General features: G+C 42.6%; 1 protein-coding gene and 1 long non-coding RNA gene across 2 annotated transcripts; both read left to right on the forward strand.

The window, feature by feature from the left end:
• Window positions 1-4,173: 4,173 nt before the first annotated feature.
• On the forward strand, window positions 4,174-42,092 carry HSD17B3 (hydroxysteroid 17-beta dehydrogenase 3). Its single transcript, XM_079926144.1, has 11 exons — window positions 4,174-4,705; window positions 8,673-8,719; window positions 24,793-24,868; window positions 27,361-27,468; window positions 28,484-28,551; window positions 30,018-30,053; window positions 32,935-32,969; window positions 34,047-34,128; window positions 34,762-34,827; window positions 37,989-38,138; window positions 41,782-42,092. The coding sequence occupies exons 1-11, from the start codon at window positions 4,552-4,554 to the stop codon at window positions 41,890-41,892; spliced, it is 933 nt and encodes a 310-aa protein (XP_079782270.1). The 5' UTR covers window positions 4,174-4,551; the 3' UTR covers window positions 41,893-42,092.
• An 86,164-nt stretch (window positions 42,093-128,256) lies between these two features.
• LOC307189447 lies at window positions 128,257-129,914 on the forward strand. Its single transcript, XR_013829191.1, has 3 exons — window positions 128,257-128,347; window positions 128,440-129,413; window positions 129,820-129,914. It is a non-coding gene; the product is annotated as an uncharacterized lncRNA (long non-coding RNA).
• Window positions 129,915-144,179: the final 14,265 nt, after the last annotated feature.

The following is a 144,179-nucleotide window of genomic DNA, read 5'->3' on the forward strand; positions in this document are numbered from 1 at the left end:
CTTTGGGGACAGATGTGGTTGTGCTGAGAAGGCTGATCTACAATATCTGCTTTGCCAACCAACCCTCAATGGGGGGTAATCCTTGTAAAATGCTTAATAAAACGGCATGGTTTAGAGAGGAATGCAGGCGGAACTTGACAGTAGCTGCTATCTCTCAGGGAGCTGGGGCTCCTCTTAGCCCACAGGAACTCGCTCATCACCTGACATACAGGCAAACCTGGAATTGAGGGAGGTGATACCCCACAGGGCAACCTTGATCACGGAGCCGGGAGCCAATAGATAAACTACTGTACTTTTTTACTTAAGGCAGAAGAATCTGAGGTGCATTCTACATTTTCTCAGAGGCTTTTCCAGCAGATGGAGCCTCAGTCACTCACAGCAGTGACCAGCTCAATGACATATTCATGTCTTTCTGTCTTTTCCTGTTCAATCTCCTGGTCCCAACCCAACTCCTGCTCATTGGAATTACTTCCCAAAATAACTGTCTTCACAAGGTCCTCATATCAGAAAGAACCCCGGCTAAGACAGTCACACTATCTGTGCTTTGGTCTTTCCTTTTAGATTCTATCTCCCAATATTATATATTCCACATATATATGAAATTATCTATAGTCTCTTCTCTTTTTCATAGCTCTTTCAAGTTAGGAAGTTTCAGTCATCAGGGAACTCCACAGTTTCCCTACCAAAGATCTCTCAGGTTGTTCTTTCAGTATATATTCGGTTAAGTTGATCATTACTGTTTCTGTATATGCAAACAAAACCCAGGAATCACATCACTTGTTACAGAAATTCTCTTTGATCCACAGTGTTTACATTGCCTCCTCTATAGCTGGTGGAGACAAGATCTTAAATTTTTCCAAGTTGAAAAACTATCATTTGGAGGATTGCAATGAACTTCTGTATTTTAGGGAGCAGGCTGTCCTTTAATTTTGGAGGCAACACTTTGATGACTCTTTTAGTGATGCTAATACACCTACCATTACCCCTCCCCATCATGTATATGAAAATGCTTTAGGCTGAGACATTACCTATTCTGTTTGGGCATATAGATTGAGTATAACTAGCAGAATTATTGACCTGCAATATTAGATTTTTCCCCCTAAATCTAGATTAAGTTGTCTTATAACTAAATGTTTTTATTTTCCCTTAGAAAGAAGAAGAAGGATAGCAGCCTGGAAAAGGAGAAAGGCGGCAAGGAGTGACCAGCAGAGTGAAGCACTGTCCCAGAGCCAGAGACCAGATTTGCTTGGCTAGAATGGGAGGATTGGGGCAACAGGTTCCTTAACGGTTCCCTAAAATTACATGAGGAGGAAAACCTAATAAAATACTGAACTCTTTGATGGCAGTAGAATAGAGACTTAAGACTATTGTCATTTGGGTATTAATAATCTCTGAAGACTGGAGAAGATGGGAACATCTTAATTACCCATGGTTCCCAATACTCCTGTACATATTTCTCCCTAACCCCCTCCCTTTTAAAAAATTCAATCTATTTAAACCCAAAACAAAAAGACAAACACAAAAAGTGCACCCTTTCTCCCACCCCCACCCCTTGCCTCTGGCAAACACAAATCTGTGCTCTCTAACTATGAGCTTATTTATATATACATATCATATATATATATATACACATATATACACAGACACACACACATCGTTAAAGGACTCCACATATAAGAGAGATCATGTAGTATTTATCTTTCTTCTCTGACTTACTTCACTTAGCATAATGCCCTTGAGGTTCATCCTATCCACAGAGTTGTCATTTAAGTACTTATGACTGCTTTTGTACTACAATGGCCAGGGTCTGTTTTGCAACAGAGACCGTATGTCCCACTAAACCTAAAATAAAATCTTTACTATCTGACCCTTTAAAGTGAAAGTTTGCTGACCTCTGCTCTAGATCTAAATAGTTTAGAAGAAATATAGGGAACAAAGGAACATGTTAAGAAACACCATGGAGATGCAATCAGCAAATTCAAAACGTGGAAAATTCTATAAGATTAACAACTTAATTTCTTAAACAAATAAATGATAGTAAACATTTTTTAAAGGGTGGGAGAGAAAACCTATACCACTTATGAGACATATGACTTTAATGCAATGTGTAGTCCTTTAAGAAGAAAATGATTCAAAAGTCAACTTAAAAATATGTATGTAACAATCAGGGAAATTTAAATACTGACTGTATATTTGATGGAATTACTACTAATTGTTAAATTGTAATAACTGCATTATTTTTATGTTATTCTTTTAAAGAGTCCTTCCCATTATAGGGGTTTGGGAGTAGGGAAAATGAGTATATACAAAGTAAAAATGGACATGAAATGATAGTTAATTTTGTTATTAACTGTCATCATGGTTACCTATACCTATGGGTAAGTGAGGGTTCATTAAGTTAGTCTCTCTACTTTTGCATATTTTTGATATTTTTCTTATTATAAATTTGTATAAGAGCAAGAATTTTTAAGGAAATTATAAACGTTATTGAGAGACATTAAGAAGACCTAAAAGGAGAGATATGCCAGTTTGTAGGTTGAAAGACTCAATATTGTAAAAATAAATGTCAGTTTTTTCCAGCTGAGCCCCAGTAGGGCTCACCCCAGGGAGTTCAACAGCAACCCCCCCGCACCCCCCAGTAGCTTTCCAGCAAGTATTGTCAGCTTCCCAGTGGGGATTTCTGGTCCCAGCCAGCAGTTCCCTGCTAACCAGACTTATCCTCCTGACTGTGAGCAGCTCTGTCTCGGGCAACCCAGAGAACTTCATCACCAACCAGTTGGCTGCAACCACACTCTCTCCAGTGAGGTCTGAATCCCAGCCTTGGCTCCAGGAATTACCTTCCAAGTTCATTTGTTTCCTAAATACTCTTCTTCAGCCTTTGAGTATTCTTTTGAGTTTTCTTTTATGCCCTTTTAGTAGCTAATTCCCAACTAATTTTTTAATATTGAATAGTCCATGTTCAAATTGCTGTGTGGTTTGTCTCCTGAGTGGGACTGACACACTAGTAACATTGAAGTTGTACGTGTATAACATGTATGACCCTGCAATCACATGTATGTGTGTGTGAGAGAGACATGCACACGTGTGGGAAAGTACAAATACAAGAATATCCATAGCAATGTTGTTTAGCATAATCTAAAACTGAAAACAAATACAATTGTTGGTCAACAGGAGACAGATTGGCTGCAGGATGTGAGAGAAAGAGAGGAGTCAAGGATATCTCTAAGGATTTTAACCTGAACAACTGGAACATAAGAGTTACCATGTTCTGGGATAGGGAAGTCTGCAAGGGGAACAAGTTTTGACATTTGCTGGTAATATCAGAAACCAGTACTAGACTTAAGCATGAGATGACAGGCATTCAAATGGAGGTGTTAAGCAGGCAGGTGGAAATGCAAGTCTGGATGAACAGCCTGGGTTACCACTGGACTTATATATTTGGGGGTCCTCAGTGCACAGCGTCCTTAGAGTCAAGAGATTGGGTAATGTCACCAAATGAGTAAGTGTGGACAGAAGGAGAAGGGGGCCAAAGGATGAACATGGGGGCACTCTTCTCAGATGACTGTCATAGTCTCTCTCCCCCTGCTTCAGTGTCATGACCACTCTCCATCCCCACCTCCAAAAGGTCATCTTCTCTCAGCATCCAGAGTGACTCGGATTAGATAACACCATTGTCTGAGTCTCTTCAGTGGTTTCCTGTTGCTCATAAAGTCCAAACTCCTCACCAGGAGTATCTGGCTCCTCCCCATGCCTTCACCTTACTTTATTCTTTCCTTCCTTTGTTCTCTACCGACCAGTTCCTCTATGTAGTGCTGTTTATTCCTCAAATACATGTATCTTTCTCATTTCAGGTCGCTTGCACTAGCTGTTCCCTCAGCCTGGAGGGGGGAACCTATCTTTGCAAGGCTGTCTCCTTTTCCTTCAAATTTCAGTTCAAAATACCACCTCTTCACAGAATTTCTTCCTGTGCTCACTAGTCACTCTAACAAGTCACTCCGTAGCACTTTTTCACGGCACTGATATCTGACATTATCTTATTTATTCGCACATTGACTGTGAATCTCAGCTCCCCCATGGCAGTGCCTGGCCGTGTTTACTATTATATATTCCCAGCGCCTCAAAGAGTGATGCCACCTGTAGGCAGTCGATAAATATTTGCTGAATAAGTGAATGAATGACTTATAGGATTTTGCATACTTTTAAGTATCTTTTTTAGCTTCCAAATTCAGGGAGGGAATGCTGGGCTGCCATTTTTCTTTGTCCAGCCTTTATCTTTCTTTATGTCCACTTCTTCACCAACTCCCCTGTGTCACAAAAGCCCAACAGTGCTGTAAAGATATTAGAAACAATATTTTATTCCGAAGCCTGTGAATCAGAGGATTGTGTAAAGAAGTTACTCCAATCTGAAAGCCTCGACACAGTGACGCGTTGGAATGTGCCCAGTGACTCCAGAAGGGGACTGACTGACACTCCTCCGGAGGAGTCACGCTCGCGCCTGGAGGCTGTGAGGGCCCCAACCAGGTCCCAAACAGCATCTGCTGCAGTGCCATCATGGGGGAGGTTCTGGCACAGTTCTTCATTTTTGTAGGGCTGCTGGTGTGCCTGGTCCACCTGGTGAAATGCGTGAGATTCTCCAAATGTATTTTCCTGCACTTCTGGAAAGTTTCGCCAAGGTCTTTCTTGAAGTCCATGGGACAATGGGCAGGTAAAGAAAGTTTTCCATCTCTTGTTTTTTTTTGTTGTTCTTGCTTATTATCACTCAGGTCTCAAAAGATATATTGCATCTTTTCCTTTTGAGAGCAAAGATGTAATTCCTTTGGGTTATTTTCATTTGGGAGGCTGGAAAGCACGAATGAAATTAGGATTGTCTGAGAAATGAGATGTGGGGCGTCAGGAGGATAATTAGGGAACAATGTGACTCAGTCCTTGCCTGGGTGCTTCTCCTCTCATTCTCACTAGTTGGGTTTTCTTATTTTTGGAGTTTCTGATGATACAAGTAATAGATGCTGCAGAAAATTATGTATCCTCTTCTTCAGATTTTCAAAAGCCCAGGGTGCTTCCATTTTCTTAAAGGGTGTTTCAACATTCTGAAGTCCAATAATTTAAATTCATTTTATTAAAAAAAATTTCTCTGAGCCCTTGCAAGAAGTGAGGGTAATACAAAATCAAGACAATAAAGATCTCTGTGGAGACATGTTTTTAAAATGGTTATATATGGAATCTGGGTCTGGTTTGTGTCCCAAGTAGACTGATTAATTGCTGCCTCCCAATGGGATTTAGCTCCTGGAACTGCCATGCAGAATTTCAGCTCCCTACTGAGTTTAAGGTGAAGGACGTGAGGCTATGGTTTCGGCATCTCCTTGAACGAAACGCTAAGTTTGCATTTCAAAGTTGGTGTTATGTGCTGGTGTCAGTCTATCAATAACCAATACTGTGGTCGGGCTGGCCCTTGTGGTTCTTACTGTGATTGCAAGGTGGTTTTCAGCAATAACCATCAGGACACTTTAAAAAAAAAATAAAGGTTTATTACTTTCAGGACCTGGAAATTATGTAGGACACCTGGTGCCACATAGCAAGGTCATGGGCGCAAAGAGAGAGAGAGAGAGTGAATGGGCCTGGAGTTCTGCTTTTATTTTATTCTGGGGTGGGGGCCTAGGGTTTCACACGCTCACTCTTTAATGGTGAATTTAAAACATACAAGCAGGAATTTAAAACACAGGAAGAGAAAAAACAAGTGGTCCAAATGGTCAGTTATTGAAATCAATCAAGATTTTTAAAACAAAGGAACCTCATTTGGGGGAGATGGCCTGGCTCTTTACATGATCGTGTGGCCAGCATAGCTTTTATTAGAAATCACCATCTTTAAAGTTGATGCCTCTTTGAAGTTGATGCCTCATTGGCAATCAAAGTCAGGCACTTGCATTACAAAAAAGAAAAAAACAAAACCCAAAACCCAACTGTCAGGTTTTACACTACGGTTGGGCACCAAGAAATCCAATGATTTAAAAAAAAATAAGAATTTGTGTGGCTTTAGAAATACAATGCCAGGCTAAATAGGAAAGATTGTAAACAACCTTACAGGGCTGCCAGGTAAAATACAGGATACTCAGTTATATTTGAATTTCAGATAAATAAAGAATCATTTTTCAGTATATGACACCCCCAATATTATGTGCGACATTCTTATACGAAAAAATTATTTGTTGTTTACCTGAAATTCAAGTTTAACTAGGCATCCTGTATCCTTATTTTCCAAAGCTAAAAAAATTACTATATGAAAATTGTTTGGCGTGAATAAAATGCGTTTTTAACTGTTGCTTGTTAATCTGGGGTGAGAGAGAGAGAGAGAGAGAGAGAGAGAGAGGATATGTGTGTGTGAGCACTCCCTCTCAGGGCAGTATGATGTCTCCAGTGAACTTGCTAAGCAGTTTGAACTTGAATGTTCTGGATCCAAATACTCTGCATCACACAGATCCAAATGCCTGTGCTCTGAGGGGCTTAGAACTCTGCCCATCAGTGTACGGCAAAGCCCTTCTGAGGACACACATTCTAAAAGAAGTGCATGTGCGGTCATATGTGGTTGATTTCCTAATTTTGTCACTGGTATTCTTTTTTTTTTTTTTTTTGGCTATGCTGGGTCTTCCTTGCTGCGTGCAGGCTTTCTCTAGTTGCTGCGAGTGGGGGCTACTCTTTCATTGCGGTGCGCGGGCTTCTCATTGTGGTGACTTATTGCGGAGCACGGGCTCTAGGCATGCGGGCCTCAGTTGTTGCGGCACGTGGGCTCAGTAGTTGTGGCTCGTGGGCTCTAGAGCACAGGCTCAGTAGTTGTGGTGCACGGGCTCAGTTGCTCCGCGGCATGTGGGATCTTCCCGGACCAGGGCTCGAACCCGTGTCCCCTGCATTGGCAGGTAGATTCTTAACCACTGCGCCACCAGGGAAGTCCCATCACTGATATTCTTTATAGATTTGTGACCCTAAAGTCAGAGCCTGGGTTCAAATCCTGTAGTCATCACTTTTAGCAGTGTGGCCTTGATTGGGTTAAGAACTTTCTCTCCCTTAGCTTCCTCAAATATAAACTAAGGAAAATGATGTTCCCTGAATTATAGGCTTGTTTTGAATATCAGATGAGATGTGGCTGTGGGGTTGCCCATCCACATGGTCTTTCTGCATTTCTGTAAGCCGGACACGGAAGAGCTTTATTGGACCTACAATGCCTATTCCACTTTCTCCCTGAATTCCAGCAGCCTCATCTGTCACCCTCACCTAGACAAACTGATGCCTTCACATTCCCACCACCCGCCATGAAGAAGCTGCTAGTGGGAGCCCTGGTGCTCTGGGGTGTCAGAGCCAGAACCTCATTTCTGGCTTGGAAGCTGTGTTCCGAGGCCTGACCTGGACACTGGGGCAGAGGCAGCACTGAAGACTTTGCTACGCACCGAGGAGGGGGTGGAGGTGGCCAGGAACCTCAGGAGCCAGCTTCCTCCCCTCTTCTCCCTCCAGTCCATCTCATGCTGTGTAATTTAACTTGTAAATAATAAGGTCCAAGTGACTAAAAACAAAACCCAAAAATATAATGCACGGCAGAAAGTAAACGCTCAGTAGGTACCAGCCACTTATTGACGTTATCTTGACTGTAGTTCAGGCCTTGTACTGGGTGAATTTGAGGATGCCTGTGATGGAGGGGAAGGTGAGGCAGAAGACAACAACCCTGAGCAAAGTACCTCTACAGAGTAAAACAAGTCATAAATGTGGAGTCACTTAAAAGTACCCAAATAAACAAGTAAAATCACTGGTAATTATTACAATGAGGGTGCTTCTGCCTGAAGCACTGCCTGAAGTTTTTTAGCTTGGTCTGCTCTCCCTCTCAAGTAAACTAAATGTATACATAGCTTTTGTACACACTTTTGGAAAGCATATCCTCCGATTGTTGGTGCAAAGGTAAACTGCAGATATGTATATACTGAATTGTACTGTGTTTTGAAATTGTGACATTCACACGAATGAAGTTTACCCTAGAGCTCAGTCATTAAATATGTATGTGCTGTTGGCTATAAAAGGACTAGAAGGCCCATCTCATTGTTATCTATTAATCAATAGATCCAGTGAGCACAAGTTCTTTAGGTTCCTTCATGTCACTGCATCCTCTTTTTGCATTTCTGTATTTTCCTCTTTGTTAAGTTCTCTATCTTCAATGGGCTTTGATTGCTGCTGTCCTGTGAGAGTGAGGATAGGAAGTGGGGAGAACTCAACTTTTAGTAGGAACCTTGAAATGTCCTTACAGTGATAATTGGGTGTGTGGGTAGAGAGATAATAGCATACACTGCTTGTCCTTGATGAATTAAGGCTTAGAAATGTCTAAACCCTTCTGGGGTCTGAATAAAATGTTCGCTGGCTAATGTTCTTTGTTTCATTTTGGAGCATGTTTTTCATAGCCTCACCAACCCTTCCCCCCAGACCCCATCCAAAAAAAGAAAAAAATGCTTCATTTTGAACATTTAGTGAAGGGAGTCAAGGCTGGAAACTTCACAGTTGAGCGGAGTAGGGCTGGAGAGCAGAAGGGCAGTGCTTTGGAATATTGTGTCCTAGAGAGTAGGCCTGCAAGAACATGTAGCCAGCAAGAAAGGGGTTTAAAGATTAATTCTATCCTTTAAAACCATTTCTGCTTTTTGCAGTGATCACTGGAGCAGGAGATGGGATTGGGAAAGCTTATTCATTTGAGGTAAGTTGTGTCCCTGGAGACTTTCTCCTCCCCTTTTATTAAACACATCATAGTCACATGACTCCCACCCCAAACACTAGTTTTCTGATTATAAAAGCAATGGACATTCCCTTATGAAGGAAACTATTTTCTATAAAAAAGGAAATTTAAAAATCATAATCTCACCGCCTGGCTACCTTTTAAAAAAAATACAATGATATTCAAAGGTGGCAGTATCTCCCCTTAGGAGTTGTTTTAGGAATTTATGGGGACACTGTTATTTCCTAGGGTAATTGTACCATAAGCATTTATATACTTAAAGCAATAAAAAAATTATAAACTACTTTCCTTTTATTTACCCTTTACATTATAGCTAGGGCATATGTTGATTTAAAAATCATTTGTGTAGGTAGGAGATATATATATATATATATATATATATATATATATATATATAAAACTTTCACTTCAAGAAGATTAATGGGCATTAAAAAATATAAAGAGAGAATCTGATAGGGCTGAGAGTCACTGGAGTGTGATTAGTGTCCTTGAGTGTTTCCTTCCAGGGTTTTTGTTTCTCTGTAGATAGATAGATAGATAGATAGATAAGTAGGTAGTTACGCTTTTCTAAAAATGTGTTTACAGCTTATGTAGTTTTGTATGCCATTATTATTAGTATTATTACAAGTTCGACATTTTCACTAATGAAGTATTGTTTCCTGGAATTCCTATATATTTTCTTTCTTCCTTGTGCCTATTATACTAACCTCTAGCACCATGTAAAATACAATAGAAGAAATAGAATCCTAGAAATTATGAGGATGGCTGTTAAAAATCAACACCTTAAAAACATAATGAAAAGCACTTCAATTATGAAAACTACATTCAACAATAGTGTAGTACTCATGTGGTTTCTTGTTCCTAAAGGCCTGTGTCATGAGAGAGGTCAAATCATCTTCTGTGAAATGAACATTGCAAGGTATATTGGAGGTACCTGATAGATACTTCTGGTTTTCTTTTTAGTTAACAGAGCTGAACCATACCACTTAAAAGCTCCGAGTGCTGGTCTTTTGGGTCTACCCCCCATCCTCCATGCCCTGAAGATAATTTCTTTGGTACTGACATTCTACTTCAACTCTGTTTTTTAATTCCAGCTAAAGAGTTCATCTTTGCTCTTATCCTAATTTGTATATAGCAACTTTCTGATGATCAGTAGTGCCCAACACTCAGTAGATGAGTGGTTATATTTGAGTGTTGAGGTTGGAAAGACCATGTGCCAAACCCTTTCCAAAGTCTTGTATCTTCCATACCCCAAATCAGAAGGAAAGTTTTTCTAGCTATTTGTGTTAAAACTATATCACCTCTTATATAACTGTTTTTTCACCTTAGACCAGTTTTCTGGAAAGGGTCTTATCTTTCATCTTTCATTTTATCTCTCAGTTCTCTGGAGAACTCAGGTTATTTCTTTATGATTTTCCAGATTCTTTCCTCAAATTCATGCTGACCTGATATACCTATGGCCCCCTTGATATCTTAAGACTCAGACACTTTTCTGTCTTCTTAGAGGAGACCCATGTGCGGATTCCCCTTGGCAATTCATTTCCTTACTCTTTCCAAAAGCAATGGCCTGGGGGTCAGGAGCTATGAGTTCCAGTCCTCATCCAGAAACTAACTGTCTGCAGATTTTGGACAAGTTACACATCCTTTCTGGGCTTCCAGGTCTTTATGAGCACAAAAGATGTCTCCCAAGAGTCTTCAAATTCTAAACTCTGTTTCTCTTCTAGACTAATTCTTGCTTTGCTCTTCTTGTAGAATCTTATTCTTTGTTTCCTTTTGTTCTTTTCTAAGGCTGTGTTAAACAATTTTCTGGGATCCCTACCTTTCTGTCATGCAGGATTCCCTCTCTCCCAGAGAGCCTGTTCTTGTCTCCCTGTTAATTGCTGCTTCAAGGAAAGCAGTTCAGAGTCTGGAATGCTATGGATTGTAATGGTTAAGAATTCGAGGTTGGGAATGGATCAGATGTCTGTTCAAACTCTGCCTCCAATATGCTCACTGCAGAATTTCCACATCAATAAACTGGAGGTGATGATAATTCCATCTGGGCTTTTGTAAAAGTTAAACGGGATGAGACGGGCAAAATGCTTTGCATAGAGCAAGCTCTCCAAGTTTAGCCACTATTATTATTGGATATTTAATCTGTGTTTTCTTTCCCATATATTGCTTTTCTCTTTCTCTTCTTGAGAAAGAAAATGTGTTGTACTTACCCGTATTTTTACTCTTTCTATTCTTTCTTCTTCCCTGATGTTCCAAGATTTTTTCTTTTGTTATTTCCTGTCTGTTTAGAGAAGTTCCTTTAGTTGTTCTTCTACAGTAGCTCTGCGGGTGACACATTCTTTGTTTTCCTTCATCAGAGACTGTCTCCATTTCCCCTTCATTCCTGAAGGATAATTTTGCTGAATATAGGATTTATAGTTGGCAATCCTTTCCTTTCAGCACTTGAAAAATGTTGTGCCCCTTCCTTCTGTCCTCTATGATTTCTGATGAGTCTGATGTTATTCAAATCATTTTCCCCTATAGGTAAGGTGTTGTTTCTCTTTCATTGCTTTCAAGATTTTTTTCTTTGTGTTCAGTTTTCAGGAGTTTAGTTATGTTTCTTGGTGTGGGTTTCTTTGGGTTTATCTTGTTTGAGATTCACTCAGTCTCTTGAATCTGTAGGTTTATACCTTTTCACAAATTTGGAAATTTTTCATTCATTCTTTCTTCAAATATTCTTTCTGCCTAGCTGCCTAGCCCTCTTCTCTTCTTCTGGGACTCTAATGACACAAATGCAAGACCTTTCTTATAGTCTAGTGGGTCTCTGAGATGCTGTTCATGTTTTTTCAGTGTATTTTTTCTCTGTTTAGATTGGGTAATTCCTGTTTTTTTATCTTTAAGTTCATGGATTCTTTCCTTGGTCTCTCCATTCTGCTATTGAGCCCATCCATTGAGTTTTTAATTTCACTTTCTGTATTTTTCAGTTCTAAAATTTCCATTTCATTTTTCTTTATATCTTCTATTTCTTTGCTGAAATGTCCTATTTTTCATTTGTTTTAATTGTGTTTGTGATTGCTCTCTGAAGCATTTTTACGATAGCTGCTTTAAAATTCTAGTCAGATAATTCTAACATCTCTGTCATCTTGGTGTTAGCATTTGTCCATTGTTTTTATCTTACTCAGATTGAGATCTTCCTTATTCTTGGTGTGATGAGTTTTTTTTTTTTAATCGAATCTTGGACATTTTTGGTTTTATGTTATGAGACTCTGGATCATATTTAAATCTTTTGGTTTAGGTCTGTACTGACATTGCTTCAACAGGGGGAGGAGGGGGTGCTTTTTCCTACCAGGTGAGGTAGAAGCCCAGCTTTACTACTTGGCCTCCTTTGGGGGGTGCTGCCTCCTTGTTACTGCTGGATGGGTGTAGGAGTTCTGGCTTCTCATAAGCCACTCTGGATTTTTGGGGCAAGAGTGCATCCTTACTGCTCCCCACAAGCAGTACTTGAAGGAGGTGGTCTCACTATCACTGCGGTGATGGTATAAGTCCTGAATCTCCACTAGGCTTCCTCTGTCATCATCCCAGGGGAAGGAAGAGGGGAGAGATCAGAAGGGGTGCTCTGGCACTGTCAGGAGGAAGTGGAAGTTCAGGTCTCTGCTGACATGGTGGGTGGGGTGGCTGGGATGAAAGTTCCAGCTCCCTGCTCATCCTTCTCTGATGCCAACCTGGCAGGGGGTTGGAGTCCTTGTTAGGACTCAGCCTCACCAGAGTGGAAGTGTCAGCTCCCCACTCAGCCTTTGGAGGCAGGGGTGGCAATAGGAACATAGATTTTTTTTTTTGAGTTGTTTGTCTGGAGTACGTCAGTTATTGTCTAAAGTTTTCTGCCTTGCTAGGCTGCCAGTTTTTGGTTCTTTGGTTAGAGAGAGCAGGCTTTTATTGGGACTTTTTATGTCTGCACTGTTGGTGTTTCTGAATATCCAGCTTCTCCAGCAATAAGTCTGGGATATATGAGGCAAAAAGAAAAGCCAGGAGACTCACCACCAGTTTCCTCAGGTCTCAAGGCCCATAGCTGATCTTCTCACTATCTTTTGGAGTCTTCTTATATTTATTTTATGCATTATGTCCAGGTTGCATGTTTTAGTTGCATTTCATGGTAGAAATAGGGACTTTGACTCCAACTTTCCAGTAGCCTATTCTATATTACATTTTAACCTAATCTGTATTTGTATTTAGAGTGGCAATAGTGACTTTGCCTCCTTTTAAAGGAATTTCAAGCATTATTGGAAGCAGCGTGAAAAAAATTGTGGAGAGGGATGGGCTGGAGGAGGAAGGACAAGAATGGGCCTGGTCTTCATGCCTCTGAAGCCTCTGCTTCACTCTGTATTTCACATCATTTCCATTCCTTTGGCACCTGAATTCAAGCCCTTTATTTTATTTACCGCCACACAGAAGAAGCCCTGTCTTCCCTGGCATTCCCACCACCTGTTATAGATTAGCAGCAACAAGCACCTTCCTTGACCTAGGCCCTAACACACAGCAGAAGGAAAATGGTCTATTCATCACAGCAGCAGCCATTCTTCTTTTAGCACAGTGCCTGGCAGGGAATTCTGGGACAGGGCGTGCTTCTGGGGCTTAATTCCCTGAAGGGGGGTGGTGGCAAAACCCACGTATGGAGCCTGTCAGCCTGAACATTCTAGAAAGAAGATTGAGCCCTGCTCAAAAGGACAAAGGGAACATGCTGGCCCAGACAACCAAGTGTTCTCCGTGCCCCCCTCCTGGCTCAGACCACTTCACATGGAACCTTTAAAAAGTCTATGGCTCTTGGGTTTCCCTGGTGCCGCAGTGGTTGAGAGTCCACCTGCCGATGCAGGGGACACAGGTTCATGCCCCAGTCCGGGAAGATCCCACATGCCGCGGAGCGGCTGGGCCCGTGAGCCATGGCCGCTGAGCCTGCGCGTCCGGAGCCTGTGCTCCGCACGGGAGAGGCCACGGCAGTGAGAGGCCTGCGTACCGCAAAAAAAAAAAAAAAGTCTATGGCTCTTGAGATAAATGGCACAATTCAGGAGAGGCTGGAAGCACACAAGGCAGAGAGCATCCTTTGTGTTGAAAATGCAAATTGTTTTCCATTTAATGGACAATCTCCCCCTCTGGAGGCTGATGAAGTGAATTGTGAGACGAAGGTGCTTAATTCTTTAGCCATCCTTTGATAGATTCCCAGACTGAAAATGAGGGCTGGAGGTGGGGGTGGGGAATTTTCCAGGAGAGAAAGAGAAGACTTCATGGTATCACTGGCCTTAAAATGGGACAGTTCTTATTTTTTATCTTTTAATTTTCTATTTATTTTTAAAGTTTTAAGATAGACTTTATTTTTTAGAGCAGTTTTAGATTGACCACAAAATCTTGCAGAAGGTACAGCGAGTTCCCATATACCCTTGTCCGCACACACACCCCAGAGTGGGAAGTTTGCTACAGTGAACATACACTGGCACGTCATTATCACCCAGAGTCCATAGTTCACCTTGGGGTTCACTCTTCTTGGTTTAGTTTTTCCGTGGTGGTTGTTTTTCAGGGGAAAGTGTGTTACGGGCCCAGCTGAAGATGAGTTTCTCTTAGAGAACCTGCTTCCCACCTTCTCCTTTGCTCAGTCTGGTCTGAATTAAGCTTTCTTTACCTAGGGTCAGTCAAAACTGACACAAAAGTCTTTGAGACATTTTCTGTGGCTTATTTCTTTTCCATAACTGTGTTCCAGCCAAAATGTCTGAGTAAACTTCTTTTTATGTCATTTAAAAATATACTAGGAAATCAACTATTTAAAGGAACAACAGATGCAGAGTATCACCCCTAATTACATTCTATATATGTCTAGATATTGATTGATTGTCTTTTTACAAAGTGAAACCTCACTAGATAGGATCCAGGCCCGGGGTGGGACTTGTTATAACACTTTATGGCTGAAGATCAGCTGTTAGACTGAATATAATTTACTTTAAAATACTTCAGCATGCATCATATGATATGCACGGGAATCAGTTTTTTATGTTAAACAGCTTCTTGAGATATAATTCATGTACCATAAAATTCACCTGTTTTAAGTGTATGGTACAATGATTTTTAGTAAATTAACCAAGGTTGTCACCATCATCACCATCCAGTTTTAGCACATTTCCATCATCCTAATAAGATCCTAATGAGATCACTCACAACTGGTCACAGTTAATCCCCCATTCCCATCCCTAGTCCTAGGCTGCCACTAATCTTTTCTGAACACTTCATATGAATGCCACCACACAATATGTAGTCTTTTGTGCCTGACTTCCTTCATTTAGCACAGGATTTTTGAGGTTCATCCATGTTGTAGCATGTGTCAGTGGTTCTTTCATTTTTATTGCAGAATAATATTCCATCGTATGGATATACCACAATTTGTTTATTCATTTACTAGCTGATGAATGTTTGGGTTGTTCCCATTTTTTGGCTATATAATATGCTGCTGTGAACATTCTTATGTGCTTGTTTTCATGGACACATGTTTCCATTTCTCCTTTTTTTTGGCTGCATCGGGTCTTCGTTGCTGTGCGCAGGCTTTCTCTAGTTGCGGCGAGCAGGGGCTACTCTTTGTTGTGGTGCACAGGCTTCTCATTGCCGTGGCTTCTCTTGTTGGGGACCACGGGCTCTAGGCGCACGGGCTTCAGTAGTTGTGGCACACGGGCTCAGTAGTTGTGGTGCACGGGCTTAGTTGCTCCACGGCATGTGGGATCTTCCCAGACCAGGGCTCGAACCCATGTCCCCTGCATTGACAGGCAGATTCTTAACCACTGTGCCACCAGGGAAGTCCCTCCATTTCTCTTGGGTAGATTACCTAGGAATGGAATACACCACCACACCTAGAGGTGGTGTGTGTTGAGTTTCTTCTACTTGCCCCTCGGGATTCACCCTCCGCCCTTCTTCGCCCTGCTGTGTGCCCTAGGAGGCTGCCCTGCACCAAGGACCTCAGATGGCTTCTGGTTTCAGTGGGGTTTGGTGGGGGTTGGGGGATACTGGCAACAGGTAAGAGAGAGAGAGGAGTGTGAGGTTGGGTTCCTTTCTGCTCTCTCCCTATGGGCTGGCTGTATCCCTCTGCTGAAGGCCGCAGCTCTGTCAGGCAGCCCTCTCCACCCTCTGGTTCTGGTAACTGTTCATCCCCCAACCCTTTCAGGTTCACAGGTGACAACAGCTCTGCCCTTATTAGCTCCAGAATCTCGTGGGTTCTCTACACGTTAGTCACACTTTGTAAATCATCCTTTTATTAAACTCTCTTCTAGTTACTCAATTTGAGTGTGCTGTTTTTGCCAGGACCTTGGCTAAATCCAGGTTTTAGTTAATTTTTAAAGATGCTAAATTAGAGTTCATCAATATCTGTGCTTTAGCTAACCTGACTTTCATTAGAGGGTTTGTCCCTTAGCCTAAGAGATGTTATAAATAATTTTCCTGAGGAAGTGCCTTCCAAGATATGTGGATTAGCTAGAGATATTGTACAGGTACTTCTGCCCCCCTGTGAGCAAGGATGTAAAATCTGTGAGCGTCGCAGAGTGGTGTTCTTGGCCTTTAACTGATTTGGCCCCATGTCCTGCTGACAGTGGGGGATTCTCTCACCCTACCCTGCTAGAAGTTTGACTGCACTCTGCCCCCAGAACATTATCATATCTGCCTGGGATGAGCCTTCACAGAGTGCCTAAGGGACAGAAAGCTGGGACTCCACTGAGCTATAAGAATAGGTTCATGACTATTTAGATGCCAGCTTACTAACGAATGTTTCTGTTGGTAGGATTTGGTCTGAGGCTTGTTTAAATCTTATAACACACCATCTGCTGGCTGGTTGTTGGGGAGGAGATCTGTAGCCAAAATCTATCTCTAATTACTGGAGGCAACAAGAAAACCCAGTGATTATGAACAACCAAACAGGCTTAGGTCAGAGAAAGACATAATATTTAATGCTTCCCAGGGTTCCAGCCATTCAGGTTTCTAGTCAGCTCTGCCCAGTCCTTAGGAGCATGTGCAGCTGCTCTGGTCTGTACAAAAAGCAGCCCAGCTGACCCCAAGCAGCGCCAGCCCCTCTGGCCTCCCAGCTCATCTCAGCCCCAGCTAAGCACAATACAGCCCCATACAGCATCTACTCACTTCACATCCCCAATTCTCTTTTAAAAAGCACTGTTACCTAATTTTCCTGTATTTATTTAGCTTCCTTTAGCTTCTTTTTTAAAATTAAACTTTTAATTTTGAGATAATTATAGATTCATATGCAGTTGTAAGAAAGAATACAGAGAGATCCCATGTACCCTTTACCCAATCTTGCAAAGCTATTCTACAACATCACACTCAGGATATCAACATAGATACCGTCAAGATACAGAACATTTCCACCACCACAAGGATCCCTTGTGTGGCCGTTTTATAAACACCCCCACCCCCTCCTTCCTTCTTTCCTCCCTCCCTCCCTCCCTCCCTCCCTTCCTCTCTTCCTTCCTTCCTTCCTTCCTTCCCTCCTTCTTTCTTTCATTATTTCTTTCTTGACGTATAGTTGATTTACAGTGTTGTGTTACTTTCTGCTGTTTAGCAAAATGATTCAGTTATACATATATATACATCATTTTTATATTCTTTTCCATTATGGTTTATTACAGGATATTGTTTCCAGTTTTGGGCAATACTTATAAAGCTTCTATAAACATTTGTATATAAGTTTTGTGTGAACGTAAGACTATTTTTTCTGGAATAAATGCTCAGGAGTGCAATTGCTGGCTGGTATGATAGTTGCATGTTTAGTTTTTTAAGAAACTGCTAAACTGTCCCCCAGATTGTTTGTACCATTCTCACCAGCACTGTATGTGTGGTCCATTTTCTCCACATCTTCACCAGCATTTGGTGTTGCTATGTTTTATGTTAGCCATTCTGAGAGCTGTGTAGTAATATCTCATTGGGGTTTTAATTTGCACTTCCCTGATGGCTAATGATGTTTATGTATACATTTTTAATTCAAAGAAGTGTAAGGAAGAAAACAGCAAAAAGGCCATCATCTCTTTGCCCAGATAATTTCTGTTAAAGATAAAATAATACAGGCATAAAATGAGAAAACTCAAGCAGCACAGAAAAGCATACAAAGGGAAATAAAGGCCTCTCCTCCCTCACCCCTGCCCTTACCTGGCCCTTCTCTGTAAAGGTTACCAGTGTTCACAATGTCTTGAGATTCTTTTCAGAAAACGTAAAGGAAAACCATGGCTATATTCATACTTACCTGTTGACATGGATGTTGATAGTACAGAGTAACTTCAGCGTAACAATCCAGAGACTTTCCTGATTAGTGGGTGGCTCTGTCCAGTTCCTTCTGTCTTGCTTCTTGTCTATCTTATAAGCCTTTGCGCTACTCTTCAAGGTTGGAGCTGGGTCATAAGCATGTCTGTGTCCTGCAGCCCACTGCCAGCACTCAGTCCTATGGCCAGACATAGGGCAAGAAAGGCCAGGAGTGTCATCTAGTCACATGCCCAAGAAGAAGGAAAGTAATTTATAGTCTCCTAGCAGAATTCACACCTGTATGTTTAGTTTTTGCCCACATGAACACAGATGGAATCCTGCTTCACACAACCATAAACCCTCTTCTAAACTTTGCTTTGTCCATTAAATAGTGTAATATGGAGATCTTGCCACAGCAAAGGCATACAGATGGCCTTCATTCTTTTTAATGGTTTCAGGGTTATCCTATCCCAGGGATGTACTATGTCTCTTTTATCGGCCTCTTAGGGATGGGCACTAGGGTTACTTTTGGTTTTTGTAGTTACAAATAATGTTTCAAGACACACCCTTGAAGATAAACTTACACATATCCAAGTATACATCCCTATCAGTAAGATGGCTGGCTCAATGGGTATGTGCATTTAAATACTGGATACCATCGCCAGATGGTCCTCTATATGATTGAACCAATTTTAACCCATCTTATATTACTATAAATTTTAATACTTATATACGTATATATTTAAACATTATAAAACTTACTCTTTGTCACTTTAATATATATAAACATGCATTCTTGGCTATTAATGCCCACAGAATGCTAGAAGCAAAATATATGACTAAAGATTGTCTGGTTTAATTGCTCCATATCTGGGCAATTCTAGTGCCACCCCCAACGTCTGGGATGGTATGGATGCTACAAGCTCCAGTGTGACAGGCAAGGCAGTTAGAATGCTTCTCAAGGCAGCGCTCCTGTCAGTTACAGGTAATGGCACAGTGTGGCCCCTTGCATTAAAATCCCTTGCCTTAGCCCAACCCAAGAAAAACCAACTGCTTTGCTCTATTCTTGAATATTATCACACATTTACTGTCAATATATGATGGTGTCTTACGCCACTTCAGCAAGGAAATTCTTCTTCCTAATGTCTAAGTTACCCTAGTCTAAATTACTCCAGCTGCACTCTAAGCTTATTCTCTTTCATCTTCCCTTAAATGAAAGCATCAGCTTTTAATTATTTTTATGTTTCCTTGGATTCACTGCTTTGTTCCTGTGTGTCTTCACTTCAACCCTATACTTTCTGAACCAGGCTTTGAGTATCCTCAGTTCATTGTAGTATGTCATGGTTGTGTGCGTGCATGCGCACGTGTGTGTGTGTGTGTGTGTGTGTGTGTGTGTGTGTGTGAGAGAGAGAGAGAGAGAGAGATGTATCAAACAAGAGTGTACATAATATCTAAGTGTGGTTACGAAAAAAATTAAAATGAGTACAGGGTCTCTTATCACCAAACTTAAGAAATAGGGCATCACCAGTTTCCTTGAAGTTTGTCATATAGGCACATGTCATGCCTTTGTGTTTCCCCTCCTCACTCCCACAGAGGTAAGCACTATTAAGAACGTTGTGTTAATAATTTCCTTACTTTAAAAAAGTTGTTACACATGCATGTATCCCTCAACAACATTTGGTTGCATCACTTGTTTTGAACTTAATATAAATTGATTCATGTCTTCTGTAATCTGCTTCTTACTGATCAATATTGTGCTTTTGAAATTCATCCATGCTGATGTGTGTAGAACCTGGTTCATTCATTTTCAGTATTGTATAGTATTCCATTATATAAACTGACCCCATTTAGTTATCCATAGTAATTTAATTCACAATGGCAACAGATAAACATAGGATATTGGTGGCAGGAACAGCTAAGTTTCCCCCCAAATCCCTATTCTCCCATTGTATAAAGTTGTAGCTAGTAAGTGGCTATCCAGCCAGGGAACTTCCCAGATTCCCTTACATATAGCTGGGGCTATGTGACATTTTTCCAATGAAATCAGGCAGAAACGATGTGTGTCATTTCTTGGTCAAGGTGGTTGAGGGAGGGGATATATCTTCTCTACCCTCTTCTGATCCTTGCACTGGCTGGATATCAACAGCTAGGGCAATCTCAGAAACCTGGTGTTGAAGGTGGAAATGCCTTTCTCAGCTGTGGGTCCTGAAGGGCTGTGTAGAATAGAGTCTGTTATACAAGACAAAAACCAAACTTCATTACGTGAAGCCACTGAAATTTTGGAGTTATTTGTTACAACAGCTTAAGTTATCCCAACTAATGCAAACTAACAAGAAATGTCCAAGATTTACATGAAGAAACTTCTAAAAGTTTTAGAAGAATGCATAAGATCTGAATACATGGCATAGTACGGATAACTGATTAATGCAAAGATGCAACTTTTCCCTTAAATATCTCTAATTTCAATATAAAATGTTAAAAAATATAATCTTATCATTTACTTGGAAAATTAAACTAAGAAGATAACACAAGAACAGTTTGAAAGAAAATAATAAATCATAGGGACTTCCTGTATGAGACACCAGATATCAAAGCCTATTATAAGATTATCAGAAGTGGCACTGGCACAGAAGTTAACATATAGGCCAGTGGAACAGAACAGATAGATTAGAGACAGATCCACGTACATATGAGAATTTGGCATAAACATTGCACATCAGGAAAAGAGGGACAAATAGAAAATTGTTGCCAAAACAATGAGCCACCCATTTTGAAAAAAATAATGCTAGATGATTTCAACCTCACACTATTCTCAAAAATAAACAACAACAACAAAAATAAAAAAACTACAAGTGTTACAGGAAAATGTATTTATATCCTTGAAGTTAGGGAAAATCATAAAGGAAATTCTAAAAAAAAATAAGGAAAATATTCACAAACTTGGTAACATTAAAATTAATATTATGTAATGTATGGAAAGAACACCATAAACAAAGGAGAAAATAATTACTGCATATATAGTATGCAAATAATTAATACCAAGTATATGTAAAAATAAAGCTCCTACAAACTTATAAAAAAATGACAACCCAACAGTAGAATGGGCAACGGGTGTATTCTGGTTATATCCAGACAAAACTATAATTCAGAAAGATACATGTACCTCTATGTTCATAGCAACACTATTCACAATAGCCAAGACATGGAAACAACCTGAATGTCCATCAACATATGAATGGATAAAGAAGGTGTGGTACATATATACAACAGAATACTACACAGCCATAAAAAAGAACAAAATAATGCCATTTGCAGCAACATGGATGTGTCTAGAGTTGCAACATACTAAGTGAAGTAAGTCAGAAAATGACAAATATCATAGCATATCACTTGTATGTCTAGAGTTGCAACATACTAAGTGAAGTAAGTCAGAAAATGACAAATATCATACGATATCACTTGTATGTGGAATCTAAAATATGACACAATGAACCTATCTATGAAACAGAAACAATCAGGGGCATAGAGAACAGAGCCGTGGTTGCCAAGGGGGAGGGAGTTAGGAGAGGGATGGATTGGGAGGTTGGGATTAGCAGATGTATGCTTTTATATACAGAATGGATAAACAAGGTCCTGCTGTATAGTACAGAGAACTATATTCAATATTCTATGATATGTACCATGTCTTCTTTATCCATTCCTCTGTCAATGGGCATATATACAATGGAATATTACTCAACCATAAAAAAGAACGAAATAGTGCCATTTGCAGCAACACTGATGGACCTAGAGATTGTCATACTGAGTGAAGTAAGTCTGACAGAGAAAGACAAATATCATATGATATCACTTATATGTGGAATCTAAAAAAAAATGGTATGAATGGACTTATTTACAAAACAGAAATAGAGTCACAGATTTAGAAAACAGACTTATGGCTACCAGGGGAGAAAGGAGGGTAGGGAGGGATAAATTGGGAGATTGGGATTGACATACACACATTACTATATATAAGATAGGTAACTAATAACGACCTACTGTATAGCACAGGGAACTCTACTCAATACTCTGTAATGACCTATATGGAAAAAGAATCTAAAAAAAATAGTGGATATATGTATATGTATAACTGATTCACTTGCTGTACAGCAGAAACTAACACAACATTGTAAATCAACTATACTCCAATAAAAATTTAAAAAAATAAACATACTGGGAAAATTTTAAAAAGAAGATGCACTTAAAAGTTCATTGATGATGAATGAATAAACAAAATGTGGTGTATGCATACAATGCAGTATTATTCAGCCTTGAAAAGGAAGGAAATTCTGACACATGTTACAATGTGGATGAACCTTGAGGACATTATGCTTAGTGAAATAAACCAGTCACAAGAAGAGAAAAACAAAAAACAAATGAACAAAATATTCTGTGATAAACCATAATGGGAAAGAATATAAAAAAGAATTTATATATGTATAACTGAATCACTTTGCTGTACAGCAGAAATTAGCACAATGTTGTAAATCAACTATACTTCAACAAAAATTTAATAAAAAAGGGTATATGCTGGTAATTCACATATAAACATACAAAAAAATCAGTCCCACTGATAGTTGGAAAACTGCAAAGCAAAACAGTAGAGAGATGTAATTTCTTGACTTTTAGGTTGAAAAATGTGCTAATATAATATATGGGCCAGAGTGTGGAGAAGTAGAAACTCTATTTTTGATGGTACAGTTTTAAGGGAGGATATTTTGCCAATACTGTGAAAATTTAAAAAGCATGTACCTTTTAACAGCATTTCCACTTCTCCTTGGCTATCTACTCTAGGAATTAATTCACTTGTATATACAAAGAGCAGTATTGAAGGGTTTTCGCTGTAGCAATATTGGTAATAGGAAAACTTCAGAACAACTTAAATGCTCACCCAAGAGTGAACTATAGAGCACTATGAAGCAATAAAAATGTGGCTCAGCATGGACTGACGTAGAAATAGATACAATACTTAGAGATAAGACACATCATTAAGTTAAAAAAACAAGCTTATAATGCCATTTATAAAGTGTGAAAAGAAAGAAATCCCACAAAACAAACTTCTATTTCTGTATGTACTTATAGATGCATGTAGATGCAGAGAGAAAGTTAGAAAGGAGGATCAATACCAAACTAAAGACAGCGGGAGCCTAGCGGTGGTGGGGAAATGGAACCGTGGGTGTGGCTTAGCGACAGCTTTTACAGTGAGAATGTGCTTGTGCATTTAATAGTATAATTTAATAAATCAAAATAGCAAAAGATGTAAATACTGAAGCTCCAGAGATTCTTAATTGGATGGTTGTGGTGGGAATTGGTGTTTATTTTTGACGTCTTCCTGAATGATTCTGATACCACAGGTTTGAATATTGGCTATTGGAGACCATATAGTAAAGTCCTCAGTTCAGCTTCTTATGTGTTTTCTATAATAGAACTCCTTGTTAAAATCTGGCATAGTGCTTGTTTTGGCAACATATACACTAAAACTGAAGTGATACAGTGAAGATTGGCATGGGCCCTGTGTGAGGATGACACACAAATTGTGAAACATTCCATAATTGTGAGACATTCCCTATAGGTAAATTTTATGTCCTGTGTATTTTACCACAATTTAAAAATATAACAGTTTTGTTTAATTAAAACCATAGAGAAGGATTTCAGTTAACTGGGACCTTTGTCACTAACTCAAATGTTGTCTGTCTCTGTTTATTTTATTTTATTTTTTAAAATTTTTTGTGTCTTTTTTTTTTAACATCTTTATTGGAGTATAATTGCTTTACAATGGTGTGTTAGTTTCTGCTTTATAACAAAGTGAATCAGTTATACATATACATATGTTCCCATATCTCTTCCCTCTTGCGTCTCCCTCCCTCCCACCCTCCCTATCCCACCCCTCCAGGTGGTCACAAAGCACCGAGCTGATCTCCCTGTGCTATGCGGCTGCTTCCCACTAGCTATCTATTTTACGTGTCTCTGTTTAAATGAACATTGGGTTTTCCATTTGTCTTCAGGCAAAGCTCTATCTTTTCTCACCTGTAGCATTTTTAGGTGTGAGGAGTCTGGGCTTGTCCATGACAACTCAGCACACTGCGTTTACCTGTCTCCTATGCTATGTTCAAGCACACCACTTCTGCACACTGTCGCTCGGCTCCCATGAGTCGAAACAGTGTCCAATCTGAAGAGAGTTCCTTCTGATCTCAGGGAAGCATCCGTTTACCCTCCAGTTTCCTATTCCATTTTCTGTCCTGTTGGGAGCCAGAAAACAGAAAGAAAGGGCTCAGGTCCATGACTGTGCCCAAGTGAAGAGAACCACAGGAAGAACGTTCTTGTGAATAGGAGGCAGCTCACAAGGTCGCTGCAGAAATATTGTTTTTTATTATGGGATGCTACTCTAGACCCTGTTACATAAATTATAGTATAAAATCCTCCAAATTCTGAATTCCACCACACATCTGATCATAGGTGGTTTAGACAGGAGGGCATTCAGATTGTGGATCTGTGCAAAAAAGCACTTAGAATAATAATTCCCGGCACATAATAAACACATGCAAATAAACTACTGTTATGTCACATTTAGCCTGGCCCAGTGTGGCTGTTTTACTCATAACCCAGAAACCTTTGTCACATTCTGCATATTTAAACTCAGGAGAAGCATGCACATCACCCTGTGACCAACTGAGTGATGCCCCAACTCACCTTTAATGTAACAAACCTTCCCTGTCTGCTTATCACCTCCTTTTTGGTTTTCCCGTCTCTACCCTCAGTTAGCAAGACAGGGACTCAATGTCGTGCTTATCAGCCGGACACCGGAAAAACTACAGGCCATTGCTGCGGAGATTGGTGAGTGACCCCAAGAAATAAGGGAGATGTTTGTGGAGCCCACCAGCCAAGTCTGCTCCTGTCCTGCCCGTAGAGACATCTGTCAGCATCCCTACGTCTGCTCTCTGGAGGCTGGGGTACCAGCCTCCTTAGGGCAGCCCAGTTTACAAAGTTAAGTGCAGGATATAAGTGGCTTTAGTTCACTTCAGTTTAGTTCACCAGGGGTTCTTCAGGCTGCATGAAGCAGGGGCAGACTCACCCCACAAACAGGTCTACTCTCTTCTTTGGTCTAGCGTCTCCATATCTAGAATCAGACTCCCTCATCCAGAGGCCTCAGCTGTCTGATTGCTTCTGCTACTCCCTTCAAAAGCAGGATCTGGGCTTCCCTGGTGGCGCAGTGGTTGAGAGTCTGCCTGCCGATGCAGGGGACACGGGTTCGTGCCCCCGGTCTGGGAAGATCCCACATGCCGTGGAGCGGCTGGGCCCGTGAGCCATGGCTGCTGAGCCTGTGCGTCCGGAGCCTGTGCTCCGCAACGGGAGAGGCCACAACAGTGAGAGGCCCGCGTATCACACACACACACACACACACACACACACACACACAAAGAAAAGCAGCATCTGTGTTTGGGACTTCACTTCCCTATGTCTATGCTGTGCTCCTTCCAGTAGGGTGAGGGACAATGCTTACTGCTAGTTGTTAGATTAAAAAAAAAAAGATTTGATCCAGGGCTGCCACGTATGGTTTTGAAAGTTGTACACTATGCAACCCCAAGAGACAGGATTTATATTATAAAGCTTTATTATTATGATCCACTCTGACATGTTCTTAGTTAATAATGATCATCCTATCCCTTTCTGGGCATTTGCATTTTAATAATAATTACTAATTTAGTAATTGATAAATTCCTGAACTCCAAGGAATGAGTTTTCAACTATGAAGACTCGTGAAGACCATAGCAGGCTGTCTGGGGGAGAGCCTTATTTCTCTGGAGAGAATCTGGGCTTAGAGAAGGCTGTGGGAGGTGTGGGGTTGAGCAGTCGCAACGAGGAGGCTCAGTGCCCTTGAACCAGTGAATTCTGCTTTTGTTTTCTGTCTGGATATCAGAAATAACTTTGACCCAGGACTAGGACATTCTTCAGTGTTTCCCTTACAGTGCTAAAGTGTACTTTTTATCGTCCTTTTGAAAAACAAGTAGTGTCTTTGAACTGCCCCCAAACTTTGCCTTAAGATCACTTGCCCCAGAAATATTGGGTCTAATTGCAGACCTAAGCAGGCAGCAGCTGGTGAGATCTGCCCATTGCTTTTATATCTAAGAAAGAGCTCCTGCACAAGGCAAGTTCACATAAAACAGTGGAAAGAGGATTGAACTTGGAGGGAGCAGAGTTTGGGTGCCCTTGGTCAAGCTAGTAAGCTTCTCTGAGCCTTAATTTTCTCCTCTGAAAAATGGAGAAAATACCTACTTTACAAGGTTGTTGAGAGGATTAAAAAATATATTGTGAGGGCTTCCCTGGTGGCGCAGTGGTTGAGAGTCCGCCTGCCGATGCAGGGGACATGGGTTCATGCCCCGGTCCAGGAAGATCCCACATGCCGCGGAGCGGCTGGGCCCGTGAGCCATGGCTGCTGAACCTGCACGTCCAGAGCCTGTGCTCCACAACAGGAGAGGCCACAGCAGTGAGAGGCCCACGTACTGAAAAAAAAAAAAAAAAAAAAAATATATATATATATATATATATATATATAGTACATGTAAATGTTTTATAAATGCTAAATCGTTGGACAAATACAAAGGGTTTCTGAGTGTATGTGACGAGGACCTGACACTCACTGAGCAGAGGCATTGCACTTTGCTCTTACAGCCTTTAGTCCAGGGGTCTGAAACTTGAGCATGCACCACGGTCACCCCTAGCACATGTGAAAACAGATCACCAGGCCATCTCCCAGGGTTTCCCGGTTCAGTAGGTCTGGGGTGGAGCCTGAGATTTTGTGTTTCTAACAAGTTCTCAGTGATGTTGATGCTGTGGTCTGTGGACCTTGCTTTGAGAATCACTGCATTAAGTCTGTTATAATGTCTTTACTTGCCACCGTAGTAACTCTTAGTATCCCATCATTCACAAATCTTTTAACACATCCCAGCATTTATCCGAGGCTATTTCTTTTTTTTTTTTTTTTTTTTGGCGGTACGCGGGCCTCTCACTGTTGTGGCCTCTCCCGTTGCGGAGCGCAGGCTCCGGACGCGCAGGCTCAGCGGCCATGGCTCACGGGCCCAGCCGCTCCGCGGCACGTGGGATCTTCCTGGACCGGGGCACGAACCTGCGGCCCCTGCATCGGCAGGCGGACTCTCAACCACTGCGCCACCAGGGAAGCCCCCGAGGCTATTTCTTGTTTCTAATTAAGGTGATGGGCTTGTGCTCTTAAGTGTCTATTCAGGTAGTATAGGAGCATTGGGAGGACATGGGCAAGAGGGGGATTTGGACTCCTGTTCATTAAAAAATAACTGTTGTCTCTAATGCAGAGTGGACGATAGGAAGTAGTGTGAAGATTATACAAGCAGATTTTACCAAAGATGACATCTATGAGTATATTAAAGAAAAACTTAAAGACTTAGAAATTGGAATTTTAGGTAAGTAAATTATAAAATGCAAAGCGTGTTGTAATAAATCAGTGAGACAATTATCTTAGTGATACTTGATTATTCAATAGTAGCTTAAACTTAACCCATGACTATAAGCTGTAGCATTAAACCAAATATTAAAGTTCAGTTCTTCAAGAGGAATTACTGGATTAACAAATTTGTACATGACTTTGGAATGTAGCAAATCTACATATTTCAATCTTCCCAACCATATTTCCTAGTATTAAAATATTTTTCTTTCACTGAACTGATATTGACATTTGGCAGGAAGACGGAAACTTTGGTCTAAAGGAATTAGTTTAGCAAACAAACATCACTGCAATTGATCCATGAAATAGTGAGTCAGTGTGGTTATCTGAGGACTGATTTTCTCTTTTGGGAAATGAGATACAATTTTTTTCTGAGATAATTTATAGACAATCTGTTTTGTAACCATATCACAGTACAGTGCTTGTATTGTACATAGAAAGAAGATTTTGATTTCTAGAATAATTACATTTTTACTGATAAAAGTGTAAAACATGTTGCAGGAAAACTGGAAAGAACAGATGAGCATGTAAAAGAGCTATGAATTTCTTGAAATCCTGACAGCCTGAGATAGCATCTTGGTATATATCCTTCCAGATACATACACACATATTTTCAAAATCAGGATTAAACGTATGTACTGTTTTGCAACATTAAAAAAAGTCATACATCACTAGTGTTCTCCCAGGTTTTTAAAACTCTGAGCAGTCATAGTTTTAAATGACTCCATTGCATCCCACCCCCATGATTCATTTTATGTGCATTGTATTATAGGACCACAATTTCTTTCTCTCCAGTTTCCTCACTGTTACCAAATGATGTTGCAACGAACAACCTTGTATATAAATCTTTTGTACACGTTTCCTTGGAAAACTTCCCAAGAATTCCTGGGTTGAATATGACAATTTTTAAGGCTTTCAATAGACATTTGCCATGGGCTCTTCTGACATCTTTTTATTTTGCCTCTTTTGGTCAGTCAACAATGTCGGCATGCTTCCAAACCTTCTCCCGCGTCATTTCCTTAACACGCCGGATGACATCCAGGTAGGCCTATACTCTTCTGTGGATGTTTTCCTCTCACGTGGTCCTGAGCACCCTGGCTGGGTAATCACCAGGGCCAGGAGGGGGTAATGGGATTGTATTCTGTATTCCAGGTGGATGACTGGAGGTCTCCCTTTCTTTTCGCCTGAGTACTTGATACACAATCAAGGGTACTGCTGTTCACGACTATCTCTAGGATAAGGACATCTTCCCTCTTCTCCACACACCAAAATTTACCTGTGCCAGTCTTTCGGGGATCTGCACTTTGCTTTCTAAGGGGGTAATTCTGCCTAACAAATTCATAGCTTTGTATTCATGGCTTTCTTTGTCTTCCCAGGTAATAAGATTCATTCCACTTTCAGTGTGATAGAAGCCCCTTGCACAGACTCTGTGGTTGGGGTTGTTGTCAGTTCAGCCAGCTTGACTCGGACCCATGACTGCCCTTGCTGGCCATGAGCAAATTTACTACGCGTTTAACAGTCTTCGAAGGCACTATATTTCGACACTTCCTCAGGCCCTGACCTTTGAAGTAGTGGGGTTATAACAATTCTGAACAGGCTAGCATGCTTCTATTCCCTGATCCCGCAAGTATTCCTAAGGTTCTGTGTAGGCCCCACGTCTACTGTGTGGACAAAGAATGCCAGATTCCTTGGACCCTGCTGAACATCCTCACCGGCCACACGTCTAACTCCACGGTCCCTGTTTCTGGCACAAGTTGGTGTCTCTCCATTAAGCGGGTTCCGTTCTTGCTTCTCTTTATTTACGTCTGCATTTGTACTTGTCTATGTGTCTGACCCTCTTTTCCTCTGTCTGTCTTGGGTGATTCTAGCAGTTTCTTTAACTGCCCTCTGTAGCCGGGTACCTGTATACCTTGTGTTATACAACCATTCACCTTTCTAATGTCTATGCTATTGTCTTCTAGATCACATATACTAACCTCCCTTCCTTCAGCTGGAAATTAACCATCTCCCTTTGAAAAACTGTTTCCGTATTCCTGCTGAAATTTTCAAGGAAACTCTTAATTGTTTTTGTTTTTGTTTTTGCGGTACGCGGGCCTCTCACTGTTGTGGCCTCTCCCGTTGCGGAGCACAGGCTCTGGACGGCAGGCTCAGCGGCCATGGCTCACAGGCCCAGCCGCTCCGCGGCATGTGGGATCTTCCCAGACCGGGGCACGAACCCGTGTCCCCAGCATCGGCAGGCAGACTCTCAACCACTGCACCACCAGGGAAGCCCGGAAACTCTTAGTTGACTTCTGTTCAAGATCACATTCTTATAGAATCATAGTGTGGATGTCAGATGTTTCCCTGTTCTAGTGCATTCTGAATATCAACTAGGAGCCTAATTTGCAGGCTGCGGCAACCACTCAGACACACACTTTTGCCCGCTTCATGGTTGTTTAGCCCTGAACACTTTTCAAGAGAAGTTCTCAAATGATCTGGCTGATTCATGATTGTGATTATTTATTACAGAGCCTCGTCCACTGTAACATCACCTCGGTAGTGAAGGTACGTGATCAATGTATGTGCTCAGTGCATTAAAATGTAGTGGCTGTTGGATTTGGCAACTCAGGAGAATTGGCCCCTTCCCTGTAGATGCAGAATTCTTTAAAATTGAACTGTACTTTAAAATTGAAATGAGAGACCATGTAGTAGCCTTTTAATTGTCTTGTCTGTTTTCATCAAGAAAATACAGTGGATTCGCTCTCCCTAGTATCTGAATCCTTTTTCTGCATTCAGTTTTGTCACATGTCAGAACATATCAGGCCTGATGATGATGAAACTTATTCAGGATTCCAAAGCAACTTAAAAAAAATAGTATCTTCTTGTGATTTGAGTCTTTGTAAACGGAGGAAAGCTCACTCAGTGTGGAAAAAGGACGGAGGGTGTGGCTTGGATTTTATAGACTCTTGTTGTTCAAAAACTATTTGTTGAAGTGAAGTTCAAGTTCATATGTATTCTGATCCCAGATCAGTTACTGGACAGCACTGGGCCTGCTGTTTAGCCCCTTTGAACTTCAGATTCTTCATCTGCTATTAAAAGAGTATTGAACTAATTGATGTGTCAGGTGCCATTCAGCACTCAGGTCCTTTTATTAGAATTAACTGCATACGCGTTTATAGGCATGAGTACCACAAAGCTATCCTATGCTGTGTCTTTGTGTGAATAAGAAAAAGGGAGACAAATTGTCTGTGCAGACAATTTGGAGAAAGGTGCTGCTTAAGAGTGGACATAGCCCCATGCGTGGTGAGTAGATGATGCTTTTGTGTGAACACAATATTTCCCTTCCCTCTGGATGATGAGAGTCCTCTAAATGGCTTGTGAGTGAACCCTGGGCTTTCAGCGCACACTCACCCCCACAGCTGGGCACGTTGCTCGGTACACAAAGTTCACAGCTGTGCCTGGCAGCCCTCATAATCACTCTGGATGGTCCAATGGAACTTCAGCAATGACTCAGGTATGACTGATTTCATGGAACCGGGACCCTTATTGGGGAGCAGCGGGGGGCTATCTCGTCTTCACAGCATGGACTGACGGGGAGAACTGGTTTCCCAGAGGAAAATAGGTTCCTATCAACATCAAAAGAGGGGATGGATGCTGAACAGACCAAAAAAAAATGTTTTTCATGTGGCTAGAGTTGAGCTGACAAAAATTATTTTCACCATTGGTTGTTTTTTTTGTTTTTGTAAGTATACTGGTATTTTATAGTTTCCTGCTCAGTTTTTATTGGTACATACATTCTTTTTATGCTGAGCAATCAATGGCTTTTTAAAATCCCCAGCTGATGTAATTGAAGGTTTTATACGTTCCACTGTCGTCTGCAGCCTTACCACTAAAATCTTTCACATTAATGGATACATTGATCTTTCAGTCTTGGTTCATTTGATCACAGGGTTTCCCAAATGTATTTGACAACCCTCTGACTCTTTTAGCAGAGAAATGCTTTGATTTTCAAAAAAATTATTTTATATCTTGGTAGACACTAACTTCCTTAAGTAACAAAGAAAACAAATTGAAGTTTAGCTTCTAAGTATGCAATGCCCAAATTGGCCACGCTGGTTGGAAGCATGACTAGTATCACTTAATTATTCCAAAGGAACCATCTGGAAACACTAGAGTTCTCTATCAAGCGCAGAGATGGGAGAATGAGTTTGAGGGCAAAGGGAACGTGGGATAAGAGACTAAATACTGGAACCTTTGAGACAGGGACCCACAAAGTCCAGTGTTGTATCTCTAATTGGGATCATTCACCCAGTCAGGCTTTTGGGAGACTGAGAAATGCTGTTCAACAATGCTCCAACTATATCCTTAATGAAGTTGGGAGAAGCAAGGAAAGGGTGTTGACATGATCTACTCCTCATGCTTCTCTCACCTCCCTCAAAATCCAGGGTTTCAGAAGGCAGTCCAGTCTAGGAAGCCCTCACCACTCCCACCCCTGCCGCTTCTCCAGAGCAGTGAAAACATTATCTGGAGGCTCCCAGGGATGAGCTTAGGGGCCTTCCTAGGAAATGCAGGGCCCCAGACAGCATGAAAAATTAGGCAAACTTGTCTTCTGGTCCCCAGTGTCCTCTATTTCTCTGCCTCTCCCCATCTGTTTGGATGTTCTCTGTCTCAAACCTGCTCCCAAGACAGGGCCTGATTCCACTCAATTGTACTTTCAAGAACATTTCAGTCCATGGGTTTGCCTCTTTCTTAATTCTTAAAATGGGTGCCTTAAAATTATGACATGAAAAGCTTGCTTAATGAAATATTTAAGCTCCAGAACTGGCAGGGAAGACTGCTTCCAGGGACAGTAGGTTGGGGTGGGGAAGGGAGTTTTCAACGCTGTTGTAATTCCAACAGACCAGCAGACATGTTGTGTCTAGGGAGCTACTTCACAGACCCCCTGCAGGCCGCCAATGAGGCTGCTGTTGAACTGAAGAGATGTCCTTCTCCATCTCATACCTTGTATGTGAGACACTCATGGACACTTGTTAGGTTTCCTGACAGCCCCCTAATTCTAACTCCTGTGTGAGTTTTGTAATGGCCAAACTACTTTTGCCTCTCTTCCAGAATGAAGGGTATCTGGGGAGCCTGTGTTGGTCCCACAGACATAAGCCAATTTCCATAGTTTTTCACTCCCTTCATTTTTCCAGGAAGACTTCAGTTTTATGAAGGAGAAACCAGAGGCCTCTGAACTGTTTGCCATTTGTCTAAGTTGCCTTTTATGGGTTCCAGCCAGACTCTAGTGTTGTCAGAATTACCTCCAATGAGTGTCAGCAGATTTTCAAGACCATCTGAGAAGATAAACCTGTTTCTCCAGTTTCCTCCAGCACCTACTTGCTAAGTCCCCACGGCACATTGCTACATAGTTCCTCTGTCAGGGCTTAACTTTGCCCTTCTCTTATAGATGACGCAGCTGATTCTGAAACACATGGAATCAAGGTAAGGTCTTTCCTTGGAAAAGCCATGGTCTGCCTGGCCTGGCAATCAGCTGACTTGGGGACCAGGGGCATAGGGTTCATCTGCTGCTGCTTTAACAAATGATAAAACTATGATGAAAAGACATGGAGATTATGGTTGGATCAGGCCAGCTTTGCAAGCAGATAAGCATATTTGCAGGTCAAATGTAGCATATACTGGAGGGAGGAAGAGAACAGCAGTTTCTGCAGACATTGTGTTCGAAAAATTAACTCACAGTGAGTATAAAAGAAACTTCAGAAGTTGGCCTGAGACCAAGACCATCTCTTTGTTATTATGCATTTCAGCTCTTGTCAGAATGAATACTCCAGTTTTGGGGTAAAAATCACCACCCCATCAGTTTCTCTATTTATTCCGTGTTTTAAATCACCCTATTACAATGCCCATTTGGGAGCTGGTTTTTCTCAGGTGGTATTCACTAAAAGCAAATGGTCACTAGTTTTATCTTACCTAGAGAAAGAAGGGGCTTGGCCTTGTATTCCAATTTGCAGTTTCTTAATTTTTCTGGATTGAATCCATCTAGTTGGGAAGGATTAAGGATATTGAATTTCAAAAGGGTAAGTAAGAACCCCAGAGACTTGTGTAGGAGTGCCTGTGTGAGCAGATGATGGACTGTCAAATTCCACCCAAGACAGGATTCTGCATATGACATCTGTCCTGTTGTGGGTCATCTTTATGAGTCAGAAGGGACCTTGAGCTCATGTGGTCACATTTGAGAGAGAAGGACCACTTCCCCCTTGAGTCCTGTCTGAGCTGAGTTGGTTCTCTGCATTTTGGGGGTGGACCTTTGCTGTAGCAGAGCCCCTGTTTCCATTCACAAGCTCTTGAGGTCCACTGACTGCCAAGTGGCATCATGGTGTGGTGTAGTTCATGACTGAGGTGAAGTTCCACTCACAGTTCTTGGAAGCAGAACACTTAGCACACATGGAAACCTAGAGAGGATGGAAGTTTCCCAGCGTTCCCATGAGCCCCTCTATTTTCTTCCTTCTCAAGGCGTCATCAGGAAGCAGAGCAATTGAAACTTTGTTTCTTGCCCTTTAGGCGGAAAGGTCTCATCTTGAACATATCTTCCGGGGCGGCCCTCTTTCCCTGGCCTCTGTACTCTACATATTCGGCTTCCAAGGTGAGTGACAGATGTGGTCCAAGCCTCCTTCTCCTTCTTCCTTTTGTTTTTCCCATTTAGCATTTTCCTTTGGATCATCTGGCAAGGCGATGGACTGATTTGCCTAGAGACACTCTTCTAGGTACAGGGAGGAGCGAGTCAGCCAGTATCTGGGTGCAAATTAGAAAAAGATGCTGCCCCTGGGCTGATGAAGCCTCGCAGAAGCACAGCCGGGCAGGCGCAGCCCCCATGGAATTCCGGCTCCCACTCACTTCCTTGCCTGGGAGCCCTGCGCTCCTCTGGCCAGCAAGTAACATTGTAGTTTCCCTCCATCCCAGAGGCCTCATCAGGTGTCCTCTTGCCCTAGCCATAAAACAAATCTTTGGAACTGTGGGTGCTCTAGACAAGGCAGAGCTTCCCCCGGGTAGGGTATCTATACGCAGTGGCCCTAGGTATGTATTTATTACAAAACTTATGTTCCTTCTCATTGTGGGAGCTCTTCCCAGACCAAGAAATGAAGTTCTAACTCCCATCAAGACAAACCGCTGCATTTTAAGGTGAAGAAGATAAGCTCCCTGTGGTGTCCTTTGAAATCTGAGTGAATTGGCTCTGACAGAGAATCAAGTCCTTAGGTGTTTCTCCTTCTTGCTCCAGGCTTTTGTGTGCACATTTTCCAAGGCACTGCAAGCAGAATATAAAGAGAAAGGAATCATTATCCAGGTAAGGTCAACAGTTCTGAGTCCTTGGGAATGGGAACTCTGGATCCCCATGGTGCCTGGGCCACTGCTTCCTGCAGGACAGGCTGTGCATGTGTGACCAGGAGAGGGGGTCTGGATGACACCATGTGAATTCCTATGACCATAGAGGTGGCAGTGGAGCCACCGTGGTTCTGCCTGCTGCTGCCCTCACCATGCCCTGGGTGCTGGAGAAGGAAATGGGGTGGGATGAGTGAGTGCTCAGAAACACTTGCTACCCAATGCTGCATCAGGACAGAAGTAGGTTCTTGTCTAAGCATCCTTTACTCTCCGACCTAGATAGAGGAGACAGGCTCATGTGGGAGGAATTGTGGAGAAGGAACAAAAGAAACCTGAGCACTTGGTCAATGTTGGAAGAGGGGAGAGGGTGCTTCGCCTGGGGGCTGTTCATCTGTGATGGAACATAGAGATCTCCACACCCTGGTTCTTGAGCACTTGGGGAAGAGGTGCTCTGCTCTCCATTTCCCCTACAATGACAGAGTGGTCATGGAGTTGACCTTGTCCTAACTGTAAACAAAGCTGGGTTGTCACTGCTGTCTGTAGGCTGAGCAATATGACGTGCTTCCTTCAGCAACACAATTAACTCTAAGTGGTTTCTGGAACCTGGCATAAACAGTTTACAGAGGTTTTTGGTTAACTGTTTGGGAAGAAGTTCTATGACATACTATTAGGGAAGAAAAAGGCACACTCAGTTATATTTTTAAAATTACTGCTGATTTTCAATTAAAATACCCAGGTGAGAGTATCTCAGTATAAATTAACCAGCTATAGGATGAAGCTTATTCAACAGGCAGATGAGAGTTAATAGCAGGAGCTTTGTAAATAACATCATCTTCCCAGTTGTAGTGAGTGATTGTAACAGACTTGTCAAGAGACTACAGTCCCATTCTCTGCCCTGCTGAACTAAAGTCTCACCTAAAAGAGATTCTTCCCTTCTATCCGTTCTCCAACTCCCAGCTGAGGACGGATTCCTTTTGCAACAGCTCTACCTTATATATGCTAAGTTTTCTGCAGTAAAAAAGAATCCCTAAAATCTCATTGGCTTAAAACCACAAAGATAGATTTCTCATTCATGCTACACATTCACTGTGAACTGTCAGAGGGAATTAGCTCACTGTAGTGACGCAGGGACCCAGGCTGATGGAGCAGCCGCCATCTTGGATATTGTCAGTTGACATGTCAAAGAAAAAGTGGTAGGAGTTCAAGAGACTTGCTTTGATAATTAGAGGCTCTGACAACTACTGAGTCTGTACTTTAGAGCCCATGAGCCACAACTACTGAAGCCTGTATGCTGCAACTACTGAAGCCCATGCACCTAGAGCCCGTGCTCCACAACAAAGAGAAGCCACTGCAATGAGAAGCCCGTGCACTGCAATGAAGAGTAGCCCCTGTTCGCTGCAACTAGAGAAAGCCTGTGCACAGCAACAAAGACCTAACAGAGCCAAAAAAAAGTCACATGTCACTTTTGCTCACACTCATTGGTCAGATCTGGTCACATGGTCCCACCCAACCATAGGGACCCAGAAAGTGCAATTCTATCATGCGTCTGGAAGAAAGAAGAACTAGAAATATTTGGTGAACAACACTAAATATTAGTGTTGAGTATCAAGTCTTAGCATCATCTCGATCTTGATAACTGTGGGCCAGAGATGCTGTAGCTGCTAAGTTAGTGGGTTCTGTGGGGCAGAAGGTGTGGTAGGAGGTGAGGAAGGGGGAGGGAGCCCCTTCCCTCATGCAGAAGCCTCAGAGCTGCTCCAAGTCCTGGAAGAGACACTGTGACATTCTGAAAACCAACTGGTCTCTCCAAACACGCATGTAATTGGTGCTCAATAAATATTTGTAAAATTCCTGAGGAAGTATGGACTGTACTCTTGGGTTTGATTTTCAAATCCCAGTGCTGCCATCTATCATCTGAGTGTTTTGGACAGCTTGCTTAAACTCTGTGAGTTTGTTTCCCCATTTGTAAAAAGGGGTTTATAATAGCTGCTTCTCTGGGTTACTGTGACGATCTAATGAATAAATAAGTATGCAAATTTAACCAATATTTATTGAGCCCTTGTTTTATATATAAAGGTGTTTTGTCAACCAAAACTCACTGTAAGAATGGAAACACTTTTTATTATTTCCCTATCTGAAAACTGGGTTTGAAAATACAAGCTTCTTATATTTTTCTAAGAATACACTTTGAGCTCTTTGGAAGAAAAGTGTTATGCAAATTGATAACTGCATTCATTTCCATGAGAACCAGTTGAATTGAATTGACTGACATACATTGGATTAAATTATGAAACAACGTAATTTCAAGTATGATGAGGAAAAAAATGTGATGTGACAAAAATTTCAAAGGTGATGTGAAGAAAAAGAAAACAAGCATGGATTTTTTTTTTTCCCCCTAAAGATGCCAAAGTCTCTGTGTCTGGGAATAAAGTAAGAAACCCCATTATGAAACCTCATGCCAGGCCACAAGGTGGTGAGACCACCAGTGGAAACATGGTATTGGGTTTTCAGGGTACAGTGTGCTGTTGTTTATTTTTCTTACCATGACAGGAAAGATTATGAGGTATGTGCCACTCCTGGCTCCTAACCGAAGTGTGAATCTAAAATACTTGAAAGTGCTCCAATTTGGTTATATGTGTTAGAAATAAATTTCTGTGATAGGGTTGCCAGGTAAAACACAGGACATCCAGTTAAATTTGAATTTCAGATAACAAATAATCTTTTGAGAATAAGTGTGTCCCATGCAATACTTGGGATATAATTAAACTGAAAAATCTTTCCATTGTTTGTCTTCAAATATAACTGGGTGTCCTGCATTTTCACTTTCTAAGTTGGGGAACCGTGCTGTAAGACAGAGCTCCTCATTCACCCTGTGTGCATTTGAACCACTTGGTGTTGTGTGGCTAAGGCCTCATCTTGAGTTAGTTGCCACGTTAAGCCAGAAACTGACCTTTCTGATTCCCAGCTCTGTGCTCCTTCTACACCTTTAACTGTTCTATTATCGTATAGTATCCTGAGACTTTTTAGGGGGAGAACAGAGTTGGAACATGAAGGGATGGTAAAATGGGTATTAGTTTCTCAGGGCTGGGCAGATTGCTCCTGTGTTACGGTCTTTATTTCCCATTGTAGGTGCTCACCCCGTATGCTGTTTCAACCCCGATGACAAAGTATCTAAATACCAACATGATAACCAAGACTGCTGATGAGTTTGTTAAAGAATCACTGAATTATGTCACGATTGGAGACGAAACCTGTGGCTGCCTCGCCCATGAAATCTTGGTAATTGATAACTTCTCCTTTCTTGAAGCAAGGGAGGACAGACAAGCAGGGGGCCCTAGCAGGGCTTAGCCAGCTCTCCCTTGCTGTTGGAGCGTTCAGCCGTTCTCTGTCACGCAAGGATATTGATGCCAGAGGTATACTGCTGAGGGCAGTCCAGCCTGTGAAAAGGTGTATCTAGCAAGGGGAAGGAGAAGCTGAAGCGCTGGGTGCCCAGCCTAGAGATAACTCTGAAGTTGGCAAATCTCACCCTTGGCCGCCTCACCTCTGCCCTCAGAAAGTAAGGCGGCTCCCAGAGCTTTGTGAAGGTCAGGCCAAAACACGGGGTGCTTCCCTGTAGGGGCTGTCGATGTCCTTGGCCCTCTGTGCCAGGAAATGTTTCACTCTCCGGGAAAAACCCAAAAATAAAACAAAACACCTTGATTTGTAGCGTTTGCTGATTTCCATGACTGATGTTAAGTTACCAGTGTGTTGGCACTGCACATGAATTCAGGAGGAGGGTTCACGATTGGCTCTCGTGAGAAAGTACAAGCTGGTTCCCGTACACCACGGACTTCATCAAACATGGAAATAAAGTCTGAAGTATATGGCATGAGGAGTTCTTACCATCCCTGGGCTGCTTTTAGGAAAAAACACAAACAGGAAACAAAGGTAGACTTGAGTTTCACACTAATACTGAAAACAAACAAACAGTGTCAGGGTAGTTCTGTTTCCATCATCACCAAAGAATTTTAACAGATCTTTACTTTCCCTTCATATGTCAACTTGCTCCTCTGCCTCATATGTTTTTCTACCTTGGGAATTAGGCTTCTTTATTTCTCTCTTTCTCTTTCTGATGCTAGAGAGATTCATGGGTCAATGCACTAAATCCTCCCAAAGCATTCAGCTGTCTCCTGGGACTCAGTACTGAGACTCCGGCAAGAGATACTGAATTGTCTTAGCTGATTACTTGCTACTTTTACTGTAGAATCTCAACAACGTGCAGAATCGCCGTTTGAACGCACAGTGCAAAGTGGACAAGCAGAAAGAATATAAGATCTTTATTTTGCCTATTGCCGATCTGGTTTTTCTTCAGACCACTACTTGCTGCATGGCACGAAAACAAATTAGTGGAATGTCTAATGAGTTTAAACTTAGTTTGATCTCATAATCTAAACTGTCCATTTAGGAAATAGGCTGTCCATTATTTAGAGAAAAATGTTCGGTCTTGCCTGAGTGTCCCTTCTTCTGGCCTCTCTCACTAAAATGACACTGGGGAAAGAGTTCCTATGAATTCCTGCTGGTCCTTCAGTGTGTGTGGCTGGTGTCCCTCATCTATCTGATGGTGGCTCACCTTGCTGGTTTATGTCTGTGGGGGGTGTGGGGTTAACTCCTTCTGTCCTTTTGGCTAGGCCAATGCATTCCCCAGCTACTGATGGCTGAACATGCCTGAATCTCTGCTACCTCCCTCATCCAGCCAGAGGCCAGCTGTCCATCTGCAGCTTTGGTTCGCAGAGGCCCTCTGGCTCTCTACTTTGCATCAGCACCAATTTGAACCTGAGGGATGCTGGAAAAGCAAGTCTCAGCACTTACCTCGCCACGCTGAGATAATATTCTGTGGCTGCACTCCAGAAGAGTGGAGGCAGTAAACCCTCCTTTGCTACCATTACTTATTTATCACACTTTCCTATCCTTCACCCCAGGTCCCCAGCCCTCCAGCGTAAGCTCAGAGGACACACATATCAGAGGACACACATCTGGCCACGTCTTCCTCTTTCTCTCTTGTACCTCCCACCATCTCCAGGGCAGAAAAAGTACAGGCTTTTGTATGCTTTCCCAGGGTCACATCCTGTTCATCTCAGAGGGATTTAGGTAGTTCCAGTGGATAAGACATCCTCTTCTCCCCTTAGCAGAACTCTATACTTTTAGTCCTCCAGGATATTGATGTTTTAAATGGAATCCATTAGCATTTAGAAAATGTTTTCTGGAGACAATAGCATGGCTTGCAAGACAATTGTCTTGCTACATACGTACTGTAATCCAATTCTAGATGTCAAAAGTTGAATTTTTTTTTTTTTTACTTTTCTCTTTGATTTCTTATGTAACAAATTCTAATCTCTACTGGTAAACAGATGCCAAAAACAGTAGGAAAAAGTCTTTGTGCCTGGTGAAGCAAAAGAGAAAACGAAGGAAAACACATCAATCATTAAAACCATTAAAACCAATTTTGAATTTGCCAGGGTTTAGAAAGATCGTTGAATCTAAAGTTATGGGTAATCAAGTGGAGTCAACCAGTAAACAAGCAAGTCTTCTATTTCAAAGAGGTGAGGCAAAGACAGGATGCTCTCTACCCTCAAGGAGTTTTGGGGTAGCAGTTGAGGTGGGACTGGAGCCTCTACCTAAGAATCCGTGTGGAACCTGGGGCTTCATAGTTACCTCATTTAATTTTCCTAAACATCTTGTGAGACAGGACATTTGGCTCCCCTTTTACATTGAGGAAACCAAAGCTCAGAGCTGGATCAGATCAGATGAAGCTTAGATGGATCAGATGGCCCAAGACCACCTGGCTGGTAAAAGTGATGCAAGGGTTTAAGTCCATTTTTGCCTGATGCCAAACCTTTTCTGTTTCCTTCTACATGGCGTCTCCAGGTTGGAAGAAGGTAGATAAAGATGGGGATGGGAGAGGGGGCCTTTTAGAACATTTTCTGGGGACCTGGGATTTCAGTTTATTTTATTTATGGCTGACTTCAGTAAGCCCAAACATTTAGTTCAAGACAAAGCTAATGGAAGGGCTTGATTTTGCTGCGAAATAAAAAAAGCTCTGTCTGGGAGAAAAATGAAGTTCCTGAAGAAGATGTTGCATTGATTCATAGACTTGGCCAGTGGAAGAAGAGCTCTACTCTGGTTCCCAGGAACCACCTTTAGTTTCCTGCTTTGGGATACCTCAGAGGATTGCAAAAATCTGAAGGTTCAAGCTGCCTACAAGGCTCAAGTTTTCCTCTAGTTGAACTTCTGTTGTTTTGTAGGTAGACTGAGGAATGTTGGATTAACCGAATCACACTGTGGACAAAATGATTACTTCTGGGGGCCTGGACCTTCCTTATAGGACACAAGTGTAATTTGAGGGCAAGAACCTTCCAAGGCCTGTGCCTCTTGCCTGAAAAGCATTAGGCATTTGTGCCTCAACTTGAGGCTTCCCCCCCTTTTCAAAGCAAATACTCCATGATAATAATTTACACCTTGCTATGACTCATTTCCATTCATTAACTCTTTAAAAGAATTTTTTTCTTCCAGTTTTATTGAGATATAATTGACATACAGCCTTCTATAAGTTTAAGGTGTACATCAAAATGATTTGATTTACATGAAACGATTACCACAGTAAGTTCAGTGAACATTCATCATCTCATATGGTTACAAAATTAAGGAAATAAAAAAATTTTTTTCGTTTGATAAGACCTCGTAGGATTTACTCTCTTAACAACTTTCATATATAACATACAACAGTGTTAACTCTATTTATCTTAACAACTACTTAAAAGATTTGAGACTTAACTTCAGTCATCAGATATACATTTTTAAAGATGATGAATATAAATTGAGATGTTTTCTTGCAACTTCCTTGCTCTTCTTTTTTCCCAGACACTTATGTTTTTGTCTCTTAAAGGCAAGCATTCTGAGCCTGATCCCGTCATGGGCCTTCTACAGCAGTGTGTTTCAGAAGATGCTCCTGACTCGCTACATGGACTACCTCAAGCAGAACGCCAACATCACATAGTCCTGGTGGGCTGATGTGCCACCCAGCATTGCTTTCTTCACCAAGTTCTGCACTGGCCACAGAGGACCCAGGAACAGACCAGTACCTGTCACCTCCCTGAAGCTGGAGGGCCCATGTCACAGACCCAGTACTTAAAATTCAACTTTGTTTTGCAATTTTACTCAAGTCTGGAGATCTTTGGGAGAGCTGTGATGTAAAAACATGTGTTGTGCAATGGGGTTTTAATAGTTAGAGAAGGTGAGTGTGTCTATAGGTAAAACTGGAAAATTTTCTGTATGGGATTATAATATAATGTGGTGAGAAGAAAGCCTCTGATTCTTTGAATATTGGGAACAATTGTACCTAGTAATCTACTTTTATAGCTATATTAAAGAATGTTTGAAATTACTAAACTTTATCAAGACTGCTGTAGTCCTAGGGCACTCACTGGTTCTCAAACTGGCTTCCTCAGAGACCCAGGAAACTGTCTAGGAGAAGGGGTGGGGGCAACAGCTACATCAGGACAGTTTCTGGGGACCCCTCATTTCAGCTAATGCAGCACCAGATTTTTCTATTTCAATTTTATTTGGGGTTCTATGGAAGACTGTGTTTATAAAAATAAAAACAGAAAATATGTTGCTAAAAGTAGTTTAAAAAACCATTGCTCTAATACAGGAGTTGGTATCTGTAGAAATGAGTTTTTACAGGCCTCCAGCCCTTGGGTTGCTGGACTGAGGGCTTTAATTGTTAATGCATATGAGGTGGTGTGTTAGGGAACTACTGTCCTTCAACTCTTGAGGGAGTTGGGGGAGGATCATGCCAGCTGGTGACCCTGCATTGTCTGGCATTGGTCAAGAGTGCTTCCCCAAGACATCATCATGTTCTAGGCACTGCCAATGCTTCGTGGCACTTATCTTTTCTGAGAAGGTCGTTTGCATTTAGATTGCATTTAGCAGCAAAGATTATGTGCTGCTGCTCTAGTTTTAAAAGGGTTCTGGGGGCTTCCCTGGTGGCGCAGTGGTTGACAGTCCGCCTGCCGATGCAGGTGACGTGGGTTCGTGCCCCGGTCCGGGAAGATCCCACATGCCGCAGAGCGGCTGGGCCCGTGGCCCATGGCCGCTGGGCCTGCGCGTCCGGAGCCTGTGCTCCGCAGCGGGAGAGGCCACAGCAGTGAGAGGCCCGCGTACTGCAAAAAAAAAAAAAAAAAAAAAAAAAAGGATTCTGGTATATTTGGTTGGAATTTATGGGACATTTTTATGTTCTGGAGGAAAGCAGAGGATAGAACATTTAAAACCTTGGTAAGCTTAGAAAGTGGACTATAATATCATAGCTCTTATTAGACCTTCTCTGAGGAAAAGACTGGGAAAATTTGTCCATTTTAAAGTATAGATATCTACTTATATTTTCTCAGTTATGGGTAACAGTAACAACTATAATACAGGACGCTTTTATGTACTGATTATTAACCTGGTGTCTTTCAGTCCTAAGCTCCACCTTTTATGCTCTGATCTATGGTGATGGTCTGGGGAAGCTTCAAACTCGAGTCCTAAGACACTCACACCAGCTGGCTTTGGGTTAGATTCTGCCTAGGGGAGGCAAATTTGGGAGAGTAAAAGGAGGTAGAAGGGGCTAGGGAAATTTCTTCGTGTTTGTACTTCTGTTGCCATCACTCTGCAGAGAGAACAGCTTTAGCCAGACTCAGCACCAATCAAGAGGCAGCCTGGAAGGATCTGAGCACCAGCCCCACAAAGCCCTCTTTAGGTATCTGCGCATTACCATGCAGGGGTCCCCCTCTAAGCATCCAGTTCCCAGAAGCACCACCTCCTCCTTTTTGTTCCACCAGCCCTGCAGTTACTGATATCTGGGTTACTTAGTATCCTCTTTTTGCTCTTTCAGCCTTTCAACTTTGGTGTTACCAATTCCCTCTCTTAAATTCCCTCTGTTTGAAATACTCAGTGTGCTTTTGTTTTGTTTTTGTTTTTTGTGACTGGACGTAACTGAGCCTGGACCTGACATAGTCTGTCACATTGATTATTTTGCTCGATCTCTGAAGCAGCCTGGATGGGTGGAATCTCCATTTTACAATGAAGAATCAAAAACTCCTTATCAGTCAGTATCCCAAGAGGAAACAAAAGACATGTTTGAGCAATTCGAGGAATTCATTGCAAATGTGTGGGAAGGGTGTAGGTAAGTCATTAGAGCTAGTGATAGAGGGGCGCTTTCACTACCCTGGGAAAGGACCAAATACTAGGAGAGAGAGAGAGAGAGAAAGGGAACTAACTGTGTAAGAAGCACTGCCTCAGAGGAACTGCAATCTTTGGCTGAGAGATGCTGCCAGGTGGTGGCCACTCTATAGAGAGGCAGAGGGAAATTGCGATACTGTGGTTTAGAATGAGAAATATATATTTCATTTTCATTCCCATTCTTTGGAATTTCCTAAGTGATAAGAGCAACAAGTGTGTCAATTGTTATTCATAATGAGCCCCTTTCAACTGCACTTGAGTTTAAGTTAATGAGGTGGCTTTTAGAAAGCCCCTAAAGATGACAGTTGGTTGCCAGGGGAACCAATCATGTGATTAGAGTTGGAACTTTTAGCCCCGCTCTTCAGCCTTTGGGGAGGGAAGAAGGGTGGAGATTGAGTTCAATCACCAATGGCCAATGAGTTAATCAATCATGCCTCTCGTGAAGCCTCCATAAAATATGAACTATAACCATGAGGTTTAGAGAACTTCCGGGTTAGTGAACGTGTGGAGGTGCTGGGAAGGTGTTGTGCCCACAGAGGGCATGGAAGCTCTACACCCCTTCCCACATACTTTAACCTATGCAGCTCTTTCTTCTGGCTGTTCCTGAGTTGTATTCCTTTATACATAAACTGGAAATCTAGTAAGTAAACTGGTTTCCTCAGTTCTGTGAGCCATTCTAGCAAATGATCAAACCTGAGGAGGGGTTGTGGGAACTTCTGATTTACAGCCAGTTGGTCAGAAGCCCAGATAACAGCCTGGACTTGCAATTGACATATGAAGTGGGAGCAGTCTTGAGGGACTGAGCCCTTAACCTGTGGGATCTGATGCACTCTTCAGGTAGATAGTGTCAGAATTGAGTTGAATTGTAGGACATCCAGTGGGTGTCCAAGAATTGCTTGCTGTGGGAAAATCTCCCTGCATAGTCGGTGATCAGAATTACTTGAGAGTAGACAGAGGGTTGAGTGGAAAAACAGGGGTGTTTTACCTTTACTGGAATGATACCCAAACTTCATTCTCCTGCTGTCTTCTGGGCCTCCTGCTGGTGCCTCCCATTGGTCACATCCAACTGGAAGCTCACTGATGTAAATCATAAGGTTAATCTCCTAAGATACCAAGTTTGGGGTGGGGAGGGGGAAGGGTAGAGGCTGGATCTGGAGAAAAGGGATGCAACATAAGCCCCACATATTAGGTGATTTGTCCAAGTCGTACCATTAATAGTTGGTAGCACCTGGATTGGGACATTGGGCTTCTTTCTTACTACACTTCACTCTATGTTTCAAAAGGGGTAAAACTTTAAGCCCAAAGAGTAAGTATCTCATTGTGGAATTTATGATATCAGCAAAGTGGGGGGTACTTTACAGACATTAAAGGCTAATCTACTTAAACGTGAGACAATCATGGTTGCTGGCTGTACCAGTTATTATTGCTGTGTAATAAGTGATGCCCAACTTAGTAGCATAAAATGACAACAATTTTCTTGTGCTTACAGATTTTGTGCGTCAGAGAGGGCACAGTGGGAAGGTTTGTTTTGCTCCATGATATCTGGGGGCTCAGCTGGGAAGACTCAATGACTGGAAATGATTCAGCTTCCGGAGCTAGAATCATCTGAAGGGTTGCTTAGTTACGTGTCTGGCAATGGATGGGAGTTGCTGCCTGGGACCCCAGATGGGGCTGCAGGATGGAAACCTACGCATGGCTTCTCTAAATACAGCTTGGTTTTCCTCACAGCATGGTGGCTGGGTTCCAAGAATGAGCATCCCAGAGAAAACTAGGAGGAAGCCATACTGTTTATATGACTTAACCTTGGAAGTCACATGGCATCATTTGAAAGCCCTCCCAGATTCAATGGGAGGGAACACAAACGCCACCTCTTGATGGGAGAAGTATCACATGTAATAGGAAATATTGTTGTGACCATCTCTGGAAAATACAACGAGCCACACTAATTAATTCTTGTTTGTCCTGGCCTATATCAATTATGGAGAGTTACTTGGCATTTCAACTACTGATGGGGCAACTTATAAAAGTGTAGATACTGTGTTTCAAAACCTTTACTTCAATCTCTGGTAAATTGGCCTTTGGGGAAGAACTTCTACAACCAGCAGCTTAGGTGAGAAAAGGAATGCAGTTCAGCTAATAAAACCTGGGGCAGATGTTAGAGATAAATTTTTAGTTGTGTGATATAGGGGTTTTTCCAATGTATTAATTCTGGGTAGATTTGAATGATTGATTATCTAACAAACTTTTTGAGGGTCTTTAAGAGAGCATTTCCTCATAGGAAAAGCCCTAAGATGTTGGACTGGATGAAATGAGGGTAGAAAAATTCTGTATTTTAAGATCTTTATTCCCATCACCACTAGCACTAGATAATAACTAACATTTGTTGAGTACTAATAATGTGTCAGGGACTATGTAAATCCTTCCTATATAATAACTTAGGAAGTATGTAGGAAATCATATTATTATTGCCTTCATTTTACAGATGAGGAAACTGAGGCACAGAAAAGTTGAGTAACTCATACCGATTCACCTGACCAGTGAGTGACAGAGCTGGGATATGAACGTGCGTCCTCTTCCAGCATCTGTAGGCTAAAGCACTATAGTATAGCCCTAACTGTCTGGATAAGGTTCTTTAATTGGGAGTAATGGCAAGGGGTGAACACTATTGCCCCCAACTTTGTATTTTTCACTTTCACATGTCCTGGAGAGAGGGGAGGAATCAGGCTTTGCAACCAGACCCACGTGTCTCGATTTCAACACTGATCATTTTCCAAATTCACCATCATCTGGGAATCATTTGGGAACAGCGAGGCTTGCCAAACTTCACAGAACTTTTGTTTCTGCTGAGGAGCACTGAGCTCTTGTTCCTTGCCTGATTCTCTTCTTTTTGTTTGGAGGTCTTGGGAGCCTGAGGAACGGCATCAGCAGCTGGTCATTCTTCCAGCCTTCCATCTGTATTACCTCCCTGGATGCCAAAGGCGGAAGAATCCCTCTGACAACACTTGGAGCAGGAAAATGAGGTGATTATGGGCTGCTGCTCTGGAAAAGTTGGGAGCTGTTGCTGGGGTAGTTCCCTGAGGCATCATCCATTTCTTGTTCTTGCGGGATGGGAACCAGAACGCCCCACTTCAAAAAGACTTTTTTAGCCAGAGCTTGCCAGAGAAAGCTGAAGACGGTCATCCCAAGGTCAGCATGATTTTAATCATGTTTGTCTGCTTCCGATGCCAAAAAAGATAATTATTCTCATTGTAGTTTATCCACTGTGCTTAGGGTGCAGTCTGTTTTAACTTGTGACTGCCCTCTAATGGTCTAGGACAGAGATTGTTGGGGTTTTTTTTTTTATATATAAACCTATAGGAGTTTAGAACAGAATTCAATTTGGGGAAAGAAATCTCTCAAATTATTTTTACTTCTTTTTTTTTTTAAATTAAGGTATACTTGACATATAACACAATATTAGTTTCAAGTGTACAACATAATTCGATACATGTATATAAAATGATCAGCACAATAAATTTAGTTAACATCCATCATCACAAGTTTACAAAAGTTTTTTCTTGTGATGAGAACTTTTAAGATCTACTCTCTTAACCCATTTCAAATATACAACACAGTATTGTTACCTTTAGTCACCATGCTGCACATTATATCGCCAGGACTTGCTTATTTCATAACCTTTTGACCACCCTCACCCCCCCCCCCACCCCACACCATGCCTCTGCTAACCATCAATCTGCTCTCTGTATCTATGAATTTGGGTTTTTAAAAAAGATTCCATATATACAGGAGATCATACTGTATTTGTCTTTTCTGTCTGACTTGTTTCTCTTAGCATAATGCCCTCAAGGTCCAGCCTTCAATTCTTTCTTTTTTTGAGCTACTTTTGTGAGTGTGTGTGTTTGTGTATCTGTGTACGGCATCATCAAGAGAGAAAGAGGAGGAGAGAAGAGGAGAGAAACTGTTTCAGTTTCACACACTCTGACAAGATGGCTGACAATGGGCCAAGGCACTTAGCCTCTTCAGTAAAATTACCTCAGCAGTAAAGTTAGAAGTTTTTATCACATGATCTATAATTTTCAATTCAGCTCTTATAGTCTATGCATCTCAAGTAAGTTTTGCAAATAAACTTTCTTTCTCAATCCTTAAAAAATAATTTTCCTGATTATAAAATACATGTAGTATAGGAAATATAGAAACTATAGAAGAAAGAGAAGAAAATAAAAACCACCATTTATCCCACCACCCAATATTAGCCATTCTTCATTGATTATGGATTTTCTTTTATAAATTTTCTCTGTGTGTGTGTCTAAGTGCAGATTTTATATTCTGCCTCTCCCCTTAAGATTATAGCATGAGATTTCTTTGTGTTAATCAGTATTCAGAAAATGATTTACAATGGTTACTTAAATGACTCAACATCGTTTATTTTACCATCTTTTTTTTTGCTTTGCATTTAGGTATTTTCTTACTTTTAAAATCTTAAAAATAACTTACACCTATATGCATCCTTTTTTTTTTTTTTTGCAGTATGCAGGCTTCTCACTGCTGTGGCCTCTCCCGTTGCGGCATGTGGGATCTTCCTGGACCGGGGCATGAACCCGTGTCCCCTGCATCGGCAGGCAGACTCTCAACCACTGCACCACCAGGGAAGCCCCACCAGTATACATCCTTTATATGCATCTTTTTTACAGTTGTTGATGTTGATGTTTTGAGTATTTTTATAATGGCTTTACTAATTCACATACTATACAATTCACCCATTTAAAGCATACACTTTGATTGTTTTTAGTATATTCAAAAATTTGTGCAGCCATTGGCACAGTTAATTTTAGAACAATTGTTTTACATTTCATCACCCCACATAGGAACGCCATGCCCATCAGCAGTCACTCCCCATTCCACATGCCCCCTCCCCAGCCCCACGCAACCACTAATCCACTTTCTGTCTCTATGGATTTGCCTATTTTGGACTTTTAGTATAACTGGAGTCATATAATATGTGGGTTTTTTTATTGGCTTCTTTCACTTAGCATAATGTTTTCAAGGTTTATCCATGTTGTAGCAGATATCAGTACTTCATTACTTTTTAATGCTGAATAATATTCTATTGTATGAATAATATCACATTTTGTCAGTTGATCAGTTGATGGACATTTAGGTTATTTCTACATTTTAGCTATTATAAATAATGCTACTATGAACACTTGCTTACAAATTTTTGTGTGGACATATATTTTCATTTCTCTTGGGTATATACCTAGGAGTGGAATTGCTGGGTGGTGTGGTGACTCTATGTTTGACCTTTTGAGGAACTGCCACACTGTTTTCCAAAGTGGTGATACCATTTTTACATTACCACCAGAAGTGTATGAGGGTTCCAATTCCTCTACATCCTCACCAGCACTTGTTATTGTCTATCTTTTAAATTATAGCCATCCTAGTGGATATGAAGTGATACCTCACTGTGGTTTTGATTTTCATTTCCTTGGTAGCTAATGATGTTGAGAATCTTTTTAAGTCCTTACTGACCCTTCACTTTCTTTGGAGAAATATATACTCAGATTGTTCGCCCTTTTTTTTTTTAATTTAACAACTTTATTGGAGTATAATTGCTTTACAATGGTGTGTTAGTTTCTGCTTTATAACAAAGTGAATCAGTTATACATATACATATATCCCCATATCTCTTCCCTCTTGCATCTCCCTCCCTCCCACCCTCCCTATCCGACCCCTCTAGGTGTTCACAAAGCACTGAGCTTATCTCCCTGTGCTATGCGGCTGCTTCCCACTAGCTATCTATTTTACATTTGGTAGTGTATATATGTCCATGACACTCTCTCACTTTGTCCCAGCTTACCCTTCCCCCTCCCTGTTTCCTCAAGTTCATTCTCGAGTAGGTCTGCATCTTTACTCCCATCTTGCGCCTAGGTTCTTCATGACCATTTTTTTTTAGATTCCATATATATGTGTTAGCATACAGTATTTGTTTTTCTCTTCCTGACTTACTTCACTCTGTATGACAGACTCTAGGTCCATCCAACTCATTACAAATAAATAAAATTTCATTTCTTTTTATGGCTGAGTAATATTCCATTGTATATATGTGCCACATCTTCTTTATCTATTCATCTGTTGATGGACACCTAGGTTGCTTCCATGTCCTGGCTATGGTAAATAGACCTGCAATGAACATTGTGGTACATGACTCTTTTTGAATTATGGGTTTCTCAGGGTACAGGCCCAGTAGTAGGATTACTGGGTCTTATGGTAGTTCTATTTGTAGTTTTTTAAGGAACCTCCATACTATTCTCCATAGTGGCTGTATCAATTTACATTCCCACCAACAGTGCAAGAGTGTTCCCTTTTCTCCACACCCTCTCCAGCATTTATTATTTCTAGATTTTTTGATGATGGCCATTCTGACTGGTGTGAAATAATATCTCATTGTAGTTTTGATTTGCATTTCTCTAATGATTAATGATGTTGAGCATTCTTTCATGTGTTTGTTGGCAATCTGTATATCTTCTTTGGAGAAATGTCTATTTAGGTCTCTGCCTATTTTTGGATTGGGTTGTTTGTTTTTTTGATATTGAGCTGCATGAGCTGCTTGTAAATTTTGGAGATTAATCCTTGGTCAGTTGCTTTGTTTGCAAATATTTTCTCCCATTCTGAGAGTTTCCTTTTGGTCTTGTTTATGGTTTCCTTTGCTGTGCAAAACCTTTAAGTTTCATTAGGTCCCATTTGTTTATTTGTGTTTTTATTTCCACTTCTCTAGGAGGTGGGTCAAAAAGGATCTTGCTGTGATTTATGTCATAGAGTGTTCTGTCTATGTTTTCGTCTAAGCGTTTGATAGCGTCTGGCCTTACTTTTAGGTCTTTAATCCATTTTGAGTTTATTTTTGTGTATAGTGTTAGGCAGTGTTCTAATTTCATTCTTTTACATGTAGCTGTCCAGTTTTCAGAGCACCACTTATTAAAGAGGCTGTCTTTTATCCATTGTATATTTTGCCTCCATTATCAAAGATAAGTTGACCATATGTGCATGGGTTTATCTCTGGGATTTCTATCCTGTTCCATTGATCTATATTTCTGTTTTTGTGCCAGTACCATACCGTCTTGATAACTGTAGCTTTGTAGTATAGTCTGAAGTCTGGGAGCCTGATTCCTCCAGCTCCATTTTTCTTTCTCAAGATTGCTTTGGCTATTCGGGGTCTTTTGTGTTTCCATACAAATTGTGAAACTTTTTGTTCTAGTTCTGTGCAAAATGCCAGTGGTAGTTTGATAGGGATTGCATTGAATCTGTAGATTGCTTTGGGTAGTATAGTCATTTTCACAATGTTGATTATTCCAATCCAAAAACATGGTATATCTCTCCATCTGTTGGTATGTTTAATTTCTTTCATCAGTGTCTTATAGTTTTCTGCATACAGGTCTTTTGTCTACCTAGGTAGGTTTATTCCTAGATATTTTATTCTTTTTGTTGCAATAGTAAATGGGAGTGTTTTCTTGATTTCACTTTCAGATTTTTCATCATTAGTGTATAGGAATGCCAGAGATTTCTGTGCATTAACTTTGTATCCTGCTACTTTACTAAATTCATTGATTAGCTATAGTATCTTTCTGGTAGCATCTTTAGGATTATCCATGTAGAGTATAATGTCACCTGCAAAGAGTGAAAGCTTTACTTCTTTTCTGATTTGGATTCCTTTTATTTCTTTTTCTTCTCTGATTGCTGTGGCTAAAACCTCCAAAACTATGTTGAATAATAGTGGTGAGAGTGGGCAAGCTTGTCTTGTTCCTGATCTTAGTGGAAATGGTTTCAGTTTTTCACCACTGAGGACGATGTTGGCTGTGGGTTTGTCATATATGGTCTTTATTATGTTGAGGTAAGTTCCCTCTCTGCCCACTTTCTGGAGGGTACTTTTTAAATCACCAATGGGTGATGAATTTTGTCAAAAGCTTTCTCTGCATCTATTGAGATGATCATATGGTTTTTCTCCTTCAATTTGTTAATATAGTGTACACATTGATTTGCATATTTGAAGAATCCTTGCATTCCTGGGATAAACCCCACTTGATCATGGTGTATGATCCTTTTAATGTGCTGTTGGATTCTGTTTGCTAGTATTTTGTTGAGGATTGTTGCATCTATATTCATCAGTGATATTGGCCTGTAGTTTTCTTTCCTTGTGACATCTTTGTCTGGTTTTGGTATCAGGGTGATGGTGGCCTCGTAGAATGAGTTTGGGAGTGTTCCCCCCTCTGCTATATTTTGGAAGAGTTTGAGAAGAATAGGTGTTAGCTCTTCTCTAAATGTTTGATAGAATTTGCCTGTGAAGGCATCTAGTCTTGGGGTTTTGTTTGTTGGAAGATTTTTAATCACAGTTTCAATTTCAGTGCTTGTGATTGGTCTCTTCATATTTTCTATTTCATCCTGGGTCAGTCTTGGAAGGTTGTGCATTTCTAAGAATTTGTCCATTTCTTCCAGGTTGTCCAATTTAGTGGCATATAATTGCTTGTTGTAATGTCTCATGATCCTTTGTATTTCTGCAGTATCAGTTGTTACTTCTCCTTTTTCATTTCTAATTCTATTGATTTGAGTCTTCTCCCTTTGTTTTCTTGATGAGTCTGGCTAATGGTTTATCAATTTTGTTTTTCTTCTCAAAGAACCAGCTTTTAGTTTTATTGATCTTTGCTACTGTTTCCTTCATTTCTTTTTTATTTATTTCTGATCTGATCTTTATGATTTCTTTCCTTCTGCTAACTTTGGGGTTTTTTGTTCTTCTCTCTCTAATTGCTTTAGGTGTAAGGTTAGGTTGTTTATTTGAGATGTTTCCTGTTTCTTAAGGAAGGATTGTATTGCTATAAACTTCCCTCTTAGAACTGCTTTTGCTGTATCCCATAGGTTTTGGGTCATCGTGTCTTCATTGTCATTTCTTTCTAGGTTTTTTTTGATTTCCTCTTTGATTTCTTCAGTGATCTCTTGGTTATTAAGTAGTGTATTGTTTAGCCTCCATGTGTTTGTATTTTTTACAGATTTTTTTTCCTGCAAATGATATCTAGTCTCATAGCATTGTGGTCAGAAAAGATACTTGATCCGATTTCAATTTTCTTAAATTTTCCAAGGCTTGATTTGTGAACCAAGATATGATCTATCCTGGAGATTGTTCCATGAGCACTTGAGAAGAAAGTGTATTCTGTTGTTTTTGGATGGAATGTCCTATAAATATCAATTAAGTCCATATTGTTTAATGTATCATTTAAAGCTTGTGTTTCCTTATTTATTTTCATTTTGGATGATCTGTCCATTGGTGAAAGTGGGGTGTTAAATTCCCCTACTATGATTGTGTTACTGTCAATTTCCCCTTTTATGGCTGTTAGTATTTGCCTTATGTATTGAGGTGCTCCTATGTTGGTTGCATAAATATTTACAATTGTTATATATTCTTCTTGGATTGATCCCTTGATCATTATGTAGTGTCCTTCTTTGTCTCTTGTAATAGTCTTTGTTTTAAAGTCTATCTTGTCTGATATGAGAATTGCTACTCCAGGTTTCTTTTGATTTTCATTTTCATGGAATATCTTTTTCCATCCCCTCACTTTCAGTCTGTATGTGTTCCTAGGTCTGAAATGGGTCTCTTGTAGACAGCATATATATGGGTCTTGTTTTTGTATCCATTCAGCCACTCTGTGTCTTTTGGTTGGAGCATTTAATCCATTTACATTCACAGTCATTATCGATATGTATGTTCCTATTACCATTTTCTTAACTGTTTTGGATTTTTTTGTGTAGGTCTTTTCCTTCTCTTGTGTTTCCCGTCTAGAGAAGTACCTTTAGCATTTGTTGTAAAGGTGTTTTTGTGGTGCTGAATTCTCTTAGCTTTTGCTTGTCTGTAAAGGTTTTAATTTCTCCATTGAATCTGAATGAGATCCTTGCTGGGTAGAGTATTCTTGGTTGTAGATTTTTCCCTTTCATAACTTTAAATATGTCCTGCCACTCCCTTCTGGCTTGCAGAGTTTCTGCTGAAATATCAGCTGTTAACCCTATGGGGATTCCCTTTTATGTTATTTGTTGTTTTTCCCTTGCTGCTTTTAATATGTTTTCTTTGTATTTAATTTTCTTTGTATTTAATTTTTGATAGTTTGATTAGTATGTGTCTTGTCGTGTTTCTTGTTGGATTTATCCTGTATGGGACTCTCTGTGCTTCCTGGAATTGATTAACTATTTCCTTTCCCATATTAGGGAAGTTTTCAGCTCTAATCTCTTCAAATATTTTCTCATTCCCTTTCTTTTTCTCTTCTTCTTCTGGGACCCCTATCATTCGAATGTTGGTGCATTTAATGTTGTCCCAGAGGTCTCTGAGACTGTCCTCAGTTCTTTTCATTCTTTTTTCTTTATTCTGCCCTGCAGTAGTTATTTCCATTATTTTATCTTCCAGGTCACTTATCCGTTCTTCTGCCTCAGATATTCTGCTATTGATCCCTTCGAGAGAATTTTTAATTTCATTTATTGCATTGTTCATCATTGTTTGTTTGCTCTTTAGTTCTTCTAGGTGCTTGTTAAACGTTTCTTGTATTTTTTCCATTCTGTTTCCAAGATTTGGATCATCTTTACTATCATTATTCTGAATTCTTTTTCAGGTAGACTGCCTATTTCCTCTTCACTTGTTAGGTCTGGTGTGTTTTTACTTTGCTCCTTCATTTGCTGTGTGTTTCTCTGTCTTCTCATTTTGCTTAACTTACTGAGTTTTGGGTCTCCTTTCACAGGCTCCAGGTTCATAGTTCCTGTTAATTTTTGTATCTACCCTCAGTGGGTAAGGTTGGTTCAGTGGGTTGTGTTGGCTTCCTGGTGGAGGGGACTAGTGCCTGTGTTCTGGTGGATGAGGCTGGATCTTGTCTTTCTGGTGGGCAGGTCCACATCTTGTGGTGTGTTTTGGGGTGTCTGTGACCTTATAATGATTTTAGGCAGCCTCTCTGCTAATGGGTGGGGTTGTGTTCCTGTGTTGCTAGTTGTTTGCCATAGGGTGTCCAGCACTGCAGCTTGCTGGTCATTGAATGGAGCTGGGTCTTAGTGTTGAGATGGAGATCTCCTGTAGATTTTCGCCGTTTGATGTTACGTGTAGCTGGGAGGTCTCGGTGGACCAATGTCCTGAACTTGGCTCTTCCACCTCAGAGGCACAGCCCTGAGACCTGGGTGGAGCACCAAGAGCCTATCATCCACATGGCTCAGATAAAAGGGAGAAAAAATGAAAGAAAGAATGAAAAAGATAAAATGAAATGATGTAAAGTTATTAAAATAAAAAAAATTATTAAAAAAATTTAAAGTAATGAAAAAGAAAGAAAGAAGAGAGCAACGAAACCAAAAAAGAAATCCACCAATGATAACAAGTGCTAAAAACTATACTAAGAAAAAAAGAGAGAAAGAAAAAAAAAAAAACGGTCAGACAGAACCCTAGGACAAATGGTAAAAGTAAAGCTATACAGGCAAAATCACACACAGAAGCATACACATACACACTCACAAAAAGAGAAAAAGGGAAGAAAAAATATATATCGTTGTTCCCAGAGTCCACCTCCTCAATTTGGGATGATTCATTGTCTATTCATGTATTCCAAAGACGCAGGGTACCTCAAGTTGACTGTGGGGATTTAATCTGCTGCTCCTGAGGCTGCTGGGAGACATTTCCCTTTCTCTTTGTTCGCACAGCTCCTGGGGTTCAGCTTTGGATTTGGCCCTGCCTCTGCATGTAGGTCGCCTGAGGTCGCTATGTTCTTCGCTCAGACGGGACGGTTTTAAAGGAGCCGCTGATTCGGGGGCTTTGGCTCACTCAGGCCGGGGGGAGGGAGGGGTATGGATGCGGGGTGAGCCTGTGGCCGCAGAGGCCAGCATGACATTGCACCAGGCTGAGGAACGCTGTGCGTTCTCCTGGAGAAGTTGTCCCTGGATCACGGGACCCTGGCAGTGGCGGGCTGCACAGGCTCCCGGGAGGGGAGGTGTGGAGAGTGACCTGGGCTTGCACACAGGCTTCTTGGTGGCTGCAGCAGCAGCCTTACCATCTCATGCCCGTCACTGGGGTCTGCGCTGATAGCTGCGGCTTGCGCCAGTCTCTGGAGTTCCTTTACGCGGTGCTCTTAATCCCCTCTCCTCGCACATCAGGAAACAAAGAGGCAAGAAAAAGTCTCTTGCCTCTTTGGCAGTTCCAGACCTTTTCCTGGACTCCCTCCCGGCTAGCTGTGGCACACTAGCCCCCTTCAGGCTGTTTCCACGCAGCCAACCCCAGTCCTCTCCCTGGGATCCGACCAAAGCACGAGTCTCAGCTCCCAGCCCCTGTCCCCCCCGGCGGATGAGCAGACAAGCCCCTCGGGCTGGTGAGTGCTGGTCTGCACCGATCCTCTGTGCGGGAATCTCTCCGCTTTGCCCTCTGCAGTCGTGTTGCTGCGCTCTCCTCCGTGGCTCCAAAGCTTCCCCCTCCGCCACCCCCAGTCTCCACCCGCGAAGGGGCTTCCTAGTGCGTGGAAACCTTTCCTCCTTCACAGCTCCCTCCCACTGGTGCAGGTCCCATCCCTATTGTTTTGTCTCTGTTTCTTCTTTTTTTTTGCCCTACCCAGGTACGTGGGGAGTTTCTTACCTTTTGGGATGTCTGAGGTCTTCTGCCAGCGTTCAGTAGGTGTTCTGTAGGAGTTGTTCCACATGTAGATGTATTTCTGGTGTATTTGTGAGGAGGAACGTGATCTCCGTGTCTTACTCTTATGTCATATTGAAGCTTCTTTTTTGTTTGCCCATTTTTAAATGAGGTTGTCTTTTTTATTCATGTGTGTATAACTTTACTGATTATTTTTTTGAAGTAGGGTTTCTGGAGGAAAAGGTCTAAACATTAAAAAAAACTCCTAATGCTTATTTCTAAGTCGTTTGTAGAAATGTTGTATAAATGTATACCTTCATCTTTAGCAGTGGTTCTCAACCGTGGGTGTGATTTTCTACCCCAGGGACCTTTTGCAATATTTGGAGACATTTTTGGTTGCCTGAAGTCAGGGAAGGAGGATACCCCTGCTATATCTCACGAGTAGAAGGCAGGGGTGCTTCTAAGCATCCTAACAGTGCACGGTATAGCCCCCTCCCTCCACCCAAGACAGAATTACCTGGCCCCAAATGTCAATAGTGCTGATGCTGAGGAACTCTGATCTTTGGTTTATGAGGGTGTCTATCTCAAGGTACCCAGGTTCCTGCCAGCTTATTACTACTCTATTTCTAAGGTGTCCAAGACGGTGGCTGAATCTCCAGCCATCACATCCACACTTAGGTAGCAGAATGGAAGAAAGGGATGACAAAAAAGGAACAAGTGTATGCCCGTTTTGTTTTAAGGAAGATTCCTAGAAGCTGTCACATGATATATTCTTTTCTTTCTCATGGGCAGACCTTAGTTTCAGGGCCACACTTATCTACAAGAAAGGCTGGCATTCTGTGACATCACATGAAAATCTCAAGACTTGTATTACTGTGAAAAAAGGGTAACCGAAATGGAGAGACAACAGCAGTCTGTGCACAGTTTTTGCCCTCTTTTTACAGGTAAGGATATGGAAGTTCAGGGACATACATAAATGTCAGACCTGAGATTTGACCCTAGCTCTGTCTGATAACAAAATTCATGGTTTTTTTTTCTGTTATATCATATCACCTTTCACTTAAAGTTTTAATGATGTATCAAGACATGAATCAATTATAAAACAAGGCAGATATTTTTAAAGTGTTAGAATATGTGTCAGAGAGCAGTAGACCCCCAGTTCTGGCTGTGGTTTTAAAAGCTCCCCTGTGCCAGCCTCATGCCGGTGCTGTGACTCAGCCTTTGGAGAGAGCACATAGGAATCTGTGCAGCAGAGGCCCCTGTCTGGGGCAGGGAGTTGGGCAGCTCATCAAAAAAGTTGGTTAAACCTGGGAATCCTGGAGGATAACACATACCTTAAACATTTTAACTTAAAAAATTATTATGGAAAATTCCAAACACACACAAAAGCAATCACAATAGTTTAAGGCACCCTCATTATACTTTTCAACAGTTATCAACATTTTGCTCTTCTTGCTTCATCTATAACTTCATTTTCTTCCCAGCCCCTACTTGAGTTTTAAAATTCCATTTTCTTTAGGTTAAATTTACATAATTAAAATATACACATCTTAACTGTACAATTTTGAAAATGGCAGGTGTGTGATCCACAATCTTATCAAGATATCAAACATTTTCATTACCCCAGAAAGTTTCCGGAATTCCATCCCTATAGATTAGTTTTGTCTGTGCTAGAATTTTATATAAGTGAAATCATACAGTCTGGGTTCCTTTGTGTCTGGCTTCTTTAACTCAGTATCATGTCTGTGAGGTTCACCCGTGTTATCTCACTCACTCCTTTTTACTTTTGAGTATTATTTCATGTAGGAACATATCACAATTTGTTTATCCACTCTTCTCTTGACGGACATTTGGTTTTCCAGTTTGGGTTATCATGACAAATGCTGCTATGAACATCTTTGCCTAAGTACTTTTGTGAACATATGTTTTCATTTCTCCTCGGTTTATGTCCAGGAGTGAATTTATTGGGTCAAAGGGTTGCTGTATTAAACATTTTATTTTAACTTAAAACATATAAAAGTGTATTTCTTTGCCAATCTTTTGATGTAGGGCCAAGTCCTTTCCTTTAAATATGGGTCCACTGATTGGAATTGCAACTTTACTTTCTTACATAAATCACACAATATAATGCGTCAATTACAGCATATATATTTTATTTCTTTAAAGGGAAATGAGAACTTGACATTTAAAAGCAATCTGAATGCAGAATCCTTTTGGAGTTTCAAAATCCCCCCAACGATATTTTACAGTTATCCACAGCGAATTCTACTGTAGTAATTTTTACTGATTTCCTCTTATTGAGTCTTTTCAAAGCATTAACCTTAGTTTCATCATAATAATAATTCTCTTTCTTTTTATACCAAGATTTTGTTGGTTTATATAATTTTTAATTCAATAGCATAATTATAATAATAAATACAACTGACATAAACAGGTTTGCGAACAACACAATGCGTCTTCATAAGCACTAAACTCAACTGGTAGGAAGAAATGAAAGGGTACTTAACAGAGAGGAGCTTTATACTTGGTAGTAAATGTTTAGTAAGCATACTCACTGATTTGCAGTCAGTATGTTTTTCAGAGAGAACTAAGAGTACCCGTTTGCTCTGGTTACTATTGCTGTGTAATGAATACCCCACAACTTAGCATAAAACTATTATGCTCGTGGATTTTGCAGGTTTTGAATTGAGACAGGATATAGTGGAAAAGACTTTTATCTGCTTCAAGATGCATGAAGCCTCACCTGGACGGTTTGATGGATGGAAGTGACAGCGTCTAGCAATTGGCTAGGACCTCGGCTGGGGCTGTAAGTTGAAGCCTCCCCATGTGGCTTGAGCTTCCTCACAGCACAGAGATCTTGCTTGGCAACTTAGGGTTTCAACAGTGTCCCAGTGAATTTGTAGAATAGGCATTGCTTTTTGTTTTCGTGTTTTTTGATCTAGTGTAGAGTTACTTTTGTTCATTACAAATAGATGATATTGAACGTCTCTTTATGGACTTTTTTGACCATCTATATATCTTCTTTGGTGCAGTGTCTGTTCCAGTCTTTTACCCATTTTCTAATTGGATTTTTTTCTTATTATAGAGTCTAGAGAGTTTTCTATGTAGTCTGCATGCAAGTCTGACATTTGCAGCTGTGACTTGCAACCCCGTTCCCCAAGTCTGTGTCTTGTCTTTTAATCCTCTTAACAGGGTCTTTTGCAGAGCAAGTATTTTTGATTTTGGTGAAGTCCAATGGATCAAAACTTTCTTTTGTGAATTGTGCCTTTGGTGTCATATCTAAAAATTTTATGCCTAATCCTAGGTCACAAACATTTTATCCTGTTTTCCTTTAGAAGTTTTGCAGTTTTACATCTCAATTTATTGTCTATTTTCAGTTAATTTTTGTATGATGTGTGAAGTTTAGGTTGAAATTCATGTTTTTGCCTATGAATGTCCAATTGTTCAAATACCATTTGTTGAAAAGACCCTTTTCCATTGAGCTGCTATTGCATCTTTGTCAAAAATCAGTTTGCCATCCTTCTGTGGATCTACTTCTGAAAATTTTATTCTGTTTCATTGATTTATGTGTCTATGCCTCTGCCAATACCACATTATCTTTGTTGCTATAGCCATAGTAAGTCTTTTTTTTTTCTTTTCTTTTTTTGTCTGTGGTGTGCAGGCTTCTCTCTAGTTGTGGCTTGCAGATTTTTCTCCCCCTAGATGTGGCATGCAGGCTCCAGGGTGCATGGGCTCTGTAGTTTGCGGCACACGGGCTCTCTCCTTGAGGTGCGCGAGCTCAGTAGTTGTGGCGTGCGGGCTTGGTTGCCCCAAGGCATGTGAGATCTTAGTTCCCTGACCAGGGATCGAACCCACATCCCCTGCATTGGAAAGCAGATTCTTTACCACTGGACTACCAGGGAAGTCCCCAATTAAGTCTTAAAATCAGGTAATACTTAAAAAAATCATTTTAGTGATTTAGTTACTTTGCCTCTTCATATAAATTTTAGATTTAGCTTGTCTGTATCTACAAAGAATCCTGTTAGGAGTTTTTAATAGGAATTGTGTTAAACTCGTAGATCAGTTTAAGAATTGACATCTTTACTGAGTTGAGTCTTAATAATCTATGAACATGTTATGTCTTTCCAATTATTTAGATCCTCTTTGATTTCTTTCATTACAGTTGGGCAGTTTTCAGCATACAGATCCTGTACATTTGTTTTTAGATTTATACCTAACTCTCTCCTTCTTTCTCCTCCACCAATTATAAATGGTCTTATGTTTGAATTTGTTTCCAATCATCCATTGCTAGTATAGAGAAATGCAATTAATTTTTGTGTGCCGATCTTGTATCCTGCAGATTTGCTAAAGCCACTTATTGGTACTAATAATGTTTTTGTAGATTCTTTGGTATTTTCTACAAAGACAGTCATGTCATTTGGAAATAACAGTTTTATTTCTTCTTTTCTAGTCTGTATGACTTTCTTTTTCTTGCATTATTGTACTGTCTAGGACTTCTGATACTATACTGAATAGGAGTGATGAAAGCAGACATCCTTGCCTTATTTCTGATCTTAGGTGGAAAATTCAGTCTTTATCATTAAGTAAAATGTTAGCTGTGGGTATATAACATCTTTTCTAATGTCTGCATAACATTCTGGTACATTTAGCCAATGCTTCTTTTGGCATTTAGCTTGTTTTTTATTTTTTGCTATTATAAACAATATTTCAATAAATATTCTTACTGCAAATCTTTATGCATTTCATAGTTGCACCCTCCTAAATGTTCACACTCTCTATTTTCCTCCTTTTACTATGAATGAAAGGTCCCTGCTCTTATCCAAGACCACTGGTCCTCTGGTTTCCCTCCCACCTTTCCTATAATTATCTCCACTCCTTTCTTTACCATCAGTTAATCTCCCACTCCTGGATCACTCTCATCAGTATACAAACAAGCTCTAGCATGTGCCATTAAAAAATGTTTCTTCCTTGTCTCTATGTCATCCTTTGGCTGCTGCCTCCTCTCTCTGTCCCCTTTCACAGAACTTCTCAAAAGAGTTTTCCTTTGTCACTGTCTCCGCTTCCTCACCTCACATTTTCCCTTCAACCCATTCCAATCAGCCTTTGTTCTCACCTCTCCAATGAGACTATGCTTGTCAAGGACAGCATTGACCCTTATGTTGCTAATCCAGTGTTCAGTTTCTTATTGTGATTGTCACCCATATACTCTTCTCGGAACACTTTCTTTATGTGACTTTATGACACCACACCCTAGTTTTCTTTTACCTCCCTGGTTGCTCCAGCACATGTCTGCTAATTAATCCTCCCACCAGCCATGGCATCAGGATTGTGTTCATTTAGTAAAATGAACCGGGAAATTTTTCATTTGTTTTTATCCTACAGGACAGTTTAAAAACCAAAGGCATTTTCAATTCCTTGAAGGTTTGAAAGAACTTGCCTCTGAAACTGTCTGGGCCAGCATATGTTTTTTGGAGATGATTCTTAGCTAATAACACTCAGCTTGTTCTATTGCTATTGACTCATCAACATCTTCCTCTTTTTCTTTTGCCCGATTGTTCCCTGCTTGTTCGATAATGACTTAAAGCGTGGACTACTAGATTAGAAGACTTTATTTATTCTTTTTACGTTTAATAGTCCTTATTCTTTTAATTCTAATTTATTTTATTTCAGATAGGTCTAGGGGATGTTGTTGTATAAGGAGAATGAGGACATTTGTAAGGTTAAGCAGTGAATTTGCCCCACACAGACTGTAGAATTAAGGGAAATAAGACAGTTGAAGCATCTCCGTGGTCTTCTTCTCTCCTCTTCCACCTGGCACAAGTTGCAGAATTTTTCAAAGTGACCCTAAGACTCTGCTCTGCTTTGCCTGGAGAATGAGCTCTCTGGGATCTCTCCTCTCCTGGCAGGAGGTGCTGCATCAAACTTAGTCTCCCACAGGATCCTTAGCCTCTTCCCCTCTACTGGTTGGAATGGCTACAACTTCCCAAGGTCCCTAGGTGTTGGGCAGTTGGCTTTCCCATATAACTCTGGCACCCAAATCCATACTGGTGCCCAAGTGGTTTGCACATCCCTTTGTTGAGCTGGTTCCTCTTATGCTTTCCCTATAACAGAGGGCAACGAGGTGGGAGACCTTCCCCTGGAATGCAAACCTACACCACGTCTCCAGCAGAGAGCGTGGCCCTGGAACTCACCTCATGGGAACAATGCTGCTCTTTCCTATTGAGTTTCCCCAGCGGTATGGGCTCAGTTGTGTCTCCCACATTTCATATGTGGAAGTCTTAATCCCTAGGAACTCAGAATGTGACTAGAGATAAAATCTTTAAAGAGGTGATTAAACTAAAGTGAGGCCATTATGGTAGGTCTTAATCCAATCTGTCTGCTGGCCTTATAGGAAGAGCAAATTTGGACACACAGAGATCCCAGGGGTACTCACAAAGAGGGAATGACCATGTGAGGACAGAGGGAGAAGGTGGCCATCTTCAAGCCAAGGAGAGAGGCCTCGGTAGAAAACAAACCTGCTAACACCTTGATCTTGGACTTCTAGCTTCCAGAACTATGAGAAATAAATGGCTGTTGTTTAGTTGCCCAGTAGGTGGTATTTTGTTATGGCAGCTGAGAAGACTAAGACACCCAGTAAAGCCTGTTCCTTAGCCCATAGTATAGGGTGTGTGGAATTTATTCTAATTCTACTGCTTGACAGGTTGGTAGAGTCTGAAATGGGCCAGATTTGCATGACCTGAACCTAAACTTCTGCCTACTCCCACAGTAATGAAGCAAACCCGCTGATGCATATCAACGGATGTCAATAGAAGATGTCAATATTATGAAGGTAGGAGGAGGAGCTGAGGGAAAGGGAGCTGCTACACTAATAGCATCAGCACTTTAGGGCAACCAGCCCAAAAGATCTCATATTAAATTTATAGATAAGAAAACTGAAGCAACAGAAGTTAAGCAGACGGCCAACGTTCTACCCTAAGTGTTAGAACCGAGACTGGAACGATTACAGCATGGTCTTGAATATGAAGGTGCTTTACTGAACACCCCCAGTAGGATCACATGTGCATGCTGGGAAGTTTACTATAGCTGAGAAGGACCTGTAGAGATCTAGTCATTACCCGCCCTGCTGGCCAATGGGTGCATGTTCAACAAGACTAAGAGATAATATGGGCAGGGTCCCAACATGAACTAGCTGGGGAAGGATGTTTTATTTCCCAGATGACTCATGGTCATGAACCACTGTGCAGTGAGTACGGGTAGGAGTGTCAACCACTAAAGAGGAAAAAGGACTTTGTGGCTGAGAATTTCTATTTAAGAGAAAGGCACTGGATGTGCCATTATACTTAGATTGTATGTCCCTGGGGTGGTTCAGGATGTAGAGAGATGGCGTTTTTGAAAGGCTCACTTTCCCAAACTGCCTTCTACTGTTTCCCTGTTTGGTGTTGCTTGTCAGGGAATGTGACTGTTGATTGTCCCCAAACATTTCAGAGAATTCCTGGGTGTGGACCACGGTGCTGGGTGTCAACATTGGGGTCTGCCCTGTCCTCTTTGGTCCACCTAAATCATTTGTTTCCAAACCTGACTCTGCACTAGAGTCATTAGGACAAGTTGGAAAAGTGAGATTTGCAGGCTCTACTCCTGACTGCCCGAATTAGCCTGTCTCTAAGGGGAACAGTCCAGGGATATGACGTTTGTTGCTGTTCTTTAAAATAGCTTTATTGGGTTAAAGTTGACGTACAATAAACTTGTTCATATTAAAAGTGTGTAATTTGATACTGTCACCACAATCAACTACAACCGCCACAATATTGATTGCCACCTGTTAAACTGTTGTTTTAGGCCCCCCAGTCTGTGGTATTTTGTTATGGCCGTTCTAACAAACTAGGCCCCTCAAACTTCCTTGTGCCCTTTGTAATCCACCCCTCCTGCCCCACCCAACCCCAGGAAACCATTGATCTGCCTTGTCACTATAGATTAATTTGCATTTCCTAGAAATTTATATAGATGGAATCATACAGTATATATTCTTTTTTCGGTCTGGCTTCTTCCACTCAACTATTTTGAAATTCATCCACGTTGCTATGTGTATAGATCATTCGTTTTTGCTGCTGAGTAGTATTCCAGGGATTAACTGTACAACATTTTATTTATTCATTCACCTGTTCATGGGCATTTGGGTTGTTTCCAATTCAGGGCTATTACAAATGTAGATGTTATGACCATTTATGTTCAAGTCTCTGTATGGACATATATTTTCATTTCTCTTGGGTAGGCTTGGGTAGCCTAGGAGTAGAGGGGCTGGATCATATGTTAAGTATGTGTTTAATTTTTTAAGAAACTGCCAGACTGTTTTCCAAAGTGGCTACACCATTTTATATTCCCACCATCAATGTGTGAAAGGCCAGCCGCTTCACATTCTTGCAGGATCTGAGTTTTTTACTAACCCCTTCTTCCCCCAGCAATTGTGAAGCAACAGGCCCTCTACCACCCGAGACCGTTCTTTGGCCACTACAGATCCAAGCAATGTTTCTAGGGACCCCATCAGCTGGGAGGAGGCGGGGAGGGTTTCGACATAGAATGAAGTGTCTCAGACTGAGACATGATGAAACATCACATTACACACAAGCTTTAAGCTACTCTAAGACCCTGCTGTTTTCTCGTCAGACATCCCTAACATCTATGCCAGTAGAATCCTAACATCAAAGCCTATCTCAAATTCTCTCTTCTCACTCAGAACCTTCTTATCACTTGACACCTCTTCTATATGATGCCACACACAAAAATATAAGGTTTAGAGGCAGGTAGGTGTGAATTTTAAATAGTATTTAGTTTCTCATGCTCAGTTATCTGCAAAATGAAGATAAGAGGATGTGGCAGTTGGATTGTTGTGAAATAATGCAGCCAGGTGAAGCCTCCAGTACCTGGCTCATCACAGGCAGCCAACAAATGTCACCTCTTTCCTCTTTTCTACTCTAGACATTTATACACTTGGCTTTTTTCCCCTCAAGGGCAGAAACTGAGTCCACTCAACTTTTTTATATACACAAGACTTTGTGTTTCCACAGCACGTGCTCCATAAACATGTGCTGGGTGGAGGAATATATCTGAGGAAGCTGCCTGGTCTTTCTCTCTTGGAAAGGACATTTTGGGTAACATTCGTTTGGGGACCATTAGAGTCACCGAATGGGGTCTGCCCTCCTGGGAGTCGCAGTGTCGTGACTCTGACCCTACTCCGGAGGCTTTGTCATCTTGCTGAGATTTTCTTTTCTTTTTTTCATTCAATCAACAAGTATTTATTGTGTCTAATATATACCTGGCAGTAAGCAAGGCACTGGAGATCCAGCGTGAGTTGTTCTGGAGCTGATGGTCCAATAGGGGAAACAGACAACCAAATCAGTACAGAAACTAAGGTAGAATTACAGCTATGACAAGCACCGCAGAGAAGAGGGCCCGGTGCTGTGAAAGCCTCCTGGAGATTTCTGCTAGTCAAGGAGGTTGAGAAGCAGGTCTGGGACTAGAGCGAGGCAAGTGAGGCGCCCAGGGTACAGAGTGTAAGGAGTCCCCACTCTCAGTCGTGGCCTCACCGGCCTCTGCTCCAGGTGCTTCTTTCACATCTAGTTGGAAATAAAGGCCAGCCACTGTTTGGGCACAGGAGAGCTTGCTGATTTTCTTTATGTGTGTGTGTGAGCGGAAACGATATGGAAAGAATGGGATTTAGAAAAAGATCTTGATGAATCGAAATCTTTTATCCGCGGTGAATGCATGCAAACTGCAAGGGGCGGAGGGTTCAGGTCTGGTTCTGGGGGGCTGAGAAGCTCGGTCTGTCCTCTCACCTCCCTGGCGGGGCTGAGAACACACCTGGCTGAGCTCTCCGAGGCGCTGCTCCTCTAGGGGGCGCCGGAAGGCAGGCCTGCCCCGCTCCCGGCTAGAAGCTTGCCCGCTGCCCACCGCGCCTTCTGTTCCCAGGAAGGTGTCTGTCTCTCCGAGGCTCACAGAACTTTCGTGAGGTGCAGCGGAGCCGCATCTTTCACAGTCATGAAGCTTTGCTCTCAGGGTGCCTTTGTAGCTCCTGGAACTCAATGAAAATCAAAGTACAAAGCTTACAACGTTAGCATCCAAGACAGGGGTGAGGCCTTCACCCTCCGCACCTTCTACCTGAGTCTTGGCCCAAATCACCCCACTGTTTGACTCATGGTCCTGCAGAAAGGCACAAGCATATTTTATGCAAGGTCACACTATTTCTCTGGTCCTAGATGTAGTGCATCTGTAGGCTGGTCAGTGAGGCCAGTGGCCCGGCTCTAAAAGATGAGAGGGGCTAAACACATTTCTCTTTCGGGAGCGTGGGGGTTGTACACGGAGAGGCTGAGGATAGCGGCAGTGTTTTGTTATGTGTGAATGTGAACGGGATAGGATACTTTGAACTGAGACACAGCTTCTATAAGCCAGAAGCCAGGAGCACAACAAGGCAGTGAGTCAGGTAGAGGAGGGCCACTTGGCAGAGGCCGTGATGTGGTACAGGCCCCAGTGAAGTGGACACTCAACAGAGGCTAGGCCTCCACTGCAGTTGAAGGACCGGGTCTGTCCTTGGATTTCACCAGCGCCCACTACAGTGCTACAGCACAAAACCCCACCCTGTCCTGGAGCCTCATGGAGGTGAGTGGAGAGACCTCTGTTCCTTACAGCCAAAAGATTCCTGGTGAGCCTGAGAGCTGGAGTTGGAGAAGTGTTTTGTTGAAAATCCCTGGTGGGGAGTGGTAAAGCCGATACCAGACACATTACCTTATGCAATCTTTACAACAACACTGTGATGCAAACAACACAGCTTTAACTTATTTTCCTCCCTTTTCAAGGAACAGAGAATTCCAGCACCTTGTCCAGAGTTCTAGAGCCAGACCTTAAGCCTATGGCTTTAAATCCCCATTTGGAATGTTCTTCCCAGCTCCAGGTTGACCAGTTGCCCATACACCAATCTTAGTTGTGATATAAGCAAGCTATGGTTACAGTTTAACTTCCATACCTTTACGAGGCTGAGGCAAGGAGTGAGAGGCCACGGTGGGCGTGCTGGCCCCGAGGGTCGTGCCCAGAGCCACCGCACGAGGGCACTGTGTCTCCATGCTAGCGCCCCAGCGGCCGCCTCTCAGAGGCGGCTCACTGGCAATAGAGACTTCTTCAGCCTCAGCGTTCATTCAGTTCTTTCTCAGGATGAGGGCAAGGTATTGGAATGGGTTTGATTCATTGGTACATCTTCCAGAAGTTAAAAACAAAACAAAACAAAACACCTCTGGGCTGCATAATGAGGGGCCCCAATTAAAGCGGGGGAGAGAAACATCTTGTGTCTGTTGTGATCACGGCATCTGTTTGCTCTTACTGATCCAGCTGGGGTCTGTCTGTCCAGAGTCCCACCTAGATGCCAAGCTCCAGCCTCTGCTTAAAGCGGGACCAGGCACAGACTTGACAGTGTTTCAATATAACACTTCCCTGGGACAACTACTATGTCGTCAGCCTGGCCTGGAAAACCGTTCGTGGTTGATGTGGAGAATTTGGTCCCCAGGCAATCAGTCCTCTGTTCTATAGCAAGCAGCGTCAGAGGTCAGTGGCCACTGAGCTGGCTGCAGCATCCACTCAGGCCTGGTGAGCATTGCCCAAAGGCTGGCAAAGGAAACGTTCTTCCAGGTCCACTCTTCACTGGACTTGATGAGAGAGATGCAGGTTTAGACCACTGGTGAGTTTTTGTAGCTTATCTTTTTACTAAAAGTGATGTGGGGATTTTGTTCAGTTTCCTGAACAGATCCAAACAGAATGCCATCCCTGTAAATCAGGAGACTCTGGCTGTGACCTCCTGGCCTCTCTGGGAAGGGGCGCCAGCAGTGCCCCCACTCTGGCGGGCACCCCGCTGAAGGGCTGCTCGTACCCAGGGGGGAGCACCAGCTGCAGCTTTTGACTTGAAAGAAACTTGCTCTGCTCTGGCTTATGTCGGACAGAGCTCTGGAAGGGCTGGCCTCCTCTCAGCTAGCTGGGCGGCCGGCGGCTGACGAAGATGACCTGCAGGCCTTATCAGCACTTATCTCTCAGTAAAGCCCCTCAGAGCCAGCTTTGTGTGTGTCTGGCACTCTGACAGCTCGGGAGAGCAGGGTGGGGCTTTTGTTTCTTGTTCTTCCCCAGCTGTTGGGAACTTTGCTGACAGCAGAAATCTATCCCATGGGTTCATAGCACAGGCTATGAACATCGACACATTTTCTTTCTGAAAAGTTCTTTAAAATTTTTTTTAAAGTTAATGCGCATTTCGTTTTTTAACTTACTATTTTGAAATAAGTTTGGGCTTACAAAAAAGTGGAAAAATTATACAATGTGTTCCCTTCACCCAGACCCCCTCAATAATAGCATTTGAGAGTGAGCTGCAGACACGATGCCCCTTTACCTCTCAATGCTTCAGTCTGTATTACCTAAAATTATGACCAATCTAAAGGTCAAATCGAGAAGTTAACATTGATGCAGTACTATTATTTCATCTACAGACCTTATTCATATTTCCCCATTGCCCCACTGATGTCCTTTTCTGGATCACACCTTGGGTTAGCTGTTCGGTCTCTAGTTTTCTCTAATCTGGAATAGGTCCTCGATCTGGCTTTATCTTTTATGACCTAGACATTTTTGAAGAATATAGCCCGGTTATTTTGTAGGAAGTCCCTGAATTTGGGCTGCTTGACATCCTTTCATGATGAGACGGGGTGGGATCCCACAGGACTCTACCCAGGGCATCCCGTCAGGAGGCAGATAAGGTCTGTTTGTGCCATTACTAGAGCAGTTACTTTATCACGCGATTAAGGGGTGTCTGCCAGGTTTCTCCACTGTAAAGTTATGGTTTCCCCTTCATAATTAATAAGTATCTTAGGGATATCCTGTTTTTCATATACATTGTACATTTTAGATAATTTGAAAAGGAGAAGGGGGGAAAAATCCCTCACAGGCCCCCACCCAGAGATCACCACTATTTTCATGTTGAGTGTTTACTCTTCTTGCTCTCACTGGTGTCTCTGCTGCCAATCCTCTAATCCAGCCAGAAGTGGTGGATTCCTGTGGCTGACGAGCTCATGTGCCCTGGCCCGGCACCCTGGGCCCATTCCTCTGTGGGCATTTGGAGACTACCTAAAACAGAGGTGCGATTCTATTGAAGTTTTAGGTCTGGCAGTGGGAGGAAGAGATGTTTTAAGTAGGTGAAGCTTTTTATTCCTGCAGAACGGGGGCATCCCTCCAGGTGGAGAATGAAGGCAGCCACTCAGGCGACCTGGGCCCTCATCAATTGAGGACTACAGAGGGCTTAGAGTTGGCCTTGTGTCCAGGGGAAGGTGGCCAACAGCGGGTGAGCACTAAACACAGTGGAAGGTTGGAGCACAGTCCCATGGGGAAATTCGGGACACTCACATTTCAGAATTAGCCAACCCAGGGTGCAAGGGAGCCAGGGGACTGACATGTCAAACGTAAGAGTAACTAACTTAGGATCATTAGTGGAGGTGGCAGGGTTGTATTAATTCCCCAGGCCTTCCTGCCTGCTGTAGGCACATGGCAGGGTGACTTCTAAGGTTCTGGGGGAAAAGACTAAGACCAGAGATGCAGATACTGTCAGTGGGAAGCCAGAGACCCTAGGGATGTGGCTGGGGCAGTGAGATGTATATTGTTTATCAGCAAGTCCAGTGAGCTCTATGTCCAAAGTATATCCTTGTCCACTCATTTCTCTCTAGTTCAACTGCTATGAGGGCCACTATCCTAGCCTAAGGCTCTGTCCCTGCAGTAATCTCTCAATGAGCCCCACTCCCATGGATCATTCTCCACACAGTAGCCAAAATAATGTTTTTGTTTGTTTGTTTGTTTGTTTCTTTGGCTGTGCCGCACAGCTTGTGGGATCTTAGTTCCCCAGCCAGGGATCAAACACAGGCCCTTACCATATGACGCAGCAATTCCACTACTGGGCATATACCCAGAGAAAAGCATAATTCAAAAAGACACATGCACCCCAATGTTCATTGCAGCACTATTTACAATAGCCAGGTCATGGAAGCAAGCTAAATGCCCATCCACAGACGAATGGATAAAGAAGATGTGGTACACATATACAATGGAATATTACTCAGCCATAAAAAGGAACAAAATTGGGTCACTTGTAGAGACATGGATGGTTCTAGAGACTGTCCTACAGAGTGAAGTAAGTCAGAAAGAGAAAAACAAATATCATATATTAACGCATATATGTGGAACCTAGAAAATGGTACAGATGAACCAGTTTGCAGAGCAGAAATTGAGACACAGAAGTAGAGAACAAACATATGGACACCAAGGGGAGGAAGCGGCAGGGGTGGTGGTGCTGGTGTGATGAATTGGGAGATTGGCATCGACATGTATACACTAATATGTATAAAATGGATGACTAATAAGAAAAAAATAAGAAATAAAAAATAAACATAAACAAACAAACAAAAAAACACAGGCCCCTGGCAGTGAAAGGCCGGAATCCTAACCACTGGACCACCAGGGAATTCCCTCAAAATGATTTTCTAAGAATATGGTTCAGACTAGCTATTTCCTTGCTTGAAACCCTCTGCCAGCTTTCCATGGGATCAGGGTGAAGTCCAAGGCTTTGTCCTAGTCTTTTGTCCCTGTGTGATCTGCCACATTTGACTGTACTTTCAATGCAAGAAACTTGGGAGTGTTTGGATACCATTGTACAGAGAAGGAAAGGAAATACAAGTTTACTGAACATGTGCTAGTGCCAGTCCCTAAGCTGTGTTTCCACATGTATACATCTATTTAATATTGCTTCTTGTTCTCCTGCCACACCTCCCTCATTCACCCCCATCCAGGGCACTGGCCTCTTTTATGTTTCTTGGACCTCCTAAGCTTGTCCCTACCTCAGGGCCTTTGTACCTGCTACTGTTCTGCCTGGAGTCCTCCTGCCTTAGATTTTTGCGTTCAGGTCTCAGCTGAGAGGTTAGCAAACCTAGCATAGATTTCCCCCAGTGGGGGGCAGTGTTACAGTGATGGGCCAGGAGCTCATGCTGGGTAGAGAAATCAGCTAAAGAGAGGTGAAGGGGCAGGGTATGGAGTACGCAGTCGCTTCAGCAGTGGGGAGGTAGAAGGGCCCTGAGCTGCAAGGGGACGGCTGGAAGAGACCAGGGAGCCCTGCTTGGTTCTGAGAGGTTGAGGGCTAGTGGTGCCACGGGTGGTTGACTTGAGTGCTGGTGAAAATTGTCGGGGTCGAGAAAATAGAGGGACTATGGACCAGACCTCACGAAGAGAAAATGGTTATTCAGAAAAGACTGTCAGTATCTTGAGGTAGATAAGATGGGTTTTGATCACCATTAGCCAAGCTGGTCAGATTAGCAGAAAACGCATTAGTTTCCGTGGAATGAACTTTGGCCAGATTAATCTTGAGGGTGTCATGAATGAGGGAAGCCTTCCAGGTCTTGGGGCACCAAGAGCAGGCTCTGGCAGGTTACTTAAAGAAAGGAGGTGGGTCCATCATTCACGGAGGAGCAGAGGATGCTGGCTGTGGGAAATATAAGGAATGTGGCAGCTTCTCTCATGATTTAGGTGGGAGTGAAAACAGCAGGGGAACAAAGAAAGGGACAGAAGAACCTCCCAAAGCACATCTTTAATTTTCCAGCAATTTTAAATTTCAGGGAATCAAGCTACCAGTCGACCAGTGTGAATCTGTGTGTTGGGGACAATTCCCTGGTCTAATGCTCTGTTCTTTTATTGGCTCAGATGTTGCCAGGTCTTGGTATGGTTGGATGTGGTCCATGTGCCTCTTCTGTAATAGACCTTGTAGGCTCTAAATGAAAGCCTGGCACCTTGACTTTGTTTCTGCTGCCTCTCGCTCATGATGTCTTTGTCCTGGTGTGCTTGGTTATTTTTTACTGTGTTACTTTTTGCCCTTAGAAAAGTATCTGTGGGAATTCTTTGAGGCCTAGAATGAGGGAGTTTCTTCAGAGACCATCTGTACTTTTCTCTGCCATCTGAGGCCACTGTCCATCTGGAGCACTTTTTAAAAAATAATTAATTAATTTTTGGCTGTGTTGGGTCTTTGTTGCTGTGTGCCGGCTTTCTTTAGCTGCAGCAAGCAGGGGCTACTCTTTGTTGCGGTGCCCAGGCTTCTCATTGTGGTGGCTTCTCTTGTTGTGGAGCACGGGCTCTAGGCGCGTGGGCTTCCGTAGTTGTGGCGCATGGGCTCAGTAGTTGTGGCACACTGGCTTAGTTGCTCCGCGGCATGTGGCATCTTTCCGGACCAGGGCTTGAACCCGTGTCCCCTGTATTGGCAGGCGGATTCTTAACCACTGCGCCACCAGGGAAGTCCCTGGAGCACTTTTAACTAAATTCACAGCTTGACGTTTTGCGCGTTTGGCTGCAAACACTGCTGAGGGCAGGCTTGTTGGTACAACTTCTCCATGATGGTTCTCCCTCCCCCTGCTCTGCTCAGCACAGAGGCAACTTTTCTTTGATGTTCCCTGGGAGAGGAATGGGGCAGCCTCATGGGTCACACTCTTATACTAGACTTCCCACCTTGGGTGGTTCCTAGGTGTCATCTTCTTCCCCAGTGCTTCCTGGGGCTGTAAAAATTGGAGCTCAAATGTGCCAGGTTCAGCAAATGCCCCCAAAACCAAGAGCTTCAAATCACAGCTCTCTCTTGGGTTTCTGGTTTCATTTAGATTTGGCCTGATAATGATCAATTCTTTGATGCTTTTAAAGGGTAAAACAGTCATCAGCATTTGGGGATGTTTTCAGGGTGTCTGTGTGTGTGTGGGGTGGTTTAAATACTAGCTAGCCACAGTACCAGAAGTCCTAGCAACTCCACCTTGAGACCTCATGCCGTTCACCTTTTACCCCTGGGTCTTGCCCTCTATCAGTAGTGTGGGCAGCGGCTATGAAGCAAAATGATGCTGCCCCAAATGGATTTCGCCTTCTACCTTCCACATCTTGATGCCTTTCACGGTAACCCATGAGCTGAGAGATTCCTAAGTGCTCAGTAGTTTGGGGCAACCAGTGTGTTGGGCCTGGTAGTTGTGGGAAACGGCTTTCTTTTCCCTCCACCCCCAACCCTGAGATGTTGTAAGTGGCTTGTTTGACACCCAAGGGGCTTCCACTCTAGGGATTTGATACAAAGCTCAAGAAAGACAATGTTCTTTTCCTGGGGCATGAGACAGACTCTAAACAAAGGACTTTATACTCTAAGGTTTTAAACAAAGATTCCATAAAGCATCTTTTCCTCAATCTTACTTTAAACCAGATTTAAAGAACTTGCTCAGCTCATCCCCAGAAAGGAGGATTTCATTTTATTATTACTGTTTTGTGCCTGTCACAATTATTCCTGGAGCCATTGGGTGATGATGGGTCCTTCATGTTTTGTGTGTTTGTGTGTGTGCATGAGTGTGTCTGTTATAGATAATGGAAGACTCAGAATTTCCCTGTCCATCTGATTTCTCACCATAGTCCCTGGTTAGACAAATTCTTTAGTCTTTGGTAGATGATGAACAAAATTTAGGACTCAGAAGTGCCCTACTAATTACTGAGTGAATTTTGAATGGTTCACTTAGCTTTTCTGTAAATTGAGAGGAATAACACACACTTCTCTGGGTTGTTGAAGGTATAATGAGATAGAGTATGTGGAAGGACTCTGATGCTCTCTCCCCTATGTTGTTGCCATTTTGACTGACTGTATTTCTGCCTGTACCAAGCATCTTCTGTGTTAGGTTCTCTGTTCTAGGTTCAGGGCATTCAGAGCTGAGTGGGAGATTGTTTTATACGTCAGGACACAGGTCAGCTCAGTGTGTTATAAGGCCTTGTAGTGTGACATGGGTACCGCATCTTCAAACCATGTGAGGTTTGGCAGTACAGCTTCTCACAATGATCATTAGACTTCAGGAAAACTCATAGACAATAAGAAGATAATAATACATTGCATTTGTTTAATATTTTAAAATTTTAATAGTATTGGGTTTTAACTCAGTCGATTCTCATATTAGTCCTGAGTGATGGGCAGGGACCTGTATCTCCATTTTACAAGCAAGGAAATTGAAATTCAAAGGAAACCGGGGATTTATGTGACAAGTGATCACCCAGGCCTGTAACTCAAGTTTTTTTTTTGTTTTTTTTTTCTTTTGTTTTGTTTTGTTTTTTTTCCAGTACGTGGGCCTCTCACTGCTGTGGCCTCTCCCGCTGCGGAGCACAGGCTCCGGATGCGCAGGCTCAGCGGCCGTGGCTCACAGGCCCAGCCGCTCCGCGGCATGTGGGATCCTCCCAGACCAGGGCACGAACCCGTGTCCCCTACATCGGCAGGCGGACTCTCAACCACTGCGCCACCAGGGAAGTCCAAACTCAAGTTTTAAGTACGGCCCGAGAGAGACTGCTGGTGTGCCAGTGAACATGCTATCCTGGGTTAGCCCGGTGGTCCAGTGTCATTTCTAACAAGAATATCAAATATTCTTTGATGAAAGAATGTGATCGTTTTCTCCTGCCATGTTAGCCATGAAAGCTTAATGATGCTTTCACCGTAGTCTCACGGAATCCATGTTTGGTTCTTCTGAGCTGGTGTAGTTGAGGATGCTGTTCATTACATGGGGTCTCCGTGAAAACTCAATGCATGAGCAGTCATTATTCTCTTGACAATGGGCAGAGGCTGATAATTTAACTTTCTCAAGGTAGGTTCTGTCTGGGTGCTCATATTTGAATAAGTGAACTAGTTTCCCCGTTTGTATTGACTACTAGAAAACTCAAGCCAGTTTTAAGGTCCACCCACCAAGAATGTAGGACTCAATACATGATAGTATGCGCTCTTATACTGGTTCCACTTTACATGTCTCCTCTGGCTTTTCCCTTTTCTTTCCTATACTCTTGTAATGTGTGTTAGTTATAATATTAGTTGTATTATAATGGTTAATTATATTTTATTCCCCCTAATAAACCACCTAAAAAAACTTTTAGAAACAAGTTAAAGAATGACTGCCTAAATAAAGAAATAAATAGGGTTAGAATATATGGTACAAGACATAGATGTTAGAAGAATTTGAGAACAAATGTTATTATGAGCTGAACCAGTCACTGAATACTTCATGAGGACAGTGATAGTTGAGGTCAAATTAATTCAATAAATATGGAAGTGATACCAAGTGAAGAAAGCAATGTGACCAAAAGAATGAAGTTGGGAATGGGTGTGGCATTTGCTTAGAGTTAAAAGTCTGTATGACTAGATAGTGGGAAACAAGAGTGGGTATATAAGTGGGGCCAGTCGATGGATAAAAGCTGTGTAGAGAACTTGAATTTGATTTTAAAAACAAAGGTGTCTTATTAGACATGGTGAATTTGGCCATATGTGTTTATCTCCTATCCCTCCAAAAAACTCACCAAGGTGACAAAAAAGGAAATACAACCTACAAGGGCCAACATAAGAGGAGAAGAGAGATTTGGGGGAATCTTTGAAAGACAGAGACCTGCGAGAGAAGTAGTAACAGACAGAGCAGGACCCAAATTATCCATTCTAAGGGTCAGCAGAGGGGAGACAGGTGAGAAGAGAGCTTACTTATCACCCAGAACCTGTCAGGTCTCAAAGGCATCAGGAACTGTGGAAGGTGAGAAGCCAAAAGCTAAGGGTTGATAGAGGTCTGGATGAAGTTGCCCATACACCCAGCAGTTACGGAGGCTTATTTGTAGAGACATTGAGCCAGATCATCTGGGGTAGAAGACACTAGGCACAGCAGAGAAGAGAAGAAGGGGCAGATGTGGGTTGAAAATGGGAGGATATGGTGAAAGTCGTCATATGGAGAGGTGGGAGCTCCAGATTTCTTAACCTTCTTTGTTCTCAGAACATGAGAAAACAGACACACACCACTGGCCCTGGCCGATCACAGGCAAGAGACTAAAGGAAACTTCTCTTAGGAAACCAAATGGCCTCAGACAAAAGAGCTCCAATACTGATATGAAGGATCGCCATCAAAAATGTGGGCTTGGGCTTCCCTGGTGGCGCAGTGGTTGAGAGTCCACCTGCTGATGCAGGGGATGCGGGTTCGTGCCTCGGTCCGGGAGGATCCCACGTGCCGCGGAGTGGCTGGGCCCGTGGGCCGTGGCCGCTGGGCCTGCGCGTCCGGAGCCTGTGCTCCGCAACGGGAGAGGCCACGACAGTGAGAGGTCCGTGTGCCACAAAACAAAACAAAACAAAACAAACAAACAACAAAAAAAGTGGGCTTCTCACCTGATGACCTAAAGGGAGCTCCACCAGTTGAGATGCGCTGGCCTCACAAAAAGCTTTCAGTCAGACTTTAACACCTAAGTTTTAAATATAAGCAAATAGCCCTGGATCATCAGACATTTAAGGAATATCGCTGACATAACAGAGGCAGAATCAAGGAACCTAGAGGAAAGAGAGAAAATGCACAGAACACAAGAAAAGTTAAGAAGAAAACCCCCCAAAAATCCTAAGAAAAAAGTAATACAATATGTCATAGACCAAGTATAGGACTCTTTTTAAAAGAAACAATACGAAAACCAGACAATAAGAAGAACTTCTGAAACTTAACCAAAAAAGCAAAAATATTAATAGAAAAGTTAAACTAGAAAATAAATGTCCCAAAAGGAAGAAAAAAGAAACAGAGGTGGAAAAAAAGAAGATAAAATATAAGAAACTTAGGAGGATCCATCAATGGTGTTAAAAAAATACAAAGATGGAACCTGAAAAAGAAGAAATAAAAAATAAAAAGACATTTTATCAGAATTTATGGATGCATCTCTAGAGCTACACTGTCCAGTATGGTTACTGTCAACCACCAAGGCTAAGTAAATTAAAAGTCATTGAAATGAAATGAAATTAGGATTTCTGTTCCTCTTTCACACTGGCGACACTCTGAGTGGTCAATGGCCCTGTGTGGCTAATAGCTGCCTTATTGGACAGTACAGGTTTCTATCACTGTGGCGAGTTGTGTCAGATGGTGTTGCTCTAGACTAGGCACCCAGCTCAATGAGTGAGAAAACACTCACTCACTCTACGTTTTATTGCATAATTTCCTCTAACCCCAGGGATAGAGATAATATACGAGGCCCTCTGAGGGCGAGGGCCCCTCCTGGCTGCTGATTTACCTAGCCCCATCTGACCCCACCAGCCACAGGAGAGGGAAGCGTGAAAGCTCTTTTCCCTGGCTTAGTTACATCCTCTCATAAAAGGCTTCACATTTAAGGATAAAAGGAGCTCAGGCCTCACCCGACCATCTCTAGGGGCCAGGCACTGCTGATAAGCATGTGACATACCTTGTGTTGTTTTTCTGTCATTCTAAGCCCAAGAAGTTGGTTTCTCTGTGCTCATTTTCGTTAAAAGAGAAGGAATATTAAGTAACTTGCCCGAGGTCACACAGCTAGGCCTTCTGCTTCTAGGATATTCTACCCTAACCATTGGACTCAACTGCTGCCTGTAGGCTGTGTCTTGGGGTGGAGGTGGAGGGGTGTCTTTTTTTTTTTTTTTTTTTGCGGTACGGGGGCCTCTCACCGCTGTGGCCTCTCCTGCCGCGGAGCACAGGCTCCGGACGCGCAGGCTCAGCGGCCATGGATCACGGGACCAGCCGCTCCACGGCATGCGGGATCCTCCCGGACCAGGGCACGAACCCGTGTCCCCTGCATCGGCAGGCGGACTCCCAACCACTGCGCCACCAGGGAAGCCCCGGAGGGGTGTCTTTGACTTATTACAAGTTTTCCTAGTGAGGGGGATAAGAGCATAATAAAAGCAGAAGCCTCCAGGGAATGACCCTTCCCCATGATAAAATGTCAGACTTGCAGTTCTAGACCATTTAAGGAAAGATTTCCCTAGTAAGGCCTCAAGAGACAACCTACAAGTTGTACCTAATCCAAGTGACTCCCCAAACCAGGTCCCATCATAGGGGTGCCTTCTGCTGGCCCCCACTCGTGGTTCTGTCCCTCAGCAAACCAACTGAGGGCCCTGAGGGAGAGTGGGGACCCCGAGGGAGAGGTAGAAATGATGACTCCTGCTTTAAACTCACAAAACCTCACTGCTTTCACTACCAAGGGTGCAGAGGGAAGAATTAAGGCCTGAGACCCCTTCCGGTAAAATCTACAAAGGGGACCCCAGCTGTGGCATCTTAATGTGGGATACAGCAATACAGCAAGCCTTGTGGGAGGCTTCGACTTTTTAAAACCTGTCTGTACCTGTTCTGGTACTTGCCCTGAGTATTTCAGAAGTTCCTTCCTTCTCTTTCCCTTCATTTATTTGTGCTTCAGTCCAAGGTGTTTCAGAGTGTGGTGACAGTGCACACTTTTTCTTTACAATTTATTCCTTTTCATATGCGTATGGACTCATTTCAAAGACAGCATTAGATTTGGATATCAGTACATTTTTTTTCTGCTATAAAATTGAGGCTTATTCATGGGCAAAATAACAAGACCACAAGAGCAGTTCCAAGTTGAGGAGGCAGGAGGGGGTGTGGGGTTGTGTCTGGGGTGAGGATGGGAGTGGGAGGGCACACGATGGCCTCAGATGCCGATACTGGGAGGGGAGGAAAGGAAAAAGAGAGAAAAAAAGCAAAAAACAAGAAAGAAGAAAAAGATTGTGCTGGCAGATGATAGTTTTGTGGCAAGGCAAGCATTTCCCTACTCCAGAGCCACTTGCCACCCGTATGGGCCATCCTTGCCTCTGCCACAGAATGCTGTCATTGGGGGTGGAGACATCCTAGGTATCCTGGGCTGGCATCTGAAACACATTGTAAGAACCCTGTCCTTGTGGCAGAGGGAGTGTTGCCATTTGACACACGTAACCATATATGTTTGTGTAAACAGCACGAGTGCCCCCAATTCATGTTACTTTCACCTGTGAGAAGTGCACAGTTGTTAGCTGAACACTAAATCAGATGCAGGTTTTTCAGAGCCTCTTTGAGATGGGGGTGAGCCCACTCTTTTGTTAACTGACAACACAACGGAAAACGTGAAGTTCAGTTCTGAGAGCCAACTCGGGCATCTCAAGGGAACAGCTCATGAGAAAGATGTTTGGTTTTTTAGCAGCCGAACTGGAAATGTCCTGGTAATCAAATGGGAAGCATCCTGGCCGCAGGTAAGTCTCCATGTTCTCAGCCAGGGCTCTGGGGTAGGCAGGTAATCCTCATACCAGAAAGACACGCCGATAAGCTTGGAACTGATTGAGAGGAGCAGAATTCTGTTTTCTTCATTAACCAAAATAGGCACTACTGTTAAAGGTTGATTTTTACCAATCCATTGCCAGAAAGATTAGATTACACACCAAGATGAAAGTTTTGGAGATAGAGCCAGATGACAAAAAAAGCTCGCAGGTGTGTAAGGCAGAGAGATGCTTAAAGAACCCACTAGGACATTTTGTCCAACCCCCTCTCCTTGCCCTAAATCGCCATCTCATACCCTTACACCACGATATCATTTGTGGGGAGATTTGAGACTTTTTTGTCTGGGTCTACAACTTTTATTTATTTCTGTCACAAACACAATGCTTCTTAAGCAACCTTCTTGTGGTTCCAGGCCTGGTGCTCTTCTAAGTTGTGAAAACCTAATGTGCAATTGGCTTTAATTAAATCTCCTCCTCCAGTTTTCCCTCTACATTTTGTTGCTGCAAAGGAATTTTTCCTACTTCCAATTGAAACTTCTGATACCTCACAGGTGTGTGAAGGGCATGGTGGTGGTGTGGGCCGGAGAGCGTATCAGTCAGGATACACTAGGTTTTGCTGTACAAACAGACCCCAACTCTCGGTGGTTTAAAAAACCCACATCATAGGGCTTCCCTGGTGGCGCAGTGGTTGAGAATCTGCCTGCCAATGCAGGGGACATGGGTTCGAGCCCCGGTCTGGGAAGATCCCACATGCCGCGGAGCAACTGGGCCCGTGAGCCACAACTACTGAGCCTGCGCATCTGGAGCCTGTGCTCCGCAACAAGAGAGGCAGCGACAGTGAGAGGCCCGCTTACTGCGATGAAGAGTGGCCCCCGCTTGCCGCAACTAAGAGAAAGCCCTCGCACAGAAACGAAGACCCAACATAGCCATAAATAAACAAATAAATTAATTTAACCCCCCCACACACACATCATAGCGTTATTATGGGTTGGCTGCCACTCGGCTCCGTGTTAGCTGCGCTCTGGGATTCAGGCTTAAGGATCATCTGTCTGGAGCTTGCCAGTGTGGCAGAAGGAGAAGAGATACAATCAACCACATATGGCTTAGAATGCTTCTGCCTGGAGCCAGCACATTTCATTTCTGCCTGCATTTCATTGACCAAAGCGGGTCACTTGGCCATTCCTGCATTCTATGGGAAGGGAATACCTAACTCTTCCTGGAGGAGGGTCACTGTAGGGGGAAACCAGAATACTCCATGGAGTCAGCAGGGGCTGGTACTGAAAAGGGGCTTTCTGTCCGTTCTTGGTCTGAGGCCTGAAATTACTGTGTATCTAGGTATACACACTTTCAGGAAAAGCCTGAAGTTGATTATTCCATTGCAGGAGGCGCCCTGCAAGCCTGACGTTCCTGTTCCCTGAAGGATCATTTGGAGCAGGGGTAATTGTGAAGAACATTTTCTTTCAGTTCCACCGTTGTCGTTGAAGCTGAGCCGCTCAGAAAAGCCCCAGCTCAGGCCTGGGCCTCCTCAGCCTGGGCCAAACCACACTCTCCTCCCAGCCCTGGAGAGCCTGCCTGTATACCCTGGGTGGCCCAGCCCTCTGGAGGTACCTCCCTCAGGAGAGCAGGGCCCCTCCATCCCATCTGGACCCCAGAGCACAACCGTCTTGGCCGAGACTGCCCAGGGTGTCTGTCAAACTCAAGAATATTCTTTTAATACTGAATTACCATGTAGGGCTGGCAGGGTTCCCTCTGCCTGACAGATGGGGAACACATGCCTCGGGCAGCCCAGCTCTCCACATCAATCTCTCTCTGCTGGCTTTCAGCACATCCTTTCAGCCAAAGCCTCTTTCTAGCTAGCTCACGATTGTAATGCAGAGTCTCTTCTGAGGGCTGGGGGGTGGGGTGGGGCAGGAGGGTGGAGAGGTTTTTTGGAGGAGGGGTAGGAAGTTTGGGTGCTGCTATCGGATACTGTTAGGTAGATAATCAGATTTTCCTCTGGCCAGATCTGGCTGGTTCTCTGCTGATTGGCCGCTGTAACAGCTCCTGTGTGGGCAGAAGGGCCTGGAAATCATGCCAGCAACTGGGAACCATTTTGGGTTTGTAAGATCAGACCCTTCCCATTATCACTAGGCTTTTCTTGTACTTTGGATTTCAAAATCAATCTTTTTTCACATCCTTTTAAGAAGCTTCGAGCCTGTTGGAAAAGACAGCTTGTACAATTTCTCAATGATTGGGTGAGAGAGAGGGGGATTTCTGTGAGCCTGTTCAGTAGGGCAGTAGAGCAGTTGTGGGCAGGGCGTCTGGATAAGGTCCTAGCATCTGAGCCCCCAAGCTGTTCCCACTCATTCCCAGGGCCAGAAGGACCATCTGCACTAGCACCTTCCAGGTAACTATCTCCAGGTCAGACGTTTCCACAGAACTCCAGCTCCACTCTTGCGTGGCTAACTGCCTTCAGGATGTCTCCATTTGGATGTCCCACGAGCATCTCACACTTCCCATATTGAAAATCAAAGTCATGATTTTTATCTTGAAACTCGTTTCTCCACCGGTATTCATGATCTCAGTAAAGCTTGCCACCTTCTTCCTCTGCTCAAGGCTGAAACCTGAGAGTCAGTCTTGGTTTCCTCCTTTTCTCTCCTCAGCCTACCTTACCCTTCACACATCTGTTCCACCAGTGAATGCTTTCCAATCTGCCTCCAAGATATATCTTGAGTCTGTTCACTTCTCTTTACCTTCATGGTTGCCAGTCATGTGAGCCTCCATCCCTTCACCTCAGACCATTACAATAGCCCTCACTTCTGCTCTTGTCCCATCCCCACCCTGTCCAGGTTTATTTTCCATGCAGTAGCCATTGGGATCTTCCAACATGAACTAGGCCATTCCAGCATTGGTCTAGGAGCCCTTAGAATGACTGAAGAGGCAACCCTTCTCTGTGGCATGCACAAGCTGGTCCTTGGCTCTCAACCCCACCCCATGTTGAGCTGCTGCACCCCCTCCCCCCTTTTTTTTTTGGCGGTATGCGGGCCACTCACTGTTGTGGCCTCTCCCATTGCGGAGCACAGGCTCCGGACGCGCAGGCTCAGCAGCCATGGCTCAGGGGCCCAGCCACTCCGCGGCATGTAGGATCTTCCTGGACCGGGGCATGAACCTGCGTCCCCTGCATCGGCAGGCAGACTCTCAACCACTGCGCCACCGGGGAAGCCCAACCCCCCTCCTTTTTTATATAACTTTCCAACAATACTGGCTTCTTGCAGTTTGTTGCTTTTGCCCAAACTCTGTCTGGCCCCAGCGATTTTGCACACACTTTCTCTAGTGCCTGGAATGCTCTTGCTAGCTCTCCACTTGATCAACTCTTTTTGGCCATTTAGGTCTTAGCTCAAAAGTTTGTAGCTTGGGAGAGGCAGCCAAGATGACAGAGTAGAAGGACCCTAAGCTCACCTCATCTCAAGAGCACACCAAACTCACAACAATCTGCAGAACAACCATCGTTAAAAAGACTGAAACCTACCAGAAAAGATCTACAACTAAAGGCATGAAGAAGGAACCACAACAAGACTGGTAGGAGGCGTGGACTCATGATATAATGAAATCCCATACTCCCCCAAGTGGGTGACCCACAAACTGGGGAATAAATATATTACAGAGTTTCTCCCAAAGGAGTGAGAGTTCTGAGACCCACGTCAGGCCCCCCCCAGCCTGGGAGTACAGCATCAGGAAGAGGATACCCCAGAGCATTTGGCTTTGAGGGCCAGTAGAATGGATTGCAGGAGCTCCAAAGGACTGGGGAAAATAGAGACTCCACTCTTAAAGGCTGCATACAAAATCTCACATGCACCAGGACTAAGGACAAAAAGCAGTAGTTTGATAGGAGCTTGGGCCTAGACATAGGAGCTTGGACCTAGACATAGGAGTTTGGGCCTAGACATAGCTACTAGTCTTGGAGCGTTTCCTGGGGAGGTGGGGAGTGGCTCTGGCTCACTCTGGGGACATAGACACTGATGACTTATATATCAGGGAGCTTTCATCTGTGTGAGCTCTCCTGGAGGCTGACATCTTGACACCAAGACCTGTAGGCTCCAGTACTGGGATGCCAAACAACAAATTGGGCAGGGACACAGCACTACCCATCAGCAGACAGGCTGCCTAAAGATTTCCTGAGCTCACAGCCACCTCTAGACATGCCCCTAGACATGGCCTTGCCCATCAGAGGGCCAAGACCCAGCTCCACCCACCAGGGGAAGGCATTGGCTCCTCCTACCAGGATGCCTGCAAAAGCCTCTAGACCAGTCTCACCCACCAGGTGGCAGACACCAGAAGCAAGAAAACTACAGTCCCACAGTCTGCAGACTGAGTCTGCAAAGGCAGGCCAGACACTACCCTGGGATCAGCTGGCTCCTGGCTCTTGGGTGATGAGAGGGGAGTGCACTGCTGGGACACATAGGACATCTCCTACAGAAGGCCAATCCTCCAAGGTTGAGAAATGTAACTAACCCACCTGATATGTAAAAATACAAATAGCAATTTAGACCAAATGAGGCAACAGAGGAATATGTTTCAGATGAAGGAACAAGATAAAACCCTAGAAGAAGAAATAAGTGATGTGGAGATAGGCAATCTACATGAGAAGGAGTTCAGAGTAATGATCATAAAGATGATCAAAGAACTCGGGAGGAGAATGAATGCACAGAGGCAGAAATTAGAAATTTTTAACAATGAATTAGCAAATATAAAGAACAATAAAACCGAGTTGAAGAATACAACAACTATGAAATACACTACAAGGAATCAACAATAGACTAAGTGAGGCAGAAGAATGAATCAGTGATCTGGAAGACAGAGTAGTGGAAATCACTGTTGCCAAACAGAAAAAAGAAAAAAGAATGAGAAGAAATGAGGACAGTTTAAGAGACCTCTGGGACACCATCGAGCACACTAATATTTGCATTGTAGGAGTCCCAGCAGGAAAAGAGAGAGAAAGGGCCTGAGAAAATATTTGAGGAGATAATAGCTGAAAAGTTTGCTAACCTGGGAAAGGAAGCAGTCACCCAAGTCCAGGAAGTGCAGAGTCCCATACAAGATTAACCCAAAGGGGAACACACTGAGACACATTGCAATCAAAATGACAAAAATTAAAGATAAAAAAGAGAGTTAAAGATAAACAGAGAATATTAACTCAACAAGGGAAAAGCAAAAATTAACATACAAGGGAACTCCCAAATGGCTATCACATGATTTTTTTAGCAGAAACTCTGCAGGTCAGAAGGGAGTGGCAAGATATATTTAAAGTGAGGAGGAGATTGGGCGGTTGGTGCAGCAGATGCTGAATGACTTTGGGCCATAGTGCTACATTGCCAACCTGGGCCATGGACTTTACCCTGACAGGGACCCAGAACATGTGGGAGCCTTTGTGGATGCTGTGCACAAACACTTATGCCTGCTTCAACAGAAAGAGAAAAACCTGTAACCAAGAATACTCTACCCAGTGAGGCTCTTGTTCAGATTTGATGGAGAAATCAAAAGCTTTACAGACAAACAAACAAACAAACAAACAAAAAAGCTAAAAGAATTCAGCACCTCCAAACCAGCTTTACAACAAATGCTAAAAGAGCTTCTATAGGTGGAAGAGAAAAGGCCACAACTAGAAACAAGAAAATTACAAAATGAAAAAGCTCATTGGTAAAGGCAAACATACAAACATACAATAAACCTACAATAAAGGTAGGAAATCATCCACACACTAAGCTAGTAGGGAGGCTAAAAACAAAAGTAGTAAAATAATTTGTATCCACAATAAGCAGTTAAGGGATACACAAAATATTTAGATGTAAAATATGATATGAAAAACAGTAGTCATGAGGTTAGGAGAGTACAAATGCAGGGTATCTAAAATGCATTTGAAATTAAGAGATTAGCAAATTAAAACAAGCATATATATATATATATGTATATATATATATATATATAGAGAGAGAGAGAGAGAGAGAGAGAGAGAGAGGGACTGCTATACAAAAACCTCATGGTAACTGCAAACCAAAAATCTGTGATAGATATACACACAAAAAATAAAAAGGAATCCAAAGATAACACTAAAGATAGTCATCAAGTCACAAGGGAGGAGAATAAAAGAAGAAAGAGGGGAAAAAGACCTACAAAAAAAAGTGTAAAACAATTAATAAAATGACAATAAGAACATACATATCGATAATTACCTTAAACGTAAATAGAATAAATGCTCCAACCAAAAGACATAGACTGGCTGAATGGATACAAAAATAAGACCTGTATGTATGCTGCCTATAAGAGACTCACTGCAGATCTAGAGACACAAACAGACTGAAAGTGAGGGGATGGAAAAAGTTATTCCACACAAATGGAAATCAAAAGAAAGCTGGAGTAGCAATACTCATATCAGATAAAATAGACTTTAACATAAAGACTGTTACAGGAGACAGAGAAGAACACTACATAATGATCAAGAGATCAATCCAAGAAGACAATATAAAAATTGTAAATGTGTATGTGCCCAATATAGGAGCAACTCAATATACAAGGCAAATGTTAACAGACATAAAAGGAGAAATGGACAGTAACACAATAATAGTGGGGGACTTTAACACCCCACTTACATTAATGGGCAGATCATCCAGACAGGAAATCAATAAGGAAACACAGGCCTTAAATGACACATTGGACCAGATGGACTTAATTGATATTTACAGAGCATTCCATCCAAAAGCATCAGAATACACATTCTTGTCAAGTGCACATGGAACATTCTCCAGGATAGATCACAAGCTGGGCCACAAATCAAGCCTTGGTAAATTTAAGAAAACTGAAATCATATGAAGCATCTTTACTGACCTCAATGCTATGAGACTAGAAATCAATTACCAGGAAAAAACTGCAAATCCACAAACATGTGGAGGTTAAACAATATTCTACTAAACAGCCAATGGATTGCTGAAGAAATCAAAGAGGAAATCAAAAAATACCTAGAGACAAATGAAAACAGGATGATCCAAAAGTTATGGGATGCAGCAAAAGCAGTTCTAAGAGAGAAGTTTATAGCAATACAAGCTTACTTCAGGAAACAAAAAAAAATCTCAAATAAACAACCCTACCTTACACCTAAAGCAACTAGAGAAAGAAGATCTAACAAAACCCAAAGTTAGTAGAAGGAAAGAAATCATAAAGATCAGAGCAGAAATAAATGAAATAGAAATGAAAAAAAATAGAAAAGGTCAATGAAACTAAAAAGCTGGTTCTTTGAAAAGGTAAACAAAACTGATAAACCTTTAGCCAGACTCATCAAGAAAAAAGAGAGAGTGCCCAAATCAATAAACTTTGAAATGAAACAGGAGAAGTTACAACTGACACCACAGAAATAAAAAGGATCATAAGAGGCTACTATGATCAACTACATGCCAATAAAATGGACAACATAGAAGAAATGGACAAATTCTTAGAGAGGTACAATCTCCCAAGACTGAACCAGGAAGAAATAGAAAATGTAAACAGATCAATTACCAGTACTGAAATTGAATCAGTAATTTTTTTTTTTTTTGCGGTACGCGGTACGCGGGCCTCTCCCGTTGCAGAGCACAGGCTCCAGACACACAGGCTCAGCGGCCATGGCTCACGGGCCCAGCCGCTCCACGGCATGTGGGATCTTCCCGGACCGGGGCACGAACCCGTGTCCCCTGCATTGGCAGGCGGACTCTCAACCACTGTGCCACCAGGGAAACCCGAATCAGTAATTTAAAAACAAACAAAAGTCCAGGACCAGATGGCTACACGGGTGAATTCTACCAAACATTTAGAGAAGAGTTAATACCTATCCTTCTGAAACTATTCCAAAAAATTGCAGAGGAACTCATTCTATGAGGCCACCATCACCCTCATACCAAAACCAGTCAAAGATGTCACAAAAATATCTGCAAATCAATCAGTGTGATACACTGCATTAACAAATTGAAGAACAAAAACCATATGATCATCTCAATAGATGGAGAAAAAGCTTTTGATAAAGTTCAACATCCATTTATGATAAAAACTCTTCAGAAAGTGGGCATCATAGAGAGAAAATACCTGAACATCATAAAGGCCATATATGACAAACCCACAGCTAACATAACACTCAATGGTGAAAAGCTGAAAACATTTCCTCTAAGATCAGGAATAAGACAAGGATGCCCACTCTCACCACTTTTATTCAACATAGTTTTGGAAATCCTAGTCACAGGAATCAGAGAAGAAAAAGAAATAAAAGGAATCCAAATTGGAAAAGAAGAGGTAAAACTGTCACTATTTGCAGATGACATGATTCTATATACAGAAAATCCTAAAGATGCTACCAGAAAACTATTAGATCTCATCAATGAATTCAGTAAAGTTGCTGGATACAAAATTAATATACAGAAATCTGTTGTATTTCTGTACACTAACAACAAAATATCAGAAAGAGAAATTAAGGAAACAATCCCATTTACCATCACATCAAAAAGAATAAAATACCTCAGAATAAACCTACCTAAGGAGGCAAAAGACCTGTACTCTGAAAACTATGACACTGATGAAAGAAATTGAAGACAACACAAACAGATGGAAAGATATATGTGTTCTTGGACTGGAAGAATCAATATTGTTAAATTGACCATATTATGCAAGACAATCTACAGATTCAATGCAATCCCTATCAAATGGCATTTTCCACAGAACTACAATAAAACATCTTAAAATTTGTATGGAAATGCAAAACACTCCAAGTCGCCAAGACAACCTTGAGAAAGAGGAACAGAGCCGGAGGAATCATGCTCCCTGACTTCAGACTTTACTACAAAGCTACAATAATCAAAACAGTATGGTTCTGGCACAAAAACAGACATGTAGATCAATGGAACAAGATGGAAAGCCCAGAAGTAAACTCATGCACTTACGGTCAATTAATCTATGACAAAGGAGACAAGAATATACAATGGAAAAAAACCAGTTTCTTCAGTAAGTGGTGCTGGGAAAACTGAATAGCTACATGTAAAAGAATAAAATTAGAATTTCTCTAACAGTGTATACAAAAATAAACTCAAAATGGATTAAAGACCTTAGTGTAAGACCGGATACTGTAAAACTCCTAGAGGAAAACACAGGCAGTACACTTTTTGACATAAATTGCAGAAATACTTTTTTGGATCTGTCTCCTAGAGTAATAGAAATAAAAATAAAGAAATGGGACCTAATTAAACTTAAAAGCTTTTGCACTGCAAAGGAAACCATAAACAAAACAAAAATATAATCTATGGGCTGGGAGAAAACATTTGCAAATGATGCTACAAACAAGAGATTAATTTCCAAAATATACAAATAGCTCATACAGCTTAATATCAAAAAAACAAACAACCTAATCAGAAAATGGGCAGAACACCTAAATAGATATTTCTCCAAAGAAGACATACAGATTGCCAACAGGCTCATGGAAAGATGATCAATATTGCTAATTACTAGAAAAATGCAAACCAAAACTACAATGAGGTATCACCTCACACCAGTCAGAATGGCCATCAATAAAATGTCTACAAATAATAAATGCTGGAGAGGGTGTGGAGAAAAGGGAATCCTCCTACACTGTTGGTGGGAATGTAAATTTGTACAACCACTATGGAGAACAGTATGGGTTTTTTTAAAAAAGCTAAAAATAGAATTACCATATGATCCTGTAATCCAACTCCTGGGGTCATATATCTGTAGAAAACTCTAATTTGAAAAGATACACGTACCCCTATGTTCATAGCAGCACAAGTTATAATAGCCAAGACATGGAAGCAGCCTAAATGTCCATCGGCAGATGAATAGATAAATATGTGGTATATATATCTACAATGGAATATTAGCCATAAAAAGAATGAAATATTGCCATCTGCAGCAACATGGATGGACCTAGAGAATATCATACTAAGTGAAGTCAGACAAAAACAAATACCATATGATATCACTTATATGTGGAATCTAAATAAAATGAAACAATTGAACTTATTTACAAAACAGAAATAGACTCACAGACATAGAAAACAAACTTATGGTTACCAAAGGGGATAGTGGGGGGGGAGGGAGATAAATTAGGAATTTGGGATTAACATATACACACTACTATATATGAAATAGATAACCAACAAGGACATATATTGTATAGCACAGGGAACTATATTTGATATCTTGTAATAACCTATAATGGAAAATAATCTGAAAAAGAATAGATACTTATATATGTATAAATGAATCACTTTGTTGAACACTTAAAACCAATCCAACACTGTAAATTAACTCTACTTCAATTTTTAAAATGGCTAATAAAAAATATAAAAGCTGGCACAAGGTAATATTGGATTAGTTACCAGATAAATGGCACATACAATAAATGGTCAGGGGTCAAAGAGGAGAGAGGTCATTTAAAAAAAAAAAGTTTGTATCTTGAGGGAGATGTGGAGATGACTCTGGAAAGGGTGATTGGAGGCTAAGTGCCAGGGAAGGATTTATAGAAAGGCTGCATACTGGGGGTGGCCTGGCTAAAGTGGCCCTATTAAGTATTTGGAGAGCATGTTAGATTGCAGACATAGTCCAGGCCAGTGGACCAGTTTGAATGGTGATGCAATAATCCAGGTGAGAGTTTAAAAAGAGCCTGACTGGGGAGGTGGCCTAACTTCAGCAGAGTAACAGGGGACTAATAGCGGGTAGGTGGTGGGTATTGGTCCATCTGGGATTGCTGACACAAAATTATCTGAGAACCTGTGTCTGAGGTAAAGGGAAACTCTTGTACTAATTGGTTTTCTTTTCTGAATCCCTCACTGAACACTCACCCTGGGGGCCGTGGGGTGGCTGGCATTTCCCATTTATATGATGCTAAGGGATCATTTTGCATCTATGGTTCTTGGCTACACAGACTGCCTTGCCTGGGATTTGGGGTAAATTACCATTGCTTAAGTTAAGCAACTCTGGTGTCTTGCACATGTGCTTGAAGAAAAGGAATCTTCAAGGGGGAAAGTGGCCAAGTCCCCATCAAGGAAGGGCTGCAAGATTCCCATGAATATTTTCTGGGACACCCACTGGACGATTCAGGGAGCCTGTGTTCCCAGGGGCACCCTTGGTGAAACATCCTGGGACCATCTGTCTGACACTTCAGCCAAGTAAAAACCTTCCAGAAATCATGTGAATCATTGCTTACCAAAAATAGTAATGGTGGGAAGAAAACCTAAAACAAGGACCAGCCCTCCTTTGTGTGCTTTTGCACACCATGTATTTAAAGTCTGTTTCCATGTTGTTGATTGACACTGAATTTTGCATTTAGTGATTTTCCTCATTGTAAAGGCTTGTCTCAACTCAGTGCATCGCCTGCCCTTTGTGTCCATGGTTTGTCCACCGTCTGGATGAGTAACAAGCTACTCCAGGTTAGTGCAGAGGCAAAAGTCTTACTTATTTTCTCCCTTAGCTTGAATCAATCTACTAAGGAGAGAGTTTCACTACTTTACAATTCTTCATTCACTCCTGAGCATGCAAAGCCATGTTTAGTGGGGAATGAAAAGAAAATGCTAGTTTTGAGGAATAGACCTAAGGCCTCTAGCAAGAAATAGAGATATAGGGATGGACAAGGAGTCCCTGGCCGCTGTCTGGATCATAATCCACTTAAATGGTTGTAGAAATGCAGAGTTTAGGGTATTTTAACTCTTCTGATGCTTAGACATGAAAAGAAACCACAATTAGATACTATGAAAAAACTAGGCACAGTGGTACTTTCTACAGATAATTTTTGTAGACAGTGAATGAGTTATTATTCCAGAGGACATGCCCAAACCCTGAGTAAATTCACATTTGAGCAGATCATTTTATTTTATAGAATGCAAGCCAAGATTTGCCCCCAAGAAGATCAAAGGAAGGAGGCTGGGGTTGATCCATCTGTGGTATCATACTCTCTCATCTTGTGGCTCAATTCTGTTGAGATGTGGAGATAATGTGAGGGATGTAGGGTTTTGAATGAGATTTACTTTGTAGATTCCACCCCCCCAACACACACACACACACACACACACACACACACACACACACACACACACATTTTAATCTTTGTATGACGCTCAGAAAATATCCATGAGTTTTTTCAAGGGCTTAAAATATTTTATCTATACTATTCCTCTATCTCTATTTTTTAAATTGAAGTATAATTGATTTAATAGGTAATTAGTATACTATAAAAAATGCACTGTTTAAAAGAGTATACAATGAAAAGCTCTCCTAACCCTGTCCCCTAACCAACCTCTGTTATCAGTTGCTTTTATCTCCTCCAAGAGATGACCCCCACACAGACATATGTGCGTGTGTGTGTGAATATATGTGTCTTTATATGTGCTAAAGAATGTAGCTGGTAGCATGCTATAGCCACTGTTCTGCACTTTTCATTGTTTACGTAAACATATTTCTTTGGGATTGAAATTGAACTATTAAATAAATGAGCCCAACTAGGAAACTCTCTTCTGTGAACTACGTTACTGGTAGCAGCTAGTAAGGGCGTGGTTTGCTCTGCATGTTACATATTTCAGTTGCTGAAGACAAAGAACTGTTATGTGCATATTTCCCAACTTTCTTTTAGCTTTTTTCTTCAGCTTCTGTCTGTTATTACCTTCCATTTTCTTGTGTTTTTCAATGTCTCTCATCTTTCCTTCTTTTTGCTCCCATGGCTATTTTGCTTCTCCCTCTTTCCCTCTTGCATACACTCTATCTTTATTTCAGGTCGGCCCCCTAAAAGCTGTTCCTGCTCCCTCTGACATGTTCTCATTTCTCTCTGGTGATCTTCCTTCTCCCTAAAGATTTAGTCCAGCTTTGCATGAGGCAGCCCCTTCATGGCAGTGATTGACACAAGATGCTCTTTTTGGCAACTGAAGGTCTTTCCTTTTGGTAAAATATATTAATCCAAGAGAGTTCTGCTTGGAACTGATGTTACTTCTGCTGTGTAGTGAAGGGTTGCTCATCCTTGCAGCTTTCCAGCTGTGTGGAGCGGAAGGAGGTTGAAATGACTTAGCCACCATGTCAGAAAGGGAGTTAGCGATCGAGATCAGTATTTGTCACCATCCTGTCCCCCTTATGCCAACAACAAGCAATTGTCTGTGAGAGACAGAGAGACAGAGAGAAGGGAAAAGCAAATAGAGGAGGAAAAAGCAGAGAAGATGAGAGACACTGAAAAAACGTGAGAAAATGGATGCTAGTAATAGAAGGAACTTCTGCAGGAAGGTCCAGCAAGCAGGAGGAGGTCGCTGCAAATAGAGAGGACTCAGCATACTCCACGTTTAGGCCTTGAGGAGGAAGGATTGCCCCTCTCTGTCCTTGCATAGACCCTGCGTTCAGACATCAGTTATAAGTGCCGTGTCGTGGGCCCAGGGGTGGAGAATGACGTGGACAAGTGGAGGAGGCTGGCTGGTGGAAAGTGGCGCAAGTGGGAGAAGCAGGACCCTGGGGCGGGAGAAAAGTCGGAGGGGGTGATTCCGTAATATTAAGGCAGGGCACTGTACTTGCTGCTCTACTCAGGACCTTCCAGAAGGCAAGAGGTGCTGGGTGGATGTGGATGCTTCTTCTCCCCTTGGGTGTAGCCAGGAGAGAAACCAAGGGGTTCCACAGAAGTGGTTTGGGCCTATCCTTCAGGCTTTGCTCGAAGGTCTCCTCCTCTCTAAGGCCTCCCCTACCCACCCTGCTCCCCACACCAGTATTCCTGACCCAGTCACCCACTCAGCATTGTTTTTCTCCTTAGCACTTGTTACCTGCTAACATGCTATTTTCCTTGCTATTTTGTTGTATTTTGTAGAACTTTTCATCTTCCCCCATTAGAATATAAACTCCACCAGGGCAAAGCTTTTAGTCTTTTTTTTTTTTTTTTCTAATTCCCATTTTGTTCACTGCAGCACCCCTAGTGCTCAGGACATGGCCCGCACAGAGCAGGTACTCATTAAGCATTTGTTGAGACAGTTAATATGAGGACACTTTGCGATATAACCAGGGCAGGGATGGCATATTCCCCTAGCAAAATTATGCCAGGCTTATTATGACATAAGAAATATGGCCAACATCACATTAATGAAGGAGCATGAATCTCTAGTACAGATTAGAAAGGAGCATCTTAAGAATGAAATCAATCCTCCCTGAAGCATGACATGTTTGCTTTTGGATGTTTTGAGAGCAAACCAGCTGCAACTGAATGGAAGCTGCTGGCTGTTCCCCTGGGCTTTTTCCCCTACCCAGAGCTGTATCCGAGGTGCCTCAAGTCCTGGGACTTCCTCACCGTAAGGGAGGGATGACTCTTCTCAGGGAAGAAGAGAGAATGGGGCAGGGAGTGGGGAACAGCTCAGAAGCTCTGCCTTCCTCCCAGGAGTGAAGCCTAAGGGGGCGACCCCCACCTGATCACACCCACTGTACTCACCACTCCTGTGTGGCCTTGGGCAAAAGCCTTCTTGAGAGCAGTTCCTCAGAGGAAAGCGTTCTGGGTCACAAGTTTGATTTTCTCATCTTCCTCCCAGACCCACGACAGGCCTCATATTCTGTTTACCTCGGGCACCGCAGCCTCCTCAGTCACGCTCAACCTCCAAGGCTCCAAGCCTTCTCTCCCCCACACTCTGGGGGATTCTTGGTCTGGGATAATCTGATCACCCCCACATCCCCAGTCACCTCCGAATGCTGTCCTGGCATCTGGCCTTTGGGGGTGCCTGCTTGCCACAGAGTGCTGGGTGTCATACTTGCTGTGCTGGGGCAGCTTTTCTCCTATATTCTGGGCCCTCGGGGCAAGAGATGGAGCTTGTGGCCTCCTTATTCCCTGTTTCTGCCTCTCGGGTGTCTCTGTCCCTCTTCCTGCCAAAATCCCTGCTGCTTTGAAGATCAAGCCTTGCAGTTATGTCTCCTCTGGTTCCTCCTTACAGTGATGTTGGGATTCCTGGTACTGGCCTTCCGGTTGGTTCCTCCTGCATACAGATGGGGGCCCATAATCTTCTCTTTCACCTCATCTCATGCTCTTTCTCAGGGACTTCAATATCCACATAGATGACTCATCTGACCCCTTGGCCATTTGTCCTTGACACTTCACTGCTAATGAGCCTTTCTTTACCTCCACTTTAACCATCCACTCCCAAGGTCACACCCTGGGTCTTGTCCTTTGCAGAAGCTGTTTTGTCCAAATCTCATTTTCAAACATCCCATTCTCTGACAAACATTCCCTATTGTTCTAGTCTTCTTGCTGCTAAAATACCTCCTTCTCACAAGACTTCTAATCCATCACACCATATACCTTCTACCTAAAGTCTGCCCACAGGCTTTACTTAACTCACTACCCACTTAGATTTCATGGTTAGATGTGTAGTCATTCCCTTGCTCTGTGAGAGTATCCCTTTGGAATGCTCTGAGAGGCAGATTGTATTTTTCAATCCAAATAGCCCTTCCACATGCTCTCCTGTAATGTGACCTTGTGATTGCCAGTTGAGAGCTGGAATCTAATCCCTTGCCCTTGAATTTAGACTGGCTCATGACTTGATTGTAACTAAAAGGATGCAGTAGAAATACTGAGTAAATTCCAAAAGTAGCTTAGAAATGGCCATGCAGCTGCCCCATGGTTCTTTTGGGATCTTCACTCTGAGGAAGCCAGCCAACCAAATAAGGAGTCCAATTACCCTAAAACTTCCATGCTGGAAAGACCACCTATGGCTCTTGCATCAGCAGTCCCTGTAGACCCAGCCTTCCAGATACCCCCACCAAGGTGCCAGACATGTGAGTGAAGTGGTCATCGACGCTCCAGACCAGCCTATTTGCCAGCTGAGTACCATGGAGTGACCTCTGTCATGCCCTGAGGAGCAGAAGAATCATCCATCTGAGCCCTGCTTGAATTCCTGACTGTGAAACACAAAAAAATCATTGTCCTTTTAAGCCACTAGGCTTTGCAAGATTTTTCATGCAGTAATCATAACAAGCTTGAAAACCGCAGGCTTGGTTGAACCCAATCATATGCCTCCTGTGTTCCTATACCTGAGCCACTGGAGAAAATTACAAAGTAGGGATGATTGGCTTCACTTTAAACATCAAATGGACACCATGTTTCATCATGCTCCCAAGCTCTAGTGAGCTTGTCTCTCCCAGAGTCATCAGTTTCATATATTCCGTCTTGCTTCAAATCTCTTCCACTTCCTTCTTCTTCCCCAAATCATCAGAGGACAGATGTCAAAGAGGCAGCTGGATGTATGAGTCTGGAGTTTAGAGGAAGGGTTGGGGATAGAGATAAAGATTTGAGAGTCATCAGGGTATAAGTGACATTTGAAATTACAAAACTGGATGATATCACCAGATGAGGGTGTGCATGGGTAAGAGAAGGGAGTCCAGCTCTCCAACATTTAGAGATCCAGTAGAGGAGGGCAACAAAATAGACTGAGAAAGATGGCCACGGGGGTTAGAGTAAAACTAAGAGAGGGTAGTGTTCTAAAGATGGAGAGACGAGAGCTTTATCACAAGACAAGTCCCAAGTAGGTGAAAAGAGATAAGGGAAAGAATGGAAATGGAGGGATTGGCCTTTGACATCTGGAGCTTCCTCCACGGCCATGGGAAGTGACAGAGAGGTGTGTACAGATGTTTCTGGATTCTAGATTAGATGGTGGGAAGGTGAGAGTGCTCCCAACTCATCTGTTTAATTTCTGCGAAAGGATCCATGTTTAATAGAAATTTCAGCCCTAATATGCTTAAAACACAATTCCTTCCTCACCTCCAGTCTCTCTCCTACCTCAACCTTTCTCAGCTTAGTTAACGGTACCACCATCCACCCAGCTGCTTTGACTAGAAACACTTGTTACCTCACTCTCACTCACACCCCTTATTCAATCCAGCAGCAAGTCCTTCTGGCTCTACCATACAAACATGCCTCACATCTGATCCCTCCCCACTGTTTCTGTCACCCTTGTTCAAGCCTCCCTTGTCTATCACCTGATTACTGCTCTTGCTTATCTCTCTTCCTTCTCCCAAATCCATTATCCACAGTGCTCTTAAAAGGGAGAAATTTAAAAACCATAAATCATATTTAACAGCCTCCACTTAAAACCCTCCAGTGGTTTCCATCACACAAAATAAAATCCCAACTCCATGGGCATGAATAGGCATTGGTTTTGGATTTGGTAAATAGATGACTCAGCAGGAGAAGTAGGAGGCTGAGACCCTGATAATCACCTCCCCAGAATGGATAGGTCTTAAAATCCAGGTTACAATTGGAGTTGTTTTTGAAGTTGTGGCTATAGTTTAGGGCTGTTCCAGCCACATGAATGAGGTCTTGCAAGACAATGGGACAGGCTCACATTGAGAAAATAGTCCTATGGCCTAGCAGTAAGGCTATCACCTACGCTCCCCCATCATCAGGCCTATGTGCTCACCAGCAGAGGCCACGGAGTCTCTGGCAGGATGAACTATATTTAAATTTCAAAATTTAGGCTCCCCACTAGGCTTCTACTGATACCACCCTAGCTGGGGAGTGTTGCCTTGTTACTGCTCCCCACATAGCCTCCACTGACCGTTGGGGCCATGACGTTGTAACTGCTGAGCGGTGGTGAAAGCCCTGACTCTCCATTGGGTCTCCAGATGCCACCCCAGTGAGGAGGGTTACTGCTGGTGGGGGCTGAAGTCCAGGCTCCCCACATGGCTTCCACTGATGGGGTAGATGGTATGGGGGTGTAGGAGAGGGGCTTGTTACAGCCCAGTAGGTTGAAAGTCTGGGCTCCCCTCTTGGCCTTCTCTGACACCCCCCTGGTGACAAGGTTGGGCACCTTGTTACAGTTTGGTGGGGATGGAAGTCTAGGCTATTCAGCCTTTGCTGGCAGAGGTGTTAGAGGGTCTCAGTTTTTTCTGTGGTGTTGGCTGGAGGAGAGCCATTGTTGTCTAAAAGTTCTGTCTTTGTGGGCTGCCCCTTTTCTGGTCCTTTGACTAAAGACAAGACTTGCAGATTGTTTTTGTATGTGCCCATTAGCATTTTGGGATTGGAAAAAATTGCAGATATTCACTACAGAATTAAAAACTTGCTGCTGATGGAGGCAGAAGCTCAGACACTGACATTTTCAAAATAGTTTTAATCCTTACCTAAAGGTATTGAAAAAGAAGTATATTAGAGGCCCTGAAAGATACTTAAGTATAAGAACAGAAGACTGTCCTAATTATCCATGGGTATTCAGAAAGTTTTGATGAATTTGATGTGCAGGATATCTACACAACAGGGCTCCCAGCATCTTCCAGGGATGCCTTAGAGTAAGTTGTGCTGCTGGGCAAGTGATAATCAAAGGAAGAGGGCACTGAGTTTAGCAGCAGTTCTAAAATCTTAAAAACATTTATGAAAATCAAAAAACAGAAAACACCACCAGTTATATGCTAAGGCAGTTGCCCAATTCCACCAACCGCGTTTTGCCTCAGAATATTCCAACCACACTCCTGTTACCTATTAAGCCTCTGTGTCCTCAAAACACAGAGAATACTCCCTCAACAGAGAAGCCTCTGCATGGCTGTGGTCTCCCAGTCATTCCCCAAGTTAGCACTTCTTTCTTGAGTTGGCAGCTGGCTGTCCAGCTGTTGAATCTTCACTTGGGGATTATAAGTATTTCTTTTTATAGGCTCAGACTGTTGGGTGGTATGAATTCTTTGCTTCATCAAATCACATGAACCCTTTTAGCTTTAATTTTTAAAATCAGATAAGTGGAAATCCTCGAGTCAAGAAATTGACAGTAAATATAATATATTTTCCCCACTCTGAGGATGAATTCTGGGAGACTGGCTATTTAAAGATAGATTTTGGGGTCTTTGGAGCTGTCAACATGAACCTGTTATTTAAAGACAATCTCTTCTGATTGGACTTGAAATTTTTAATCGACCTTAAGTTTTATTAAGGCTATTAGTCCAGTTGTGCCTAAAACCTACTGGACTAATCCCAGGTAGCAATCGTGGCAATTCCAGGATGATGGTCCAAGTGCCCACCCTCTAGCAGGTCCAGTAGCAATGTTCTCAAGGAGACTTAGTCTAGCCAAGGAGGTGGGACCTCATCATCTAAAAATCTGAATGGCAAGAAAAGATTTAAATAATTTGAAACCAACGCGTGCCACATGATTAATCAAACAATGACTTGTACATATCATGCTTTGCAGGAAGGACAGAACCCTTTCCCGTCCTGAGGGGTTGGAGTTTGAGCTAGTTCAGGGTGAAAACAAAGGTGGGATTTGGAAATGTGGAATGGCCAGAGGAGTCAGCCCTAGGTATGCAGGAGGCATATTCCCAGCAGGGGCAAAAGCATAAATGTTGGGACCCACATGGGGCCTTCTCAGGCAGCGAGAAGACCAGTCTAGCTTGGGCAAAGTGTCAGCTAAACTGAGCGAAGGAGAGAAGATTTTTATCAGTGTAGGATAGGGGCTTGGTTGTGAAGGACTTTGAAAATCAGGTTAATAATCAGTTGATACTTATTGATCACATCCCAGGTGCCACAAAATGTTCTAAGACTTTTACATGTGTTTTAATTCTCCTATTATTATTATTGTTATTGTCAACACCATGTATAGCTGAGAAAACTGAAAAACAGGGAAGTTAAATGACTTTCCTAGTTGGAGTAAGTTTGAGGAGCAGGTGTGAACAGAAGCCAGCTCTGCTCTACTGCCTCTTGTTACCACTGAGCAGTTTAACCAGCCCTCTTGGCGACAGGGACCCATTGACCAATTTGGTGCACAGGTTCTCAGCAAAGACCAGATTCACTATTAGATTACGGTGCATATTCACCTGGGAGTGCTATTGGATGCCCAGACTTTTCCTGGGACTGCATTTGCATCTTGTTCCTGTGGGACCACCGAAAGGCATTACCAAATCGCTTGGATATCTGAGTCCAGGCATCGCAGGAAGGGTGAGATGGGATGATCAATTCCCTACAAGTGATTTTGGAGGTGGAGGGCTCTGATCCATTTGTGCAGAATCTCACACTGAGCCCAAAGGAGTCTGTGTCCTGCCATTGGAGTTGAGAAGTCAGTCAGGGGAATACAATTCATTTATTCTTTTCTTTATTCACTCAACCACTACTAGTTAAGTGCTGTCCAAGTGTCAGGAACTGAGCTGGGTGTAACAAATATAGGCAATCCAGTCTTATGTAGATTAACATTAATTAATGAGATAATCTTAGATGTCTGTGTGAAGTCAATAGAATAGAGTGATGAATGAGGAGTAAAATAGCTGGTGGGGAAAGGCCTGAATTCATGACATGTAGGATGGACCTAAAAGATTCAAAGGGGACAGCCATGTGAAGAGTGGGAGGCAGACATTCTCAGCAGAGGCAACAGAAAGTACAAAGACCCTGAGGGGAGAATGAGCCTGGTGAAGTGGAGAAAAGAAAGGCCAGTGTGACTGGAGAGGACAGTTGAGGAAGAGCTTGAAGAGAAATGAAGGCTTGGAGAAGTGGCAGGTTCAGGCCAGCCAGGGCCTTTAGAGTCTGCAGTAAGGAATTTAAATTTTATTCTGTGTGTGATGGGAAGTCATTGAAGTTAATAAAGAAGACTCATTTCATTAACATGTGTCTGGAGAGGTTTGAACAAGTTTTGTCAAATTGCCCTTCTGAAGAAGAGCCTGGCCCGGGTCACTGGTGACACATACCTGCTGTTACAGTTAATGCTTGGGTGGGAGGTGAGCACACTCCCATAAGACGTCCTCTAAGGTGGGACAGAGGGTGAGTAGTCCTGGACTCTCTAGGTACTGAGAAGACCAGAGAAACCAGAATTCTGAGGAAGCAGCTCTCAGGAATAGCAGAAGAGGCCTCCTGTAGGTTTTGGGCATACCTCACACAGAGAGGTGGGATCTGTGTCCCCGTCCCGTGAATCTCGGCATGTTTGTGACTCTTTTGGCCAATAGAATGTAGTAGAGCGATGCTATGAGACTTCTGAGGCTGGGTCATAAAAAGCAATACATAAAAAGCGTTCTTGGAGGCCTGAGCTGCCATGCAGGGAGTCCAGCTTTCCTTAGTTCCAGCCCACAGGGGCCATAGGGGTGACAGTCCCAGGTGAGCGCAGCCTTCCAACCATCCCTGCCAAGGTGCAGGGCATGACAGTAAAGCCGTCTGCTAGCTGAATACCATTGAGTGACCTTCGTGGCTGCTTCATGAGACTGAAGAATCGATCTTCTGAGCCCTGCACAAATTCCTGGCAATAAAACCTTACCCATAAAATCATGTGATGCAATAAAACGGTTGTTGTTGTAAGCCACTAAGACTTGGGATAGTTGGTTAAGGAGCAGTAGTTGGTTAAGGATCGTATGAGGACAAGAAAGAATAGCCAGACCTTGGGGGGCCAGGCATTCTGTCTGCAGAAGGCCGGGTTCTTCAACCATGGCTGACATGAGGGTTTTACCAGTCCCCAGGGGAGGCCAGAGACGTGCCCAGTGTCCATTCAGGAGGGACCTCAGACATATCTTTCTTAGGATCATTTCCTCAGGGACTTGCCATGAAAACACAGCTCACTGTGTTTAAAAAATCCTCAGCTACCTTTGGAGGCTAATGCCTTAGGCCACAAATCAAAAACAGCAGACTACTAACTCCAGAGCTGCTGAAAGACCTCAGTCCTGGCTTCTGTGTCATCTTGGTTTTGAGAACTGATTCCATTCTGAGACAAATATGGGCGTTGTTTCCAAATAAAAGAAATCAAGATTCATAGTCTTTCTTCATAATTAAAGTTTCTGAAAAGAAAAATTGTGTTGGTCTCAGGTCTCTGGGTTGGTAGGGTCACCTCTGGTTTGGCTTCTTTTCTGTGTGTCACAAAATGAATTTATAAATGAGTGCTTAAGAAAACCCCAAAACAAAAGAGAAAAACTTCTTTGGAAAAATGATAGTGAGAATGGAGATTTCTTGCTCTGGAGCAAACTTCTTAAGAGGATTCCATGTGGCTATCCCTAGTCGCAATGTGAATTGGATTTTCTTTATTTCATTTATGTTTTATAAATGGTTCTTATTGGCCATGGGGCCTTATTCTCATTTCCAAAGGTGAGGAGCCTGAGGACAAAGGCAGGATGACTGACATAAAGTCAGAGGTAAACAGTGTCCACACAGTTCTTCCCCTGGTAATTGGTTAAGAACCACGGGAGATAATTCAGCCTGTCTCAGACCCTGAGTTCCATAGTCACTGTAGGTCACTCCACCATATCTCTAACAAGAATGAGGTAGTACCAACAGGTAGAAACTAACAATGGGAATGCAGATTTCCACTCTGCAGAAGTCTTTGACTATACTTTGGTCTTTTTACATTTAATCTCTCTTGCAGACTATTACTTACTGTTGAATACTTTTGAGAACATATTTCAGTTATGTCTATTAAATTAGCTTTTCAAGAACATTCATATATATATATATATATATATATATATACACACACACACACACACACACACATATATATATACACACACATATGTGCATGTATTCCTATCTAATTTTTGTCTAAATTTTCTGTTGTTCACTGATTCCAATTTGGAATCATTTATTTAATAGTTAGCGAGTGTCTACACTATGAGGATTCTTTGTAATTAAAAAAGATGAAACTAATAACACGGGTTTCCTGTCTCTTGAGTCCATACTTATCATACTCCCTTAGGGGATTACAGTTATGATCAACATGTGGATGCAAATAGTTTTAATGCAGGCAGAACCTCTTAGTTAAAAGAATAATTCTGGACACTGAAAAACAGAAAAATCAACAGAATGCTAATTGTTGTTATGTACTGAGACCTTAAATTGTTAGTCTTCTTGTGATTCATATAATTCCATGAATCAGAAACCCAAACTCAGAGATGGAAATCTAATTTACAAAATGTTCTTCTTTAAGGATTTTATATGAGGAGATAATGGATCTTTCCTCTTTCCTGTAAAAACTTAATGAAACAAAAACTTAAATTAAAAATACTAAGTGTTTGAAAATCAATTTACTTAGAACAGTTGTGTTGTGAGTTAACACACATCCTGAGTAATTTGCCTTCATTTCATGTTTTAATATTTTGGCTCACTGGGTCACAATTGCGAGAATCCATCCTGTTTTCATTTGCCTTCCCATTCCTGATGCTCCATCACAACGCCGCTACCCTGTACACAGTCTCACCAGAGACGCAGTATTTGATGTACCTTTTTATGAAGCCACCTGGAACCCGCTTTTGGGGAAGGGTCAGCATTCCCTTCCCTGGACAGGTGAAGCTGCTGCACGTAAAGGTTAAACGTCTTGGACAGATTCAGCCAGGCTGCTGCCTCCTGAGCGCCGCATGTTGTTTCGTTTATTATTTCTCTTTATTGCCTCTGTGCTGGCAATAAAGTTGGGTTATAAAATTAGAGTGCGGTCGCCACGTCCGGTTCCCAGATTTCCATGTCATCTTGGGAAGCCCCAAAGTTCCTGATTGGTGCCACTGGGTATTTTCATCTGTCTTATTGAGGGTTGTGGAGACTGACAGAGCATAATTTTTAAAAAACGGGGACAGGGAAGCAAAGCTAAAGTCGACATTTTGGAGCAAACTCGTATGAAAGAAAGATTAGTTATTCAAAGCAAATTCGCCACCTTGAAGGCCCTTCTCTTGCATGAGGACCATGTAGGTCGCAGGCAGCCCCAGGAATCCCCAGCAGAGTCCACACAGAAAGAGCCCGCGACCAGCGGGGTGACCACCCACAGAACCCAGGGGAGCGCCAGTCTGCCGGCCACCCCGAGAGCGTGTGCGCGGGAAGCTCAGGTTCCGGAAGGGCGGCCCACCATCTCTGTCCCAGCACAGCCTCTCCAAGCTTTCAGCTAACCTGACGGTCGTTTGACTTTTGTCTCCACTGGCCACTCCTTTCTAAGCGAGAAGGAGTGGCTCTCTTTGAAGAGGGGAAACTCAAGGAGGTCTAAACACAAAAATTATCCTCAGAGAAGTTTTCTTTGCTTTCTTTCTTCTAAAGCATGGAATCGATTTAAAAAAGAAAAGGAAAAACAAACAAGCAAACACTCCCCGTGCCCCTGCAAATATTCTCCCGAGACACACAATCTAAAAAAAATATCTGTTTTATTGCGAGGAAAACTAGCTAATGGTATTGATAACTACCTTTGGATGAGGCCTACCTGTATTTGATCTCCTGTGATTTTTACAACCACTCCATGAGGTAGGAACTGCAATATCCCCACACTACACAGAAGAGGAGCTGGACCTACTCACCCAAAGTACACAGCTGCTGACTCCAGCCTGGGTCTGGCTGACCCTGGAGCTCACGCCCATGACCCTCAAGCAGTATTTTGCCCTTGAACTTAATGCTCCTGGCTGGGTGACCATAGCTGCCTCCAGAGAGGAGCTCCCCCAGGGCAGTGGTTCTTAATGGGGAGCGAGTTTACCCCCTAGGGGACATTTGGCAATGTCTGGAGACATTTTTGATTGCTGAAACTTGCAACTGGCCAGGGATGCAACTCGACATCCCATACTTCAAAGGATAGCCTCCACAACAAAGAATTATCTGGCTGAAAATATCAAGTGTCCAGGTGGAAAACCCTGCCATAGATGCGTCCTTCTATTGTGTGACATTTAAGTTTAATGTGGTTTACTGTGTTGTGAATAATTGGAAAGAGAGGAAACTGTAGGGTGAAAATGAAACTGTTCCCATAAATCGTCACCCATAGCAATATCAGCTCATGACGTTATGCACAAAATGCTGCAGAAATCACACCAAAGCCACAATATTTTCTCCTTAAAACTTGGGCAAAATGTGCCCACTTATGAGACTCAGTGTAATGGACAATTGATGGTTGCCGTCCTGCTATTGTTGAATCCATTCTTTCCTCCCTCTTTGGGACAGCCGCGTCTGGATCTCCAGGGGATTCTGAAGAGCCAATGTCACCCCAGATCCTGGGGTGGAGCTTGTTGCTGAGAGGTGGGCATGTGACCAAAACAGAGAGAACGTCTGGCTGTTTTCTGGGAATCCTGGGACAGAGCTCTCCTCCTAAGGGTGAGTGGGAGTGAGAGTCGGAGGTCAGGAACAGCTCTGGCCATTTTTCTACCATGAGGGAAGTTCTGACACGGGTAACAGTCCTGCAGCTGGCTGGTACCCATGGTAACCAGGGGTTCATCTTTGTCAGTGGCAGCCTGCTTCCTTCTCCACCTCCAAGCCTTCGCTTAAGCAGTTCCCTCTGCCTGGAATAGCCTCCCAGGGCTGTTTCCTGACCTCCTTCAAAGCTCAGCCCCATACCCTCTCCTCGATGAAGCCTTCCTTGAATACTCTAAATTTGAGTCTGTTTATTGACTGTGAGAGCTGAGTTATGTGGTGTATTTTCATTATCTACCCAGATAGATGATAAGCCCCTGGAAGGCAGGCTTGTGTCCTATAGTTCTCTATATTCTGTGCTTATTGTCTAACAGGCCAGAGGGCTGCAGACAGAGAGCCACACAGGCTGTGTGACTGGAGGTCCCATTTTGCCTGGCTTTGTTTGGAAGGTGAGAACAGACAGGTGGTTGGGGGAGACAGGCTTTGTGATGCTACATTTCTAAGTCCCCTCTGCCAACCTGGGACCCACACGTTTGTGTGATATTCATGTCCTCAAATGGGTCTAGCCGGCTCAGCCTATTGCCTCTGTCCTCTTTTCTGCTCCCTCCTTTATGATCCTTTCTTATGCTTCATCCGCTCCCCCACTTCTCAGCTAGGGAACCGCCAACTAGTTTTTCACTTCCTGCGCCTCCTTTCCTCACCTGAACCTGGCTTATAGGGAAGTTATGAGGCTTAATGGAGCCATCCCATGCACTGTGTGTACTCATTGAATGGTAGGTGTTATGAAGAGCCATGGGTGAATGCAGATGAAGAAAGGGAAACAAACAGTTTTATCAGCTACTTATGCAGTTTGTCAGAGTTGGGGGTGTCTTTTTTTCTTCAATTTTCTATTTTATTAAAGTAGAGTTAACAAGTTTTGAGTTTTCTACCTAGGAAAAGACTGGTCGACTTTGGCTGCTTCATAGAAAAGTTATCATTCAAAAAAAACAAATAAAAATCCATAGTTGCCTTTGTGACTTAAAAGAAACAAACAACTATTTTAAAAGTTACCAAAACTCCAACCATATCTGAGACCATTATAAATTTCAAACAGTAGATTTACCACACATATTACATTTTCATATTCTAACATAGCAAAGCATAAACACATAATTTGGGTACATCTAATTGTTTCAGAAAAGTTAAACAAGTAACAAAGTTATGACTATAAAACTTTGGTAGTTTTTTTCTTTAAAAAGTAAAAAACCTTAAATCTTTAATAAAGGAACACAAAACAATCCTTAAATTTCTTAAATTTCTTTCAAGACATATATTACCCATCTGCTGTAAGCTTTCTTTACATGAGAGAATTTCCCAGGATACTTCACCACAAAGGATTATCTTCAAGAATTCTTCCAACATTTTACTCACATAAATACGATTAAACACCTGCAGAAGTAGATGTGGATACATGCATTCTTTTTTTTTTTTAACATCTTTATTGGAGTATAATTGCTTTACAATGGTGTGTTAGTTTCTGCTGTATAACAAAGTGAATCAGCTATACATATACATATAACCCCATATCTCCTCCCTCTTGAGTCTCCCTCACACCTTACCTGTCCCACCCCTCTAGGTGGTCACAAAGCACCGAGCTGATCTCCCTGTGCTATGTGGCTGCATCCCACTAGCTACCTATTTTGCATTTGGTAGTGTATATAAGTCCATTACACTCTCTCACTTCATCCCAGTATACCCTTCCCTCTCCCTGTGTCCTCAAGTTCATTCTCTACATCTGTGACTTTATTTCTGTCCTGCCCCTAGGTTATTCAGAACAATTTTTTTTTAAGATTCCATATATATGTGTTAGCATATGGCATTTGTTTTCCTCTTTATGACTCACTTCACTCTGTATGACAGACTCTAGGTCCATCTACCTCACTACAAATAACTCAATTTCATTTCTTTTTATGGCTGAGTAATATTCCATTGCATATATGTGCCACATCTTCTTTATCCATTCATTTGTCAATGGACACTTAGGTTGCTTCCATTTCCTGGCTATTGTAAATAGAGCTGCAATGAACGTTGCGAACAATGAATCCTTTTGAATTATGGTTTTCTCATGGTATATGCCCAGTAGTGGGATTGCTGGGGCGTATGGTAGTTCTATTTTTATTTTTTTAAGGAACCTCCATACTGTTCTCCATAGTGACTGTAACAATTTACATTCCCATCCAACAGTGCAAGAGTGTTCCCTTTTCTCCACACCCTCTCCAGCATTTATTGTTTGTAGATTTTTTGATGATGGCCATTCTGACTGGTGTGAGGTGATACCTCATTGTAGTTTTGATTTGCATTTATCTAATGATTAGTGATGTTGAGCATCCTTTCATGTGTTTGTTGGCTACCTGGTATATCTTTGGAGAAATGTCTATTTAGGTCTTCCACCCATTTTTGATTGTTTTTTTTTTTTTTCTTTTTGATATTGAGCTGCATGAGCTGTTTGAAAATTTTGGAGATAAATCCTTTGTCAGTTGCTTCATTTGCAAATATTTTCTCCCATTCTGAGGGTTGTCTTTTTGTCTTGTTTATGGTAGCCTTTGCTGTGCAAAAGCTTTTAAGTTTCATTAGGTCCCATTTGTTTATTTTTGTTTTTATTTCCACTTCTCTAGGAGGTGGGTCAAAAAGGATTTTGCTGTGATTTATGTCATAGAGTGTCCTGCCTATGTTTTCCTCTGAGTTTGATAGTGTCTGGCCTTACATTTCGGTCTTTAATCCATTTTGAGTTTATTTTTGTGTATGGTGTTAGGGAATGTTCTAATTTCATCCTTTTATGTGTAGTTGTCCAGTTTTCCCAGCACCACGTATTGAAGAGGTTGTCTCTTCTCCATTGTATATTCTTGCCTCCTTTATGAACGATATGGTGATCATATGTGCATGGGTTTATCTCTGGAGTTTCTATCCTCTTCCATTTATATTCCGGTTTTTGTGCCAGTACCATACTGTCCTGATTACTGTACCTTTGTAGTATAGTCTGAAGTCCAGGAGCCTGATTCCTGCAGCTCCGTTTTTCCTTCTCAAGATTGCTTTGGCTATTTGGGGTCTTTTGCTTTTCCATACAAATTGTGCAGTTTTTTGTTCTAGTTCTGTGAAAAATGCCATTGGTAGTTTGTTAGGGATTGCACTGAATCTGTAGATTGTTTTGGGTAGTATAGTCATTTTCACAATGTTGATTCTTCCAATCCAAGAACATGGTATGTCTCTCCATCTGTTTGTATTGTCTTAAATTTCTTTTACCAGAGCCTTATAGTTTTCTGCATACAGGTCTTTTGTCTACTTAGGTAGGTTTATCCCTAGGTATTTTATTCTTTTTGTTGCAATAGTAAATGGGAGTGTTTCCTTAATTTCTCTTTCAGATATTTTGCTGTTAGTGTGTAGGAATGCAAGAGATTTCTGTGCATTAATTTTGTATCCTTCTACTTTACCAAATTCATTGATTAGCTCAGGTAGTTTTCTGGTAGCATCTATAGGATTCTCTATGTATATTATCATATCATCTGCAAACAGTGATAGCTTTACTTCTTCTTTTCCAATTTGGATTCCTTTGATTTCTTTTTCTTCTCTGATTGCTGTGACTAAAACTTCCAAAACTATGTTGAATAATAGTGGTGAGAGTCGACAACCTTGTCTTGTTCCTGTCTTAGAAGAAATGGTTTCAGTTTTTCACAATTGAGAATGATGTTGTCTGTGGGATTGTCATATATAACCTTTACTACATTGAGGAAAGTTCTCTCTGTGCCTACTTTCTAGAGGGTTTTTTTCATAAATGGGTGTTGAATTTTGTCCAAAGCTTTTTCTGCATCTATTGAGATGATCATAGGATTTTGCTCCTTCAATTTGTTAGTATGGTTTATCACATTGATTGATTTGAATATATTGGAGAATCCTTGCATTCCTGTGATAAACCCCACGTGATCATGGTGTATGATCCTTTTAATGTGCTGTTGGATTCTGTTTGCTAGTATTTTTTTTTTTTTTTTTTTTTTGCTGTATGCGGGCCTCTCACTGTTGTGGCCTCTCCCGTTGCGGAGCACAGGCTCCGGATGCGCAGGCTCAGCGGCCATGGCTCACAGGCACAGCCGTTCCACGGCACGTGGGATCTTCCCAAACTGGGGCACGAACCCATGTCCCCTGCATTGGCAGGCGGACTCTCAACCACTGCACCACCAGGGAAACCCTGTTTTCTAGTATTTTGTTGAGGATTTTTGCATCTATGTTCATCAGTGATATTGGACTGTAGTTTTCTTTCTTTATGACATCTTTATCTGGTTTTGGTATCAGGGTGATTGTGGCCTTGTAGAATGAGTTTGGGAGTGTTCCTCCCTCTGCTATATTTTAGAAGAGTTTGAGAAAGATAGGTGTTAGCTCTTCCCCAAATGTTTGATGGAACTCACCTGTGAAGCCATCTGGTCCTGGGCTTTTGTTTGTTGGAAGATTTTTAATCATAGTCTCCATTGCAGTGCTTGTGATTCGTCTGTGTGTATATATATATATATATATTTATTTATTTATTTATTTATTTATTTATTTATTTTGTGGCACGTGAGCCTATCACTGTTGTGGCCTCTCCCGTTGCGGAGCACAGGCTCCAGACGCACAGGTTCAGTGGTCATGGTTCATGGGCCCAGCCGCTCCATGGCATATGGGATCCTCCCAGACTGGGGCACGAACCTGTGTCCCCTGCATCAGCAGGCAGACTCTCAACCACTGTGCCACCAGGGAAGCCCCTGTTTATATTTTCTATTTCTTCCTGGTTCGGTCTCAGAAGGTTATGCATTTCTAAGAATTTGTCCATTTCTTCCAGGTTGTCCATTTTATTGGCATATAGTTGCTTGTAATAATCTCTCATGATCCTTTGTATTTCTGCAGTGTCAGTTGTTACTTCATTCTCGTTTCTAAATCTATTGATTTGAGTCTTCTCCCTTTTTTTTCTTGATGAGTCTGGCTGATGGTTTATCAATTTTGTTTATCTTCTCAAAGAGCCAGCTTTTAGTTTTATTGATCTTTGCTATCGTTTCCTTCATTTCTTTTTCATTTATTTCTGATCTGATTTTTATGATTTCTTTCCTTCTGCTGAACATGGGGTTTTTTTTGTTGTTGTTTTTCTTTCTCTTATTGCTTTATGTGTAAGGTTAGGTTACTTCTTTGAGATATTTCTTGTTTCTTGAGGGAGGATTGTATTGCTATAAACTTCCCTCTTAGAACTGCTTTTGCTGCATCTCATAGGTCTTGGGTCATCGTGTTTTCATTGTCATTTGTTTCTAGGTATTTTTTGATTTCCTCTTTGATTTCTTCAGTGATCCCTTGGTTATTCAGTAGTGTATTGTTTAACCTCCATGTGTTTTATTTTTTACAGATCTTTTCCTGTAATTGATACTAGTCTCATAGTGTTGTGGTCAGAAATGATACTTGATACAATTTCAATTTTCTTAAATTTATCAAGACTTGATTTGTGACCCAAGATATGATCTATTCTGGAGAATGTTCCATGAGCACTAAAGAAAAATGTGTATTCTGTTGTTTTTGGATGGAATGTCCTATAAATATCAATTAAGTCCATCTTGCTTAATGTATCATTTAAATCTTGGGCTTCCTTATTTATTTTCATTTCAGATGATCTGTCCATTGGTGAAAGTGGGGTGTTAAAGTCCCCTACTATAATTGTGTTACTGTTGATTTCCCCTTTTATGGCTGTTAGCATGTATTTGCCTTAAGTATTGAGGTGCTCCTATGTTGGGTGCATAAATATTTACATTTTTTATATCTTCTTCTTGGATTTATCCCTTGATCATTATGTAGTGTCCTTCTTTGTCTATTATAATATTCTTTATTTTAAAGTCTATTTTTTCTGATATAAGAATTGCTACTCCAACTTTCTTTTGATTTCCATTTGCATGGAATATCTTTTTTGATCCCCTTACTTTCAGTCTGTATGTGTCCCTAGGTCTGAAGTGGGTCTCTTGTGGACAGCATATATACAGGTCTTGTTTTTGTATCCATTCAGCCAGTCTATATCTTTTGGTTGGAGCATTTACTCCATTTACATTTAAGGTACATATAGATATGTATGTTTTTATTACCATTTTCTTAATTGTTTTGGGTTTGTTATTGTAGGTCTTTTCCTTCTCTTGTCTTTCCTGCCTAGAGAAGTTCCTTTATCATTTGTTGTAAAGCTGGTTTGGTGGTGCTGAATTCTCTTAGCTTTTTCTTGTCTATAAATGTTTTAATTTCTCCATCGAATCTGAATGAGATCCTTGCTGGGTAGAGTAATCTTGGTTATAAGTTTTTCCCTTTCATCACTCTAAATATGTCCTGCTACTCCCTTCTGGCTTGCAGAGTTTCTGCTGTTAACCTTATGGGGATTCTCTTGTATGTTATTTTGTTGTTTTTCCCTTGCTGCTTTTAATATTTTTTCTGTGTATTTAATTTTTGATAGTTTGATTAGTGTGTGTTTCTCCTTGGATTTATCCTGTATGGTACTCTCTGTGCTTCCTGGACTTGATTGACTACTTCCTTTCCCATATTAGGGAAGTTTTTAACTATAATCTTTTCAATTATTTTCTCAGTCCCATTTTTTTTTCTCTTCTTCTTCTGGGACCCCTGTAGTTCGAATGTTGATGCATTTAATGTTGTCCCAGAGGTCTCTGACACTGTCCTCAATTCTTTTCATTCCTTTTTCTTTATTCTGCTCTGTAGTAGTTATTTCCACTATTTTATCTTCTAGGTCATTTATCCGTTCTTCTCCCTCAGTTATTCTGCTATTGATTCCTTCTAAAGAATTTTTAATTTCATTTATTGTGTTGTTCATCACTGTTTGCTTGCTCCTTAGTTCTTCTAGGTACCTGTTAAACGTTTCTTGTGTTTTCTCCATTCTATTTCCAAGATTTTGGATCATCTTTACTATCATTACTCTGAATTCTTTTTCAGGTAGACTGCCTATTTCCTCTTCATTTGTTAGCTCTGGTGGGTTTTTCCTGCTCCTTTATCCGCTGTGTGTTTCTCTGTCTTCTCATTTTGCTTAACTTACTGTGTTTGGGGACTGCTTGTCACAGGCTGCAGGTTTGTAGTTCCCTTTGTTTTTGGTGTCTGCCCCCAGTGGCTAAGGTTGGTTCAGTGGGTTGTGTAGGCTTCCTGGTGGAGGGGACTAGGTCCTGTGTTCTGGTGGATGAGGCTGGATCTTGTCTCTCTGTTGAGCAGGACCATGTCCGGTGGTGGGTTTTGGGGTGTCTGTGACCTTATTATGATTTTAGGCAGCCTTTATGCTAATGGGTTGGGTTTTGTTCCTGTCTTGCTAGTTGTTTGGAATAGGGTGTCCAACACTGTAGCTTTCTGGTCGTTGAGTGGAGCTGGTTCTTAGAGTTGAGACGGATACTCCAGGGAGCTTTCATAGTTTGATATTACATGGAGCTGGGAGGTCTCTGGTGGAGCGATGTCCTGAACTCGGCTCTCCCCCTTCAGAGGCACAGACCTGACACCCGGCTGGAGCACCAAGACCCTGTCAGTCACATGGCTCAGAAGAATAGGGAGAGAAAAAGAAAGAAAGAAAGAAAAAATAAAATAAAAGCATTAAAGTAAAAAATATTAAAATTTAATAAAATAAAAGAAAGAAAGAAAGAAAGAGGAGAGCAACCAAACCGAAAAAGAAATCCACCAATGATAGCAAGCACTAAAAAGTTTAGTAAGAAAACAAAAAGAAACCAAAAAAACAAAAACAACAGTCAAAAAAAATAATGGACAGACAGATCCCTTGGACAAATGGTAAATGCAATGCTATACAGACAAAGTCACACAAAGAAGCATACACATACACACTCACAAAAAGAGAAAAAGCAAAAAAAATCTATATATAAGAAAACAAAAAGTAAGAGAGCAACCATTCAATAAACAAATCTACAAATGATAATAAGCTCTATATACTAAACTAAGATAAACATAAAACCAGACACAAATTAGATGCAGAAAGCAAACCCCAAGTCTACAGTTGCTCCCAAAGTACACCGCCTCAATTTTGGGATGGTTTGTTGTCTATTCAGGTATTCCAGAGATGCAGGCTACATCAAGTTGATTGTGGAGATTTATTTATTTATTTATTTGCGGTACGCGGGCCTCTCACTGCTGTGGCCTCTCCCGTTGCGGAGCACAGGCTCCGGACGCGCAGGCTCAGTGGCCATGGCTCACGGGCCCAGCCGCTCCGTGGCATGTGGGATCTCCCCAGACCGGGGCACGAACCCGTGTCCACTGCATCGGCAGGTGAACTCTCAACCACCGCGCCACCAGGGAAGCCCTGATTGTGAACATTTAATCCAGTGCTCCTGAGGCTGCTGGGAGGGATATCCCTTTGTTTACTTTGTTCGCACAGCTCCCGGGGTTCAGCTTTGGATTTGGCCCCGCCTCTGCATGTAGGTCGCCTGAGGGCGTCTGTTCTTCGCTCAGGCAGGACGGGGTTAAAGGAGCAGCTGATTCAGGAGCTCTGGATCACTCAGGCCGGGGGGAGGGAGAGGTACGGAGTGTGGGGTTAGCCTGCTGCGGCAGAGGCCAGCGTAACGTTGCACCAGCCTGAGGCGCGCTGTGTGTTCTCCCAGGGAAGTTGTCCCTGGATCACGGGACACTGGCACTGGCGGGCTGCACAGGCTCCCGGGAGGGGAGGTGGGGATAGTGACCTGTGCTCGCACACAGGCTTCTTGGTGGCGGCAGCAGCACCCTTAGCGTCTCATGCCCGTCTCTGGGGTCCGCGCTGATAGCCGCGGCTCGCGCCCGTCTCTGGAACTCCTTTAAGCAGCGCTCTTAATCCCCTCTCCTCGCGCACCAGGAAACAAAGAGGCAAGAAAAAGTCTCTTGCCTCTTACGCAGCTCCAGACTTTTTCCCGTACTCCCTCCCGGCTAGCTGTGGCGCACTAGCCCCCTTCAGGCTGTGTTCATGCAGCCAACCCCAGTCCTCTCCCTGCGATCTGACCTCTGAAGCCGGAGCCTCAGATCCCAGCCCCGACCGCCCCGGCGGGTGAGTAGATTAGCCTCTCGGGCTGGTGAGTGTTAGTCGGCACCAATCCTCTGTGCGGGAATCTCTCCGCTTTGCCCTCCGCACCCCTGTGGCTGCGCTCTCCTCCGTGGCTCTGAATCTTCCCCCTGCAGTCTCCGCCCATGAAGGGGCTTCTAGTGTGTGGAAACCTTTCCTCCTTCACAGCTCCCTCCCACTGGTGCAGGTCCCGTCCCTATTCTTTTGTCTCTGTTTATTCTTTTGCCCTACCCAGGTACGTGGGGAGTTTCTTGCCTTTTTGGAGCTCTGAGGTCTTCTGCCAGCGTTCAGTTAGGTGCTCTGTAGGAGTTGTTCCACATGTAGATGTATTTCCGATGTATTTGTGGGGAGGAAGGTGATCTCCTGTCTTACTCTTCCACCATCTTCCTCAACTCCCAGGTACGAAGATTCCGGCCCGCAGTCCCCAGGACTGTCACGGCTTCGGCCGCTGGGCCCCCTCCAGAGCCGGCATCCTCAGTGAGGCCGCCCTCCCCTCGGGTTCCGGGGCAGTTCCGTGAGGGCGGAGGGAAGAGACCCCGAGCCGGGAGTTCCAGCTCTGTGGAAAAGCGAGCTCTGTTCTCCAGATATATTTTTAAGGTTAGAAAAAAATATAGCACTCACCTAGCCTTGTTTTAATCCCCTCCTCCAATTTTTCCCTGCCTCTAGCAGGTTCTGAATTTTTGGGTTTGATCCCAGTATCCCATGTTTTATCCTCTTTCCTTCGTATACCATTGAGATGTCCAGAAGTCTGAAAATATCAGTGTTCAAAGCACATCTCCCATCCTGTCTCTTGTAGCTGGAAGTTACCCCATGGGTCTGTGTTGAACCATGTTTCCCAGTTAGGGATTTGAAAAGATGGTTATCATAACCACTGGACCCTGAACTCACTCCCAGTGACTCTGGGAAACGGTGAAGGGAGGAGGTGATGGGAGGAGGTGATACCACCAGGTGGTACAAGGAGAGGCCTGAGGCTGAGCTGCAGTCAGTCCATAAGCCTCTCCAATATCAGTGTGGCAAACAGTGCGGCGTCTACTCTCCTTTTCTACACACCCCTTGGGATGCGTCTAAGTTTTATTTTCCCAGGAAGGCTTTTTATGACCTCATTAACGTGATTGACTGCCTATAATTGTGAGTGTGCCTGTGTGTGTACGTATGTGTGTGTAGGTGCACACGCACAATGGCCTCACCCATGGCTCTGGAAGAAAGATGCCACCACTATGGAGCCCAGGGCTCATGGGTGGGATGGAGAACTCTGGATGGAGATTCAAGACACCTGTGTTCTACTGTTCTACTTCTACTCAAAGTTCCTCCTTTGCCATCAACTTGTTTTGTGCAAGTCACTGTGTCAGCTCCAGTTTCCTCTTTGATAAAGTTCAGAAGCTGGTCAAAATTATATCTGTGGGGCTTCCCTGGTGGCGCAGTGGTTGGGAGTCCGCCTGCTAATGCAGGGGACACGCTTTTGTGCCCTGGTCCCTTAGGATCCCACGTGCCATGGAGCGGCTGGGCCCGTGGGCCGTGGCCGCTGGGCCTGCGCGTCCGGAGCCTGTTCTCCGCGGCGGGAGGGGCCACAGCAGTGAGAGGCCCGTGTACTGCAAAAAAAAAAAAAAAATTATATCTATGGCTCTCTCCTCTTGAAAAATTTAAAAGGGGCTATTTACAAAGATGTGGGCACCCTGTAGGGAAACCACAAGGCATAGTGCAGGACCTGAGCCTGGTAACGGAGACCTGATGTATGAGGATAGGACCTGTTACAAGAAACTAGAGTGCTAAAGAGGGGCCCTTCCTGACAGGAGGCTGCAGCTGTGGGGAGTAGACAGCCTGAAGCAACCCCATTGGGGGGAGGTGAGAATATATGCCAAAGCTCACTCTCTTCCCTCCTGCCAGCCCCTCTGGGGCTCCCCGTTACCCAAACCCAACAGCAACTCTAAATCTTGTATTGCCACAGGTCAGCCTCCAATGGAAGAGGCGCAATGGAAGGGCTTGTGCCCAGCGGGCCTGTCACTTACTATCTATAAGTCCACTGGGAACTCAAGGTTGTTTTAGCTTCCTCACCAGCCTCTGCTCCCTCCCACCACCCTTTTTTTTCCTATCCAGAATAAAGAAGATCTGACTTCAGCCAAATAAATCAATTTTAAGGTCCTCACTTTTGTATCCTCCTATATGCATGTACCCCTGTTAATAATCCACAGCTAATCAGGCTTCAGAATGTATTGATTCTGCATCTCATCCCTCGTTTTGGTCCCCACACCTAGGCCCCTAACTCAGATTCCCATGACCTCTTCCTTTTACTGTGGCAAGAGCCTCCTAATTAACTTTTTTGATTCTGCTTCCGGAGTCAAATTCTAAAGGCAGAACTCTAATCCTTTTCCTGTTCAAAACTCTTCCATGGGCGCTCTTGTCTGAGACGATCATCTGAAGTCCTGAGCATGGCCTCTGATATCCTATGATCTGGATGAGATTCCTCTTTTCAGTCTTATCCTTGGGCCCCCCTTTATGGCCCTGTGTTCCTGCAAACCAAACTGTCCTGCAGCCCGTCCTGTCTCCATGAGGATAATCCCCAGTTATGGAGCACCTAGTGTGTGTCGCGAGCTCTCCTAGGTACCTCACCTACACCATTTCACTTATTCCTCACAGACATCCAGTTCACAGTCCCCTCCTGCTGCCTAAATATAACAAATTTAACACAAAAATTTATAGGGAGCTCAGAAGTTTAGAAAGGGAAATCCCAGCTGCTAGAAGCAAAGCCAAAGTGGTGAGCAGGACCTAAATTCTGGGTCAATGAGAGGACTGGACCCAAGAATGCTCCATAGTGGGGAGGGCCTTAGGTCCAGGCAGGGTTGGGAGCTGGAAGTGAGCCCCTGCACCAAGCCAGACATCTCTAAGGACTGTCCTCCACCACTAGAGAAAAACTCTATTCCCTGGCTGAGGGCTGTGACAAGGAAAGGTTGCTCATTCAAGATGGGGGAGTAAAAAGAACCTTTGGCAAAAATTTCAACTCCAGTCTGCCCCTGCCTGTCCTGTTGGGCGTCCACATTATTCATGCACTGTGGGAATCCTGAGCCCCTAAGTTAATATAAAATGTAGGCTAGACATGCACAACTGCATCATGTTTTTAACAGAGGCAGTCGTTCTACTGAAAAATTCCTTCTGAAGATGATCCCTCACAAGAAACTTCAAGTTGCAGCAGGAAACAAGCACTCAGTGAAATAGTGTACAGAGGTAACACCTAAAGATTTCACACCCTAACAATGCAAATAGTAGGACATTTTGAGCACCTGGCTTAGGGAGATGAGAGCAGTAACGATCCTGAATAAGGCAAAACTGAGGTTTTTATTTAAGAATAACAGAAACATTTAGAAAAAGAACCAAATAAAAATTCCAGAAAGAAAAAAATGTGGTATTCATATAAGGGTAAGGATTAAACAGGAGGTCAATCTCAGTTGTGAGGTAATAAATTAGAAGGCAGATCTGGGAAAATCATTTAAACCTCACAATAGCACTTCAAGGTAGGCGATTGTTTTTCCTTGTTAACACAGGAAGAGTTAAGAAACTTCATCAGGAGAGCCTGTCTTTGAACTCAGATCTGTCTTATCCAGCAATATGCTGGGGCTGGTTTGTACCACCTGTGAGAGCCCTTTGTATGTATCTCTTCCCAACTCCACTTTCAGTGACATAACCTTAGTAGCTTGAAATTGACCATGGTGAGAGTATTTATACCACAGAAATTGCCAAGTACTACAATTGGGGCTTTTTTTTTTCCTTAGAGAGTCTGTGGTTAAACATTTACCAGCATACCACTGGTCTGACCCGTGCTCACACTTTAAATTGGGAATCACAAGGTAATCTCCCACAGGGGACTCACGGGACACATAAAGGATGAGGTTGGCTGAGTGGGCTCACCGTGTGGGCTGTGTGACCTTTCTAAAGTGAGCAACTGCTGCAAAGCTTTTGGTATTATGTGGGCTGTGGACCCAGTGTTAACATCTTCTGATTTCTTTAAAAGCAGCTGCAAAATCCAGAATTTTACGTGAAATCTCAATTTTATTTATTAGCATGATTTTTTAAAAATATATTTTTTAATTAATTAATTAATTTATTTATTGACTGTGTCGGGTCTTAGTTGCGGCATGTGGGATATTTCATTGCGACACGCAGGCTCTTCCTTTCCGTGCGCGGGCTTCTCTCTAGTTGTGGCACGTGGGCTCCAGAGTGTGTGGCCTCAGTAGTTTCAGTGTGGGTTTGGTTGCCCCGCAGAATGTGGGATCTTAGTTTCCTGACCAGGCACCAGGGAAGTACCTGAAATCTCAATTTTTAAATGCTGGCAACAGATTCAAAACATTGCTCAGGTCAAAAAATAAAATAAAACCCACATCTGCTGGCTGAATTTGGCCATGGGCTGCCAGTTTGTAATATCTAGTTTTAACCAATAAACTCCATTGCTTTGTGTTATTGTTCCTTACTCTAAACGCCCTCCTACTTGTCAAAATCCAGCTTAAATGACAGCTTCTCCATGTTTCATCCCTGAGCCGCCCATCTAAAAGTCATCTTCTGAACACATAAGTATTTTCTTTAAGGGAAATGTATGTGTTATAAGAATTTTTCCTTAAAGAAAATAGTTATGTGTTTGATATTATTTGTGCACACATTTTTCTTCTCTGGTAGTTTGTAACTTCCCTGAAGATCAAGATCTATGTCTTGGTCATCTTTGTTTCCCTGGAAATGTTCAGCAAGTCTCCTGTATATAGTAGACATTCAGTAAGTATTTGGTAAAATTTAAAACTGGAAACTCAGTACATGTTTATTTGAATCACATTTTATACTTGCCTTCAGAATTGTGACTTGTGTGTTTAACCAGGAAGATTAGGAATTTAGATAGGAAATTTCAAAGCCATGTTGATAGCACAGAGGATGGTTATCATTCCTAGTTTTATGAGACGTGCTCACGGGAAACTTTTATTTTCCTGTCTGTGTTGATGCATGTGAATGGGTGTTTCTGCACTAAGCTTTGTGATTCAAAGAGACGACTTCCCATAGTCATGGTTGACTGAGATGTTAGAATACAGAGCATTTTCCTATTTAATGAAACTTTTTTCCTTAATCAAAATGAAACTTATTAAGACCAAAAACATAATGTTTACTAATATTTGTACTTAAAAGAATTTTCAAGACTTTTAAAGTATAATGTATTATAGAGCAAAATTTAAAGGAATACAAGTACTTTGGTGCAAAACTCAAATTAAAATTTGAGAGTTACTACTTTCCCCCTTCACTTTCCTATGTTGGTTAAAATAAAGACTTTTTAGTTCTTTCTTTCACTTTCAATGCAACAGATTTGTAAAGCTTGCAGCTCTTCATCTCTTAAAGTTCCCTTGGGATCTTCAAATGTCCTTAGATAATCTTTCCTTGACTGCTTGCTGCTAATTTTAGAAAAGAATTAATTAGTTATCTCTAAATTCCAAGAATTACAAGGGTTCCTTTTCTTTCCTAGTTACATACCCTCTGTTTCCTTCTATAGTATTGTTTTCTAAGCAGGACAAATAGAGCCTCCTGCTCTCAACTGGTTTCTGTTTTCTGTTAAAGAGCTTAAAATTAGGAAAACCTCAACCTTATCAGTACTCTATGTTAAAAATAGATTTAAACAAAATAGTAAAATGATATTAAAAGCAGAGCCGAAATTTTTCTCTTCCCATTAATGCTTAACTTTATTATTTGCATCCTTTGGGACAAGGTGGTAAAAATGAAAGTATAGGCTGGTCATTCTTTTCAAACCTACTCACAAGTGTATTTTAAACATTGGGTCTACTTGGAGCTATTACACAATTTTTTAAATTGTAAAAATTTAGTCCGAAAATGGCATAGAAATAATCTGTAAGTATTGTTTAAATATAGGTTGACTTTTCTTCTCGTAGTTCAGAAGTTTTTCACTCTGCTAGCCACTCAACTTATCCTATTTCTAAAGCTTTGGAGAGTCATGTGCATTGTGCACAATTTTGTAAAACTAGGTAATGCATTCATTCAACAAATATATGTTGAGGATCTGCTCTGTGCAGGCACTAACTACACACGGATGAACAAAACAGTCCTAGGCCCTACTCTGTGCTCTCAACAGCGTGTGGCCACACAGGGACTGAGCCTACAACTTGGACACTCACTACCACATTCTAACTTCAATGGTTAAACAGCTTTGAGGTATAATGCATTTGCTTTCAATTGCCAGTGAGAGGTGGTTGCCATCGCAGCCAAGACCTAAGTTATTAAAGTTTGACAGGAAACTTTTCATAACATATACCTTCATCATCAGTGTCAGTTCACCCTGTCAGCTGAGGTCCCCGGTCTCTGCTCTTTACCCGTTATTTTCTGCTGTACAATATTGGACCATCCATAAAACAAACAGACAAACACTGCATGTGTGTGGTGGAGGCAAACCTGTCACCCCAATGGGGATGATTACCTTTTGCCTTTGCTCCTCTTAGGTAAGCACCTTGAACTAGACGTTTGGGAGGTTTCCTTCATCAAGGCTGGAATTAACTATTTTGAAAAAGTGTAAGTTAAATGATGAATTTTGTTGTCATTTATGTCATTATTGCCCACCCCCTCATGTACCTTCTCACTATTTAATATTGTCTTTCAAGACAGTCATGGTGTGTACATAGCTCCAGAAAGTCACAGACTGCAGTTGGGGAGGGACAGCCTTAGATGAACTGAATCCCATCCCCTCCTTTGACTGCTAAGGGATCTGAGGCTCAGACAGGTGAAATGGATTCCCAAGGGCACACAGCTGGTCATGAAGCAGGATCCTACCTCTTGGTCTACATAAGAAGAATGATGCCCTCAATATTCCGATCCCATATTTTATGGTTCCTTATCATGTTACTCTATTACAGTTATAGTTGTAGAATATTAACTTCACTATGCAATATGTTTACCAAATAGGAAAGTTTCAGGTTTTATTCCATGAAGGACACTTTTCTGCTCAGCTCATGACTGTTTTTTTGGCGGTACACGGGCCTCTCACTGTTGTGGCCTCTCCCGTTGCGGAGCACAGGCTCTGGACGCGCAGGCTCAGCAGCCACGGCTCACGGGCCTAGCCACTTTGCGGTATGTGGGATCTCCCCGGACCGGGGCGCAAGCCCGTGTCCCCTGCATCGGCAGGCGGACTCTCAACCACTGCGCCACCAGGGAAGCCCTCATGACTGGTTTTGAGTTGGTTCATCTTAATGGACTAGCCATTTGAGCATTCACCAAGAGAGGTATCCTGTTTACAGCAGTTGATTTTTCAGAGATCAAAGGAAAAGGGCAAACAAAAGGAGCTTGGAGTTAGGACATATTGTTTCTCACCTATGATCTGTGAGATAGCTGATCTAGGGCCATTACATCTCTTGCTTTTGTTCCACTGAGGAAATAGTGGTCACATGGCTTAAAGGAAGTGGCCGGAAGTAGAACTGCCCAGATTCTGGGAAAGGGAATTTGTATATACCAGATGGGTCAGTGCTTCTCCTACCTATTAAGTTGAACCACATGAAATTGTCCCTATCGCAGCACTTTTGACCTACAAAAATGGTAATTTTTTTTTTTTTTTTTTTTTTTGCGGTACTCGGGCCTCTCACTGTTGTGACCTCTCCCATTGTGGAGCACAGGCTCTGGACACGCAGGCTCAGCAGCCATGGCTCACGGGCCCAGCTGCTCCGCGGCATGTGGGATCCTCCCGGACCGGGGCACGAACCCGTGTCCCCTGCATCGGCAGGCGGACTCTCAACCACTGCGCCACCAGGGAAGCCCCAAAATGGTAATTTTTTATGACTTAATCTAATACAGTTTTTTTCTCCTTTCCCCTTTTATCCTTCCAAGCCCTGGCATGTATTTTTCCTTGGCCTGGTGTAGGATCAATTCTTTGACTTACTATCAAACTTGCACTTATTCTCTCCTCTTGTCATTAAAGACTTTCAGGCTCAGTGTCAAAGATTTGCTCCTTGGAAGGCACAACTGGATTCAACCTAGGTTGAACTGGTTAGAAAATCAATAGCTCAGTGCTATTTCATCACTGGAAATGGTTCAGCCCAATAATTGGGGTCAATATGGTTAATATAAACATATCTTGAGGGAAGATGCATCTCTCTTCTTGCCTGGGCAGGTGGAGACATGGCATCTCTGTCTTATTACCCAGAAGAATATTATGGTTGGATCTCTGCCACCCATAGGTCTGAATGGGGCACCCTGTGTTTCGTCAGAAAAACAGGATGCCTAGTTGTACTCATCAGGTAAACAAACTTCTGTGTAATTAATGAGCATCAGGCCAACTGTTGGGAGGATTATTGGTCTTGGAGAGGCAGATAATCCTACCACAGTCATGTGAGTGTTCAGTTTTTAGGATAAATCTCAAAATCTCAGTTGACTGCCTCAGTCCCTTCATCCTTAGAATAGAGGAGCCAAGGAAACTTGCCTAAAATCAGAAATGAATGCAAAGTTGTATGTGAAGACCCATAAGGCCTTGTAATGGAACTAGTTCTTGGTTGTAGAAATAGAACAGTAGGATGACAATTCTGGATAAGTACTCAGGGTCAACTAGCATTGGGAAAGGGAAAGGCAGGATGGATTGACAAGTTACTGGATGCTCTTCCTTTTTTTTTTTTTAATTGAAGTATAGTTGATTTGCAATATTGTGTTAATTTCAGGTCTACAGCAGAGTGATTCAGATATAAGCATATATATTTTTTCAGATTCTTTTCCATTACCGGTTTTTACAGCATATTGAATATAGTTCCCTGTGCTACACAGTAAATACTTGTTGATTATCTGTTTTATATATAGTGGTGTGTATCTGTTAATCTCATATTCCTAATTTATCCCTCCCCACTCCCACCCTTTCCCCTTTGGTAACCGTAAGTTTGTTTTCTATGGCTGTGAGTCTGTTTCTGTCTTGTAGATAAATTCATTTGTATTATTTTTTAGATTCCACATATAAGTGATATCATATAATATTTGTCTTTCGCTGTCTGACTTACTTCCCTTAGTATGATATTCTCTAGGTCCATCCATGTTGCTGCAATTGGCAATATTTCATTCTTCTTATGGCTGAGTTATATATATATATATATACACACCAAATCTATATCCATTTATCTGTTGATGGACACTTAGTTTGCTTCCATCTCTTGGCTACTGTAAATAGTGCTGCTATGAACATTGGGGTGCATGTATTTTTTTGAATTAGAGTTTTCTTTTTATTCTGGATATATACCCAGGATTGCTGGGTCATATGGTAGCTCCTATTTTTAGTTTTTTAAGGAAACTCCATACTGTTTTCCATAGTGACTACACCAATTTACATTCCCACCAACAGTGTAGCAGGGTACCCTTTTCTCCATACCCTCTCCAGCATTTATTATTTGTAGACTTTTTCATGATAACCGTTCTGACCGGTGTGAGGTGATACCTCATTGTAGTTTTGATTTGCATTTCTCTAATAATTAGAGATGCTGAGCACCTTTTCACGTGTCTGTTGGCTATCTGTATGTCTTCTTTGGAGAAATGTCTATTGAGGTCTTCTGCCCATTTTTTGATTAGGTTGTTTGTTTTTTTGATATTGAGTTGTATGAGCTGTTGTATATTTTGGAAATTAAGCCCTTGTCGGTTGCATTGTTTGCAAGTATTTTCTCCTATTCCATAGGTTGTCTTTTCATTTTGCCGATGGTTTCCTTTGCTGTGCATTAGGTCCCATTTGCTTATTTTTGCTTTTATTTCTTTTGCCTTAGGAGACTGAGCTAAGAAAATATTGCTATGATTTATGTCAGAGAATGTTTTGCCTATGTTCTCTTCTAGGAGTTTTATGGGGTCATATCTTATACGTAAGTCTTTAAACTATTTTGAGTTTATTTTTAATATGGTGTGAGGGAATGTTCTAATTTCATTGATTTACATGTAGCTGTCCAGCTTTCCCAGCACCACTTGCTGAAGAGACTGTCCTTTCTGCATTGTATATTCTTGCCTCTTTGGTCAAAGATTAATTAACCATAGGTGCGTGAGTTTATTTCTGGGCTGTCTGTTCTGTTCCATTGATCCATATGTCTGTTTTTGTACTAGTACCATGTTGTTTAGATTACTGGAGCTCTGTAGTATTGTCTGAAGTCTGGGGGGGTTATGCCTCCAGCTTTATTCTTTTTCCAGATTGCTTTGGCAATTCTGGGTCTTTTGTGGTTCCATGTAAAGTTTAGGATTATTTGTTCCAGTTTTGTGAAAAATGTCATTGGGAATTTGATAGGAATTGCATTAAATCTATAGATTGCTTTGGGTAGTATGGCCATTTTAACATTAATTGTCCCAATCCAAGAGCATGGAATATCTTTGCATATCTTTGAATCATCTTCAATTTCCTTTATCAATGTTTTATAATTCTCAGTGTATAGGTCTTTCACCTCCTTGGTTAGGTTTACTCCTAGGTTTTTTTGTTTGTTTTTGGATGCAATTTTAAATGGGATTTTTCTTTTTTTTTTTAACATCTTCTTTCTGATAATTCATTGTTAATGTAAAGAAATACAACAGATTTCTGATATCCTTGATGCTCTTGTTTTTCTTTTAGGCACTGAATAGATTTGATAAATAAAACCTGGCCCTATGGAAATGTCTACCTTGGCTGCGGTTGGACCAATGACCTTTAAGATTCCTCCTAAGTTCTAGAAACTCTGCAAAGCAGCCCAAAGCACTCAGCCTTCTCCACCCTTCACTGTCAGAAACACAATCCAAGACACTGCCTTTTCATGAAACCAGCACATATTTATTGAGGACCTGGTATGCACCAAGTCTTATTCTATGCCAGTGGATATCAAATGTGGTCTCCAGACAAGCAGAATTAGCATTACCCAGAAACTTGTGAGAAACCCAAACTCTCAGGCTCACCCATGACCTGCTGGACAGGAAGCCCTGGGAGTGGTGCCCAGTGTCTGTGTCTTAACAAGCCTTTCAGGTGATTCTGGAGCAACCCCAAAGATGGAGAAGGACTTTTCTGGGTGTGGGACATCCCCAAGCTAGCAACACTGTTGGGCATGGCTTCGGTGGCTTTGTTCCTGTGTAGTAAAGATCATAAAATGTGCCTGACAAACTGCTGCTTACAAAAAATTTTTTAAGGTTGCCAACCAATGAAAAGGAGGCCACATTGAAGAAACAATTTATGTTTTGGTGAAATGTCACCATTTCCTCTGAAGCTAGGCCACATATTAGGAAATTCTGGAATTGTTTAGCTGTGATGTAATGTTGCAATTTTGCTGTGAACAACTTTAAGAGCCTTAATGAAGATTTTCCCTCTTTCCCATGGTTCTTAACCATAGCCTGTAATGGAGTTTTGATACTAGAAAATAATACTCCTTGTCACTGCCTCCACCTAAAAACTGAGGGTATAGCTGAAAAAGTCTTCTATCAGTGCTATTAAAAAAGGATGGCCAGTTACATTTTGGGTTTCCTCCCTCCCTCTCTTCCTCTCTTCCTTCCTTCCTTCCTTCTTTCCTTCCTTCCTTCCTTTATTTTATATCAACAACTTTAAATCTGTTGAGATGTCTCTATCCTCCAGCACTCGTTTAAATACCTGTTTCTTTTATAGAAAAGAAACAAAAAAGAATAAGTTTGTTGTATAAACATTCATCATAGTGAAGGAAGCTTTATAGATACTTGCTTTCTACATCTTCACAAGATGTGCCTTCTGACTATTCCCCTTTGCATGTAGGACACCGAGGTTTGGAGAGGTAGAGTGACCTGTCCAGGATCCAGCTGATAAATGGCAGTGGAATTGTAGTCAATATATTGCCCAGAATTTCTGCCTTCTAACCTCATGTGTGCCCACTAGGTAACATATGTGATACGCCATAGTTTCACATTTTGCTTCTTTTCATTTGTATACAAGTAGAACTGGGTCTGAAGACTACTCTGAGGTAAGCCAGGTTTATTGCTGACCCCACCCCTTTACCCTCTTGGTGCTGCCTCCTACTCCATCTCTGCAGAGTCAGCATCAAATATGCTGCTAGAGGAGGCTCTGAAGGTGTGCCCTGACACATTCATGGCATGGAAGTAGAATTTCAAGTGTCAGTAGTCAGATAGGGCACTGGGGGCTCCAGGTCATCCTTCTTAGAATTGGGTGGACCTGGTAGACCAGCAGGGCCTTTGTGCCTGAGCTTCCACCAATGACTGGGACCTGAACTTCCAGTCCAAGTGATGAGGGCAGCATGTGTCTCATGCTTCCCTTCTGGGAAATGTCAACTGCACTTATTCTAGCAATTGAAGTAGCTATTGCCCTTCTTCAAACCTTTTAAAGTTAAAGATTAGACAAAAAAGAAATTTCTCTCCTAATAGATGAGTGGCATATAAGTGCCCAATAGGAGATACTTCATATACTGAACTTGATTCTCTTTGAAACATAGAATTTATCTAGGTAGAGCACAGAGAGAATTTTTAGGGCAGTGAAATTATCTGTATGATACTATAATGATGGATACATGTCAGTCATGTCTATCAAATAACATCTGTCAAAACCCATAGAATGTAACAGATTCAGAGTGAACCCTAGTGTAAAGTATAGACTTTGGGTGATAATCATGTGTCACTGTAGGTTCATCATTGTAACAAATGTACCACTCTGGTGTGAGATGTTTTTAGTGGGGGCAGACTCTGCATGTCTGGGGACAGGGGGTATATGAGAAATCTCTGTACCTTTTGCTCAGTTTTGCTGTGAACCTGAAACTGCTCAAAAAATATTCTATTTTATAAGTTGAATTTATCTTTAGCGTATGGAAATATGATTTTTAAGACAAACCTTTTCCCCTTCAGTCTGTGTAGCACACATCACCCTGCAGTTGAGAAATTATTAGAGCAATCTGGATATCAATCAGATATCATTTTTAAAAACATAGCTGATTTAGTGGGTAAAGGATAAGTGAAATAGATGAGAAGAAAAGGCCAGTCAGACTGACCCATCTAACTCTGCACATGTCCATTTACCTAAGTTGAGGAAGCTTTAGAAAAATGAAAAACAAACACCCAACCCTCCCTCAACTTTGCAATAAGAAAAAAATCTGGTCAGCAATTTCTTATTCAAGGCATTGGTGATCTGTCAGAAAGAAAGTAATCGTATAGGACATGCTAGAAAAAAGGGAAGATAATAAAAGGCTTGTTTTATTTCATCCCGTTTCAATGAGGTTTACGGTTTCCAAAACCGCCTACTTTTTCACAGGCAGACCTGTAGGGTTTAGACTCCTGATCTAAATTACCGACGGTCCACACCCCCTCCCCTGCACACAGCCCCGGGCCCAGCCCTCCCCCCACTCCCGTCCCTCTGCTGCTGCCAATGCAGCCCTGTGGCCGCAATCGAAGGCTATTTCCAAGTCCATCTGGTTCTTTGAGCAATAGTCTTGTTTGTTGTCTTTTCAGTGACATTCTGTTTGTTCAACCCCCTTTTTCCCTTCTGCGGGAGACAGCCTAACATTTTTTTCTTCTTCTTTAAAAAAAAATGTTATTTGCTTTTCTTTATCAGCGTCGAGAAGAATGAAAACTCTGAAGGCAAAATAAAGGGAGACTTAAAACCGGGAAGAGAAAGGCGCGCCGCGGAGGAGGGAGCCTGCCTCGGGCCACTGCAGCGGCTCGGCGTCACCCACATTCCTGGGCCGCCGCGACGCCCCAACACAGCTTGTCGTTTCCTCCGACGGAGGCCGGCCGTGAAAGCCTCCCGGCGACGTGGGTGGGCTGCTGCGAAGACGCAGCGTCTCGTCCCATTCAGGAACTGCCCCGGGCCTGGCCCCGCGGAAGGCGGGCTGCGTGTTGTTTAAGTAAATAGACTGGTCGGAGGCCGGGCTGGCCGGGCCCCCACCCTCCCTCGCCGGCCCTGACCGGGAAGGGCCACCGGCGGGAGCCACCGCCGCCACCCACCGCGCAGGCGGGACCGCGGGCCTTCCCTGGACTTTCCAGTAAACAGAGAAGGTCTATCTTTGTCCCGTGCCACAGGCAGGCACTTGGGCCCGTTCATCTTGTGTTTTCAGATGTTCCCTTGGGTCCTCTTCCTGGCCCATCTACTGCCCCAGACACTTCCCAGCGGCCAGTTAGCATCTTCTGTGCGGAAGCGGGAATCCAGGGCGGCTCAAAGGGTGGTCCTGGGACGGCAGCGCGGCCTCAGCTGGAAGCTTGTCAGGAATGCAGTTCTCAGGCCCTGCTCCGTACCTGCTGAATCAGAAACTCCGGAAAGGGGGCGCAGCCGGCTTTTCTACAACTTCTCCAGGTGATTCCATGCACACCCAAGCGTGTGAAGCAAGGAGCCTGGCTGCTGGCTGACCCCAAGCAGGGCTTCTATCTGTTCCGTGCAGCTGGGTCCCCAGGCCCTGGAAGGCTGTCCAGCCTTGAACAGGTGCTCAGTGCGCATTTTACAGATGAACAGGTGATGCATGGGGTTGGGCCAGCTAATGGATTTGTTTTTGTGTTTTTTGGCGGTACGCGGGCCTCTCACTGTTGTGGCCTCTTCCGTTGCAGAGCACAGGCTCCGGACGCGCAGGCTCAGCGGCCCTGGCTCACGGGCCCAGCCGCTCCGCGGCATGTGGGATTGTCCCGGACCAGGGCACGAACCCGTGTCCCCTGCATCGGCAGGAGAACTCTCAACCACTGTGCCACCAGGGAAGCCCCAGCTAATGGATTTGGATGGGTGTTTTCCTCTTTTCCTTCCCACAAGTTTACCTCTGCCCCTGCCCCACGCAGCCCATCTATCTCAGTTGAGGGCCCAGGGTTTGTTATTGGGTTTTGCCATCCACTTGTCTTTTTGACGGGATTAAGCACAGACGCGTTCAGGGACGGAGGGATGGGAGGGCTGTGGGACAGAGAAAACGTCTCTTCCAGGACTGCCTCCGAAATCTTCCCTCACCACAAATTTCCTTCACATTGCTGAGCTTACACACACACAGACATGCCTCCCCTCCACTCTGTCTCAAAGCAGATAGATATAGATATTTTAAATTGAAAGTACTGCAAAAGTCCCTGACCATGTACAGTCAAGCATTCAGGTTGGCCCAGTTCACCTGATTACCACTTAGTGCCTGAAGACACCTGGACAGGATCCCCTTCAATGTCCTCCTTCTCCTGCCGGGTCTGATCCCATGCAAGGCTGCCCCTGATAAGTACTAAGCACCTACTGTGTGTCAGACCCTGGGGGTAGACGTCTGTGGTCAACAAAACAGAGTCAGAGCCTATGCTCATGGCATTTCCATTTCATATTAAGGAACATAGATAATTAAATAATTTCAATAAAATACAATGTTACAAGTGTTAGGAAAGTGTTATTTAAGATCCTTTTGATTACATACCATCTTGTGACATCTCTTGTTATCTTGATCTGTTATTATTTAACTTTTTCACTGATTTAGCATGTTTACTTCTTTCTAGCTGGATGTTAAGTTCCTGGAGGATAAGAACAACGTCTTACATGCTTTTTCTCTTCTGCAGTTCTTAGCCCGGTAAGCTTGGTGTACACCAGTGGTTCTAGCTTGGGCGATATTGCTGGGGCAATGTCTGGAGACATTTTTGGTTGTTACAACTTGCACAGATCGGGGGCAAGGTCCTACTGACATCTAGCGGGTGGAGGTTCAGGATGCTGCTAACATCCTGGGGCACGGGGTACTCAAGCTTCTCATCGTCAAGAACCTTTCATCACACCAGTCTGGCTGAGGCCTCAGATGGAGCCACACTGGTTGATGCAGGCTGGACCTGGAGAGAGATATATATATCTTCCGGACCTTGTGTGCTAACATACGGTGCACGGGACAGCCCCCGCCCCCAGCACAGAATCACCCAGCCCCAGATGTCAACAGTGAGAGGCCGAGAAGCCCTGGCCTGGGGAGACCCTTTGTGTTCTCCCCACAGTATCCTCTTCCTAACAAGCCAGTGCCTGGTAAACCAGAGGAGCTACAACAACTCAGCATGACTACGGGACTCTCCTCCTGCCTTCTTGTCCACCAGTCAGCCCGGCTCCTCCTCTGCCTGCCAGACACCTCTGCTTGTCATTCCCTGTCCTTGTTTGTGACAATAAAATCTGACCTGACTTATGCAGATGGAGACATGGACTCACGCCTCATTTTCTGTAGCCTTTGAGACCGGATTTCTAGATACCAGATTCCGAGGTCCTCATTATTCTGATTATAACTCAGGTCATCAGTACTTAAGGTGTGTCCAGGGGCTCCAGGTCCAGCCTGCATCAGCCTGTGCGGCTCCACCTGAGGCCTCAGCCAGACTTGTGCAACGAAAGGGTCTTGACGATGAGAAGTTTGAAAACCACCACTGGCTCTAACTTGGCTCTTTGAAAGTGACAGAGTAAGGATGTTCCTGGAATGGTGATGAGTAATTGCTACTCATACGACTGGTGTACCCCATGAGGATGATTCTATGGGGCAAAGATCAAAACTGGAAATTTCGTGGCTTTTTAGCCCCCCAGCATTGAAGTAATTAAAATGCGAAGTCATGTTTTCAGCCTGCATCAACTTTGATTCTGGTCACCGGTGCGATGATGAGAAGGAACAAACCTGAAAGACCGAGCAGTGCGCGCTGGCTTTGTAACCATTGCTTCATGCGGCTCATGAGACTTGGTCTTTGATCAGGAAGTTGCACCCGAAACACCTGCTCACTCTCTTTGTGGGAGTCCTGCCCAAGGAAGTGTCCAAATGCAGTTGGTTCACACATCAGGCTAGAAGGTTCAGTATTTTGTTTAATGAAGGGCAAATGCTGGCCTTCACTGGGGCGGGTGCATCTCTGCAGGAATTACTGACCCTCCTGGGGTGGGGAGTGGCAGCGGCAGGGAGGAATGTGCTAGGCTGGTGGTTGAGGAGAGACCAGGGGGAGATAGTCCAATACAGAAACGCGGTCACTGGTGTTTGGGAGCTGTGAGGGCTAATATCTAATGCCTATCTCTCCTTTTACCTTGTAAATTCTCAAGGTTGCTAGTTAACATCATTAAGCGTGACCGTCTCCTTCTATTATGGCTTAGAGAAGAGCCTGGTTGGGCTGAGTGACATTCTGGAGCAGCAAGGCAGTAACAAGAGGGCTAGGGGAGAGTGGGAGAGCTGCTATCTGCAGAAATGCCCAGGAAAAGGTATTCTTGTCATTCCTCAGGAAAGGCACTCAGATTGCAACAATCTGAGCATTAGTGGGGAAGGGCAAACTTGAATTGCCAGGAAGCTCAGTGACATCTGTATTACAGGTGTTTTCAGACATGCAAGAGTTTTAGTATCTGAAGATTGTGTTGAGAGACAGACCCGGGGGGATGAGGTATGCCTGCTGCCTTGGGGGAAAAGCAGCTCGAGGCCATCAGAACTGGCTGGGCTTCACCTGACTAGGCCAGTGGTTCTCTAACAGGATGATTTTGCTTCCCAGGGGACATTGGGCAACGTCTGGAGGTGCACTTGTTGGTCACAGATGGGGAGGCGGGTGCTACTGGCATCTAGCGGGTAGAAGCCAGGGATGTTGCTAGATTTCCTGCAGTCCACAGGAAAGCTGCATGACAAAGAATTATCCAGCCTAAAATGTCAATGGTACTGCTGTTGAGCAACCCTGGACTAGAACAAGGAGAGAGAGAAGCTTCTTGAGAAAGACTTGAAGATAAGGTTCATGTGGGAGAGCCAGAATGGTGCAGGAGGTCTGCGCGAGATTCCATTCCGCTGAGGAAAGCATTGCAGACACAAGCCACCCGAGTCTGCTTGATATGTGCTGGCCTGTGTCCTACTCTGCAAATTTAGCATCAGGGGAGAGCTAAATCCTAGAATATTTTCATGCATGTGTGATTCTGAGCCAGTCTCTCCCAGCCAAGTCTTTTGAAGGAAGATTGGATGATTTTCTGTACTGAAGGGAAGTGAAAATCCCCACTACTTCCTTGAGGGACCTGGAAGAATACCTTAGCTGGAACGCTGCCAGACTCCTGCTGAGTGTGGCTGGACCTAGAGGCCTCGAGGATCAGTCCTTCCTTTGCCAGAAACATCATATTCAAAGCACAAAATAGCTCTGTCAGTGCCCCTAGTGGTGTGTTGCCGTGATAGCCAGGGAGAAAGTGGATTGGCCTTTACTCAGGCTGTTCCAGAGGCCCAGACTTCCAGCCACTAGACCTGAATTTGGCGGGGAGAGTTCAAGGGGAAGGCAGATGGGAGAATGCCTCCCAAAGGGAGGGCTGGTCTAGATGAGCAAGAGAAAGACCAGGGGGGCCTCCTCTGAGGGAGGTGCCTTCTTCTATGTCTAGTCTGGCTCAGCATCTTTAGACTGCCTTGCCCACCCTATCCAGAGTCTCCCGAGATTCCCAGCCAACAAGGAGGTTTTTCTGTGCGAGCTCATTGGCGGGGCATCTGTGGACACGCTCTACCTAATCCCTTTAATCCTGCCATGAGACATGAGCACAAACACCGGCAACACGAGTTGGCGCCTTCTTATGAATAGTTGCGTAGGACTCAGTACCAAGCCCACATGGAGCAGCAAGGTGACAACTATTAATTTGATGTATCTGCATTTGAAAGAGCAAAGGTCTTTGGAAATAAATGTGCTCAATTTGACCTCAGTTCTGAAGGGCTTCTAATGATCATTTCATTTTTCTGAGCCTTGGATTTCTTATCTACAGAACTGTTAGAGGATTGAAAGAATCCATGTGACACAGTTAGTACATTATCTGGTCCAGAGTAGGTACCATAGGGAAGGGGCTTTTATTATTGCTGTTGTTATTTCCCAGGATTCATTCAAGGCTGGGGAAGCCTGAACTGATACGATATTTTTGCAGCTGGTCAATAGGGTCCATGTAGTTAGTTACTGTTCCTTAACCACAGCTGCCTTAAAGCTTCTTAAAATTTTGGTAGTATTTGTTATATCTAATATAAGTAGAGGTGGATTAATCAACACATAAATCCAACTATTGACTAAAATAAAATAAGATAGTTTCTTTAATAAGTACTTGAAAATAAATTCTCTTTGAAAAAGAAGGTACACTAAAACTCCTACTCCTAAATATAGTAACATCACCTGGATCAAAGTGTTGCCAAAATTTTTGTCACTTGGTAAATGGCTCAGTGAATTATTTAAGATGTTATCACCATAGATTGGTACCTAAAAAGGTAAGTTTATCGTTATACTTTTATATTTTAAAGTTTAGCTTTAAAATAAGATGGATGTGTGTGTGTGTGTGTGTGTGTGTGTGTGTGTGTGTAGAAAGATAGCTGGCAAAAGTCTCATCCATTTAAATAATCTCTTAGGGTAACTTTTCTAAAAGTTAGTAACAAAACCCTTTTAGATTTAGGACCCAGTAATTGGAAACTTTAAATTCAGTGTTGACGTAAAGAAACTCAACATTATCTTTGGTTATTTTTGGCTTCTAAAAATGTCCACACATATGTTCTCTTACTCACTAACACCTATATCTATATATTAATTCTTTAATATTTTAATTTTAATATTGAGTACATTCGAGATACCCAGGTTAGATAGGCATTGTGGGGAATACAATGTGTGGGGCAAAGTCCCTTTATTCCAGGAGTGTAAAAGAAATGAGAGAAAATTCTCCCTAATTTCTCCTTGAAATAGTTAAATGTGGAAAGAGATTGCTAGTTCTCCAAATACCCATTCTCATCTTGCCAGTGGCATATGTTCAAAGTAGAGGGTGAAACCTTTAAAAGGAAAGAATGTGTCCTCCCTTCCCCCTTCCCCATTCTGATGGGGATGCAGTGGTGGTGAGCCATCATAGAGAGCGAGGCAGAGCAACAACATGGAAAGAGCCTGGGTCCCACACTGTGGGGTGTTGTGTCAGCCCAGGGTGCATGTGCTCAGACAATTCTTGAAAGAGAAATAAACTTGTATCTTAAGTCATTGCTTTAATCTCTGTTCTGGCAGTGGAACCCATCTGCTAATTACCATGGGAAGGGACAGGGCCTGAGTGAGCATTACACATGGTGACAGAGTTAGCAGTCAGAGGAGATTTTATGGAGAATTCACACTCGACTTGGTTTCTGATGCTAGAATTTGCAGGAGGAGAAAACAGATCTCACTTCAAATGGTTCAAAGAATGATGCCTATTTGGGGATGACAAGGAGGGCAGGTCAGCTGGAAGGAATGGGATTATGGAAGGAAGGCCTGTGTGCATGGGGTATGGAAAGGATTTGGGAAACCTGGAATTCCCAGTGCAGAATTTCAAAACTTATCCTAGAAGCAACAAGAAACGTTGGAGTTTTGGAAGCAAGTTGGAAAACATCTCTGGAGCTGGCAACTTTATCGTTGGAAAGAGATCAACTAAAGACTGTTAAGCGTTTTCTAACTGTGTTCCACAGAAGCTCCAAGGCTCTGCAGAACCTTCTCAGGCACCGGGAAGAGCTGAGTGCAGGTGGGACAGGGAAGAGTCTTTGCTTCTCCATCTGATTAAACCTTAATTTTATCTATTGAATATAGATTTGGGGCTTCCGTGCAAGGTTTTACTTGAAGAAAGGAGCCCATGTGGTTAAACATTTTGAAAGCCACAGGACTGTGGGTGGTCCGGGAGAGCAGCAAACCCAGCCCAAAGTCTGTATCTGATGGAGCATGCTTAGTGTTTAGATGTTCTGTGTTTATGAGGTTAGGAGCTCTGGAGTCACTGCCTGTAAGCACATCTGGCTCCCTGGCTAACCCGCTGAGTGATTTTAAGCCTCAGTTTCCTCATCGGTAAAATAAGACTAGTTCCTTCTTTAAGGAGATGTGGTGAGGCATGAATTAGTATATATAGAGCACATAAAATACTGCCTTGCCCATATTAAATGCTCAATAAACATTGGTTAATATTATTGTTATTACTATTATTACCATACTTATAATTATCTTATAAGGATGAAATTTGCAATAGATTATCAAGCTAATATTAACATGTGTAGAACAAAAGGTTGAGAGTGGCAGTTAGAAATTTGTAGCTTTCACTGAAAATTCTCACTGGGAATTAATTCTAATTTGGGTGAATTCAGGTATTGTTGATGTTACTTCAGTGATAACTAACAAGCTGTCCTGAGAACCTGAAGTATGACAGAAAACTACTGTAGCTCAGCTCTGCATAATCCAACATATGCTTAGCGCTCAACGAAGTCTATCGGGAAGTTTCTATGACTTGATGTCAGGAGGAAAGTGACTATCACGGAGGTAAATTCCCTAGAGACAGTTCTCCCCAAGGTGAATTTACACTTTCTCTGTTTATTTTTCTCCCAGAGGACTTAAGGGGTTGCCTTTCTTTCTAATCTGTTTTCATCTGCTTTTCTCTCAAGGTTCTTTTCCTGATAGTACAGAAGAGCAATGAAATGAGATATATCTCTCTTGCTCTCCAAAATAAATCTCATAGCCCTTTTGCCATTTTTGCTTTGTTTCAAGATTTGTTACTGCTTATAACTATAGGGAATAGACAGGTATTAAAAATAATAATAAACAGTGAGAACATTACAAGTTCTTAAGAAATCTATAAAGATTCTGTGCAGGATTTCTGGCCTCCATTTATGTGCAATAAGGACTAATTTTTTTTTTCATTTTATCGTCTTCTCTGACTTCCTTCTTAGATGTGCCCCTGGATTTCTTCTAATTCTTATCCTGAAAATGGATCTGCCCAACTCTGTGTAGGTGGGGTCTTAGATCAAACAATGTAGGCTTTAGTTCAAGAACCACAAAAAAGGTGTGTCTAAAAACTCCATTAGAAATAAGAAGATGCAAAAAGAGAGACATCACCATTTGGAATGCAAGTTGTGTAAAGATAACATGAGACAGAGAAAGTGGGATCACTCATCTCTTCTTTACTGTTTGTCTCCCTTCCTTCTCTCCCTCCTTCTCTCCTTCCTTTCTTCCTTCCCTCCCTTCTTTTTCACTGGTGGTCACAAGTCCTTGAGGGTAGATATTCTCACCTGAGAAGTGGGCCTCCTTTCATCTTCTTCCTGCTTCATCTTGTTTTCCCTCCATCCTGGACATCTCGGCAAGTTCCTGTCTCTGCTTGGAAGCATGCCTGGGCTCTGTGGATATAAATCATTTGTGGCCCTCCTCTTTCTCCAATGCCCCATGATGAAGATTCTCACATCCAGAGGTGTTTGCCCATCCTCTTGGCCATGGTCTTTATTACAGAGTCATCAGTCTAATTGTGTTTCTCTGGGAGAGTTCTACCTCAAAAGACATATAGGAGCCATTTATTCAGAGTCCCTCAGGTGACTTATTGGCGAGAGCAACTTCACCCGCCAATGCTAACACCAGAGGGAGGGCAAGGTTGGGGGAAATTAGACAGTGTATCAAGAGATGGTTATTGGAATAACTACTTTTATCTAAAAAAAAGTAAATCAACCTATTTAGCACTTAAAGCCGTAAACATGTGGTGAAAATAAGGTTTAGTTCCCAAGGGAAGAATAGATTTGTTGCTTCTCTATTCGTAATGATGTTCATAACTTTGTATAACCTTGAGGTGATGAGCCGGATTTCAATGTGGCTTAAACCTGGGGCTCAGGGGTTAATATGGCACAGGTACCAAGGTCTGTGCTTATATTCCCAGAGTTGGTCATGTTTAAAAAACTACATTTATTGAAGTGAATTAACATTTAATAATCAACTACCCAATAATTAGAGAAGTTGCTCTAAGCAGAAGAGGAAAAGATTCACTGTAACCAATAAATGTCTTTGCAGTTTCCTCCTGTCGTATCTGAGCTTAATTTTTTTTCAGAGGAAACCACAAAAAATACCTAGTACAATTGTGTTGAAGGTTCTTGAGGCAGATGCTAGGAGTGGTGGTGGAAGGGCTCTTGTGGAGGTGTGATTGAATCACCTCCAGGACCAGTGGGAGGTCACCAGCGCTTCTTGCCTTAGAGACATTTATTTCTTTTCTAATGTGATCTTAAGACGTCCTGCCAGGGTGAAACAAACTCGAATTGCTCCTGGCCTGTTGCTTTAATTTTTTTTCCTGTTCTTTGCGAGTGTGGATGGTCTGAGTTGTGCTAATTATGTGAAGACCTCATCTGCTGTTATTTGTGGATTTTCATGAAAACCAGGATGCATCTCAGAGAGCCACCCCCTGCATGCAGTCGTCTTCTTTTTTTTTAACATCTTTATTGGAGTGTAATTGCTTTACAATGGTGTGTTAGTTTCTACTTTATAACAAAGTGAATCAGCTATACATATACATATGTCCCCATATCTCCTCCCTCTTGCGTCTCCCTCCCCCCCTCCCTATCCCACCCCTCTAGGTGGTCACAAAGCACCTAGCTGATCTCCCTGTGCTATGCGGCTGCTTCCCACTAGCTATCTATTTTACATTTGGTAGTATTTATAAGTCCATGCCACTCTCTCACTTCATCCCAGCTTACCCTTCCCCCTCCCCGTGTCCTCAAGTCCATTCTCTAGGTCTGCGTCTTTATTCCTGTCCTGCATGCAGTCTTCTGAAACAATGGGGTCGATGAATCCAGGAGTGGGAAAGCTTTGCCAAAGGAAATGCATACATCCTCGGAGAGTGCTGGGGTCACGAGGCCATTCAGCCAACTCCAAACATTTGTGGAGCATCTTTTGTACACCTGAGCTCCACTAAGTGTTAGACGGGTCACAAGCAATGGGTAGAAGGCAAAAAGAAACCCAGGTGGAGTCTGATTACTGATCTAGGGAACTCTGAAGAAGACCACAGCTGTGGTGGTAACACAAGACCAGTTTTCCAGGTTTTGGAATTCTTCAAAGGGGGACATCCCGCCCGAGCTGGTAGCATCCCAAGCTGACAGAAAAGTCATAACTTCTCCCTCTCTTAGCTTCAACTTCAAATGGGTGAGTGCTGCTGTACCCACATGTGCAATTTCAGCACGACACAAAGGGCCCCCAAAAGGGGCAGGGGCTAGAATTCGGCCTGCTCTGTTTGCCAAGCTGTGTGCTCTGGGGAGGGGCTGTGTCTGCTCATAGGGTAAACTTTTTTCTCATTCTCATGGAGGTACCCCACAGGTGTGTAGCTTTGAATTTGACCCACTGAAGTTCCCTGCTAGACCAGCTACCAGTGGACAGGGAGATAAAGGAGCAAATGATATCTGTGTGTCGCCTGAGGCAAAGGTGGAGACCTGAAGACATTCCTGGGTTTTCTCAAAAGCTGTGCTGAGGACATACGCTGCCTGCACACGCACGTGCGCGTGCGCGCGCGCGCGCGCACACACACACACACACATACACTTTCCTTTCTCTGACTTCTGGCTCTGTTTTTTATTTGGAAAAGCATCTAGGTTTTTATCTCAGGGAGAACGATGATAAAGGCCAAAATGTATAATATCTTATGATAAAAATTGGAGCTGTCAAATACCGAGTGCTTCTTTTTTGCTCCTGAGACACATTGCTAGATTCTCCACATGGTTCTTTCTCTCGAGTTCCTGAGGTTTGAGGTGCCCGACACCACTTCCTACACACGGCCTTACAGAGTCTACCTGCTCAACAACACATGCTTCTCCCTTCCAAAAGAGCTGTAGTTCTGAACAGATAGGGGTTCCAGAGAGAACCAGGGCTGAGCTCCCCATCAGATAATTATTGAGGGATGACACCTGGGCAGCCTCTCAGAGCTGGTACACCTGGACCCATGCAGAGAGGTCTTAGCTCTTAGAAAAGTTAAAGGAGGAAGCTCCCGTATTAGTGGAGCTGACGTTGCAGACATCTGGGGAAAGAACAAGAAAACAGCGTTATTTAAGCCTCCATCCATTTCTTGAGAAAAATAAAATCCAGCACTAAACACTGCAAACAAAAAGAGAAACAGGGTTTCCCTATGGGACATGATCCACATACCCAGGGAAAAATTGAGGCCCGATTCTCTTTCAGCATAATTAACATTTGCGCTAATTACAAATGCATTCCCGTCTTCAGGACTGGTGTTAGGCTTGGCTGCCCCTAGCTCCGGCTTTGGCATTTGACTCCTGCCTTTGTTAGAAGCAGAGGAAGCAAAGACCCATAGAACCCACCCTTGCCTTCCCTTCTGCTCCTGCCCCTCCAGACACACACTGAGCCCCTCTCATATTCAGAGGCGCTAATGGAGGCTGGAAGCTTCAACACCTGTCATTTCCAGTGTCAAAAACTTCATCAGATGATGCCCAGCTGAGCTGTCAGCGATGTTATGATTTGGCCATTTTTTTTGGAAAAGGAAATGGACTATTCTCGAGCATTGATTTCAGTGATCAATAAATGTACGATATACATTGGTTTGCGTACACACGTATGCGTGCACACACCCGCACCTGGGCACTTAAGCCCACCTGCTGCTGTCTCAAAACCCTCGTCAGTTGCACTTTCTCCAGTAACAGAACTGATTACTCTGATGGGAAATGCAAAATTAAGCTCTGGAGTGATTTCCTTAGAAATCAGTAAGAAGGGTTTACTGGAACTTTTTTTTAAAGATGAAAAGCTTGTTTTTCTTAAGGGTTTGCTCCAAAAAAAGCAGTTCTCACCATATGTTTTCCTGGAGGGAAGAAGGAGGGGACAGAATGTACAAGCTGAATGCTGACTAAATATTGCAGCCTTGGATTCCACTGGCAGCTAGTCACTAGGATCCTGGAAAGACCTTGGCCAGCCTGTCAAGTTGAAGGCTATTTAGGAAAGTCCTGGGCAGACTCAGTGCCTCATGAGTATTGGAGTGGCCAGTAGCTAAATGTATGATCAATAAGTGCAACTTTTTCCCTGGGATAAGTGACCGGGGGGGGGTGGGGAATCAGTCTATAACAAGTTTTTAAGATTTTCTGAGCCAGAGTTTTACACATTTTAAAGGAAGGCTTTGAACCATGACTTGAACATGGTGAGTGGCCAGGCCCAGTGGAACCAACACTGGATAAAGAGGCATAAAGCCATAGAATCAGGACTCAAAGTAACTGTTAGAGTTCAAAGTAACTGTTAGAGTTCAAAGTAACTGTTAGGACAATCCTCTTGTCCTCCAAGTAGTTGTATCACTTAACTCGTTTGGATAGGGTGCTGCCTGCCCTTGTCTTAAAGTTTTCCAGGGAGTAAAATATTACAAGTTACACTGGTAATTCCCCAGAGGGCTTATCATAAATTCATTCAACAAATATTTATCAAGGGGTCACTCTGTGCCTGGCCTTTTTCTGAGCTCTGGGGATACAGTCATTAATAAAGTGCCCAAATCCCAGCCTTCCTGGGTCTTACATTCTAATTGGGGGCTGGGGGAAATTGGGAAAATGTGAGGATAGAAAAGAAACAAAAATAAGTCAAACATAGAGTATGTTAGATGGTGAAAAGTACTATTATGAGTAATTCTAATCTGCCTTACGATTGCATGAGGCTTCATCATTTCCATGTGCCAGACATGTATATTCTATGTGATCTTCATAAGAATAGACAGCCTGGAATGTTAAGGAAATCCCTCAGGGTCACATGAGTAAAAGTGACTTTTCTGGAATTAGAATGCATGTCATTGGATGCTCGGTGTCCTTCCCTTCTATCCAACTTAAGAAATAAGTACAGAAACTCAAACACCTGTCTCTTCTTGGTACTCAGTGGAGACTGGATGAGAGCTGCTCACTTTCCTGCCCCAGGAAGACTGGGAATTCCGAGGGAGAGCTGGCGGCGAGGCAGCCTGTTTTTCAGTTTGAATATCAGGGTCTTTAATAATGGTGACTTTAGTTGCAAGGGCCCATGAGGGCTAGACGGAAATAACAACTGAATGATGGCATCAGAGAGGCACCACCCAGGAGGCCAAGTGTGTCCTCAGCCAGGAAGAGTCCTGCTGGCGAGGAAACAAATGATTACACTCATTCAAATGTTTTCAAGTGGGGACATGAAAAGACAGCCTGGGCCAGGCTCTGCCCACGTCATGTCGCTGTAACACAAAGCTGAAAACAAGAGGGGTTTTAAGAGAAGAACGAGTGACCAAGTGTTTCCTGTCATAATGTGCTGTGATTCCTTGCACTAGGAAATCCAATTCCCCTTTTATTCCCACCTGTTTTTCCCTACCATAAAACAGAGGAAAAAAGAGAACCAGATGTTCAATAGTCATCAAAATAATTAAATAATTTCAGTAGCTTTCTTTGAACTCAAGTTGGAGAGAACCAGGGGCTTTTCATTCTCAAGGGGAGGAAGGAGTCATGAGGGAACATGAATATTTGAGACTGATATTGGTACACCATATGGTATGGGAAATAAAAGAGTAGGGATTTTGGAATCAGGCAGAACTGGATGTGAATTCCAGCTCTGCCACTCAATGGCCTTGGACCTCAGGTCCAATTTTAAAATCTCAAGTCCCTTATTCACAACATAGAGATGTTACCTTCCTGGCAAGACCATTTCAGAGAATGAATGGGATCATTTGACATCCATGAGACATGGCAGCAACTCAGTAAGTATTACAGATCAGTGATATCACACACGAGTTAAAGCTTTGCAAATTCAACTACTCACACTTGGCAAGGAAAGAGTTGGGAAGACACAAAGTTAAATATGTGGGTAGTTCCAGCTTGTTTAAATACCTTGTTCAAACAAGGCAGCTTGAAAATCTCCTGAGTATATTCACTCTTCCACTCAATGGACTTATATTTGGGGGTAAGTATCTGCTGCTCCCTGACAAAGCTCTGTTTCCTCATCCCGGTCACTGTGAGCATCTCACCAGGCCAAGTGTCAATCTAGAGTTTAAAGCTGTGTACATTTCATACCTCATGCGCCCTTACTGCAATCCAACTGTGTCATCAGGGGCTCTACTAAAGAACAGTGATTGATGGTCGTTTTGACACTCTGCAATTTTTGTTGTTTTTCTTAAACCAAAGAATTGTGAAATAATAAAAAGAAGATATGATGTCCCCCTATCATATTAATAAAGATCTTTGAAAATTTTATAACACCTAGGGTCCACCAGGACACTCATTGCTGATAGTATGAAGGAGGACACAATAATAGGTATAAAAAAACATAAAACTTTTCAGGCCTTTTGATGCCATACTTTCACTTCTAGAAATGTTTTTGAAGGGAATAATTAAATAAGACCTCACTGCTTTCTAATTAAGAAAGTTCATCACAAATTCATGTATAAGACCAAAATATTGCAAACGACTTCAATGCTCACCCACGTAGGACTGGCCAAGAGAATCATTTGTTGAACACCCCACTGCGGTGCCCACTGCCTCTGGCCTTGGTCCTGCTTCAGGAAGCTTCTTCTCAGACATGTGCTCTGAATGTGAAGTTTGACCCCATGTTGAATGCGCACATTTGTAAACTGATATTCTGTCAAAGTCACATATTGCCATCTTAGAACTTCTGGGTTACATGGATACATCTGAAATTTTATTTAAAAATGTAGGTAACATATCAATGTTCACTTACGAACTTTAGTAGTTAAATTTTTAAAGTTTGATTGTATACTGTAACAAGGATGTCTCAGCACCATCAACCGGCAGAGGGCCCCTGGATGCTGTGCTTATACCTGTGAGCGAAACTGAAGCCTATTTCCAACTGGAATTCGTGGGAAGTGTGGTGTGTGTGGCCTCTTTGTCAGTGTTGGGTTCCGAAGAAGATGCTAGGGGCTGAACAGGGTTCATGGCAGCATCTTTACCAAGGGTTATCACGTGCCATTAGAAACGCCTGTACTGTTAAGGTTTCCTTCCTGTAAACGAGTGGTTCTCAGGGTGATTTTTGATTTTGCCCCCTAGGGGACATTAGAGAATGTCTGGAGACATTTTTGGTTGTCATAACTGGGGGAGACACGTTACTGACATCTACTGAGTAGAGGCCAGGGACGCTGCTAAACAACCTGCAGTGCACAGGACAGCCAGCTGCTCACAACAAAGTGTTACTGACTCAAAATGTCAAGAGTGTAGATGTTGAGAAACCCTGCTCTAAACATTAATAACCAACTAAAGTCAAGTGTTTTCTCCTCTTCTTCTCCTGCGCTTGAAGATTGGGTCTATGGAGCCGAAGCAACACTCAAACCAAAGCTGTACGTACTGCTTGGAAAGGCTTTCTTGATGTTTCAGAAGCAGAACTCAGATCGTTGCCTTCCCTTGGTCATCTTTATTTCTAATATTTTTGCATGGACTCTAGGAAAATTTTGTCCTTAAATGTTTGACCAAAAACTTGAATAATGTATAGGCATCCTCGGCTCTTCCAAAGTTCACTTTTCACCACTTTGCTTTTATAAAAGACCTACATTAGCACCTGCTTTGGCTCACAGAAAGGAATCTGAAGAGGATTTTCAGTTTTACAGAAAAAGGTAAAAATTCAAACTGGCATCAGAGTTTGTTTTGCAGTGAGCTGTCATAGAGTCAGCACACACCCCAAGCCACGGTGAGAGAGGTGCTCCAAGCTCCTCCCCAGGGAACTGCACTCAGCATCTCAGCCTCAAGTTGCTATAGCTTTGAGCTGTGTTGTATCTGTGCTTTATCTCTATTTATTCTGTGCCTCCGTTAGCAAGATGTGTCCTGAGATAACTGCTTCTTATCTTCACTCTAGAAAAGTTTCATAGGAATGCTCTACTTTTGGATGGGGTGGGGGGACCTGTAAGAACTTGTAATTGGCTTTTAAGATAACACTATTATCTGGGAATTTCCACCTGTTCCTCAGCTTCCCTTGCATGCATGCCAAGTCCAGCACCTTTTCAGCAGTGGGAACATAGGAGGACCTTAACGCAAATTTAAGAATGAAATAGTTGCCTTCTCAAAATCCATTAGGTGATTCACTTCGTCAGCATGTTTCACAAATGAACTACTTTCTCGGCAAGCAACATTTGGTTGTTAGTACCCCTGCTGAATTGGCATTATTTTCTGCGTGGTACAATTTAAAGGCTTTTTTGGTACAAGCAGCCTTTGAACATGTAATGGCTGCTGTTCTAGTTTGTTGAAACGTTTTGTAAAATTACATAAGGCAGTTCCAAAATCTCTTCTATGTCACGTAGTTTATCTTTGGATGAAAAAGAATGATGAAAAGGGGTGCATCCCTGGTGACTACAGGCAGCAGTTCTGTGCCATAATAGCTTTCTCAATATGCAGCTGAAGAGTGTGAACAACGTGGAATGTTTGTGATCCTTAAATCACTCATAGCCGTCACTGTGTTTGTTACGTTGTCAGAGACAATTGCCCAACACTTTTCTTGATGGACTTTTCGTTTCATAAATATTTCTTCAATCAGATTCACTATGCTGGGAAAAACCAGAGCCTCTTGGCACCGAAATAAAGATGAAGTGCACTTGACGTCACCATTAATCCACCATGCTGTCAAACTGCTGTAAACGTACAAAAGTAGCATGTTTGATAGCACCATTACACTTTGTGCACACA

Source organism: Stenella coeruleoalba (assembly GCF_951394435.1).
Source record: "Stenella coeruleoalba genome assembly, chromosome: 7".
Lineage (NCBI taxonomy): Eukaryota > Metazoa > Chordata > Mammalia > Artiodactyla > Delphinidae > Stenella > Stenella coeruleoalba.

What these genes read in the sequence shown, in the direction of transcription:
- HSD17B3 (XM_079926144.1), top strand. Translation starts at nt 4,552, where the DNA reads ATGGGGGAGGTTCTGGCACAGTTCTTCATTTTTGTAGGGCTGCTGGTG. An exon ending in GGCCATTGCTGCGGAGATTG is followed by an intron (nt 24,869 to 27,360) that starts GTGAGTGACCCC and finishes TCTCTAATGCAG; the next exon opens with AGTGGACGATAGGAAGTAGT. An exon ending in GCCTCGCCCATGAAATCTTG is followed by an intron (nt 38,139 to 41,781) that starts GTAATTGATAAC and finishes TGTCTCTTAAAG; the next exon opens with GCAAGCATTCTGAGCCTGAT.